At 47.8% G+C, this 144,179-nt stretch overlaps 2 protein-coding genes across 2 annotated transcripts in view; one reads left to right on the forward strand and one right to left on the reverse strand.

Moving 5' to 3' along the window:
- The window catches only part of PRKCZ (protein kinase C zeta), a 192,016-nt gene extending 190,692 nt beyond the window's left edge, over positions 1-1,324 (forward strand). Inside the window, exon 19 of the mRNA XM_075328752.1 lies at positions 1-1,324. This exon is cut by the window's left edge and continues 953 nt beyond it. The gene's annotated coding sequence lies outside the window, so the exon portion shown is untranslated.
- Positions 1,325-18,461: 17,137 nt separating this feature from the next.
- On the reverse strand, positions 18,462-98,795 carry FAAP20 (FA core complex associated protein 20). The gene is made up of 5 exons (XM_075327822.1): positions 98,717-98,795; positions 81,018-81,128; positions 48,111-48,258; positions 19,175-19,836; positions 18,462-19,037 (listed from the first exon to the last, which is right to left on the reverse strand). The coding sequence occupies exons 2-5, from the start codon at positions 81,116-81,118 to the stop codon at positions 18,965-18,967; spliced, it is 984 nt and encodes a 327-aa protein (XP_075183937.1). The 5' UTR covers positions 81,119-81,128; positions 98,717-98,795; the 3' UTR covers positions 18,462-18,964.
- Between the last annotated feature and the right edge of the window lie 45,384 nt (positions 98,796-144,179).

A 144,179-nucleotide genomic window follows, 5' to 3' on the forward strand; every position in this document is an offset into this window, starting at 1 on the left:
ATCCTGCGAACACCTCCCCTTTAAGCCTTAACAAGGTGGAAACTTAAATATTTCATTCCCTTCACTCTCATTTCTTGTCCTAGTCAAGCAAACGTTTTTCTAGATGTTGGCTGCTTGATTCGTTGTGTAGCTGCTGTTTAGAAGTAGAGGTCAAGTCAAAATATCCCACTCCCCTCCATTCTCGTACATATCTGATGCAGCGTCACAGGAAAAGCCATGAGCCAGAGACTTGCGTCTAGGTGACCAGTGTTTAAATTTTCATCTAATACCGGAAAATGTGTGATCGCTGATTTACACCAATGTCTTAATCCTACGAAGCGAACTAAACTGCTTCTTTATAATTTTCCTGGGGGGAATCAATCTATATGACATGTTACAGTCATTGGCTCTATTTGACATGATGATTATTTGCGGCCACAAAGTAAAAAGAACATTCCATGCCCCCGTAATAAAAGCACACGCTGATTATGATAAATTAATACAAGTATTAATTAAAATTTGTTTTTGTGGCTGCAAGTCCCTGGTCCTCAGACCATTCCAGCTTCATTAAAGGATTTAAAATAATAAAAAAAAAAATACTAAATTCATTCTTTTAAGTCTTTACAAAGACATTAAGTTATTTAAGAAAAGTATTTATTACGCTATAGTCAGGAAAAATATATACCGCTAAATTTGCAAATCCATTTTTTTGGGGTAAACCAGGGGCGATCACTGTAATTCCATGTATCAGACCAAATGATATACTGCATCAGGGATGGGAGCAAAAGATTTGGTCCTGTGTAACTTCATGTACGTATCTCGTGAAGGATGAATTACAGATTCTGTATATTTGCTGACCCTTTAAAACAAAGGAAAAGAAACTACTTGATTTTATACATTTAATTTAAAAGGCATTACAAATGTTCCTGTGTTGCCAAATAGTTTTGTTGCTCATATGCAAGTGTATGAAAAACAAATGTTTTGTTCACAATGAAGGGGAAATTTTTTATATATATTAAAAAAAAAAAAGACTTGTTTTATAAATTAAAGAAAATGAAGGCTGTAATTAATCGTGGTATTGGGGGGAGGGGGGTGCCGGGTAACTAATATATGAAGAATATGGCTCTGGTAATTATCTAGTTGTCTTATTTGGAATAGTAAATGAACATTACAGCTAATTTGATGATTGTAAAACAGTAAATATGTTCTTGTAGTTTTGTAAATTTCAATGAGTTAAGACCTTGCTGACTAAAGTTAATTGTGCAGAAGATGATGGTATACTAATCCATTAAATAATTAAGATCATTTATATTCTTGCACATTAAAAGACTTTATTGAAAAATAAGACGACTCAGTTTTTGTATGTATCTGAAATGTTTAACTGGACTGGTCATATCACAGACTTAAAAACAAAAAAAACAACTTCTGCACTGTTTTCTTATAGGGGAATGTGTATTATGATGTGGGAGTAAAAACTGGACAGTACACGGACCAATTTTATTGGGTGTTTTTTTTTTTTTTCTGTCTGTGTTCCATACTTTTCCCAAAAAAGACATCAGCTCAGGGAGCAAAAAAATAAGAAGTCACACAGCCCCAGATCCCAAAAAAATAGAATGTTGTTATAGGTCTCCGAAAACAGCAGCAAGTGCACCATGTTTTTGGGGGAAACTTGAAAGTTATGGCTCATGGAAGAAGGGGAGGAAAAAAATAGAAAATGACCACGTGGTGAAGGGACTGAAGTTCAGGAAAACAACAAGCAATACTGATAACCAGCCATCGCAATAAGCTATACAACTAGTTTCATTTGTTCATTGCTAGTATGAAAACACACCATTCTGAAAAAAATTGCTATAATTTACTTATGACGTTATATAACATTGGTAGACAAAACAACAATTATTTTCTTTCACAACAAATGGATTTAAATAAATGTAGTCATTATATGCAATACAGCTTACCTAGAAAATGTTTGAAACAAAATATCCCCATAAATAATTATCAGAGATGTCTCTCTTCATGGTCCAGCAATTGTCAGCCAGCATACAGGGGGGCATCATCTACCTTAGTACCTTTTTGATTCAGTGTAGAAATGTGATGAAACTGCTCCTCTGTTGGTCACACACTGACAGCACCAAGATTTTCTGGGATTTTTTTGTGATTTTAAAAGATCACTCCGTATATCACAGTTTCTGCTTTATGATTTCTGAGAAAGAGGCAACCTTTTTCAACCACAAAAGGCTTTTTTTTTTTTAATGTATTTAACAGTTGCTAAAAGTTGTTCATGGCCCATTACGGATCTTAGCAATGTGAAACGCAAACCATTTTTATGTTTAAACTGTGTTTATTAAGCAATATCGTACAAAGGAATATCGGTACAATATGCATATACATTTTTCCATGAAATACAGAAAAGAGAAACAAACTTATTACTTGAGAACCTTTCTGTATAATTGTGCTTGATTAGCAACTTATTTTTTACCTTTTCAGTGGTATTTAAGGTCTTTTAGTACCTTGGGTAAGTATTGGCGCCAGAGGTAAACAACTTATCCTCTATTGTTTCGGTAATGTCCAAAGTATCTAAAAAATCTTGACTACAAATAAAATAAAATAACAGACTAGAGAAAAGAGGAAAAGGGTCTGATTGAAGAGATGAAAATAGATAAAGAAAAAGTGAAGAAGATAAGGGAGGGAAGAATGAAAAAAAAGGGAAAAAAAAAAGGGGGGGGGAGGGGAATGGGAATAAAGTCTCCTCTTCCACTCACACCCTTTCAAGTACCTTCCTGAATTCTGGGGAGTCCAGATACACAATCCAAGGTCCCCAGAGCCGAGCAAATTTATCACCTGTACCATCCCTCTCCGCAGTGAGGTCTTCCATCCTCTGAAGGCTGACTATCTCCCCTACCCAATCCGCCAAGGAGGGGCTCCTTGTGGACTTCCACAGTCTTGGAATAACCATCCGAGCTGCGGTTAAACAAAATCTCAACAAGTCGCCCTTCTGGGATTTGATAGAGCCCGGAAGAACTAAAAGAAGAGCCACCTGTGGAGAGCTACGTACCTGGTTTCCACTCATCTTCCTGTACACATAGAATATTGACTCCCAGAAAGTTTGAATTTTAGGGCAGCTCCACCAAATATGTAACATGGAGCCTCTATCCACCCCACATCTCCAGCACCTATCGGATACCTGAGGGAAGACCTTGTGTAGGGTCTCCGGGCAATGGTACCATCGGGTGAGGATTTTGTAATTTTTTTTCTTGTGCTGAGCAAGCCATTGACAACCTGTGGGTCCAAAAAAAGGCCCTCTTCCATTCCTCCTCTGTCACGTCTACCCCGAGCTCCTCCCTCCATCTCCATCCTAACGCCACCAGCGTCGTCTTTCTGGTTCATGTGATTATAGAGGAGTGAAATGCAGTGAGTAGGCGGCGACTCCAATAAGAACAATTTTTCAAACTGTGTAGGGCAAGCAGCAAATATTTTTTCTCTGCCCCCAGAGGAAAGAAACAATCTCAACTGCGAATATTCCATCCAAGACATCTCCCCCAAGTATTTCCCGAGGAGGCAACATGTTTCCCCGAAGAATGTTATAGAATCGAGGTTCCTCTACTCCACCCCAATAAATGTCCCGAAGTGAGACCAGGAGGAAACTCCGAGTTGTCAAAGAGGGGACTGAACGGTCCCCTACCCGAGGTTAGTCCCTCTTCTGACCTCCTATATCCCAAATCTTCAGGGCTGCCCTTACAAGGTCCGTCTCATTTCCCAACCGTCCCCTACTCGCTCCACCCAACCACGGGAGATACCGCAAAGGTTTATCAGCGCTGGATTGCTCCAAACTCACCCACTGCTTGGATTTGTAGTGAAATTGCCAATCAATTAATCTCGTCAGAACGGCCGCTTTGTAATAAATTCTAAAGTTGGGGAGCCCCTCCCCACCCCTTTCTTTGTTTCTAGATAGAATCTTAAATCCAATTCGGGTTTTCCGACTTCCCCAAACAAACTTCGACAGAGCCGATTGGAGTCTGGGAAAAAAAACTTGCTGGCAGCCCAATGGGGAGTGTCTGGAACAGAAACAAAAATCTAGGTAGAACATCCATTTTAATTGCGTTAATACGACCAAACCAGGAGAGTCTTCGTTTGTCAGATTTGTTTAGTTCCCTAATTGTTCTGTTTAGAAGGGGCAAATAATTTAAGGAGAAAATTTGTGTAGGATCCTTAGGGACCATAATCCCCAAATATTTCAAGACTGAATTCTGCCATCTGAATGGGAAGTTGTCCCTCAGATACTTCACCTCCCCGTCGGGCAATGTCACATTCAAGGCCTCAGACTTGGAAAAATTCACTTTAAAATTGCTGAGGTTCCCAAACTCCTTAATCAGGGATGGGAAGGATGCCCACGGCTGAGTAAGAAACAGGAGAAGGTCGTCAGCAAAAAGGGCCGTTTTCCATTGTCTCCCTCCCACCTCCACTCCCTTTATGTGGTTATTGCGTCTAATGGCTACCGCCAGATGCTCCATTATGGTAACATACAGCAGGGGGGACAAGGGACAACCCTGTCTGGTTCCATTATGAATAGGAAACGAAAGGGACAGGAATCCATTAGCTCGCACCCTTGCAGTGGGTCTATTGTAAAGGGAAGCCACCCTCTCAATAAATCTGGATCCCAATCCCAATTGCCGCAATGAGGCCAGCATAAACCTCCAGCTGACCCGGTCGAAGGCCTTCTCCGCATCCACCGATAGAAGACACAAAGGTATGGAGTGAGCCCTCGACTGAGCCATAAGGAAGTGCAATTTATTAGTATTATCCCTGGCCTCCCGCCCTTTAACAAACCCTACCTGGTCTGTATGTATTATTTCTGGGAGCAATGGAGCGAGCCGATTGGCCAGAGCCTTGGAGTACAATTTGATATCTATATTAATTAAAGATATGGGTCTATAGTTAGTTACTAGGCTATGATCCTTTCCTGGTTTGGGAATAACGCTGATATGGGCCTCTAGGGACTGTGCTACCCAAGGAGTACCATCAGAAATGGAATTAAACACTTTCGTTAAAAATGGAGCCAGTTGTTCCTTGAATAATTTGTAAAACCTGGGAGTAAATCCATCGGGCCCTGGACTCTTCCCCGCCGGGGAATCTTCAATAGTAGATGCCACCTTTGTTTCAGAGAAGTCCTCTTCCAATGCCTCTGTCGAGTCCATGGGGACAGTCGGGAGAGCCGTTTTTTGTATATATTCCTCAATTTTGTGTTCAAGAGCCTCTGGGTCCATGTCCCCAAATTGTCCCTCAATATGGTACAAGTCCCTATAATATTTCTGGAACTGTTCTGTTATTTGCACCGGATTCTGGGTAGAGCTACCATCCTGAGGTCTGATAACCGGGATATAACAAGGGTCTCCCAGTGGATGAAGAACTCTAGCCAGTGGCCTCCCGCATTTATCTGCAAATTCATACATGAATCTAATTTTTTGACGAGCATATTGTTGGTTAGTTATAGTTTTAAGCTCCTCTCTCGCTTTAATAAGGTCTCCCAAAACAGATGACGAAAGTGACCTTTTGTGATCACGCTCCAGGGTAGCTATCTTCTCCACCAAAGAGGAGATCCTCTGTGCTCCCTCCCTCTTGAGTCTGGCTCCATTATTAATGAAAATGCCCCTTACCACACATTTGAGCGCCTCCCACTGTGTTGGAAGAGACGTGGGATCTGCGGAATGCACTTCCATGAACTCAGATATAGTCCGCCGTACTTCGTCAACACACCCTTGATCTCTCAACAAGGTGTCATTAAGACGCCATGTCCACGGCTTCGCAATCCCATCCGGGATAGTAATACACAAAAATATTGGGGCATGATCTGACCAGGAGATATTTCCAATAGAGGACTGGATCTGCCAGGTCAGAGCACGCTGGCTGATTAAAAATATATCAATACGACTGTATGAGGAATGTGCTGGGGAAAAGTAGGAATAATCCCTGTCCGTGGGGCGTTGCACTCTCCACACATCCACCAGACGGAGATTCTGAATGGCTCGTTTCACGGCACGAATTTTCCTAGAGGAGAAAGGAAGGGAACCTGATGAGGAATCCATCCCAGGGTCGAAGGTAAAGTTGAAATCGCCACCTGCCACTAGAACTCCCTCTGTGAATTCAGCCAACGAAGACAGGAGGGAGGAGCACTTTGACGTTGGGTCTTTGTTAGGGAGATACCAGTTTCCTATGGTAAAAATTGTAGCGTTAACCCTAATTTTCAAAAAGATGTACCTACCCCTCTGGGTCAATCACAGTGTCCAGGACCGAGTGTACCAGGGACTTATGAAGGTCTATAGAAACCCCTTTTGACTTAGATACTATACATCATGGCTGCATAGCACAAATCCTGAATCTGTCTTTGAAGCAGGGAAGATGGTCAGTTCTGAAGTGCGTCTCTTGCAATAATATGCATAAGAAAAAGGTTCATATCCTATCGTATAGCACCTGGGTTCTTTTTTGCGGAATATTCAACCCTCTCACATTGAGGGATCCGCATTTTAGTTGTGTCATCTTGAGGGGGAGAGGAGACTTCAGCTATGAAAATGGGAGGGTAGGTGTAAATGAGGAAAGGCAACTAGTGGGGCGGAGTTGAGTTCAGGAGAGGTTCAGGTGTAGTGGAAAAAAGAGAAGAGCTTAGGAAAGAAAGCAAACAGGGAAGATATAGAAATCAGAGAGGGGGGAAAGAAGAAGAGAGAGAGAAAAAAAAAAGATAAGAAAAAAAACCTCTTGTGGGTACTACCGTACCCCAAATCACATTATAATTTGAACTGGTTAACAGATACTTAAATATATTTAACTACGGGATATAACACCGACGTCACTACTTTGTGACGTACAATCCCAGTCGGGGAGTGCTTTCCAATGCGGAGCTACCTGCCACGGATCGGAGGGTACAACATCATTCATGCTCCAGATGTGTATCAAGCTAAACTTTAAGGCAATAAGATTACTCTTAACATTAAACAAACTATATCCCCAGTCACGGCGAACCAAACAGAGCTCCCCACCCAGTCATTACCCTCAAGAAGGAAGCAGGAGGATTTATATTAAACCCCAATGGGAACAGAATCATATTAACCCTAACAGGTCCCCTCTCCAGTTACCTATATTCCTATCTATTTCAAATCAACCATGAATATAGGTTCTCATTTAGTTGCCACATTCCTGCACTAAGATCCGTAATTCTAAGCTACTCGTCCCCTTCTCAAGGGGGATGCGGGGCCCTCCATTCTCTTCCTCCTTTACGGGTCAGGGTCTCCTGCAGCACACCACCCGTCTGGCTCAGTGGAAAAGCAGGCCAGTCCTCTATGGTGACCATCGGAATGTCCAGAGCCATAGTGAATGCTACCATATCGGATGGGGACCGCAAGAGATGTAAGCGCCCCGCGTGCCGCAGCTGTAGGCGGAATGGGAATCCCCAGCTGTAGGGAAGGTCATAAGCTCGTAGCATATCCAAAAGGGGTCTCAGGGCTCTTCTCCTCTGCAGGGTGAGACGAGACAGATCTGGGAGAATAAGAAGCTTTCTATCCTGAAAAGACACTGAAGCCCCATTGCGGATCTTATGCATAATAGCTTCTTTGAGAACATAGCGGTGCACTCTGCAGATAACGTCTCTTGGACGATCCATCTCCACAGGTTTAGGGCCCAGGGCCCTATGGGCTCTGTCGAGCTCCAGTTCTTTACCAGGAGGTTCTCCCAGAACTTCATTAAAGATGGCTTGTAAAGTGTCTGGAAGGTCTCTGGATTCTACAGACTCAGGCAGCCCCCTGACTCTAATATTATTTCTTCTCCCTCTGTTTTCTGCATCGTCCATAGCTTCAATTATACATTGCAATTGCTGAGAGTGTTGTTCTGTCATCTTTTGCTGACTCTGACCGTTTTTTTCGAGGGCCTGCAGTCTCCCTTCATGTGCCTGTCCTTGTGGCTCCACCTTTTCCACATCTCCCCGTAACGCAGCCAGTTCATCCTTATAGGCAGACTCCAATCTGGCTATGTAAGCCTCCATATCCTCCCTGGAAGGCATGGCAGTTATGTGAGCACGCAGCTCCTTTAATTCTGCCAGAACCCGTTCCCTCCGGGGTTAATTTAAAGCTGACAGGGTCTGGACTCCCAATGGCCCTCACAAGGCCCAACCCCCCTCCTCCACTCAAGGGGCCCTCTGGATTCTGCAGCCTCCCCTGCCCCCCAGTCTCTGGTGAGGAGTTTGCTTGTGATCCTGAAAAGGAGATTTCCCCTCCTGTACCTGTTGCTCTTGCAATCTGGGGCTGCCTTGTCCTGTGATCTCTCCTCCAGCCACCTCTGTCAGTGTGTTGTCTGATAACACTGATGCATCCTGCTGCCTGCTGGATCCTTTTGTTATTGCTCCAGGGCTTGTAGTGGGAGTCTGGCAGTCCCGTGCCGACTGCTGGAGGGGCCCTTCTCTCTGGCCTCCTGCCTTTCCTCCTCTGCCTCGCACTGCAGATGCACCTCGTGGAGCTGCAGCGGCCATCTTATCTGTGCTGTGGGAGGCTGCTGTCTGTGTCTTGCCAGGAAAGAACCGCTGAATGCCTCTTTCTGCTGGCTGATGGTCTCGGTCCTCACTCCCTTGTAATCTCCTTCCTCTCCCCTGACTCATGGTCCAGTATGGAGCTCCAACAGCTGATTAAGACGACTAATTACTGATCCGGGAGCAGGAGCAAAGCTATTGTGTGTCCTCACTCCTGCATGGCCAGACCACGCCCCCTGGTCAGACCACGCCCCCCGCAAACCATTTTTAGGGTGACCACTTTTGGAAATTTAATTTTTCAAATGTATAAAATGCTTTTATGAATTGTTCATCAATCCTAGTTCAATATGCAGTGGCGGTAAATATTCTTTACAGGGTTCATTAAAGGTACATTTGACACTTTTTTTTCTCTCCAGTAACAAGATTCACATTTAAATTGTTTTTGAGGTTTGTGAGACTTCCTATCCTTAATATCCCAACTCTCATAATAAACCGAAGAATTCAGTTTACCCAACTAATTGTCCTGAGATATTCGTTATAATTTTTCATATTGGAAAATCATCATTTTCTAGCCATCATATAATCTGAGCTCCCAGTAGGGATCGCGCACCCCATGTGAGTGCCATGAGATACCAGTACATGACGTATGGGTATGTCATAGGCCATGAAGGGGTAAAAAAAACTGATTAATCCCACTAGAACTGCCATTAAATATTCTTGTGTGGAAAGAAAAGAAAAAAAAAAGTTAACCAGTTTCATCTATTGGGTAAAGGGGCTACTGATTTGATGTTACAAAGAACGGAACATAGACTGCCATACAATTTTGTGATTACCTACCAGAGGCGCAGCTAGGGGTTTACTTGGTGAGGGGAAAGGGTAGTGTGTGTTATGGGAGGTTGGGACGCACAAAAATCTGAGTGGATCCGTAACCAGGTAACCATGTGTACAACTACTGTGATGCATCCTAATCCTAGGTACAAGGGAACTTTAGCAGATGACTGGGCTGTTACTGAAGATCACTATACAGATATTAACCCCATACAGTGACTGTATATTGGTAGATACCAGTCCTACAAAACTTACAAGAGATTACAGCACAGTTAGATGGTGACTTACTAGTAGCATTCTTTCTGATGGAGTCGTTCAATTTAAGGCTATGTGTGCACGTTGCGTTCTGTCCCTGCAGAAATTTCTGCAGCAATTTGAACAGGACACGTGCACTTCAAATCACTGCAGAAAGAGTCCATAATGAGAAAAAAAAGCCGATTTCATGCGCTCTGAGTGCAGCCCCTCCCATAGACAGAGCGGGGGATGCATGCAGAGCTCACGGAATAAGTGACATGTCACTTCTTAGAACGCGTGCTCTGGGCAGCAGCCGAAGCGCTGCGCTCTAATACGCCCCGTGCACACGTCTCCTGCATAATCTTCATAGATTATGCTGGGGACGCAGGACGCATGCAATTACGCTGCGGTGTAGATCGCAGCGTAACTGCATGCAAATACGCAATGTGCGCACATACCCTTATGCTGCATTTTATTTGTCACAAACTTTTGACAAAAAAAACGCTGACAAATAAACTGCAACGTGCGCATGACAAATCTGACTTCTCATAGACTTTGCTGGGAAGTCAAATGTCAAAGTTCTGCTGACATAACTGCAGCCAAAAAAGCAGCAAAAAAAGCAGCGTGCGCATGTAGCCTTACAGTCTTTCCATTTGTCCCAGATAGACATAACCACCTCTTCTAGTCACAGCTCGTCTGCAGAGATTACGAACTCACACACACACACACACACACACTTCTGACATTTCTAGCACCGTCCCCATCTATTCCCAACCTGCACAAACTTCTCATCATACTGCTGATATCCCAATACTAAGCCGCTGCTGCCATATGTGTCCATATTACTCATCCTTTTAGTACCTTACATAGTGTCCAGCACTGTGCATCTAAGGCCCCCTTCGCATGTCTGTGAAAAATGTTGGAGTTTTGCACAGCCGTGCTGAAGGCATCTATGGCCCAGCTGTGTGCCTTGATTTTGGCACACTTGTGTTCACCGTGTGCGATCTGTGATTGCAAAACAAGAGCAGGAACGTTTTACTCCCCCTGTCCCAGTCACTGCTGCTTTTGGGTCTGTGTTGAAGTGAATATTCGAGAGTATACTGAGTGGGCCTGGAAGCAAGTGACAGCAGCGCTGGAGACAGAGTATAGAAAATTAATTATATTTCAAAGATACGTGTTTTCTCCCGTACATGTCAGACAGATCACATCAGTGCTGCCAGAGAAAAACTGACTTGTCTCCATGCGGAATACATGGACACACGGTCCTTATGAAAACACTGATTTATGAGCAGACTCATTGATTTTAATGGGTCTGCGTATGTCTGTAGTACGTATGAAAACAGACATCATACATACTAGAATCACTGACGTGTGAAAGAGGCCTTAAAAATTAAAATGCCCCTTTGTGCCCTCTAGATGATAAAATTGTGCCCTAGAAAATATTATTGCCCTGTGTAAATGCTCTCTAAAACCGGGCCCCTGAGAAAGTTATAATGCCCCCAATGTGAACATTTGACAATCACAATACACGGAGTTCCCATATAACAATGTTTGTGCACACTTAATATTTAATGTCGCCGGAGTCCACCCCTAATGTACAGCTCCCTATACACAGCATTATGGGTCCCACAGTAGTCCTACTTACCTTATACCAGTCCCAGTCATTCTCCTTGCACTGTATCATGGCCCCAGGTATTGCCCACCCCCATATCATGCTCCCCAGTATTCCTCAAACACTTTATCATGGCTGCCAGTATTCCCACCACAAGCAAAAAAAAAAAAGAGCACTTATTCTCACCTACTCATGCACTCTGAGGAGTCCAATGGCAGACTGGACCAACGCAGTTATGATGACATCGCATTGGGGCACGCAGAGTCCCGGCTTAATGAAATCATGAAGCCCCCACCTCGTCCACGATTCTCCCTGCGTTCCTGTAGACCGTAAACCTAAACTCGATCTGTAGTCTACAGAATGAAGAGCGGTAGTGGAGAGAGATCAAGTGTGACTTCGGCCCAAGGATACATTCACACAACCATTCCATTTTTGTGATCCACAAAAACGGTCCTGTTTTTCCACAGATGCATCAGTGTGACATCAATCCCGTATACGGTTCTTGTGACTTCTGGGGGGTTTTTTTGCGGATCGCAAAAAAAAAAAAAAAAAACCTGAAGGAGAGTTACATATGGTTCAGGAGGGTATCCGACGAGATGCTGGCCCCCCATATAAAGTCTATGGGGAACAGAATCCGGCATAAAGGGGTAGGAGCAAGTGCTACATACTCACCAATCACCGGCGCGGCTGCAACACTGCTCCCGCGGTAGCTTTGCTCTTCCGAGCCGGCCGCTCATTAGGCTCATAAATATTCACTGCTTCCCTCACTCAGACACGCCCCCACACTGAATGACCGCTGTCTGACTGCAACCAATCACCGCCACCAGTAGGACAGGTCTATATATCATACAGTACATTAAATAAATTGATTTTTTTTTTTTTTTTTAAATCAAACAGACGTGCAGTTCCCCCAATTTTGATACCAGCCAAGATAATGTCTCACAGCTGCTGGCTGATATTTTTAGGCTGGGGGGCTCCTAATAACCCATGAACACAGAAAAACCAGCTCACCCAGTGGAGACAATCCCAGACGGTGCACGGAAGGGAGGCCATTCCTAGATCCAAGTGAAAAAAAACTGAAGTGTGCGCAGACCCATTGATGATAATGGGTCTGCGTATGTCCGTGATTCTTGTACGTATAAAAACTAGCACATATATCCCAGAATCACTGACATCTGAAACAGGCCTTGGATGTGATAGTCCCTGGGACTTTACCCAGCTCATTCCGAATGCCCTGGGGCGGTGGCAAACTGGGTAATATATGGTGTTCCTACCAGTTGTGTAATGTCACCTGACATCAACCCTGGGCTTAGTGATGTCACGGCATCTATCAGATACCCATCACTAACCCAGTCAGTAATAAAACAAACACATTTTTATTTGGGAGAAAAAAAAAAAACACTCCCCAAAACATTCCCTCTTTCACCAATTTTTTGAAAAGAAAAAACAAATCGGCTTTCGGTGTAATCCAATAAGGGAGTCCCACGACGATCCATACTCACTATCCCAGTCAATGAAGAGCAGAATGTTTCCCATTGGCTGGGAGAGCAATGCAGTGACCTGAGCTAATATCATTAGCTCAGGCCAGGTCACTGAAGGGGATGATGAGTGCTGCCGTCAAGAGGTTAGCTCAGATCATTACCTGCGGTGATGAACTCCACTGCACTCCTGACGTCAGTGCTCGTCACTGACTTTGCTTGTGAACACGGACAATCTAAGTATCGCGTGAGCCCGTGACGTCACCGCTAATCACGGTCACGGGCTGCTCACGAGACTATGTGAGAAAGCGGCGGCCATGGTATTCAGTGATGAGCACTGACGTCAGGAGTGCAGCGGACTTCATCACAGCAGGTAATGAACTTTGCTAACCTCCTAATATCGACGCTCGTCATCTAAACAGCTGCTGAGACTGCTGTGCTAGCAGATGTTGACATGCTGCAGTGCAATCATCTGTGGGACTGGCAGGGGAGAGGGACACAGACTGCAGGGGCATCCGACAGAGGTCACACGGAAGTGCTTCCGTGTGGCTTCCGGTGATTTTGCAGACCCATTGATGGCACCGCACGACCATCTCTACCCTCATCTACTATATCCTCACCCATCCATTGTAGACTGTGACCCCTCGTGGGCAGGGACCTCTCTCCTCCTGTACCTGTCTGTGCCTTGTTTTGTTTAGAATTATTGTACTTGTCCATGCGATGTATACCCCTTTTCACATGCAAAGCGCCATGGAATAAATGGCGCTATAATAATTAATATTAGTATTGTGTCACATTCCGCAATTACAGAACAGGACACATTCCATAATAACGGAACGGACTCAGATGTGTTTTTTGTAGGAACTGATGGCACACTGAAGTGCTTCCGTGTGCCATCCGATCCTACACAAAAGACATTGAAAAGATGGTACTGTCAGTAGGTCTGCAAAAAAAACAGGAACTGAACAGGACAAACAAAATGGTCGTCTGCATGAGCCCTTAATCCCATATCAGTATGTCTTTGGAGTGTGGGAGGAACCATAGAATACAGTGAGAACATACAAACTCCTTGTAGATGTTGTGGTGGGATATGAACCCAAGACTGCAGTGTTGTAAGGCCACTGTGCTTGCATTTAAACATTTTTTGTACATTAAACCTGATTTTTAATGTTTTAAATAGATTTTACTGGGGTCGTAGAAAGAGCAAAATTAACCACTTTGTTGACATGGCTGCAGCACATGACCACTGCAACTAATCACTGGACCCATGCCGATATAACAGTGACATTACTGCTGTAGCCGTATCATTACTGATGACAGAGTACCGAAATATTCGTAATCGCTATACTCTTAACAAGTACTTTGTAATACTCGCGTATTCGTTCCAAAGAGTACAATGCAAGTCAAATGGGAAATGAGAGTAATTTTCTGCTGGATCCAACAAAGAGGTCTGGGGGATGAGAAAGTGATGAAACCAAATAGGGAGAGCCTAGAGAATATGCCTGTCGCTCTCATAATCGATAAGTATGACGCGCGGCCAGTCAAGATGGCTGTGGCATTACTGTGATTGTAAAGAAGCCTAACATGTTTAGTGGCTGCAAATCAGGCGCCAAACCTGCTGGGACATACGAATATTGCGAGGAGAGTACACAAAAACTCGCAATGTAACCCGTAATCCGAATACCGTACTATCCATGCGAGTAGCGAATAGTAATGATTACACTCGCTCATCACTACGTATCAAAGACCAGAGGCAGCGCTGCGCCAGAGAAGTAGGGGGTAACTACGACTCATTTTGTTAATGTTACAAAATTAAGAAGCTTATAAAAATAACCTGGAAAGCCCATTTGAACATTGCTAAGAGCTTTGAATTACTCACCCATTACATTTACTTCCAGTAGCAGGGGAACTGAACAGCTCTGCCAACTCTCCATAGACAGAGTCTGGCTTCTGCTGGTAAATTGCCTACAAGAGACATTTCAGCAGATAGAGGTCAGGCGAGACTAATAGAGATATTCCATTCATGCTAGTCATAACCAATATAAAGCGGTCAGGATAACCTTCACACTAGCTTATCTAGTTCTAACCAACTTTTCCTAGAAAGCAGAGATGTCAAAGTCCAGAGACTGAACCTTATGACCCTGCTTTCTTTTTCATCTAGCCCTCAGTGCAGTTGGACCCTGTTATTAGGCAACTGGAAAACATTCACCTGCTGCAGATCTAATCTTTAGTACAGTCTACAGACAAATATTGTCAAGTGGTCTGGCAAGTCCGTAACATACTATATAAAATGTACCATTATACACTTTTTAAAAAATAAAACATGTGCATGCAACAAAACTATTAAAATCCTACTATGAAAGGGGGAGACAAAAATGTTAAATCCCATTGCAAAATAGCATAATCCATTCTTTACAGTATACAATTTGTAACAATGGTGCAACTTATGACCCTTCCAGTAATACTATTTATGTGGAAGGAGAACAACACGCAGAATTTTTTCCGTCCATCAGAAATATGCAGACTTAATGAAGCATGTGTGAAACTTGTGTCCGATCAAACGTCTTTATTGTGTCAACTAGTTACGATTCTTATGGTATATTTCTTTCTATGGAAAGAATGTCAGTCTTAAAATTGTAAAAAAAGGATACAAACTGTACATCTTTTATGAAAGACATTGAGTATCAAATCACTGGAGTGTCTGGCACCTTTTAGCAGGTGTTGCTGCCTTCAAGCGATTCCTCCCTGTAGCGCTCATACATATATAATAATTTGGACTTTAGAGGAATAGTCTATGAATACGTGGATAAGTCCATATGGCCGTGTAAATGGGAGCATTTAATATTTACAGTACACAGAGTTTACCAGCAACCAGAGTGGTAATCTGAAGGTAAATATCAGATTTTAATTTTTTGTTAAAAGGTTCCCTTTAACCCCTTCACAACATAACTAGTTATATTATATGTCGAGAGCACACTCCATCTCCCATGCTTCGATTGGTATTGATCGTGGCATTTAGGGGGTTTATAGCCAGGGGCAGAGCGGGCACCATCCCTGGTTATGACACTTACGCCGAGCTCTCAGCAGCGGCCCCGCGGACACAGTTCCTTTGTCCATGTGATTGCCATGACGTAAGGTTACATCACAGGTCGTGAACCTCTACCCAACTAAGATGTAAACTTAACCCCTTCACAACCTGTCAGGTAAGTGCATTGATAGAAATAGTTATGTTGAGCGCAGCAGCTACTACCATGATGTGTGGAGGAACAACCTCTTGTAACTATTTCAAACAACAAAACTGCACAAGAATATCCTAGAGACCAAGTAGAGAAAAGGATGAGATGGGGAATAGAAAATAAAGACAACTGTAGGGATCCAGTAGCATTTAGAACTGGGTTTGATACTTTTCTTTTGAAGCAGGCACATATTAAATAACTATTAAATTTTAGGTTCTAGGGCAGAAGTCTAAAACATTGGCCCCTCAGGGCACTTCTTGCAACCCGTAGGCAGGTGCCCCCCCCCCTTGACAATCGTGGCTGGTGCAGGGGCCACAGCAGGCACTGCTTTATTTCAGATTAACATTTTACTGCCGTCACGGAGAGTGAAGCTCTCTTTGCACTAGTCCAATGGCAGCCGCTGGCCAATCAGAGGCAAGCAGCTGATGCGTTTGACGTCACCTACTTGCCTCGGCTGGCGGCTGCCATTGGAATAGTGCAAAGAGAGCTTGACCCTCTACTCTGCTTCTTGCGGCCCCACAGGTGCAGAGTCAAGCTGTTTCTGCACTATTCCAATGGCAGCCGCCAGCCAATCAGAGGCAAGCAGGTGACATCAATGCCTAATCTCACAATGTGTGGTACTGGCAGTCATTCTGTACTAGAATAGTTGGGTTTTTTTTATAGAAATTTATTATTGCATAACATCACAAACAAACTATACAGAAAAGAAGAATTAACCCCTTCACAACATCTGCCATACATATACAGTGCAAGTTAGAAGCGGGTGTATGGAGTGGCCTAAGGGGTAAGCTTACCCCATATCTGCCAAGTAATGGCTGTGGGTTGCGGCCAGGACCTGCCTCTATTAATCGCGGGTGGCCTGAAGTGCGGGCCACTATTGTTAACCTGTTAAATGCCGCTGTCAAACTGACAGTGGCATTCACAGCATGCTGGCATGAGGGCCTGTCTTTTTAAGTGCTTATCGGCATGTCTTTGACATGAATGCAGGTCGCCAATGAACTGCTATGACCACGAGGGGTCTGCTGGAGACCTCTGTGTTTGGCATTATGGAGCGCCTTTGAATCCTGGCCGCAGGCAGGATTTCAAAGTCCATGATTTTCAGTATATGCAGCAATACTGTGGCATTACTCTATAAAGCACAAGAAATAAGATGATCACAAGTTATAGTCCCCTAAGGGGACTAACAAGTAATACTCTTATACTAAAGTCCCAGAAGCAGGGACTAGGGGAAGCGATATGCAAATAGGTAAGGAATTGGCTAAAAGATAGGAAACAAAGAGTAGTCATAAATGGTACATTCTCTAAATGGGCAATAGTCAGCAGTGGGGTGCCGCAGGGATCTGTGCTAGGACCAATTCTTTTTATCTCTTTATTAATGACCTTGTGGATGGAATTGATAGTTTGGTATCATCAGCAAAGACTGACACTTTACTATGTAGGATATTAAAAATGGACCTTGATAGTACAATATTACAAAGCGATCTGGATAAGATGTCGGAATGGGCAGATACTTGGCAAATGAGATTTAATGTTGATAAATGTAAAGTAATGCACCTAGGATGGAGTAATCCTATAGCTGCGTATACATTAAATGGAAGTAAACTTGGGACTACAGAACAGGAGAAGGACTTGGGGATTCTGGTTACAAATAAGCTGAGCAGCAGCACTCAATGTCAGGCAGCAGCTGCTAAAGCAAACAAGATTCTAGGGTGTATAAAAAGAGAGATTAGATTCTATGATCCCAACGTATTGTTACCCCTCTATAAATCACTTGTAAGGCCACATCTGGAATATGGGATCCAGTTTTGGGCTCCACACTTTAAAAAGGACATTCAGAAGTTAGAGTCAGCTCCAAGGCGGCAACTAGACTACTACAAGGAATGGAGGCCACCCGTATGATGAGAGATGGAAAGAAAAAAAAGACGCCTCAGGGGAGATCTCATTTATATGTATAAATTACATGTGTGGGCAATATAAAGGACTGGCACATGACTTATTTCTTCCAAAGACAATACTAAGGATCAGGGGGCACTCACTGCGAGAGGAAGAAAAGCGAATCTGGCAGCTAAATAGGAAAGGGTTCTTTATAGTTAGAGCAGTCAGACTGTGGAATTCCCTACTCCAAGAGGTAGTAATGGCAGATACTATAACAGCTTTTCAAAAGGGCTGGATGATTTCCTCAGTACACAACATTGTCTGTTATAAATGACTTAATGACAAAATGTACAGTTGGTGGAGGAAGATTGAACTAGGTGGACCCAGGTCTTTTTTCAACCTATGTAACTATGTAAAGTACAGGAAAAGTTGAAGAAAATAAAAAATATATGAAAAGTCAAAAACATAATGGTTCAAATCACTCCACTTTTCCCCTCATTAAAAATAAATAAACTACATGTGGTATTGATGCGTTTAGAAAAATCCAATCAAATTATAAAAATAATGAACCAGATTGGCCAACACGGTACACGGAAAAAATTCACGTACCTCAAAATTAAATTTTTGGGAGGTTTCTAAAATACCATGACAAATGCTGCAACACTTAATGAAAATGTCAAATGGTATGAATAAAAAGGTCTTGCCTCACAAAAAAAAGCCATCACACAGATCTAACAACCAAACAATTAGAATGATACAAGTCTCGGAAAACGGCAACAAAAGTCCCCAAAATATATAAATTTATTTTTTCCACACTTCTGACTTTTTCCACCACTAAAATAATTAAATTGGACATGTTTATTATCACCATAATTGTACTGATCAGAAGAATCATATTGCCAGGTCACTTTTTCCACTTAATGTATGCCGTAAAAATGATTCACAAAAAACAATGAAGAAGATCTGTATGGAGAGGAGTATGCATTTTGACATTCCATACAAATCTGCAGGAAATATGGAAATGGCTGAGTGTACCCATCAATTTCAGTTCATTTAATTTTTATTATACGTAAAACCATAATCGACTTTACCTTACTTTGTTGGAAATACATAAAAAAAAAAAAAAAATCCAGAACACGAGAAAGTAAATAGAAACCTTAGAAAGGTCCATCAATAACATCTACTGAAGCATTTGTTTAGTCCACATTGCTAATCACCAGACGACATCAACAGTTGTTTCCGACAAGCACTGAGCCAGATGGCTGTCCATATCAAGCTGCGAAAACCTGGGGAGAGAGAAAATACAAACTCTTATTATTTATGTGTAAAAAGTATTTATAGTATATTAAGGAACAAGGTGACGGTAAGTTAAAGCGTTTTCCAGGGATGTGATGAAAGTTATCTCACTGTATGTTGCACTTACTGTTTTGGAAACTGCATCAAACATATGGGACAGTTGTCAAATGAACGTGTGGCATCTGCGGATTTGTTTGTACTCTCTTTGCTTCTACCGTCTGAAGACTCTTCATCTACCATTATAACATCATTAGACTGAGGTTTCTCCTCTGTTTTAGGGTCCAGTGTTATCTTGTTACTTTTCAGAGAGGTTACTGTAGTCCATAAATTAATGTTCCCTTTTTGGGAGGTTTGTCGCGGCTCCTTGTTACGCTTTGTAGAACCTTTTTGGGAGGTTTGTGGATCTTGGATATTCTTTGATGAACCTTTTGGTAATGTCCGTGGCTTAGTAACATTTTCTTTAGCAATTTTTTGTGACATCTGTGGCAATATGACACTGTTTGTAGAAGTATTTTGTGGTCTGGGCGGGTCTTTGGTTTTCATAGAGACTGATATTCCAACTTCCTCAGTCAGCAAAACTGTAGGTTTTGTTAAAGTTGACATTTGGTTTTGTTGAAGTGTATCGGGGGAAAATCTGTCAATGTGCTCAAGTCTGGCTTCAATCTCTTGTACACAAGGCTCTTCTGCATTGTTAGTAGTAATGACAGCTGGAAACGCAACCCATTCAAAGTTCACATTGCCAACTTTAAACACTTCGGTGTTGATCGTCTCCTTTTCCTTTCTGCTCATCTAATAATGTTAAAATTAAAAAAAAAAAAAAAATTGTGATTGTTCATAAGATATATTAAGTAACTGAGTGATCACAGGCTCAAATATATACCATACACTGATGCAAGAAGTAAATGCACCCCAAATTTTATTCTACTTTTTAGCCTGACTAGAAATGCAATTACTGATGCTGACTGAAATGTGTTTTACAATACGTTTAGCCTTTATGGTAAGAGGAAAACAATTTCTTTAAAACAATAATTGTTTAATATTGGGAGATCTTTTATTTTAACTGAAAAATTACATTACAGGCAGCAAAGAAATTTTGAATATATTTTGATAAATTTACTTATAATATTCCTTCATTTCCTCAAGTAAAACACAATGAGGATGACTGACATAAAAGTGACCGAAAGATTACCAATAATCTCCAAGGAAACTTCAAAGTAAGAGAAGACCAATATAAAATACAATTCTGAAATTACTATAATTAAGAAGCAAAATCATTCCTCACTGATTTTGTGAAGAAAGCTTAGGCCCTTTAAAAAGACTGAAGTAATCTCAATTTGGGGCTCTCTACTGTCTTACTATTGTGACAGCTGTGTGAGACTTCCTACTTTTGAGCTGGAAGATACCACTGTGGGAGTGGAAACTGCAGACTGTAAACACAGGAGTCTCTTTACGTCAAGCAGAATGTAGTTATGGTATACCGTGTGTCCACACATATCCTGTCCACCGCCATTAACTTGAGAATGGCGGCAGCTATAGGCATAGAAGTGGTGTCTAGGTATAGTAAAGTATCCATGCGCTACGCAATGAAACCAACTATAGCACCACCTGGTGGAAAACAACACAGTTAGCATTTTTATCTCAAACGGAACGAGATAGAGAAAAAAAGTGAATTATAAACTTGTAGGGCATCATCAATTCAATATGATTCGACATCTTGCATACAGAAATGCTATGCTCACCTGACCTGACCCCATTGGACTTCTTTCTCTGAGGTCACATCAAACAGCAGGTGTATGCGACCCCTCCACCACCATTGCGGGACCTACGAGGACGTATCACAGATTGCTTGTGCAAACGTGTCACCTACCATATTGCACAACGTGCAGCAAGATACAGTATGCTGTCCAGAGGCAGATGTGCATTGCAGCTGACGGGGGCCACTTTGAGAATCAAAGTTACATGAGCGCCAGATGCATGACCAGCATTCAATGCTTTGGGGGGGGTCATGGGTTTAATATCATAGCATTTCTGTATGCAAGGTGTTGATTCATATTGAATTGATGATGCCCTACAATTTTTTAATTCACTTGTTTTTCCTCTATCTCGTTCCGTTTGAGATAAAAATGCTAACTCCGTTGTTTTCAACCAGGTGGCGCTATAGGTGGTTTCATTGGGTAGCGCATGGCTACTTTATACCTAGACACCACTTCTATGCCTATAGCTGCCGCCGTTCTTAAGTTAACCCTCGGATGGGATTAATGTGCCTGACAGGCGCTTCTCTTTTACTTTCATTTCTCCCTCCTCACCAGATTTTCAGGAAATCCCCTCTCCAGGTAGTCTCCTGGCTCTAGCTGCTGTGTGAAACTTGATACCACAGTTGGTCTGCAGAGCTTCAGGAGGGCAGATATACCTGTGCTGGCTTCATTGTTCCCGAACACATCACACTTTATAAGGTTGCTCTTGCTCTTTGCTCTGCTAATGTGCTTTTTCTGATGAAACTTCAGGATCTAATTCTGAATAATTGTGTGTGTAATTTTATTTTAGGTGCCTTGAAATTGTTTTTTTTGCCAATTTGTTCTCTTTTTAATAACAGTTATGTGTTATAACTGGGGGCTATGTGGTGGGAGTTTTGAAATGTGTGTATTTCAGAGTTATTACTTTTATGTTGAGTAAATGGGTTTGTTTTGCACCTGATAATGTGTAGTCTCTTTTATTGCATCCCTATGAAGGTCTCTGATCACTTTTAAATCACTGAAATTGCAAAAATTAGATATTATAGGTATTTTTTATAGCTTGCGACGGACAGGCACATTATTGCCAAACTCGTTATTAAAGATATTGTTGCCACCAGAGGGTTAATGGCGGTGGACAGGATATCGATGGACACACTGTATGTAGCTATGTATGTGGCTATGCAAGATTGATCCCAATATTTTGCAGTTCACCAGAATGAAGGAGGAGAAATACAGCAGTAGAGATTGAGCCTTCACTGTGGCCTAGCTGCGCTGCTGGCCCCGTACAATTTGTAGAGACCACGATTAACCCTTTAGTCTCAGTACATTGTGCTCCTATTAGCAGATAAAGACTGAAGATACAGCTGTCTCTTAAGCATTAATCTGGGCCGTTTAATACACATGGACATCCTATTATATATGATAACAATATTCAGCACAATGTAAACTTTAGGCTCCAGGGTGAAAGGGGGGAAATATTTTTGCCTAATGTGCTCATTAAACAATTCACCATTTAGAGGAGCTAAAACAAAAATACAGGGGGTGAAATAAGAATTATTCTTACCGATAATTCGGTTTCTAGGACCTTCCACGACAGCATAGGAGGTTGTCTCTCCACGCCCTAATTGGGACAGGAAGTTCAAGAGGTTTAAAAGGACCCTCCCACCTCCCACAGCCAGTGTCTTACAAAGAATCCATAGCATATGAGAAGTACTACACATTCAGGAATATATGAATACATAGGGGAGGGAATTACCTACTGTCGTGGAAGGTCCTAGAAACCGAATTATCGGTAAGAATAATTCTTATTTCTCTAGTCCCTTCCACGACAGCATAGGAGGAATACCAAAGAATTGATACCTAGGGGGGGACCACAGCCTGCAGGACTTTCCTGCCAAAGGCCAAATCCCTGTTGGAATCCAGATCCAGACGATAATGCTTCGTGAAAGTATGGAGCGAAGACCACGTAGCCGTCTTGCAGATCTGCTCAGGGGAGGCCCCTGCCCGTTCGGCCCAGGAGGCAGAGGTAGCCCTGGTGGAGTGCGCCGTGAATCCAGTAGGTGGAGAGAGATGCTGAGCGAGGTATGCATCTCTAATTGCCCGCACAATCCAGTTGGCGACGGTACTCTTAGCCACCTTCTTGCCCTTATTGCGGCCAAAGGGCTGGATGAACAGGTTAGAATCAAGGCGCCAAGAAGCAGTAACCTCTAGGTAGTGCAACACTATCCGACGGACATCCAAAGAATGAAACACTTCCTCACCCGGAGTCCGAGGATTCTGACAGAAGGAAGGCAGGAAGATGGACTGCGAATGGTGAAAATCCGAAACCACCTTGGGAAGGAAGGAAGGGTCCAGCTGAAAAACAATGCTGTCATCTCTGATGGTCAGGTAAGGTTCCCTAACAGACAAAGCCTGAAGTTCGCCGACTCTGCGAGCAGATGTAATAGCCACAAGAAAAGCAGTCTTGTGAGAAAGGGAACGAATGTTACAAGAGCACAGAGGTTCAAACGGAGACTGAGATAGTCCTGTAAGGACCACATTGAGATCCCAGCGAGGCGTCAGGACCCTCTGACGTGGACAGAGTCTACTAGCGGACACAAAGAACCGACGGATCCAACGATGATCTGCCAGAGCCGTGTCAAAGACTGCACTGAGTGCTGACACCTGAACTTTCAGGGTGCTAGGCCTAAGACCTAAGTCTAAACCACTCTGGAGAAAGTCCAGAATCTGCGCAATATTAGGCCGAAGAGGGTCAGGAGGCCGAGAACCACACCAGGAGGAAAATCTCTTCCAGATTTTGTTGTATATACTATTAGTCACAGGTTTACGGTTCTTCTGTAGCGTAGCCACAACTTTGTCAGAAAGCCCTTGGGCCTTCAGTGCCCGGGCCTCAGAAGCCAGGCAGCCAAGTTGAGTTTCTGGGGAGCCGGATGGAAAATCGGACCCTGTGACAGTAAGCTGGGGTCCGAACCTAAGAGGACTGGGCCGTCGATTCCTAGCGTCATGACCAGGCTGTACCAACTCCTCCGGGGCCACAGAGGGGCTACCAGTATAGTTGGGACCCCCTCGTCTCTGATCTTCCTCAGGGCCCGTGCGAGAAGAGGAAGAGGGGGGAACGCGTAAGCGAGGCGAAAGGACCAACTGTGGCAGAAAGCGTCTACCCCTAACGCCTCGTCCCTTGGGTTCAGGGAGAAATATGTTGCGACCTTGCGATTCCCTGCCGAGGCAAAGAGGTCCACCTCTGGTGCACCCCACCTTGCCACTAGAGAGCAGAACACCGCCTGATCCAGGCTCCATTCCCCTGGATGAACATCCCGACGACTCAGGAAATCCGCCTGAAGATTGAGGGAGCCCTTCAGATGGACCGCAGAAAGGGAGAGCAGAGATTGTTCTGCCCATTGAAAGATTCGGGAGGATACTGACTTCAGGGCGCCTGAGCGTGTACTGCCCTGATGGCGGAGATGTGCCACTGTTGTGACATTGTCTGAATATACCAGGACGTGAGAGTCCCGGACGAGGTCCTGAGCCGCAAGGAGGGCTTCCCTGACTGCCCTGAGCTCCCTGTAGTTGGAGGATTGGGAGCTGACGTAAGGACTCCAGACCCCTTGAAATGGGGAATTTGCCACCATTGCCCCCCATCCTCGTAGGCTGGCATCTGTGGTCAGTGTAACCAGGGGTTTCTGAGTCCAGGCAACCCCCACCTGCAGGTTGGCGGGACTCAGCCACCAGAGAAGGGATGAGGAGACGGACTCCGAGAGGCAAAACCTTCTGTTTAGGGATGACGGGAGTCTGTCCCAATGTGCCAGGATATGATCCTGGAGACACCGAGAATGGGCCTGAGCCCACCTGACTGAAGGAATGCAGGATGTCATGGAACCCAGAGCTGACATAGCCGCTCGAAGCGTCGGGCGAGCCTGCCTGCGCAGCTTTGATATTTTGGCTAACAGAGCTATCCTGTGGCCCTCTGGGAGAAAAGATGCCTGTCTGTCGGAGTCCAGCAGCACTCCGAGAAACTGCCGAGTGGAGGAGGGGGTTAACTGTGATTTTTTGAGATTGGGAATCCATCCCAGAGACCGAAGGATTCCCAAAGACCTTTCCACATGGCTCCGGAGGGTTGGAGCAGATGGAGCCATGAGAAGAAAGTCGTCCAAATATGGAACCAGACAGATACCCTGCAATCTTATGAAGGCGACCACCTCTGCCATGATCTTGGAAAAGATCCTTGGAGCTGAGGAGATCCCGAAGGGAAGTACATTGAATTGGAAATGAAGTACTTCCTCCCCGTGAAGCACCGCAAACCTGAGGTATTGCCTGTGTCCTGGATGGACGGGTACATGGAAGTAGGCGTCTTTCAGATCTATAGAGGCCATCTGATGGTGTAGACCTATCAGGGGAATAGCTGATTTCACCGACTCCATCTTGAACCGCCGGTACCTGACCTGACGGTTTAGACGTTTTAAATTGATAATTATACGGACGTCGCCGGATGGCTTCTTGACCAGGAAGAGACGGGAGTAGTGTCCTACCCCTTCTTCCTGACTCGGGACTGGGGAAACGACCCCCGAGTGCACTAGCTCTATAATCTTTGTGTACAACAGAGCCTGTGAACCCGGTGACGCCAGCGCAGTGACTCGGAGACCCGGAAGAGGGGGGGGGGAAGGAATTCTATGAGAATACCGTCCGAGATGATCTTCAGAACCCATTGGCAAGTGGTTATGGACTGCCACTGAGGAAGAAACGCTGAGAGTCTTCCCCCCACCCGGGCCGAGTCACTGTTTGTCCTGCTGAGGACGTTGCTGATGGGGAGGGATGAGGATGTTTCTCCCTCTACCTTTGGGATAGCTCCACCTGCCAGCCTTCCCTTTCCCTCTGGGCTGGGAGGCCTGAGGCATCGAGGGACGAAAGGACCGCTTCCTGTTAGGTCTAGGATCGGGCAAGGCCTTACGATCGGTCGCCTTGTCCAGGATATCATCCAGGGCAGGCCCAAACACTAAATCCCCTTTAAACGGAAGTGAACAAAGCCTCATTTTGGAGGTGGAGTCTCCGCTCCAGGCCTTAAGCCAGAGGGCACGTCGGGCAGAGTTAGAAAGCACCGAGGTCCTGGCTGCCAGGCGGACAGATTCCACCGAGGTATCTGCCAGAAAACAGGTAGCCTTCCTAAGCAAGGGAAGGGATTCCAGTAATTCCTCCCTAGGGGTCCCTTGGGAAATATGAGCCTCCAACTGGTCTAACCACCTAATTAGGGACCTGGATACGCAGGTGGAGGCAATGTTGGCTTGAATAGAGGAAGACGATGCCTCCCAGGACCGCTTCATCAGGCCCTCTACCTTCCTATCCATCTGATCCTTCAGTTGGGAAGTATCCTCAAAGGGAAGAGCCGTTTGCTTAGCTACCCAAGCCACCTGAACGTCTACTCTTGGGACCTCCCAATGTCTTCAGGCCAGCAAACATTTCGTCCTGGATTGAAGGAAGAGACTGCACTTCCTCTAAACCCATAGTGCTCCGAACTGCCCCAATAAGATCCACCAACTCTTCTGAGTGAAATAGCAAGGACTGGTCAGACCCCCCAGATGGAAATCCTTCATCAGGACCCTCAGAGGTGGAATCAGCGTCCTCCTGATCAGATGGGGTCGACTGGAGTCTCCTCTTTTTTGGAGGAGGGTCCAGGAGCAGGGCCAGGAGCAGGGCCAGGAGCAGGGCCAGGAACAGGAAGGGAGGCCAGAGAGGCCCTAATCTCCTGTTTCATCATGGACCGCAACTCATCTATCAGAGATGGTTGTTCGGCCCTAATAATCTGGTCCGTACATTGCTGGCAAAGCTTTTTATCCCATACTGCAGGGAGCTTCTTTATACAGATAGGACATTTTTTAATTTTTTCCACTCTGTCAGGTCTATCAGGCTTATCGGACTTGTCAGCTTTTTCTGACTTCTCAGGCTTCTCTGATTTTTCATTTCTGTCAGTTTTCTTGGTGGCCTTGTCCTCCTAGAAAACACAGACCATAGAGCCATAAATCATCTGATGAGACCTATGTCCGAGGGACCATTCCCCTCCATACTCACAGTAGCAGGGGGCACACTGGGTTCTGCAGATGCAGCTGCAGCGGAAGACATGACAGGGAGCACGGTTGCTTACCATGATCTGCCCCCCCAGTGACGGTGCACGTTCCCCGCCTCCCGCATCCGGTCCTGGGCAGGCCGTGTCACCGTCGGCGTGCCTCCACGCTGCCTCCGCAAACCGGAAGCGCTCGACCGGAAGTCCGCAAGACCGGAAGTCCCGCCTCCGGGAGCACTTCCGGATCGCTCCGGCAGCGTGCATGCGGGAAGCGGCCGGCGGCTCAGGGAGGACGCCGGCCGGGGAGCTCAACAGCCTGCATCACCCCTCAGGAGGATCCGGAAGGCTGGAGCAGCGGTCCCCCACAGCGTGAGGGAACAGCAAGGGAGGAGCGGTGAAGGCCCGACCGATGCTGTCCGGCTTAAGGTAACAGGGGAAGAAGGAAAAAGAAAAAAAAAAAATATAATGTAGTTCGCCGGCCACCACAGCATAGGAGAAAAACAAAACCTCTCCATGCCCCATGGGGACAGGAAAGACACTGGCTGTGGGAGGTGGGAGGGTCCTTTTAAACCTCTTGAACTTCCTGTCCCAATTAGGGCGTGGAGAGACAACCTCCTATGCTGTCGTGGAAGGGACTAGAGAAATAACTATTGAACACGTCACCAATATTCTAAGTGAATACATTTCTGAAAGTGCTATTGACATGTACATAAACTTTGTGATGTGTATTAGAGAAATTATACAGGGAAAAAGTATAGAACATGCTCAGTGATTTTTATCTAAAGAGAACCAAACATCAGGTCACAACGAGAGAAGAGGATATGAGGGCGCATGGACTGCCCTCACAAAGTGCATACGATGGTCCGATGCAGGAAGACAGTGTTCACAAAGATGGCACTGGAGATAAGGCGCCGATTCCATCTTAGGGAAGAGTTTTCTACAATACTTAGAAATGATAATTAACGTCTATAATCGCGACTGGGGGAGGAAGACCAGGCAGACAGGAGGGAATAGATAGCAAAATCCAACCTTCATATTCCTACCCCTATTGCACCTGTCAATCAAATAGCAGTGCATTGCTGTAACTTTACTTGCACATATTTCTGAAATAAAACATCCAATCTCAGAATAAAAAGGTATGGTTACATTCAGCATCTTAGTGCCAGTATAGCACTGGCTTTACTTTATATATGACATTCCTGATGGTTGGTTTTCTTTAATACGTTATACAAAAACTTTTGTTCGTGATGAAGCTTCAAGACTCCTATTAAGAAAAACTAGTTGCCTGCACTGCTCAGTTGGGATTTTGGGTCCATTCTTCCACACAAACATTTCAGAAGGTCTCGTGGGCTCCTTCTATGGACTTTGAGCTTTAGTTCCTTCCAAACATTTTCTATTGGATTCAGCTCCGGTGATTGCCTCTACCCTTCTAGTAGCTTTATTTTTTCTCTCTCTAAAACCAATTGCGAGTTTCCGTGGCTGTGTGTTTGGGATCATTGTTATGATGATATGTCCAATCTCGTTTCAGCTTCATCATCCGGGTAAATAAAAGTAGTTTGTTTGTTTTTTTTATCAAGTATGCCTCGGTACATTTATCCATTCATCCTTCCTTCAATTTCATGAAGTATGTCAGTGAAACATGTTCCCATCTATAAAGTTCCCTTTTGGTATGGTGTTAAAGGCCTCCAAAACATGGTGTGTATTATGGCATCCAATGAGTTAAATTTGTCTCATCTAACCCGACTATAGTGTCCTAGTATTTCACAGGCATATCTAAATGTTATTGAGCAAACTTGAAAAGCGCTTTAACATGCTTTTTGTTCCGCAATGAAGTCATGAGCGGTGAGCGTGTATACAGGAGCGTGCACACAGGCCATGGAGGGTGAATGCGTTACTTATGGTTTTCTTTTACACAATTGTACCTGCTGATTCCAGGTCTTTCTGTAGATCTTTACAATTGGTTTTTGCCTCTTGGTCAACTAATCTGATAACACTTTTTACTCCTGTCGAAAATCTTGCAGGGAGCACCTGGTCATGGCCGGTTCATGATGAAATTATATTCCTTCCATTTCCAGATTGCTTCAACAGTGTCACTGGAACCTTCAGTACTTTAGATATTTTTCTGAAACCAATGCCATCAGTATGTTTTGCAACAATAAGGTTGCAAAGGTCTTGAGACAGCTCACTGGTTTTACCCATCATGAGATGTGTCTTGTAAGGCACCTTGGTAATGAGACTTTTTTTTTTTTTTTTTTATAGGCCATCAGTTGACATTTCTCACAAAGTAGCAGGATTGCATTTTAATTACTGATAGATTTCAGCTGGTGTCATGACTTTCCATGGCTTTTTTTGGTCATCTCTCTCTTCATTTATTCAATACTTTTTCCCGTGTCATTTCTCATTATTACACATAAATTTATGGACAGCTATGCTTTGATTTTTTTTTGCCTGTGTGGACTGGATGGGTTGTTACAGACATATGGTGAGAAATCCATGTCAATAGCTCCTAGCTATTGACATTAATTTATATAGCATCAATAAAAATATATTTACTTTAAAAAAAATTGGTGACATGTTCAATACTTATTTTGCGCGCTGTGAATATATATTTATGGCAAGTGATAGGTCCTCTTTAGATGTTATGAAACACACAAGATTATTTTACCAGAATAGAATCCAAGAGCTCAAAGTTTCGGAGTTATTGTAGAATGGTAAAAGTTATGACAGCATTATTCAACAGCTGGTAACTTTCAATTCTTTACAAGTATTCTGTATCCCACCCAACAAAAAAAAAAATATATTGAGGCAGTGTTTTGGGGGGGGGGTGTTTACATAAAAGTCCTGTAACCATAGTAACAGCAAAAATACTTATGAGCCATTACCCCAATCGCTAAAGCAAAATTAAATAAAAGGGTGCATTTCCTTACACAGGGCAACTTTGCAAAATTCACATTTGTGCCAATACAGCTGGAGAGCATTTAGTATCTTATAAATTGTTATTTAACTACAGTTTTTTTGGGAAATAGGCTTTTTATTTGCAATCTACTGTAGCCAGAATGGAAAAAAAATATTTGACACTGCCAGTTTAAGTAACGCAGGTTTTCAAAAGAAAAGCTCCACAATCTGTTCAAGTAATAACCCAGCTCTGAGTGTTTGTCATCCGCAAAGTAAAAATCTCTGTAGAGATGTACTTAATACATCATTACAATCTAATCTGATACATATTGATCCCAGTACAGCCAACGACCTGTAACGTACTGCCTTTAATTCATCACCACAGCAATTGTCTAAGAAAAGGTCACATTTTATATCCTAGTTATTTTCCAATAGAAATAGCCTTACAAGCTCAAAACACAAGGCAATACATAATTATATCAAATGCTTTTTTTTTCCTATGGATGGTAGACACACTGTTGTATTTTTGTTAGATCACTTACTTCCGAATACAGTGGAACCTTGGATTAAGAGTAACTTGGTTTGCAAGACAAGAAAATGTTTTTAAAAATGTGTAACTTTGCAATAAGAGCAAATACTCACTGTGCACACCTCTGGTTCTCTCCTTTCACAGAGCTCTGACCCGCTCTGGAGGTAAATTTCTGTACATATGTACTGTATACCATTGTACAGTACAGTATATACCAGTGATGGCAAACATATGGCACGCAGAGCCCTTTCCGTCGGCACGTGCGATGTTGCCTCATTCAGCCACTTTGAACTGCCGGTGTGATCGCGTCAGCAGTTCAAAGTTGTGTTGTCTCGCTCTTACACTCCTCCTCTCCTAGGCCGCAGGCCTGTTGCCTTGGAGACGGCGGGAGCGTCAGTAAGCGGTGCCGGCGTAATGACGACTGGTGGCAGCGTGGGAACTGAGGACCCGACGCAGCGGTGCAGCGAGTGCTGGAAGGTGAGGGTTTTTTTTTTTTTTTAAAAAAAAACTGTGTGCGGCTGTGTGTCAAGGAGAAACATGGCAGCATGAGGGGAAAACATGGCAGGATGGGGGGGAAACATGGCAGGATGGGGGTACATTTACCAGCATGGGGGAACTTTACCAGGATGGGGTACATTTACCAGGATGGAGGACATTTACCAGGAATGGGGTACATGCCGGGATGGGGGAACATTTACCAAAATGAGGTACATTTACCAGGATGGAGCCATGATGGGGGCAAATATACCAGAATGTAGGAAATATATATCAGGATGGGGGACATGTTTACCAGGAAGTGGCCCTGGAAGGGGTTCATAAATATACAAAGAAAGGGGAGTGGAGCAACTCGTACATCTTTATGGGTTTTCAAGATGTTCAGACTTTGAAATGTAGATGTGGATTACAGGGTGAAATCTGATTGCATTCCATGCTAAAATCTCTGTCTAAGGCTACTTTCACACTTGCGTTGGACGGCTTCCGTAGCATTGCGTTGTGTGACGGATGCGCATATAGCGGCACAACGGATCCTACGGATCGTACAAAACAACGGAAAGCTTTTTTTATTTTTATTTCTTTTTTTTTCTTCTTTACAGTTTTACCGGCAGCAGACTATTGTGACCGATCAGCTGATCGCTCTCAATAGCCAGCGGCCGGTCGCTCAGCTGAGCGCTCTCACATGCCGGCGGGCGGGCGTTCAGCTGAGCGCTCTCACATGCCGGCGGCCGGGCATGCCGGCGGGCGGGCGTTCAGCTGAGCGCTCTCACATGCCGGTCAGCTGAACGTTCGGCCACCGAGAGACAAAATAAAGTTTGTGATTTAAAAAAAAGCATGCGCAGTGAAATCAAACGGATTGCGCTGCTCAAAAAAACGTTATATGCTGCGTTCCTTCCGCCCGACGCAGCGTCAAGATAACGACGCTGCATCGTCCAGCGGATGCAACGCTGACACTTGCGTTACAGTGCGTTGTCCATACAAGTCTATGGAGAATAGCGCAGTGTGTTAACGGACTGCGCTATTCTCCATAGTGACGGACTCCGCTGAACGCAAGTGTGAAAGTACCCTAATATGCTGCAATTTTTTCCAGAAAGATCAATCCAACTGCTGTGTCAGGAAAGGGCAGTGGGAGAGGCTCAGCTTCACTGTGTGGTAAGTGATGCCCCCTGCTGAGAAGAGAAAACTGCAAAAGTAAGGTTAAAATAAATTATTTACATAATAGGATTGGTTGGCACGATGGAAAAAAATTGGGTTTAGGGCTGCAGTTTGGGCACTCTGCCTGTAAAAGGTTCGCCATGACTGGTATATCCCATATAGCATGTCTATCAATTTGCATTTGTGGATACAGTATTGTACTTTCTTTCTACTAACCAATACAGCACATTGCTTATACTGTAATCTGCCTGTGCAGTATTCCTACCCCACATTTGGCTTAGTTCTGCCCTTATTTTGGGGAGAATAGATTTGGGGTGTGTTTTGTCTATTGTACTAGAATAAAGGTTGCCATATTTATACATCCTTTTTTCTCTACACTGTGTGGAGAATTATTAGGCAAATGAGTATTTTGATCACATGATACTTTTTATACATGTTATACTCCAAGCTGTATAGGCTTGAGAGCCAACTACCAATTAAGCAGTGGTACAGGAAGATGTTGGTATCGTTCAAGAAAAAAATGATATTCATGCAGGACAATGCTCCATGACATGCATCCAACTACTCCACAGCGTGGCTGGCCAGTAAAGGTCTAAAAGATGAAAAAATAAATAATGACATGGCCCCCTTGTTCACCTGATCTGAACCCCATAGAGAACCTGTGGTCCCTCATAAAATGTGAGATCTACAGGGAGGGAAAACAGTCCACCTTTTGGAGCAGTGTCTGGAGGCTGTGGTGGCTGCTGCACGCAATGTGGATCGTAAACAGATCAAGCAACTGACAGAATCTATGGATGGTCGGCTGTTGAGTGTCATCATAAAGAAAAGGTGGCTATATTGGTCACTAATTTTTTGTGTTTTTTGTTTTTGCATGTCAGAAATGTTTATTTCTAAATTTTGTGCAGTTATATTGGTTTACCTGGTGATAATAAACAAGTGAGATGGGAATATATTTGGTTTTTATTAAGTGGCCTAATAATTCTGCACAGTAATAGTTACCTGCACAAACAGATATCCTCCTAAGATAGCCAAATCAAAAAAAAACAAAAACACTCCAACTTCCAAAAATATTAAGCTTTGATATTTATCAGTCTTTTGGGTTGATTGAGAACATAGTTGATGATCAATAATAATAAAAAAAAATCCTCTAAAATACAACTTGCCTAATAATTCTGCACAGTGTATAGTACACCTCCCACACACCAACAATTCTTCTGAAAGCTAAAAGTGCAGTTTATTTTGTTATATATACTCTTACTGTACAGTATTTTGTATTAGTGTACTGTAATTTATATCAATACTGTACATTATTGTATTACTGTAATAAGACTAATAATACAGTAAATATTTTTGGGTTGTGGAACAAAATGTCTGCGTTTCAATTATTTTGTATGGGAAAATTCGCTTTGATATAAGAGTAATGTGGTTTAAGAGCACACTCCCGGAACCAATTATGCTCGTACTCCAAGGTTCCAATGTATTTCATACAGTAGCATCTTACAAGTTGATAAATGTGCTGTACACAGTAACATATGAATAGTTTGATACTTAATTTGGAAACCCAAAAATACAATATAATATCTTATTTCCCTGTTATACTCTCATACCAATAATGAGGTGAAAGTCCTGATGTCACCACTCATCAATGCCCTGGATCTCGCGGTGCGCAGCGTGAACCGTGACTGCCTTCTTCTGATGCATCATAGTCTTTGATTCAGATAAGTGAGGAACGTCATAGGAACCGCAGGACTACGTTGGACCTGGGAACTTGGATTTCTAATAAATTGGTGAACACAAGGGAGTGTCTTGTTTTTATTTCTAACTTATGTTTTTTCAGGTTTCTATTTGCGGACTATATCGGATTACATGGACTATGGCGGAACTGCATGGGGTTTTTTTTTAATAATAAAATGGTGAACCGGGGAGATTGCGCAGGGGTTTTGTTTCTCAAACTATTTGTGTGTTTTTTCTTTTCACTTACCGGGTTAGTAATGGGAGTGTCTGATAGACGCCTCTCCATTGCTAACACTTGGGCTTGATGTAAGCTGAAACACTACTACTGAAACCCCATTATCCTGATTGCCACCGCACCAAGGCAATCAGGGAAAAGCCGAGGCGAAGAACCAGAATTCGAGCATCTAATTTGCTGCACCCCTTCTGGGGCGGCTATGGGCTGGTATGTAATAACAAAAAAAAGACAGTTGCACACTGAAATGCTAAAGAATTCAAACAATAAATGCAAGTAGGAACAAAGACTAAAATCACCTGTAGCTAATGGGGGAGAGGTGCACAGTCAGAAGCCCTGACTAAGGCTGCTTTCACACCTCCGGTTTCTGCAATGCGGCACAATCCGGCACTTTGCAGGAAAATCGCAACCGTTTTTTTTTTGCTGCCGGTTGCGTTTTTTCTGCATAGACTTTAATTAGTGGCGCATTGTGCCGCATGGGCTCCCGTTCGGTCCGGTTTTTGCCGCATGCGGCAGATTTAGCCGATGCGGCGGCCGGATGGAACGTTGCCTGGCACGTTTTTTCGTGCGGCAAAAAAACCCGCATCGCGCCGCATTTGGCCGATGCGGCGCATTTTTCAATGCATGCCTATGGCGGCCGGATGCGGCAAAAACCGCATCCGGCCGCCGCATGCGGTTTTTGCCACTGCGCATGCTCAGTAGCATGCCGCAAGCGGCAAAAACCGGACGGGCCGCATGGGAAAAACTTATGCAAAGGATGCGGTGTTTTCACCGCATCCGTTGCATAGCTTGCACAGCCGGATTGAGCCGCACAGCTCAAACCGGATGTGTGAAAGTAGCCTAATCTAGACAAAAAGACTGAGGGCACTCAAAATTCATGCTAGGTGGCTGTGCCTGAATAGAATTGCTTTTTGGGAAAGTGATGCTAATATCTTACTACAAACTACTACTTTACAAGTTCAACTAAACACTTGAACTTCCAAGACGCACCTAAGGACAGGCATTAGCATACATATCTACATCCGTTTATGCTGTAAAGCTGGCCATATACATGATCAAGCTCTTCGAGGTATGTATGCTTGGCAGAACACTCTCTCCCGACGCCCCCATGCAAAGTAGAACTCATCTTGGCCGAGAATTAACGTATTTTCAAGAAGGAAAGAGGAGAAAGTTGATACAGAGTCTGGCTCTCTCTTCTGAAAATAAAAGGATCGGGCACTGCAATTTCAACATCTGTCGGAGGAGAGTCGAGAGGCTCCCATGCACATAAGATGGTCAGCCAAGGCTGTTAAAATGGGAGATAGGACAACTATTATCTAACGTGTATGCTGGCCTCAAAGGGAAGGGGTCATGGAAAACTGACCTTGTTTAATTCAGATTTTTATTTCCATTTTAATTTATAAAAATATGCATATATATTTATTAATTTATTTATTTTACATCTTTATTAATGAAAGACATTTTAGAAATCTTGCAGGTTTCACATTGACCAGTGGAGGCATTTTAGACTTACTTCTTTTCATTTCAGAAAGTCTTCAGCAGGCTCCTTATTAATGACAGCTAGGATTACAATAACCTCTATACACAACTGATAATTATTACCTGCGACATCGCGTCTTATAATTTGTGTATCCTCTATATAAGATGCGATGTCACAGGTTCACATTGACCTTTGGGTTAAAAAAAAAAAAAATATACACATTTGGTATTGCCGCGTTCAGAAACGCCCGGTTTATCAAAATATAAAATCAAATTAATCTAATTGGTAAATGGTATAGCGGCATAAAAAATTCCAAATGCCAAAATTACATTTTTTGGTCTCCACAAATTTTGCGCAAAATGCAATAACTGGCGATCAAAACGTAGTATCTGCGCAAAAATGTTACCGTTAAAAGCATCAGCTCTAGACGCAAAAAATAAGCAGTCAGCGACCCATAGATCCCGAATAATGAGAACGCTATTGGTGGTGGAAAATAGCTCAAAAGGTGCGCCACTTTTTTTGACAAATGTCTGATTTCTTTTAACCCCTTAGATAAAAGTAAAGCTATTCATATTTGGTGTCTACGAACTCGCACCGACCTGAGGCATCACACCAACACATCAGCTTTACCATATAGTGAACACAGTGAATAAAATATCTCAAAAACAACTGTGTAATCGTTCTTTTTTTTGCAATTTTTACGCATTTGGAATTTTTTGCCATTTTCCAGTACACTATATGGTAAAACTCATGGTTTCATTTAAAAGTACAACTCGTTCCGCAAAAAAACAAGTTATGGCTCTCGGAAGAAGAGTGGCAAAAAAAAACAAACAACAAAGCGCAAAATCGACCGGTCATGAAGGTGTTAAACTGCAGTGTCATTGACAAAATGCATGCATTTTGCAAAGTCTGTAATAAATCAGAAATTCCATGCGCACGTTGCTTTTTTTTTTCGGCAGGGTTTTGTGTGCAAAATATTTTTCAAAATCGTTGCCTAAAAAAGCAGCATGTCACTTCTTCATTGCGTTTTGTGAACATTTTCCACCCGTTGAAATGACTGAGGTTTGTCAAAATGCAACCAAAATGTTTAGCTGTGCATTTGCAGTGCCTTTTTGTTGCATTTTTGTCAACAGAAACGCAGGTCACCAACTTTTCTCCATTCTCTCTCTGTCTCTCCGCTTCATAAACACCGGCGCGGCTGTTACGGCTTCTCTTGCTTCTGAAAGTGCCGGCCACTCGTTAGGCTCATTTCATATTCACTTCACCTGCTCATTAGGTTAATTTCATATTCACTGCTTTCTCCGCCACCTATGATTGGTTGCAATCAGACACGCCTCCACGCTGAGTGACAGCTGACTGTAACCAATCACAGCCACCGGTGGGCGGGTCTATATCGTACAGTACAGTAATTTAAAAATTAATTTGATACCAGCCAAGATAAAGCCTCACAGTTGGTGGCTGGTATTCTCAGACTGGGGCGACCCACGTTATTGGTAGCCCCCCAGCCTAAAAATATCAGCCAGCAGGTGCCCGGAATTGCCGCATCCATTAGATGCGACAGTCCTGGGACTTTCCCCGGCTCATCCCAAATGCCCTGGTGCGGTGGCAATCAGAAGTTACTGGCAGCCCACAGCAGCCACTAAGTCCTAGGTTATTGATGTTAGGAGTCTGAGACACCCCCTTATCACGAATCTGTAAGTGAAAGTAAATAAACACAAACACCGAAAAATCCTTTATTTAAAATAAAAAAACAAAAAAACACCCTCTCACCTCTTTATTAACCCCCCAAACATCCCTCCAGGTCCGACGTAATCCACACGAGGTCCCACGACGCTTTCAGCAATGCTACATCTGACACTCACAGCGAGCACCATAGAACAAGACTGCTCGCTGTGTGCTCCATGCAGCACCTGAAGTGACTCATGCTATCAGCGGTGACGTCACTTCGGTTAGCCACAGCTAGAGTCCTCCACCTGTGACAACAAATCACCCGAATGACTGAAGTGAGGTGCGCGATTAGCGGTGCCGTCACTCAGGTGATTTTCTGTCACAGCTGGAATCCTTCACATGTGACCGCAAATCACGCCATGACACAGAGACCAAGCCGCACGATGAGAATGAACTTGGGTGAACCTCTGACGCACTACTGGCTGTGTCCCAGCACTGACGTCAGAGGTTCACCAGAGTTCATTCTCATTGCGCGGCTCTGTCTGCTGTCAGTGGGCAGTCATGCTCTATGGTGCTTGCTGTGACAGGACAGGGATGTAGCAGAGCTGAATCGCCATGGGACCTAGCGTGAATTACTTTGGACCTTAAGGGGTTAATAAATGGTGTTTTTTTTTTGTATTTTATTCCAAATAAAGGAATTTGGGGGTGTATCTGTGAATTTACTTTTACTTACAAATTAGTGATGGGGTGAGGACTCAGACAACTGCCATCACTAAGCTGGGACTTAGTGGCTGCTGTGGGCTGCCATTAACTTCTTATTACCCCGATTGTCACTGCACCAGGGCAACGGGAAGAGCCGGGTCCAGGGCCAGAATTGGCGCATCTTATGGAGCACCACTTCTGGGGCGGCTGTGGGCTGCTATTGTTAGGCTGGAAAGGACCGAATAAGGATGGGCCTTCCCACCCTAATAATATTAGCCCCCAGTTATCTGCTGCACCGTAGCTGGTTTTAGAAAAATGGGGGGACCCTATGTCATTAAAAAAAAAAAAAAAAATCAAACAATTAACTTTCATGACCGGCCGATTTTGCGCTTTCCGGGGTTTTTTTTTTTCTTCACCATTCTTCTTCCGCGAGACGTAGCTTTTCTATTTTTCAGTCAATATGGTCATGTGAGGGCTCTTTTTTGTGGAACAATCTGTACTTTTAAATGAGACCATGACTTTCACCATATAGTGTACCGGAAAATGGCAAAAAAAAAAAAAGTACGATTGCACAATTATTTTTGAGATATTTTATTGTGTTCACTATATGGTAAAACTGATGTGTCAGTGTGATGCCTCAGGTCGGTGCGAGTTCGTAGACACCAAAAATGTCTAGGTTTACTTTTATCTAAGGGGTTAAAAAAAAAAAATCTGAAGTTTGTCCAAAAAAAGTGGTGCACGTTTTCAGCTATTTTCCACGACCCATACAATTCTCATTTTTTGGGATCTGTTTCAGTGACTGCTTATTTTTTGCGTCTCGAGCTGACGTGTTTAACGGTACCATTTTAGCGCAGATGCTACATTTCGATCGCCTGTTATTACATTTAATGCAAAATTTGTAACGACCAAAAAACATAATTTTGGCGTTTGGAATTTTTTTGCCGCTACGCCGTTTACTGATTAGATTGATTTTATATTTTCATAGAGCGGGCATTTCTGAACGCAGCGATATCAAAGATGTGTATATTTTTTTAACCCTTTAACCCCAAGCCTATTTTGACCCTAAAGACCAGGCCATTTTTTGCAATTCCGACCAGTGTCACTTTATGAGGTTATAACTCTGGAACGCTTCAGCGGATCCCGGTGATTCTGAGATTGTTTTTTCGTGACATATTGGGCTTCACGTTAGTGGTAAATTTAGGCCGATATTTTTTGCATTTCTTTGTGAAAAAAACGGAAATTTCGCGAACATTTTGAAAATTTTGTAATTTTCATACTTTGAATTTTTATGCTCTAAAACCAACGAGACATATGACACAAAATAATTAATAAATAACATTTCCCACATGTCTACTTTACATCAGAACAATTTTGGGAAAAAAAAAAAAAATTTAAGGAAGTTATAGGGGTTCAAAGTTTATGAGCAATTTCTCATTTTTACAACAAAATTTACAAAGCCACTTTTTTTAGGGACCACATCACATTTGAAGCGATTTTGAAGGGTCTACATGACACAGAACACCCAAAAGTGACATCATTCCAAAAACGGCACCCCTCAGGCTACTCAAAACCACATTCAAGAAGGTTATTAACCCTTCAGGTGCTTCACAGTAACTAAAGCAATGTGGAAGGAAAAAATGAACATTTTACTTTTTGCAACAAAAATGTTAATTTAGCCTCAAATATTGCATATTCACAAGGGTAGCAGGATTAAATGAACCCCCAAAATTTGTTGGGCAATTTCTACTGAACACGCAGATACCTCATATGTGGCGAAAAACCACTGTTTGGGCGCACGGCAGGACTCGGAAGGGAAGGAGCGCCATTTGACTTTTTTGAACAGAAAATTAGCTGGAATCGTTAGCCGCACCATGTTGCGTTTGGAGAGCCCCTGAGGTGCTAAAACAGTGGAGCTCCCCCACATGTGACCCCATTTTGGAAACTAGACCCCTCATGGAATGTATCTAGATGTTTATTGAGCACTTTGAGCCTCTGGGGGCTTCACAAAAGTTAATAGAGTTGAGCCGTGAAAATAAAAAAAAAAAACTTTTTTACCACAAAATTGTTACTTCAACCAGGTAGCTTTTTTTTCACAAGGGTATCAGGAAAAATTGCACCATAAAATGTATTGTGCAATTTCTCCTGAGTACACAGATACCTCATATGTGGTGGAACTCAAATGTTTGGGCGCACAGCAGGGCTCGGAAGGCAAGGAGCGTCATTTGACGTTTCAAACGCAAAATTGTCTGGGATAATTAGCGTATTCCATGCTGTTTGGAGACCCCCTGAGGTGCCGAAACAGTGGAGCTCCCCCACATGTGACCCCATTTTGGAAACTAGACCCCCATGGCATAGAAAAAAAAAAAACAGCGGCAGATGGGGGGGGGCGGCGGCATATAAAGGGAACATCCGTGATTGTGAGATGGCGGCTGGGATAGGGTGGGGGCAAATGGGAGAGGGCGTAGTGGATGCAGGAGCGGCAGAGGATGGGGGTGGGGGGGTGGGCTGGATGGGAAGGGGAGTGGGAGGTGAGATTGGGGATAGTTACCCTACAGGATGGATCTAGGCAGCTGGATCACAGGAGATGAAGGAGGCAGCAGATCGGGGAGGGTGATAGGTGGGGGAGGGAGCGCAGCGCAGATCACAGAGGAGACAGGTGAGCAGAGCACAGATCACGGAGGAGACAGGTGAGCAGAGCACAGATCACGGGGGTGACAGGTGAGGGAGCACAGATCACGGGGGTGACAGGTGAGGGAGCACAGATCACGGGGGTGACAGGTGAGGGAGCACAGATCACGGGGGTGACAGGTGAGGGAGCACAGATCACGGGGGTGACAGGTGAGGGAGCACAGATCACGGGGGTGACAGGTGAGGGAGCACAGATCACGGGGGTGACAGGTGAGGGAGCACAGATCACGGGGGTGACAGGTGAGGGAGCACAGATCACGGGGGTGACAGGTGAGGGAGCACAGATCACGGGGGTGACAGGTGAGGGAGCACAGATCACGGGGGTGACAGGTGAGGGAGCACAGATCACGGGGGTGACAGGTGAGGGAGCACAGATCACGGGGGTGACAGGTGAGGGAGCACAGATCACGGGGGTGACAGGTGAGGGAGCACAGATCACGGGGGTGACAGGTGAGGGAGCACAGATCACGGGGGTGACAGGTGAGGGAGCACAGATCACGGGGGTGACAGGTGAGGGAGCACAGATCACGGGGGTGACAGGTGAGGGAGCACAGATCACGGGGGTGACAGGTGAGGGAGCACAGATCACGGGGGTGACAGGTGAGGGAGCACAGATCACGGGGGTGACAGGTGAGGGAGCACAGATCACGGGGGTGACAGGTGAGGGAGCACAGATCACGGGGGTGACAGGTGAGGGAGCACAGATCACGGGGGTGACAGGTGAGGGAGCACAGATCACGGGGGTGACAGGTGAGGGAGCACAGATCACGGGGGTGACAGGTGAGGGAGCACAGATCACGGGGGTGACAGGTGAGGGAGCACAGATCACGGGGGTGACAGGTGAGGGAGCACAGATCACGGGGGTGACAGGTGAGGGAGCACAGATCACGGGGGTGACAGGTGAGGGAGCACAGATCACGGGGGTGACAGGTGAGGGAGCACAGATCACGGGGGTGACAGGTGAGGGAGCACAGATCACGGGGGTGACAGGTGAGGGAGCACAGATCACGGGGGTGACAGGTGAGGGAGCACAGATCACGGGGGTGACAGGTGAGGGAGCACAGATCACGGGGGTGACAGGTGAGGGAGCACAGATCACGGGGGTGACAGGTGAGGGAGCACAGATCACGGGGGTGACAGGTGAGGGAGCACAGATCACGGGGGTGACAGGTGAGGGAGCACAGATCACGGGGGTGACAGGTGAGGGAGCACAGATCACGGGGGTGACAGGTGAGGGAGCACAGATCACGGGGGTGACAGGTGAGGGAGCACAGATCACGGGGGTGACAGGTGAGGGAGCACAGATCACGGGGGTGACAGGTGAGGGAGCACAGATCACGGGGGTGACAGGTGAGGGAGCACAGATCACGGGGGTGACAGGTGAGGGAGCACAGATCACGGGGGTGACAGGTGAGGGAGCACAGATCACGGGGGTGACAGGTGAGGGAGCACAGATCACGGGGGTGACAGGTGAGGGAGCACAGATCACGGGGGTGACAGGTGAGGGAGCACAGATCACGGGGGTGACAGGTGAGGGAGCACAGATCACGGGGGTGACAGGTGAGGGAGCACAGATCACGGGGGTGACAGGTGAGGGAGCACAGATCACGGGGGTGACAGGTGAGGGAGCACAGATCACGGGGGTGACAGGTGAGGGAGCACAGATCACGGGGGTGACAGGTGAGGGAGCACAGATCACGGGGGTGACAGGTGAGGGAGCACAGATCACGGGGGTGACAGGTGAGGGAGCACAGATCACGGGGGTGACAGGTGAGGGAGCACAGATCACGGGGGTGACAGGTGAGGGAGCACAGATCACGGGGGTGACAGGTGAGGGAGCACAGATCACGGGGGTGACAGGTGAGGGAGCACAGATCACGGGGGTGACAGGTGAGGGAGCACAGATCACGGGGGTGACAGGTGAGGGAGCACAGATCACGGGGGTGACAGGTGAGGGAGCACAGATCACGGGGGTGACAGGTGAGGGAGCACAGATCACGGGGGTGACAGGTGAGGGAGCACAGATCACGGGGGTGACAGGTGAGGGAGCACAGATCACGGGGGTGACAGGTGAGGGAGCACAGATCACGGGGGTGACAGGTGAGGGAGCACAGATCACGGGGGTGACAGGTGAGGGAGCACAGATCACGGGGGTGACAGGTGAGGGAGCACAGATCACGGGGGTGACAGGTGAGGGAGCACAGATCACGGGGGTGACAGGTGAGGGAGCACAGATCACGGGGGTGACAGGTGAGGGAGCACAGATCACGGGGGTGACAGGTGAGGGAGCACAGATCACGGGGGTGACAGGTGAGGGAGCACAGATCACGGGGGTGACAGGTGAGGGAGCACAGATCACGGGGGTGACAGGTGAGGGAGCACAGATCACGGGGGTGACAGGTGAGGGAGCACAGATCACGGGGGTGACAGGTGAGGGAGCACAGATCACGGGGGTGACAGGTGAGGGAGCACAGATCACGGGGGTGACAGGTGAGGGAGCACAGATCACGGGGGTGACAGGTGAGGGAGCACAGATCACGGGGGTGACAGGTGAGGGAGCACAGATCACGGGGGTGACAGGTGAGGGAGCACAGATCACGGGGGTGACAGGTGAGGGAGCACAGATCACGGGGGTGACAGGTGAGGGAGCACAGATCACGGGGGTGACAGGTGAGGGAGCACAGATCACGGGGGTGACAGGTGAGGGAGCACAGATCACGGGGGTGACAGGTGAGGGAGCACAGATCACGGGGGTGACAGGTGAGGGAGCACAGATCACGGGGGTGACAGGTGAGGGAGCACAGATCACGGGGGTGACAGGTGAGGGAGCACAGATCACGGGGGTGACAGGTGAGGGAGCACAGATCACGGGGGTGACAGGTGAGGGAGCACAGATCACGGGGGTGACAGGTGAGGGAGCACAGATCACGGGGGTGACAGGTGAGGGAGCACAGATCACGGGGGTGACAGGTGAGGGAGCACAGATCACGGGGGTGACAGGTGAGGGAGCACAGATCACGGGGGTGACAGGTGAGGGAGCACAGATCACGGGGGTGACAGGTGAGGGAGCACAGATCACGGGGGTGACAGGTGAGGGAGCACAGATCACGGGGGTGACAGGTGAGGGAGCACAGATCACGGGGGTGACAGGTGAGGGAGCACAGATCACGGGGGTGACAGGTGAGGGAGCACAGATCACGGGGGTGACAGGTGAGGGAGCACAGATCACGGGGGTGACAGGTGAGGGAGCACAGATCACGGGGGTGACAGGTGAGGGAGCACAGATCACGGGGGTGACAGGTGAGGGAGCACAGATCACGGGGGTGACAGGTGAGGGAGCACAGATCACGGGGGTGACAGGTGAGGGAGCACAGATCACGGGGGTGACAGGTGAGGGAGCACAGATCACGGGGGTGACAGGTGAGGGAGCACAGATCACGGGGGTGACAGGTGAGGGAGCACAGATCACGGGGGTGACAGGTGAGGGAGCACAGATCACGGGGGTGACAGGTGAGGGAGCACAGATCACGGGGGTGACAGGTGAGGGAGCACAGATCACGGGGTGACAGGTGAGGGAGCACAGATCACGGGGGTGACAGGGGAGGGAGGACACATCACGGCGGTGACAGGGGAGGGAGGACACATCACGGCGGTGACAGGGGAGGGAGCGCACATCACGGCGGTGACAGGGGAGGGAGCGCACATCCCGGGGGTGACAGGGGAGGGAGCGCACATCCCGGGGGTGACAGGGGAGGGAGCGCACATCCCGGGGGTGACAGGGGAGGGAGCGCACATCCCGGGGGTGACAGGGGAGGGAGCGCACATCCCGGGGGTGACAGGGGAGGGAGCGCACATCCCGGGGGTGACAGGTGAGGGAGCACAGATCACGGGGGTGACAGGTGAGGGAGCACAGATCACGGGGGTGACAGGTGAGGGAGCACAGATCACGGGGGTGACAGGGGAGGGAGCACAGATCACGGGGGTGACAGGGGAGGGAGCGCACATCACGGCGGTGACAGGGGAGGGAGCGCACATCACGGGGGTGACAGGGGAGGGAGCGCACATCACGGGGGTGACAGGGGAGGGAGCGCACATCACGGGGGTGACAGGGGAGGGAGCGCACATCACGGGGGTGACAGGGGAGGGAGCGCACATCACGGGGGTGACAGGGGAGGGAGCGCACATCACGGGGGTGAGAGGGGAGGGAGCGCACATCACGGGGGTGACAGGGGAGGGAGCGCACATCACGGGGGTGACAGGGGAGGGAGCACACATCACGGGGGTGACAGGGGAGGGAGCACACATCACGGGGGTGACAGGGGAGGGAGCACACATCACGGGGGTGACAGGGGAGGGAGCACACATCACGGGGGTGACAGGGGAGGGAGCACACATCACGGGGGTGACAGGGGAGGGAGCACACATCACGGGGGTGACAGGGGAGGGAGCACACATCACGGGGGTGACAGGGGAGGGAGCACACATCACGGGGGTGACAGGGGAGGGAGCACACATCACGGGGGTGACAGGGGAGGGAGCACACATCACGGGGGTGACAGGGGAGGGAGCACACATCACGGGGGTGACAGGGGAGGGAGCACACATCACGGGGGTGACAGGGGAGGGAGCACACATCACGGGGGTGACAGGGGAGGGAGCACACATCACGGGGGTGACAGCGGAGGGAGCACACATCACGGGGGTGACAGGGGAGGGAGCACACATCACGGGGGTGACAGGGGAGGGAGCACACATCACGGGGGTGACAGGGGAGGGAGCGCACATCACGGCGGTGACAGGGGAGGGAGCGCACATCACGGCGGTGACAGGGGAGGGAGCGCACATCACGGCGGTGACAGGGGAGGGAGCGCACATCACGGCGGTGACAGGGGAGGGAGCACACATCACGGGGGTGACAGGGGAGGGAGCACACATCACGGGGGTGACAGGGGAGGGAGCACACATCACGGGGGTGACAGGGGAGGGAGGACACATCATGGCGGTGACAGGTGTGGGAGCACACATCACAGCGGTGACAGGGGAGGGGGCGGGTAGCTGACCACGGGGGTGAGAGGTGGGGGAGTGTGCAGCACATCACGTAGGGGAGGGGGCGAGCAGCACATCACGGAGGGGAGGGGGCGGGCACCGATCACGAGGGGGAGGGGCCGAGCAGCAGATCGGAGGGAGCGGTGGCACTATGACAGATGGAGGAGGACAGGGATCGTGCAGCACATCACGGAGGTGAGGGGCTGGGCAACGATCACGAGGGGTGAGGGGCCGGGCAGCAGATTGGGGGGAGCGGTGGCACTGTGGCAAATGGAGGGTTGCGGCGGCAGCGGATCGGGAGGTGTGGGGGTGAGGGTGCGGGCAGGAGATCGGGGAGACAGGTGGCAGATCGCGGAGGGCAGCGGCGGCGGATCGGGACGCTTTTCGCCGGTTTCATACAGTGCAATGGCAGCGCGGCAACTTCCGGGTCCCATGCTCTGGTCTCATAACAGCATGGGACCGGAGCTTGTCGCCCTGCCATTGCACTGTGTACACTCACTGTGCTCAGTGTGCTGGCGTGCTGCAGGGACGACAAGTGAAGCTGATGGGGGCGGTCACCGGCAACAGGTCCACTGTGATTGGAGAAATCGGTCACAAGGCCGATCTCTCCAATCAGAGCTACTGGAGCTGGGGGAGGGTGATCCAGTGAGGTCACCCAGCTCCAGCCAATGGCCAGTGCTACAGCTGCACTGGCCAGGGCTGGATTTCAATGTTTCAGTCATTTTAAATGGCTGGAACATTACAGTGGCTGTGATGGTTGAGCGGCGTTCGTCAGCCAATCACAGCCTCCGTAGGTCCCCGAATCTGCGGTTTCTGTTAACATATTGCAGTCACCGGAGGCTCCGGTGCCGCGATTCCGCCATGACGGAAAGATCCGTCCTTGGTCGTTAAGGCCCAGGGCACAAGGACGGATCTTTCCGTCCATGGTCGTGAAGGGGTTAATTTTCAATGGGGCAAAAGGGTGATTTGAACTTTAAGGCTATGTGCCCACGGGGACAGTGTCCTGCGGATATATCCGCAGGACATTCCGCAGGTACTCCCAGGAAACAGCACCACAACTTTTGTCTGTTTCCATGCTGCGGATTGTCCTGTGGATATGGTGCGGGCTTTCTGCATTGAGGATACAGTACCATGGCTTCGGCACTGCATCCTCAATGCAGAACAAGTGCTGCAGCGATCGGGGGAGTTCATACTTACCTTCATCATGCAGCACCTCGCTTTCCGGCAGCCGGGTCACTCTCTCAGCGTCTGCAGGAGAAGATGGGCGGGCCTGAACTAGCTCCGGCTGTCACATGACCGGAGCTCGTGCAGGCTCCGCCCACCTCTTCCTTCCTGTACCTGGATTCACCGCGCTCCTGTACACCGGACGGAGAAAGTGACTCCGGTGAGGCAGGTAAGTATATGGGACCCTGCGGAGAAATCCGCAACAATAATTGACATGCTGCAGATTTTTCCGCACGAAAATCCGCACGATTTCTGCTGCGGAAAAATCTGCAGCGTGGGCACAGCATTTCCCAAATGCCATAGAAATGGCTGGGGAGTAGCAAAATCCGCGCATTTTCCGCAGCGTGGGCACATAGCCTTAGGTTTTTTTATTTTACTAGGTCCCCTAGGGGACTAGAACGATCAGCAGTCTGATTGCTCATTCTTTTCTGCCAATCAGAGCAGCATCGCTCAGACCGGGAGAAATGATCATCTCTTGTAACAAGCAGCACTCGGCTGTCTCTTACAGGATCTGAGTCATGTAAGCACAGGAGTCATCACATGGCCCTGTGCTACCATGACAACCACCGGATCCACGTGATCACGTCACGTCACTTCCAGTATCTGTCTGGTGAGTACGGATATACAGCTATCCCCGTTAATATAGCGCGGTCACATCTTGACAGCGCCATTTAAGTGGTTAAAAGGCACGGGCGGATAGTGATTCCGCTCGTGCCTAGAAGGCACACATGTCAGCTGTACAAATCAGCTGAGATGTGTGCTGATCTCCTCCGGCTGCCGGCAGCAGCTGGGGGAGATTAACACTGACTGCTAGGACGTAATTTTTTCCTCCTGCATTCGTTAAGGGGTTAAAAAAAAAAAAAGTGTGGGATCCCCTCTATTTTTCATAACCAGCCAAGGTACAGCAGACAGCTGAGGGTTGCAGCTGCTGCTGTTCCTGTGCTGGATATGAAAAATAGGGGGGGGACCCAAAGTCATTTTTTAACCCAAAAAAAAAAAAAAAAAAAAAGAAGAGCTGTCCAAGTTGACTATCCCTTTATTAAGCTATTCTATATGCTCTATTTTTTATATCTGTCTATTCTAGCTATTAATTATACTATTCTATCATTTTATTTCTCCTTTAAAAAACGCACTGACAAAAACGCATGCGTTTTTACCGCATTTTTTGTCAAACGCAGTGTTTACAGTTGTCAAGTCTGCCAGAGGGTACATTTTTTTGTCAAATCAAGAACGCAGAGCACAGACAGAGCCTAATGATCATTTCTTAACCTAAAAGATGTGAGCTACAAACGTACAACTTACGACAACTTTTGGAAACTGAATGGAGTATGGGAAATATATAGTCTGGAACTGCAAATACACAACTCATATCTTGTGTATTAAATAAATTAGAAGTAAATATTAACATCTTCAAAATATTTTTACTGCACCTTGAGGTTGGCAACTGGCAGGCTAGGAACAGCATCCCAGCCCACGCTACTGAGGTCAGGATACGTGCTGCTCACAACCTGCTTCCATATTTGTTCAGCAGCAGTTAATTCGATTTTGTCAAACCAGGAACCAGTGAAGTCCTGTCTCCTGAAAGAGATCAAATGCAACAACCCATGAGCACGAGCTGAAAGGGCTCACACCAAGTGCCACTTCTGTCACATCAATTCAGCTTACACTGCAACTGCTGGAGACGTGTCATGTCAGGAGGGGCCAAGGGATGCTTCTGAACCAATGCAGGGCAAAATATATCCCAGCAATTGCAAATATTACAGACCTAAAGCATTAGTCTGAATGGTTAGAGAGAACCTGACAATTCCCCCGTGCTCCCAGAATCACCAACAGTTGTGTCTACCTATCTAAACTCTTTGCCTAACAGTCCCTTTAATAGATTGGACACAAACAGATCTTTAGAAAAAATATTTCTAATGTCTGTTTACGACATGCAAATGAAGTTTTCCTATACTAGTTTTGTTGGCCCATGTTATCACTCCCCAGTGGGTGTAATAACATGATTTACAAGAACCAGCGTCAGTCAGTGCTCTACAAATCATGAGCATGGGAGTGGCTTTGTTCACTTATATCATTGAGCCTCTGAAGCCGGGTGTACGCGTCGCAGGTTCACAGAGGCGCAAAAGATGGCTCACATACACAGAACAGCTGTCTTCTGCACTTTCGCTGCAGGTGTTATGCGGTTGGCAAGGACTATAAGGGTATGTGCGCACGTTGCGTTCTGGAGTGACAAATAAAAAGCAGCATTTTGTCACTGCATGTGAGTTTCAAAACAGATCCAAAACGCTGCGTTTTGGATGCATTCTGAATGCGGAATGGATGCAAAATGGATGCGTTTTGGATGCTTGCTCTCCCACAGACAGAGGGAAAAGCATCCAAAATGCACAAATTAAGTGACATGTTGCTTTTTAGAAAGCATCGATTTTGTCAAAAATTTGGCATCCAAAACACTGCACATGGAATTTGCTTAATTCTCAGACTTTGCTGGGGACGCAGAACGCAGTTTAAAACGCTGAGTAAACGCATGAAAAAAAACGCAAAATGCGCACATAGCCTAAGGCCTCCTTTACACGTTTGTGTCTACGGTATGTGTTTGGTCCGTTTCCTCACATGCCGGAGACATGGGCACACGTAGACTCATTAAAATCAATGGGTCTGCGCTCACGTGCGTGTTTTGCCATGGACCGTGTTTCCGTGTGGAGCATATGTGTGCTTCACACGTAGACATGTCAGTTTTTCTCTGGCATCACGGGTGTCACACGGACCGCATGAATGTGACCCGTGTGACACCCACCAGAGAAAACACATGTGTCTGAATTAAAAGGAATTTCTATACTGACCTTATCCAGCGCTGCTGTCTCTGCCGCTGCTGTCACTTGCTTCTGACCCCGCTCATTATGCTCATTGCATATTCACTTCACTGCGGCCGGAAGCAGCAGCAAGCGGGGAGTGGTCAGGGCCGGAGACCGAAGATCAGCACCACGGACAGCAACGCAGGTGAGGTGAGTAGAAAGATCCAGTTCTCTGTGTGTTATCACGGATAGCACACGGAGAACACACGTGAGCTATAAACACGGCACACGTAGGACAATACGCACCTTTGACACATCCATGAAAAACGTGATTTTCACAGACGTGTGAAAGAGGCCTAACAAAAAATATAATGATTGGGCACTACCGGTTCAGTGAGGATGCTACAATGGTAGTGGAAATCCACCCAACTGTAAATAAAAAATAACCACAGCACTCCAAGAGAGGAAATTAGAAAATCAAATTTGGCTGTACTATAGTGTCAAGCTCCACTTTGTATAATGGCCAATTTTTCAATCAACTGGACCTTGGTAATAGCCTGTCTGGATCACGGAGCTTATCCTGCAGTGCTACAGATAAGTGGATCAGATTGATGGGTGTCTGACACCTGCACCGAAACGCTGTTACACTGTTCTACATATTTTCAAAAGTTGTCAGCTTCGGTTATGAAGTGAGCTGTTTCGGAATGATTTTGACCTCCTGAATTCAAATCTGACAATGAAGGTTTTTAGTTGGCTTTTGTTTCCATGATATCAAAGGGTTTTCCATTCAGTGCTACATAGAAATAATGCATAACAGTTTTAGTACTTTCAAACATTATTATTTTTGCACCTAAAAAAAAGATATAAAATATTTTGCTATGCCAAGTTTCTGATATTTATTTAGAGGAAACTTAGCAACAATTCAACTAACCAAAACATGTCTAAACACTATTGCGAATTATATCACAGGAATTCTGAGACCGTTTTTCATGACATATTGTACTTCACGTTAGTGATAAATTAAGGAACACAGTTTTTGCGTTTGTGTAAATATTGGAAATTTGGAGAAATTTTGAAAATGTTGCAATTTTCAAACTCCAGTTTTGTTCTTTTAACCCCTTCACCCCCGGCCACTAAAACACCCTAATGACGGGCCATTTTTTGCAATTCTGACCAGTGTCACTTTGACAGGTTATAACTCTGGAACGCTTCAACGGATCCTGGCGATTCTGACATTGTTTTTTCGTGACATATTGTACTTCATGTCAGTGGTAAATTTAGGCCGATACTTTTTGCGTTTGTGAAAATTTAGGAAATTGTGCGAAAATTTGGAAAATTTCGCAATTTTCAAACTTTGAAAATTTATACCCATAAATCTGAGAGATATGTCACACAAAATAGTTACTAAATAACATTTCCCACTTGTCAACTTTACATCAGCGCAATTTTCGAAAGAATTTTTTTTTCCGTTAGGAAGTTAGAAGGGGTCAAAGTTCATCAGCAATTTCTAATTTTTCCAACAAAATTTACAAAATATTTTTTTTAGGGACCACATCAAATTTGAAGTGACTTTGAGAGGCCGAGGTGACAGAAAATACCCAAAAGTGACCCCATTCTAAAAACTGCACCCCTCACACTGCTCAAAACCACATCCAAGAAGTTTATTAATCCTTTAGGTGCGTCACAGGAACCAAAGCAATGTGGAAGGAAAAAATGAAAATTTTACTTTTTAACACAAAAATGTTACTTTAGCCATAAAATTTTCATTTTTACAAGGGAGAAAAGAGAAATTGCACCCTACAATTTATTGTGCATTTTCTCCTGAGTACGCTGATACCCCATATGGGGTAAAAATCAATTGTTTGGGTGCACGGCAGAGGTCGAAAGGCAAGGAGCGCCATTTGAATTTTTGAACACAAAATTAGCTGCACTCATTAGCGGACGCCATGTCGGGTTTGAAGACCCCCTGAGGTGCCTAAACAATGGAGCTCCCCCACAAGTGACCCCATTTTGGAAACTAGAGCCCTCAAATATTTTTTCTAGATGTTTGATGAGCACTTTGAACACCTGGGGGCTTCACAGAAGTTTATAACGTTGAGCCGTGAAAAGAAAAAAAATTTTTTTTACCACAAAACTGTTGCTTCAACTAGGTAGCTTTTTTTTCACAAGGGTATCGGGAAAAAATGCAACATAAAATGTATTGTCCATTTTCTCCTGAGTACGCAGATACCTCATATGTGGTGGAAATCAAATGTTTGGACACACGGCAGTGCTCGGAAGGCAAGGAGCGCCATTTGAATGCAAAATTAGCTGCACTCATTAGCGGACGCAATGTCAGGTTTGAAGACCCCCTGAGGTGCCTAAACAATGGAGCTCCCCCACAAGTGACCCCATTTTGGAAACTAGAGCCCTCAAATAATTTTTCTAGATGTTTGGTGAGCACTTTGAACACCTGGGGGCTTCACAGAAGTTTATAACGTTGAGCGGTGAAAAGAAAAAAAAAATTTTTTACCTTTACCACAAAACTGTTGCTTCAACTAGGTAGCTTTTTTTTTCACAAGGGTATCAGGAAAAAATGCACCATAAAACGTATTGTCCATTTTCTCCTGAGTACGCAGATACCTCATATGTGGTGGAAAGTAATTGTTGGGCGCATGGCGGGGCCCAGAAGAGAAGGGCACCATTTGACAGCAAAATTGATTGGAATCATTAGCGGACGCCATGTCACGTTTTTAGACCCCCCCATGGTGCCTAAACAGTGGAGCTCCCCCACAAATTACCCCACTTTGGAACTAGACCCCTCAAGGAATTTATCTAGATGTTTAGTGAGCCCCTTGTACCCCCAGGAGCTCCACTGAAAGTTGATAACGTTGAACCGTGAAAATTATTTTTTTTTTTAAAAAAAAAAAAAATTTAAATTTTTGTAGCAACAAGGTAGCTTTTTTTTTTTCTTTTTACAACGGTATCAGGAAAAAATGCACCATAAAACGTATTGTGCAATTTTTCCCGAGTACGCAGATACCTCACATGTGGTGGAAATCAATTGTTTGGGCTCATGGCGGGGCTCAGAAGACAAGGAACGCCATTTGACTTTTCAAACGCACAGACGCGGTGCACTGATCGGCCGCTGCAGGAGGCACGGTCGGATGAGATACAAAAAGCGCTGGGGATATGAGAAAAAAAAAAAAAAGTCACGCCAAAAATTGAGCAGGGATGTTGATCCGCGCTCAGCGGGACGCACGGACAGATGCGATACTTTTTTTCCGTATCCCCGACGCTTTTTGTATCGCATCTGTCCGTGCGTCCCGCCGAGCGCTGATCAGGGATGCACATAACAGATCGGCATCCCTGCTCAATTTTTGGCGTGACTTTTTTTTCCGTATCCCCGATGCTTTTTGTCACGCCAAAAATTGAGCAGGGATGCCGATCCGTTATGTGCATCCCTGATCAGCGCTCGGCGGGACGCACGGACAGATGCGATACAAAAAGCGTCGGAAATACGGGAAAAAAAGTCCCGCCGAAAACTGACCACGGGTGCAGATACGTTATCTGCATCCCTGATCAGCGCTCGGCGGGACGCACGGACGCATGAGGTGTAAAAATAGAAAGGGGATAGAGGAAAAAAAAAAGAAAAAAAAAAAAAAAAAAGAAGTTATACTCACAGTGCCCAGAGGTTTAGCAGGAGGAACAGCTTTACAGCAGCAGCCAGCAGGCAGGAAGTTGGACAGCTCAGCAGAAGACCCAGGAAGAAGGACCCAGCGATGGAGGCAGATGTGATCGGCCGGTGAAGACAGGTAAGAGGACGTCGGGGGGACAGCAGAGGGGGACGGGGACAGCAGAGGGGGACGGGGACAGCAGAGGGGGACGGGGACAGCAGAGGGGGACGGGGAGAGCAGAGGGGGACGGGGAGAGCAGAGGGGGACAGCAGAGGGAGAGGGGGAGAGCAGAGGAGGGAGATACCGGAGGAGCTGCAGAATAGAGATCACGGGGGAGGCCGGCAGATCGGGATGTCTGGGGGCAGATCGGGATGTCTGGGGGCAGATCGGGATGTCTGGGGGCAGATCGGGATGTCTGGGGGCAGATCGGGATGTCTGGGGGCAGATCGGGATGTCTGGGGGCAGATCGGGATGTCTGGGGGCAGATCGGGATGTCTGGGGGCAGATCGGGATGTCTGGGGGCAGATCGGGATGTCTGGGGGCAGATCGGGATGTCTGGGGGCAGATCGGGATGTCTGGGGGCAGATCGGGATGTCTGGGGGCAGATCGGGATGTCTGGGGGCAGATCGGGATGTCTGGGGGCAGATCGGGATGTCTGGGGGCAGATCGGGATGTCTGGGGGCAGATCGGGATGTCTGGGGGCAGATCGGGATGTCTGGGGGCAGATCGGGATGTCTGGGGGCAGATCGGGATGTCTGGGGGCAGATCGGGATGTCTGGGGGCAGATCGGGATGTCTGGGGGCAGATCGGGATGTCTGGGGGCAGATCGGGATGTCTGGGGGGGCAGATCGGGATGTGGGGGGCAGATCGGGATGGCGGGGGGGCAGATCGCAGGGGGGCACGGGCAGGGGCCATTACGGGAGCGCGCAGGAGCAAATCACAAGAGCGCGCAGGGGCTGCAAGAGAGCAGGGGAGGAGGGATACCGGAGGAGCTGCAGAATAGAGATGGCGGGGGGCAGATCGGGATGTCAGGGGGGGGCAGATCGGGATGTCAGGGGGGGGCAGATCGGGATGTCAGGGGGGGACAGATCGGGATGTCAGGGGGGGGCAGAGCGCAGGGGGGCACGAGCAGGGGCCATTACGGAAGCGCGCAGGGGCTGCAAGGTGAGCACAATACTCACCGCTCCTGCTCCATGACGTGACAGCAGCGGCAGCAGCAGCGGTGGCGTGGTACCACTAGTACCAGCCAGTGCTGCACGCTGCCGACATGTTGGGGGAGGGTCCCCAGACCAGCACAGGCCTGGGGAGGGCGGCCACCGACAGATCAGACCGCCCCACTGCACACTGATTGGAGCGATTGCGCGTCATAGCACGATCGCTCCAATCAGTGCTGCGGGGGGGGGGGCACGGTGTCTGCTTGCTTCTAGCCAATGATCGGAGCTGCTGCAGCCCCGGTTCTAGCTGGATTTACAAGATCACGCAATTTTTGGCTTTTTTTTTTTGCCGAAAACAGCGTGATCAATGTGATTGGCGGTTCCGATTTGAACAGCCAATCACATCGATCGCCTATGGGGGGTGGCGATGCCACCCCCCCCTGGGGTCAAGCAAAGGTCCCCTGCTGTAAGAAACAGCAGGGGACATCATTTGAAAGCCGTTGCTATGGCCACGGCAATCAAATGAAGTTTAGGCCGTAAAATTACGTCCCTGGTCGTTAAGTCACGTTAAAATAGGACGTAATTTTACGGCCTGCGGTCGTGAAGGGGTTAAACCAGTTATCACACAAAATAGTTAATATATAACATTTACCACATGTCTACTTTACATCAGCACCATTTTTACAATATTTTTTTTTTGTTAGGAAATTAGAAGGGTTAAAGTGAACCTGTCAGGTGCAATATGCAGCAGTTCTGAGTGCATATTGCGAATCCCTGCTTAATCATCCCTGTATATAGCAGCAGAGATAAAGAGATCTTTAGAAAAAGTATTTAGAAAGATTCTTTATAATATGCTAATGAGCGCAGGGACTAGTCGCGAGTTCATTACTTCTCCTGACACGTCCACCCTCTTAGCATGTTAGTACATCCACAGGGGCGTACAAACATGCTATTCAATGCACAGTCTCCAGTGGTGGTGCTTGTACCTGTGTTCGCGGTGAACACTGAACTGAATGTCCCGCACTTCTGGTCATGCGCACTAGACCTGTCTGAAGCCAGGACGCGTACACCCAACTTCATATTGCACATAACCGAAAGTGCGGGCATTCAGCTCAGCGTTCACCGCGGACACAGGTACACACATCATCGCTGGAGACGCTGCATTGACTAACATGTTAATACGCCCCTGTGAACACACTAACATGCTAAGAGGGCGGACTAGTCGGGGAAAGTAATGAACTCACGACTAGTCCCTGCGCTCATTAGCATATTATAATGAATCTTTATAAATACTTTTTCTAAAGATCTCTTTATGTATGATAATGTATTAGTGCATACAGGGACGATTAGGCAGGAATTAGCAATATGCACCCAGAACTGCTCGTGGTTCTACATGCATATGCACCTGACAGGGTCACTTTAAAGTTTATTACAAACTTCTCATTTTTCCAACATCACCATATTCTCCGTTAGCTTCCAAATTATGCTGAATATGTACATAAACCAACTGCCTTTGAGACCCTTAGGCTAAGGATACACGGAGAAAAACGGAGCAAGATAAGATATCGCGCATTCCACTCGGACTAATTTTACTTAATGGAGTCGCTCCCATGAGCAATTTTTTTTCTCAGCCTTAGGCTAAGTTCACACTTCCGTTGTTTTGCATCAGTCACAATCCGTAGCCTTGAGGAATTACGGTATCCTGCAAAATATTTTGCAGGAATCCTGTTTTTCCCCATAGGCTTCTATTAGTGACGGATTGTGACTGATGATGCTGCGTTGCATCCGCTGCGTCGCGGTCAGTCGTTTTTTAACTGACCGCAGGGCGGGAGCAATGCAGCCTGTAACAATTTTTGAGCAGCGCGATCCGTAGGATTTCGCTGCGCATGCGCTCTCTGGCCCCGTAACCAGGATAAACATCGGGTAACCAAGCAATGCGCTTTGGTTAGTTACTCGATATTTACAGTGGTTACGGGGGGCGGGAGCCAGCGCTAAGCTGGTATCCAAGATAAATATCGGGTAACCAAGCAAATACCCGATATTTAACCTGGATACAGTGTGCAAGGAGGCCGACACTTCACCACTCGGCTCCGCCCCCTCCCGCACTCCGCATGTGTACACACACACACACACACACTTGTCCCCAGCCCTGCAGTCCCCGCGGCACCGACGTCCTCCGCTCCACGGCCCCGCTCGGCTCCGCCCCCCCCGCTCCGCCCCCTCCCGCACTCTGCATGTACACACGCATGTAGACAGACACATACACACACACACACACCTGTCCCCAGCCATGCAGACCGCGGCACTGACGTCCTCAGCTCCGCCCCCCGAACTCCGCCCCCCGCACGCAACGGAGTTCGACAAAGAAATTATTTTCTTTGTCACCGTTGTACAACGCATCAGTCACATGCGTCAAGCAACGCATGTGACTGATGCAAAACAACGGAAGTGTGAACTTAGCCTTAATCGGACCAAAGAAACTATAGCAGCATGCTGCGGGTGGAATCAGATTCATTTTCTCTTGCACCCATACAGTCTATGGGTGCAAGAGAAACATCACAGTACACTCGCATTATAGCAGAGTGCAGTGCAATATACGGATCAGCTGACAATGGAGGAGATAGGGAGATTAGTCCATCCCTCTCCTCCGCAGCACGCACTCCCTCCTCCCCAGCTGTGCTGCGTTCGCAGGATCGCATCACAGTGGCTTGACACCTGGCTTACACTCCAGCAGAGAGGGAGCCGAGTGTCATGTGAGGCAATAATAATAATTAATAATAATAATAATTTTATTCATTTATATAGCGCTATTCATTCCACAGCGCTTTACATACATTGACAACACTGTCCCCATTGGGGCTCACAATCTAGAGTCCCTATCTGTAGGTCTTTGGAGTGTGGGAGGAAACCGGAGAACCCGGAGGAAACCCATGCAAACACAGGGAGAACATACAAACGCCTTGCAGATAGTGTCCTTGGTGGGATTTGAACCCAGGACCCGAGCGCTTCAAGACTGCAGTGCTAACCACTGAGCCACCGTGCCGCCCAATCACATTAAGCACTCGTGTGGCCTTACCCTTAAAGGGAACCAAACATCAGGATTTTCGTGTATAAGCTATAGCCAGTGCAGTACTGGCACTATCATGCACAGTGTGTACATACCATCAGGGGGCAGCTCGGGTGTTTAGGCAGTGAAATACAACTTTATAAAGTTTGAAATTTCGTGCACTTTTTGATTGACGTGTGCACCTCTGCAGATAATGTCCGGGCGGGTTATGCAGGAGTTCCCCGCCCCCCCACCAGCCTGTTCCTCCCTCTCTCCTGATGTCCGGGCGGGTTATGCACGTGTTCCCCGCCCCCCGCGCCGCCTGTGCCTCCCTCCCTCCCTCCCTCTGGCTGTATGTAAATATCTAATCTTCAGAAACATGGCGCCGGAGTGGGCCTCTGCGCATAGCGCTTATCTCCGGCGCCATGTTTCTGAAGCCCCCGCATTACACAACTTGGTGTCTGAGAGGACGGCGCCACAGCGATGTCACACCGGCTGGTGTGTTGGCCCGGTGTCCTGGGGCGACACGATACAGGAGCAGCAGGTAATCGCGTCCTCCGGTCAGCTGTTCTGTCCTGTTCTAATCGCGCGCGCTCCCGCGGTCACAACGGGCTGTGAAGAAACGAGGGCGCATGCGCCGCCCTCTCAGACACCAAGTTGTGTAATGCGGGGGCTTCAGAAACATGGCGCCGGAGATAAGCGCTATGTGCAGAGGCCCACTCCGGCGCCATGTTTCTGAAGATTAGATATTTACATACAGCCAGAGGGAGGGAGGGAGGAACAGGCGGCGCGGGGGGGCGGGGAACACGTGCATAACCCGCCCGGACATCAGGAGAGAGGGAGGAACAGGCTGGTGGGGGGGCGGGGAACTCCTGCATAACCCGCCCGGACATTAACAGAGAGGTGCACACGTCAATCAAAAAGTGCACGAAATTTCAAACTTTATAAAGTTGGATTTCACTGACTAATCACCCGAGCTGCCCCCTGATGGTATGTACACACTGGGCATGATGGTGCCAGTACTGCACTGGCTGCACCTTATACAGGAAAATGCTGATGTTTGGTTCCCTTTAAGGCGCAGTCACACACCACGACTTATCAGCGATCCCGACAACGATACTTCCTGATGAGGATCGCTGGTAAGTCGCTGGGAGGTCGCTGGTGAGATGTCACACAGTCAGACCTTACTAACGACTCAGTAACGATACAGGTCGCAGTAGCGACCTGTATAACGATCTCTGCTGTCATTGGGACCCTGACACACAGTGTCAAAAATAGCGATACGTCCTGCCCAGCAGGACATCGCCTTTGAAAAAAATGGTCCAGGACATTCAGCAATGACCGGCGACCTCACAGCAGGGGCCAGGTCGTTGCTGGATGTCACACACAGCGACATCGCTAGCAAGATCGCTGTTGCGTCACGAAAACCGTGACTCAGCAGCGATGTTTCTAGCGATGCTTTAGTTTAAGTGGAGGTATAATCCATCATACATTATCAACTGTTTATTCTTTTCTTGTTAATCCAACAGATCAGCCACCTCTTGGATTCTTGACCCAATAGAAGGCTGATTTTGGCATTTCTCGCTCAACAGACCAAAGGGTAAAATATACTATCCTTGGCTCCTAAATCATCAATAAGCTCACGTTTGCAAGAAATCGATACATAACATCTTGTCCAGATGGTATAAAGTTCCAACTAAATTAAATAATGTGTTCCCTTCCATTGATCCTGTATGTTGGAGTTGTAGATGCCATGAGGGCAACTTTCTGCATATCTTCTGATCCTGCCGTATTCTACAAAGCATAATAATATAATAATAATATTTATTTTATATAGCGCTATTAATTCCATAGCACTTTACATACATCAGCAACACTGTCCCCATTGGGGCTCATAATCAGGCTAGTCACTGCTCATGAAGCAAAGATGATTCCAATTCAGAACCTTTCTTCAAATTTGCAAAACGTCTGTCTACTACAAAAGCTCCCTTTTAAGATTCCTGGCAATGGCTGTAGAGTAGAGCTTGTGTTCCTCTACTCTAGATGACGACAAATTTACCTAGCTTGTCCCTCTGGATTTCAAGGATCAATGATTTAACGAATATGGAGGACCTTAACAATACATATGATTCCTTTTACAAACCATGGTACCACTGGATGGAATTTCAAAGCTCCAGAAAATATGGAAACCTCATTCTCCTTGACTACATTTCTTGTGAATAGATGATTTCCTATTCATGTTCCCTTACCAACCCCTCTCGCAACCTTTTTTTTTCTCCCCTATTTTCTTCGATTCAGCTCTAGTTTTCCGCTCTCTTACAAAGTGAAAAAATTGTGAGACTAAATGAACAATCTCACTTACCTCCTCTGTTTTTCTTAATTTTCAGGGACATCTTTATTTCCATTCAATTCATGCTCATATGATATTAATGTAATTTGATGCATAATGTTCATTACTGTAAGTGTTGGTTTGTTATGTCAAACATTTTATGTTCTCACTTCTCGCATAAAGAAAATTAAAAAAAATAAATAAATAAATAATAAAATCTGAAGCCAGTGAAGATAATAAACACCATTAGAAATTTCTATTATAGTCTAATATAACCATGAATAGAAAACTATTTACAACGTTAGCATAATAAATGGTCTGTAATTTTCAGGAAAAGTGTGAATCACACTTAATGGGCGATACCATCTAATCAAACTCTATAAAAAAGTAAATCAAGAACAATTCAACAAAGAGACAGGGACATTCAGCATTTTAGGGAGCTTATAATTGTATGTTAGGCGATGTACAAAGCAGTTAGATTGTAATGCACAGCGTGCTCATACCCAAACTATTGAAACAAAAGAATCCATGCTATACAACTGAAAGCGCCACTTTCCCTCTGGCTGTGAAAACACAAACCAATCATCTCGGGGGATGCTGCCTGTTTTTAGCTCTATTTTCCATGGCCACACTCAGTTGACAGCTGTCTTCCCACATCATGTGACCTCGTTCACACACTGCTGAACCGACTCACCCTTTATCTAGACTTTTGCCCCTTCTTGGAAATGACATATAGTCTTACATCAAGGGAGATTATGGAGCACCCAGGCTTCTATACTCTCCGAGAGTCTCAAGTACTTGGTTGCTTTCAATTCACCAAGGTTTTAAGCCTTGTTGCCTCCATCATCAAGCAAGGTGTATTACGAGACAAGAATACAGCACAGAAATGTAATTAATTTAACAGCCTAAGTGGCTTCACTAATCAGGTTTAAATGAAAATCACCATGAGAAAGAAAAACGCCTGCCCGCTAATTGTGTGCCAGCGGCGGGTAAACACTGCAGGAGCATTTTGCAATTATTTTATTTCCTCATCTGGAATTCAGTTAGAAGAGGAGCAACAGATACCTGTCATCAAGGAACTAAATTTACATTTTGTATCCATATGCTGAAAGGTTTATCAGTGTGTTGCCCCAAAACATAATTATAGAGAGGCAAATAAAAATCAAGACACTTGGGAGGCCACATATTGTAAGCTATTAGCATGCCATCCATGTTATTCCTGGAGTCCATACATCTCTGAATACTAAAGTATGTGGAAATGTTAGAAAACCTCATACCAACACTGGGGATTCAGAACTGAATGACAAAAACACAATTTTTATCTGTAAACACAGTTATAAATATGTAAAATGCCAGAAAATTATAGTTACTTAATCACCAGCAAAACTTAGCACTTGTTCGTCACTAGACAGCCACTAAACACCGGCTACTGTGTGTAGAAAGCTGCCTCCAGCCCTGCTGGATCAACGTAATCATGAGGTGCATGGGCAGAGTCGGCCAGGTGACTTCTACTGGTGCACTTTACATTTTTCCAGTGGTCAATGGAGGAGGATGTGCAGTTTCTAGCTGTGTCAGTGTCTTGGGAAATTTCTCCACTGATAAAGAATGACTATTTCTTCTCCTTTGAGGAGATAATAATTAAAAGGGAACAAATCACCAAGATTTTCCTATATATCCTAAAGCCAGTGCTGTACTGGCACTATCAGGCTGATTCTATACATACCTGTAATGGTCAGCTCAGATGTATAGGTTTTGAAATCCAAGAAAGTAAAGTTTATAAAATCGTTTCTTCTTGAGTGACAGCAGCTGAGCCTCAGATAATAGCTGGGGAGTATTCATACTTATCCCCTCCCCCTGTTAGAATTAGCATAAGTATTATACAATTAACTTAGCTTTTCACTAGCAGGACCTTCCGAGGTTATACCCTTGTGACCAGAAGGGGTGGGGCCTCAGCCAGCAAAGTTGATACCAGGAAGCAACATTTTTCTGTTGGCTGCGGCCCCACCCCTTCTGGTCACATGGGTATGACCTCACACAGCTCCTGCTAGTGAAAAGTTAAATCGATTGTGTAATACTTATGCTAATTCTAACAGGGGGAGGGGATAAGTATGAATACTCCCAGCTATTATCTGAGGCTCAGCTGCTGTCACTCAAGAAGGTGACGACTTCAAAAACCTATATATCCGAGCTGACCACTAAAGGTATGTATAGTATCAGCCTGATAGTGCCAGTATAGCACTGGCTTTAGGTTATCTACGAAAATCCTGGTGAGTGGTTCCCTTTAAGGCCGGTGTCCCACTTTTGATTACCGCGCGTATATCTCGCGCGAGTTTCATGGTGCATCACCCGTCACGGACTCACACTCTGCTCACAGGAGCGGGTCTGTTGTATGCATCTCTATGCAGCTGACCCGCTCCTGTGAGCAGAGTGTGAGTCTGTGACGGATGATACACCGTGACACTCGCGCGAGATATACGCGCGGTAATCGCAAGTGGGACACCGGCCTAAGAAAAATGAAAACAAACAGTGACTGTGAAATATTCAGCTTTATACAGCCCTCAGCCTGGCTATGAGACGAGTGGCATATATAATGCTTTCTCTATCTCCTTGAAGGTTAACCGAGAGGGCAAAAAGGAAGCGGGTATTTTAGACAGGTGTACATTATTCCCTCTACCAGCATTGCTTATTCATGCCACAGTTATCATAAAAATAATTTTTCCAGAACCCTAATCTGAGGTACATCAGGACTCACAAATTGCAGCAGAGCAGGTATTCTCAGAGAATCAGGTGAAGTGAACTTATGATACAAAGGGTGATCTTTGCTGGTACCACTCTCTACACCCCATCCCTCCATAGGGTGATCTTTGCTGGTACCACCCCCTCCAAAAAATAAATAAATAAAAATAATTTTCTCTCATAATAATTTTCAAAATAAGGCTCTCAGTACACAACTAACCAAGCCTTCATCTGGTCATTCAGAACAGTTTGGCTCAGGGAAAAAAAAAAATTGTGTGGACAGTCAACAGAGAAGCAGGATATCATCGCACCAGGTCTGTCCTGAATTTTTAAAGCCTTGTCCCCTTCATCACCTGGCAATTTTCCATTGCTCGTTTTCATTTTTCCTCCCCTTTCTTCCAAGAGCCATATCTTTTTTATTTTTCTGTCAAAATAGCAGTATGTGGGCTTGTTGTTTGGGGGGTGAGACATACTTTTGAATGAAACCATTAATTTTACGATATAGAGTACAAAAAAAAAACGGTAAAAAGTTCGAAAGTGCGGTGAAATTGCAAAAAAGAAGGGAATTTTGTTTACTTACCGTAAATTCCTTTTCTTCTAGCTCCTATTGGGAGACCCAGACAATTGGGTGTATAGCTTCTGCCTCCGGAGGCCACACAAAGCATTACACTTTAAAAAGTGTAACCCCTCCCCTCTGCCTATACACCCTCCCGTGCATCACGGGCTCCTCAGTTTTGGTGCAAAAGCAAGAAGGAGGAAAAACTTATAAATTGGTCTAAGGTAAATTCAATCCGAAGGATGTTCGGAGAACTGAAACATGAACCAAAAGAACAATTCAACATGAACAACATGTGTACACAAAAGAACAACCAGCCCGAAGGGCACAGGGGCGGGTGCTGGGTCTCCCAATAGGAGCTAGAAGAAAAGGAATTTACGGTAAGTAAACAAAATTCCCTTCTTCTTTGTCGCTCCATTGGGAGACCCAGACAATTGGGACGTCCAAAAGCAGTCCCTGGGTGGGTAAAAGAATACCTCGATAAAAAGAGCCGAAACGGCCCCCTCTTACAGGTGGGCAACCGCCGCCTGCAGGACTCGCCTACCTAGACTGGCATCTGCCGAAGCATAGGTATGCACCTGATAGTGTTTCGTGAAAGTGTGCAGACTAGACCAGGTAGCCGCCTGACACACCTGCTGAGCCGTAGCCCGGTGCCGCAATGCCCAGAACGCACCCACGGCTCTGGTAGAATGGGCTTTCAGCCCTGAAGGAAGCGGAAGCCCAGAAGAACGGTAGGCTTCAAGAATCGGTTCCTTGATCCACCGAGCCAAGGTTGACTTGGAAGCCTGGGAACCCTTACGCTGGCCAGCGACAAGGACAAACAGCGCATCTGAACGACGCAGGGGCGCCGTGCGAGACACGTAGAAACGGAGTGCTCTCACCAGATCCAAAGAGTGCAAATCCTTTTCACATTGGTGAATTGGATTAGGGCAAAATGAAGGTAAGGAGATATCCCGATTGAGATGAAAAGGGGATACCACCTTGGGGAGAAATTCCGGGACAGGACGCAGAACCACCTTATCCTGGTGAAAAACCAGAAAGGGGGCTTTGCATGACAGTGCTGCAAGCTCCGACACTCTTCGGAGTGATGTAACTGCCACTAGAAATGCCACCTTCTGCGAAAGACGTGATAAAGAGACATCCCGCAGCGGTTCGAAAGGTGGTTTCTGAAGAGCCGTTAGCACCCTGTTAAGGTCCCAGGGTTCCAGCGGACGCTTGTAAGGTGGGACTATGTGGCAAACTCCCTGCAGGAACGTGCGGACCTGCGGAAGCCTGGCCAGGCGCTTTTGAAAAAATACGGAGAGCGCCGATACTTGTCCCTTGAGAGAGCCGAGTGACAAACCCTTGTCCATTCCGGATTGGAGGAAGGAAAGAAAAGTGGGTAAGGCAAACGGCCAGGGAGAAAAACCATTATCAGAGCACCAGGATGAAGGGAATTTTGTTACTTACCGTAAATTCCTTTTCTTCTAGCTCCAATTGGGAGACCCAGACAATTGGGTGTATAGCTACTGCCTCCGGAGGCCACACAAAGTATTACACTCAAAAGTGTAAGGCCCCTCCCCTTCTGGCTATACACCCCCAGTGGGATCACTGGCTCACCAGTTTAGTGCAAAAGCAAGAAGGAGGAAAGCCAATAACTGGTTTAAAGACCAATTCAATCCGAAGAAACGTCGGAGAACTGCAACCATTCACATGAACAACATGTGTACCGAAAAAAACCCTAAGAAAACAGGGCGGGCGCTGGGTCTCCCAATTGGAGCTAGAAGAAAAGGAATTTACGGTAAGTAACAAAATTCCCTTCTTCTTTGTCGCTCCATTGGGAGACCCAGACAATTGGGACGTCCAAAAGCAGTCCCTGGGTGGGTAAAAGAATACCTAGTGGTAGGGCCGTCAAACAGCCCTTTCGTACAGGTGGGCAACCGCCGCCTGAAGGACTTGTCTACCTAGGCTGGCGTCTGCCGAAGCGTAGGTATGCACCTGATAAGCTTGGTAAAAGTGTGCAGACTCGACCAGGTAGGTACCTGGCACACCTGCTGAGCCGTAGCCTGGTGCCGTAATGCCCAGGACGCACCCACGGCTCTGGTAGAATGGGCATTCAGCCCTGAGGGAACCGGGAGCCTAGCAGCACGGTAGGTTTCAAGAATTGGTTCCGTGATCCACCGAGTCAGGGTGGATTTGGAAGCTTGCGACCCTTTACGCTGACCAGCGACAAGGACAAAGAGTGCATCCGGGCGGCACAGGAGCGCCGTGCGGGAATGTAGATCCTGAGTGCTCTCACCAGATCCAACAGATGCAAATCCTTTTCAAATTGATGGACTGGATGAGGACACAAAGAAGGTAAGGTGATATCTTGATTGAGATGAAAGTGGGATACCACCTTAGGGAGAAAGTCCGGAATCGGACGCCGAACCCCCTTGTCCTGGTGAAGACCAGGAATGGAGATTTGCATGACAGCGCTGCTAGCTCGGACACTCTCTGAAGAGACGTGACCGCTACTAGAAAGACCACTTTCTGTGAAAGACGGAAAAGGGAAACAACTTTCAAAGGCTCGAAAGGCGGCTTCAAGAGAGTCATTAGAACCTTGTTCAGACTCCAGAGCTCTAATGGCCGCTTGTACGGAGTGATGAGAAGACAAACTCCCTGCAGGAACGTGCATACCTGCGGAAGTCGGCTAGGCGTTTCTGAAAAAATACAGATAGCGCTGAGACTTGTCCTTCAAGGGAGCTGAGCGACCAACCATTTTCCAACCAAGATTGTAGGAAGGAAGGAAAAATAGGCGACGCAAATGGCCAGGGAGAAACTCCTTGAGCAGAGCACCAAGATAAGAATATCTTCCACGATCTGTGATAGATCTTGGTGGACGTTGGCTTCTTGGCCTGCGTCATGGTGACAACCACTCCTGAGATAATCCTGAAGACGCTATGATCCAGGACTCAATGGCTACACCGTCATGTTCAGGGCCGCAGAGTTCAGATGGAAAAAAGGGGCCCTTGAAACAGCAAGTCTGGTCGGTCTGGCAGTGCCCACGGTTGGCCTACCGTGAGGTACCACAGATCCGGGAACCCCAACCTCCTCGGCCAATCTGGAGCGACGAGGATGGCGCGGCGACAGTCGGACTTGATCTTGCGCAGCACTCTGGGCAACAATGCCAGAGGTGGGACACATAAGGTAGCCGGGACTGCGACCAATGTTGAACTGAGGCGTCCGCCGCCAGAGCTCGATGATCGTAAGACTGTGCTATGAAGCCGGAACAAAGTTGTTGTGCCGTGACGCCATTATGTCGACGTCCGGCATCCCGCAGCGGCGACAGATCTCCTGAAACCCGTCCGGGTGAAGACACCATTCCCCTGCGTCCATACCCTGGCGACTGAGGAAGTCTGCTTCCTAGTTTACCACGCCTGGGATGTGAACTGCGGATATGGTGGATGCTGCGTGTTCTTCCGTGGTGGTTGATGTATGCCACCGCTGTGGAGATATCCGACTGAATTCGGATGTGCTTGCTTTTCAGCTACTGCTGGAAGGCTTGTAGGACAAGATACACTGCTCTGATTTCCAGAACATTGATCTGAAGGGTGGACTCTTGCTGAATCCACGTACCTTGAGCCCTGTGGCAGAGAAAAAACTGCTCCCCACTCTGACAGACTCGTGCCTGTCGTAACTACCGCCCAGGATGGGGGTAGGAAGGACCTTTTTTCTGACCATGAGGTGGGAAGAAGCCACCACCGTAGAGATTCTTTGGCCGCCTGAGAAGGGAGACGTCTCTGTCGATGGGCGTCGACTTCCCGTCTCATTGGCGGAGGATGTCCCATTGTAGTGGACGCAGATGAAACTGCGCGAAAGGGACTGCCGCCATTGCTACCATCTTACGTGAGAAGTGCATGAGGCGTCTCAAAGTGTGCGACTGATCCTAAGGAGAGATTGCAGCCTTGTCTGTAGTGAACGCTGTTTGTCTAGCGGAAGCTTCACTATCGCTGAGAGAGTATGAAACTCCATGCCTAGATATGTTAGTGATTGGCCCGGGGTCGGATCTGACTTTGAAAAGTTGATGATCCACCCGAAACTCTGGAGAGTCTCCAGCGCAACGTTCAGCTGTGTTGGCATGTTCCTTAAGAGGGTGCCTTGACAAGTAGATCTCCCAAACACGGGATCACAGAGTGACCTTGAGATTGCAGGACTGGTACTACTGCTGCCATGACCTTAGCGAAGACCCGTGGGGCTATCGCCAGCCGGAAGTCAGAGTTACGAACTGAAGGTGTTCGCGTGTTATAACAAAGCGTAGAAACGCTGGAGCTCTGGATCAATCGGCACGTGGGGATAAGCATCCTTGACGTCTATCGATGTTAGGAAATTTCCTTGAAACATTGAGGCGATGACGGAGCGGGGGATTACATCCGGAACCGCCTGGTGTTCACGAGCTGGTTGAGCCGTGTTAGATCCAGAACGGGACGGAAATACTCGTCCTTTCTTGGCATCGCAAATAATTCGGAGTAAAACCGTGACCTTGTTCCTGAAGAGGAACGGGGGTCACCACTCGTTGTGCCTTTAGAGTGCCCACCGCCTGCAGAAGAGCATCGGCTCGGTCGGGAGGTGGAGAAGTTCCGAAGAATTGAGTTGGAGGACGAGAACTGAACTCTATCCTGTACCCGTGAGACAGAATGTCTCTCACCCAACGGTCTTTGACCTGTGACAGCGAAATATCGCCAAGGCGGGAGAGCCTGCTACCGACCGAGGATGCGGAGAGAGGAGGCCGCAAGTCATGAGGAAGCCTCTTGGAAGTGGGTTTTCAGGCTGTCTTTTTTGGGCGTGACTGAGCCCGCCAAGAAACTGAGCTCCTCTGATCCTTTTGAGTCCTCTTTGGACGAGGAGAAATGGGACCTGCCCGAGCCTTGAAAAGACCGAAAACCCCGACTGTCCCTTGGTATGTTGGGGTTTGTTTTGTCTGGACTGAGGTAAGGAAGAATCCTTACTCTTGAACTGTTTAATGATTACATCTCACGCACACTAAACAGTCGGTCAGCAGAACAAGGCAAACTGGTTAAGCCCTTTTTTGGAAGCAGAATCTGCCTTCCATTCAGTTAACACCCAGGCCCTGCGTAAAACCACGGAGTGAGCGGACGCCACTGCCGTACGGGTCGTAGAGTCCAGGACAGCATTAATCGCATAAGACGCAAATGCAGACATTTGGGCGGTTAAGGATGACACTTGCGGAACAGATGTACGTGTGACCGTGTCCATCTGTGTAAGACAAGCTGAAGTAGCTTGGGGTGCCTCTACGGCTGCGAATGCTGGAGCTAACAGCGCGCCGATAGCCTCATAGATGGATTTCGACCAGAGATCCCTCTGTCTGTCAGTGGCATCTTTAAGTGCAGCCCCATCTTCCACTGCAACTATGGATCTAGCTGCAAGCTGGAGATTGGAGGATGCCCCTTGGGACACTGGGTCCAGCCATTGCCCACGTCAGGGGGTAGGGATAACGTGTATCCTCAGCCGTTTGGAGAAGCGCTTAACTGAATAAGCGTGGTGTTCCTGGACTGCCTGTGTAAAGTCAGGGTGGTCAAGGAAAGTATTTAATTTACGCTTGGGATACGTGAATGGAATTTCTCCTGCTATGAAGCTGACTCCTCCACTGGAGGAGCTGGGGGAGAAATAACTAACATTCTATTGATGGACGCTATGAGATTATTGACTATGGCGTCACCATCAGGTGTATCCAGATTGAGAGCGGTCTCAGGATTAGATCTTGAGCAGCTACCTCCGCCACATCACACAGAGAGTCCGCTTGCTGGGACCCTGACTAGTGTGATGAAGTCGATGGCCGCTCATAGTGAGCCTCTCAGACTATCTGGGACTGTCGTCCGTGTCAGATCACTCTGGGAAGCACATGACTCCTCGGAGCTCAAAGTTGTTCCCACTGAGGGGGACCATGGATAATGATGAACAGTGGCCATGGGTTTGAGAGACTTGTCTGGACTGCAAGGCTTCTAGTCTCATAGCCATAGTCTCAGAAAATCTGTCAGTAAATACTGCAGGCTCCGTCCCCATGTCCTGGACGGTTAGCAGAGACTCCGTAGTATACAATGGGGGTCTATGTACACTGCCGGCTATATAGCCGTACATGCTGTACCGGCTGCATAGAAAACATGTGCTTCTGCACCTCTGTTTTACACAGACAATATGCTGTTATGTCCTACGCACAATCAAGGAGGGTATATACAAAAATGCCACCAAACAGTGCAATGCATAGTGAATAAGCATATATGTATATGTGCACTTCGGCACTAGTGGAGTCAGCCCCACAGGTGCTGTTTAACGCCTGGTCACAGCGGTTGTGTGACTATCCGAATCCCTGCCAGGGATTCCTAAACTTGTCTCTTCTGTCGCTACAGAAAACACTGACAAGAATGGCTGCCGGCGTCCTGTGTAGAGGAGGAAGCCGTGGGCGTGCCTGAGAAAATGCGGGAATCCGGCTTCACAGCGTACACAGTGAGAGGGGTGGAGTATGCAAAGCATACTCCAGCTCTCAGCGCTGCCGGTTTCCAGTTCACACAGTGAGAGGGGTGGAGTATGCAAAGCATACTCCAGCTCTCAGCGCTGCCGTGCTGTGCAGCGTCACGCCCCTACCCCGACTGGCAGGTCTGTGGGCGGAAACGAAGTGAGACTAGGCCGCGCAAGCCGGGGACTCGAGTTGATAAGCGCGGCCGGCATATAAGCCTTGGTCGGCGCGGAAGTCCCCGGCGCACCCCAAGTCCCAGCCGCGCCCGAAATAAAAATGGCAACGGCGGTTAGCGCGGTAGTCCCCTAATACACTAACACACCCAGCAAGCTGTAGTGTGCGATGGCACTAGTGCGGGCAGCGCCGCCGTCCCTGGCGCACTAACACACCCAGCAATGCTGCCGTGTGTCTGCGCGGTCCCCACAGGGACACAGAGTACCTTAACGTAGCAGGGCCATGTCCCTGAGGATACTCCGCTCCATGTCCAGCAGATTCCCAGGAGCTGTGGATGGAGCACGGCCTCAGTGCCTGGAGGCCGGTAAGATCCCACTTCACCAGAGCCCTCAGGGGGATGGGGAAGGAAAACAGCATGTGGGCTCCAGCCTCCGTACCCGCAATGGGTACCTCAACCTTAACAAACACCCGACAAGAGTGGAGTGAGAAGGGAGCATGCTGGGGGCCCTTTAGTATGGGCTCTCTTTTCTTCCATCCGATATAGTCAGCAGCTACTGCTGACTAAACAGTGGAGCTATGCGTGGATGTCTGACCTCCTTCGCACAAAGCACAAAACTGGTGAGCCAGTGATCCCACTGGGGGTGTATAGCCAGAAGGGGAGGGGCCTTACACTTTTGAGTGTAATACTTTGTGTGGCCTCCGGAGGCAGTAGCTATACACCCAATTGTCTGGGTATCCCAATGGAGCGACAAAGAAAAGAAGATTCGCCAAGATCTGTAATAGATCTTGGCGGACGTTGGTTTCCTGGCCTGTCTCATAGTGGCAATGACATCCTGAGATAATCCTGAAGACGCTAGGAGCCAGGACTCAATGGCCACACAGTCAGGTTGAGGGCCACGGAATTCAGATGGAAAAACGGCCCTTGTGACAGCAAGTCTGGGCGGTCTGGAAGCGCCCACGGTTGATTGTATGCGACGGCAGTGGCGTTGTCCGACTGTATACGGATCTGTCTGCCCTCCAGTCACCGATGGAAGGCCAATAAGGCTAGATACACTGCCCTTATCTCCAGAACATTGATCTGAAGGGAGGACTCTACCGGAGTCCAGGTTCCCTGAGCCCTGTGGTGGAGGAAAACCGCTCCCCACCCTGACAGGCTCGCGTCCGTGGTGACCACAGCCCAGGTTGGGGGTAGGAAGGATTTTCCTTGCGATAGAGAATTGGGAAGGAGCCACCACTGAAGAGACGTCTTGGTTGCAAGGGACAGAGAGACGTTCCTGTCTAGGGAAGTCGACCTCCTGTCCCATTTGCGGAGAATGTCCCATTGGAGTGGCCGCAGATGGAATTGCGCGAACGGCACTGCCTCCATCGCTGCCACCAGCATCTTCCCCAGGAAGTGCATGAGGCGCCTCAAGGGGTATGAGTGACTCCGAAGAAGAGATTGCACCCCTGCTTGTAGAGAAAGCTGTTTGTCCCGCGGTAGCTTGACTACCGCTGACTGAGTATGAAACTCCATCCCGAGGTAAGTCAGTGATTGGGTCAGTGTCAACTGGGATTTGGGGAAGTTGATTATCCACCCGAACCGCTGGAGAGTCGCCAGAGCGACTGTAAGGCTGTCTTGACACGCCACCCGAGAAGGTGCCCTGACTAGGAGATCGTCTAAGTAGGGAATCACCGAGTGGCCCTGGGAGTGAAGGACCGCCACAACGGATGCCATAACTTCGGTGAACACCCGTGGGGCTGTCGCCAGGCCAAATGGCAATGCCACGAACTGAAGGTGTTCGTCCCCGATGGCGAAACGCAAGAAGCGTTGATGTTCGGGTGCGATCGGCACATGGAGATAAGCATCCTTGATGTCGATCGATGCTAGGAAGTCTCCTTGTGACATCGAGGCGATGACCGAGCGGAGAGATTCCATCCGAAACCGTCTGGTGCTCACGTCTGTTGAGCAGTTTGAGGTCCAGGACGGGGCGGAATGATCCGTCCTTCTTTGGCACCACGAACAAGTTGGAGTAAAAGCCGCGACCTTGTTCCTGAGGGGGAACAGGGATCACAACTCCCTCTGTCTTCAGAGTGTCCACTGCCTGAAAAAGTGCTTCGGCCCGAGCGGGGGGCGGAGAGGTTCTGAAGAACCGAGTCTGAGGACGAGAGCTGAACTCTATCCTGTAACCGTGAGACAGAATGTCTCTCACCCATCGGTCTTGAACGTGTGGCCACAAGGCGTCGCAAAAGCGGGAGAGCCTGCCACCGACCGAGGATGCGGTTCGGGGATGCCGAGAGTCATGAGGAGGCCGCCTTGGAGGCAGCGCCTCCGGCGGCCTTTTGGGGGCGTGACTTAGACCGCCACGCATAGGAGTTCCTCTGGCCTTTCTCCGGCCTGCTGGATGAAGAGGATTGGGGCTTGGCGGAGGGACGAAAGGACCGAAACCTCGATTGGACTTTCCGTTGCTGAGGTCTCTTAGGTTTGGACTGGGGTAAGGAAGAGTCCTTTCCCTTGGATTCCTTAATAATCTCATCCAATCGTTCGCCAAACAATCGGTCGCCAGAAAAACGGCAAACCGGTTAAGAACCTCTTGGAGGCCGAGTCTGCCTTCCTTTCGCGCAGCCACATGGCCCTGCGGACTGCCACAGAATTAGCGGATGCCACCGCTGTACGGCTAGCAGAGTCTAGGACTGCGTTCATGGCGTAGGAAGAAAAAGCTGACGCTTGAGAAGTCAGAGACGCAACCTGCGGAGCAGAATTACGTGTTACAGCATTAATCTCAGCCATACAAGCTGAGATAGCTTGTAGTGCCCACACGGCTGCAAAGGCCGGGGCAAAAGCCACGCCCGTGGCTTCATAGATGGATTTCACCAGGAGCTCTATCTGCCTGTCAGTGGCATCCTTTAGCGATGAGCCATCTGCAACAGATACCACAGATCTAGCCGCTAATCTAGAGACTGGAGGATCCACCTTGGGACACTGAGCCCAACCCTTAACTACGTCAGAGGGGAAGGGGTAACGTGTGTCAGTAAGGCGCTTAGTAAAGCGCTTGTCCGGAACCGCTCTAGGCTTCTGGACAGCATCTCTGAAATTAGAGTGATCGAAAAACGCACTGCGTGTACGTTTGGGGAACCGAAACTGGTGTTTCTCCTGCTGAGAAGCCGACTCCTCTACAGGTGGAGGCGGGGGAGACAGATCTAACACCTGGTTGATGGACGAAATAAGATCATTTACTAAGGCGTCCCCTTCAGGTGTATCAAGATTGGGTGCAACGTCAGGTTCAGAGCCCTGAGCTGCGACGTCCGCCTCGTCCTCCAGAGAGTCCTCGAGCTGGGAACCCGAGCAGCGTGAAGAGGTCGGGGAAGATTCCCAGCGGGCCCGCTTAGTCTGTCTGGGACTGTGTTCCGGGCAGGATTCCTCCGCGTGGGACCTAGGGCCCAACCTGGGAGCGCGCTGCGGCGCGGAGCGAGAGGGGCCTGGAGGCGACGAGCTAACGGGGCCCGGGGCCTGTGTAAGGACCGGTCTGGACTGCAAAGCTTCCAGCAGCTTGGCAGACCATTTGTCCATAGACTGAGCCATGGATTGTGAAAGTGACTCAGAGAGTTTCTCAGCAAACGTAGCAAACTCTGTCCCTGCCGCCTGGACAGGGGGAGCAGGTGGGTCTACATGAGCCGAGGGGTCCACTAGTGACCTAGGCTCCGGCTGAGCAAGCAAAACAGGGGTCGAGCATTGCTCACAGTGAGGGTAGGTGGAACCCGCAGGTAACATAGCCCTACAAGAGGTACAGGTCGCAAAAAAAAAAAAAACCCTGTGCCTTAGCACCTTTGCTCCTTGTGGACGACATGCTGTTGTGTCCTAGGCGAGTGATCACTGAGGGTATATGGGAAGGGGTATACAGCCCGACCGAACAGAAATATGCATATAAACACGTATCTATTCCGGCACCCTGGGGGGGGGACCAGCATCGGGTGACCGGTGTGGCTTACCGACCGCTAAAAAGCGGGGTGTGTGTCCTCCAGATTCCCTGCCTTAGGTCTCCCAGAGCTGCAGAGCTCTTCTCAGATAATCCTCCACCGGCAGAATGCCAAAAAACATGGCTGCCGGAGCTCTCAGGGGAGGAGTGGAGCCGTGGGCGGTGCTAGAAAAGTGCGGGAATCTGGGGTCCCCACAGTGATCAGTGAGGGGGGAGGACACATCCAGGACGCTCCTGCCCTCACAGCCGACATCAGGCCGGCCGTCCCGCCCTTACCCCTGACAGGCAGGTCCGGGGGCGGGATTTTTGCTACTAGGCCGCGATGAAGCCGGGGACTAAATTTAAAACCGCGGCCGACAAGCAGGCGCGGTCGGCGCGGAAGTCCCCCGGTCTTCACAAATCAGCAGCTGCTGCAGCGTCCGGGAAGCAGGTGCTCCATGCACAGTCCCCATGGGGACAGAGTACCTTATAGATGCAGGGCCCGGTCCCTGAGGATAAATAGACTCCTGTCCAGCAGATTCCCACAGGGGCTGCGGAGGGAGCCCGGTCCCAGTGAATGGATGACCGGTAAGGATCCCACTTCTCCCAGAGCCACTAAGGGATGGTGAAGGAAAACGGCATGAGGCTCCGGCCTTTGTACCCGCAATGGGTACCCCAACCTTAACAGCACCGCCGACGTAGTGGGGTGAGAAGGGAGCATGCCGGGGGCCCCGTGGGGGTCCTCTTTTCTTCCAACCGATATAACTAATCTGAGAATGCATGAGTGGATGTGTGCCTCCTTCCACACAAAGCATAAAACTGAGGAGCCTGTGATGCACGGGAGGGTGTATAGGCAGAGGGGAGGGGTTACACTTTTTAAAATGTAATACTTTGTGTGGCCTCCGGAGGCAGAAGCTATACACCCAATTGTCTGGGTCTCCCAATGGAGCGACAAAGAAAAGTGGAATTCCATCATTTTTTTTTTTTATTTACCATGTTCACTCTATGGTAAAACTGACCTGGCAGTATGATTCTCCAGGTCAGTACAATTACATAGACACCAAACATTGAGGGTATGTGCGCACGTTGCTTTTTACCTGCTTTTTTGCTGCTTTTTCTTCTGCGCTGTTTAATGCCAAAATGGATGTGTTCTTCTATTCAAGCAAAGTCTATGGGAATTTGGGTTTCTTGTTCACACTATGTTGTTCAAATTGCTGCCTTTTTGTGGCAGAACTTTGGTCAAAAACTCAGCTTTGCAGTGCAAAACCCAAATGGCAAAAACAATTGACATGTTGCTTCTTTGAAAAGCTGAGTTTTTGACCAAAGTTCTGCCTCAAAAAGGCAGCATTTTGAACAACAGTGTGAACAAGAAACCCAAATTCCCATAGACTTTGCTTGAATAGAAGAACACATCCATTTTGGCATTAAACAGCGCAGAAGAAAAAGCAGCAAAAAAGCGGTAAAAAGCAGGTAAAAAGCAACGTGCGCACATACCCTTAGAGTTTTTATTTTATTCAAGTGGTGGGAAAAAAAAAACAAAAACAAAAAAAACAAACACATTTAGCGTCATTTTCTGAGACCCTAACATTTTTATTTTTCAGGATCTGGGGCTGTGTGATGCTTTATTATAGGAGTCCTCAGCTGAGGTTTTTACAGATAAATTTTGGGATAGTTGCAACGTTTTGATCGCCTCTTATTGCATTTTATTGGTGTCTGTTGAAGTGGCCAAAAAAAAAAAAAAAATCTGGAGTTTTGAATTTATTTTCCATTACACTGTTTACTTATCAGATTAATTTATTTTATGTTTTGATAGTTTGGACATTTCTGAGAGCAGCGATACGAAATACCGTATTTTTTTTATTACAAGACGCAGTTTTCCTCCCAAAAATTTGGGAGGAAAATGAGGGGTGCGTCTTAAAATCCAAATATAGCTTACCGGGAAGTGGAGAAATGGCGCGGGGGGGGCTGTCTGTGCGGCCAGCTGCCTCTCTGTGCGGACGGCAGACCATCTGCAGTGGCTATGCTGGCAGCGGAATCTGCGTTGGGTGTTCCAGATGCTATGGCTTCAAATGATTGCGCCTGGAGTCAGCGCGTGCGCAGATGGAGCTCTTGGCTGAGAGCTTCTTCTGTGCACGTGCCACTACTGGCGTCATTTCTTTGAAGCCCGGACTACCGACAGAGCATCTGGGACACCTGCCGCACAGGCCTGCTCCACACAGCCACCGCTGCTTACACTGAGAGCACAGATCCCACCGCTGACAGCACAGACCTCACCGCTGACAGCACAGACCCCACCGGTGACAACATCGCCCCTGCGTCCTGTGACTGCACTCCACCACCGTTGCTGTCCCCCTCCGATAAGACAACACTGGTGTATAAGACAGATCCCATTTTTTACCTGTGTTTTTACCATTTACATTTTTTACCATTTACCTGTTTTTATCTCTAAATTTGGGGTGCGTCTTATAATCCGGTGCGTCTTAGGGTGCTTGCCCACGATCAGTGTTTGCAGCATTTTGGATGTAGCGTGTTTTCAAAACGCTGTGTTCTACAGTACAAGCATAGTGGACGGGATTTCTGAACATCCCATGCCCACTGTGCTTGTTTTTTTTCCGCAGCAAATACTGACCTGTGGTGTGGCTTTCCAAGCCACAGCATGTCAATTGTTTGCTGCGGATTCACATGCGTCCTCCGTAGAGAGAATACAAGCGAGAGACTGCAGCGCACTGAACCCTGATCATGGGTACGAACAGCTGTGGTCTCCTGCGGAGGAGACTCGCAGCCCCACAGGTCAGGACCCGCTGCATCCAGGACGCAGCGAGTCCTCATCGTGGGCACGTACCCTTATAAAACGAAATACAGTATGTGTATTTTATTTTTTTTTTATTTTCAATGGGGCAAAAAGGGAGGTGATTTGAACTTGTGGGGTTTTTTTCATCTAGATCTTTTTATTGCATTTTTTTAGTCCCCTTAGGGGACTTGAAGCGGCAGCCATTCAATCGCTTGTGCTGTACAAAGCAGAATTAGCATCAGCACTGCTCTATACAGCTGAAATCACGATCTTAACCCCTTCACGACCGTGGGCAGTAGAATTACGTCCTATTTTAACGTGACTTAACGACTAGGGACGTAACTTTACTGCCTAAAGTTCATTTGATTGCCGTGGCCATAGCAACGGCTTTCAAATGATGTCCCCTGCTGTTTCTTACAGCAGGGGACCTTTGCTTGACCCCAGAGGCGGTGGCATCGCCACCCCCCCAATCGACGATCGATGTGATTGGCTGTTCAAATCTGAACCGCCAACCACATCGTTCGCACTGATTTCGGCAAAAATAACGCCTGAATTAGAGCGATACTGTGAGATCTGGCTATGAGGTGCCGCAGCAGCTGCAGGAGATCATAGCTAGAGCTCTAACATGTCGCCCCCAGCCCCTGCAGCACTGATGGGAGCAATCGTGCTATGATGCGCAATCGCTCCAATCAGTGTGCAGAGGGGCGGTCTGATCTGCAGGTGGCAGCCCTCCCCAGGCTTGTGCTGGTCTGCGAGCCCTCCCCCAACATGTGTGCAGCGTGCACTGGCTGGTACTTGTGGTACCACGCCACCGCTGCTGCTGCCGCCGCCGCTGATGTCACCGCTCCTGCTCCACGTGAGTATTGTGCTCACCTTGCAGCCCCTGCGCGCTCCTGGAATGGCCCCTGCCCGTGCCGCCCCTGCGATCTGCCCCCCCACGCCCCGATCTGCCCCCCGACATCCCAATCTGCCACCCCCCTCCCCCGCCGCGATCTGCCTGCCTCCTCCGTGAGCTCTATTCTGCTTCCTTCCTTCTGCCTCTGTTCACCGGTATCCCTCTCTGCTCTCCCCCTCTGCTCTCCCCCTCCCCCTCTGCTCTCCCCCCGAGGTCCTCTTACCTGCCTTCACCGGGTCGTCCGAGGTCTTCACTGGCTCGATCACATCTGCCTCCATCGCTGGGTCCTTCCTGGGTCTTCTGCTGATCTGTCCAACGTCCTGCCTGCTGCTCCTGTAAAGCTGTCCATCTTCTCCTGCAGTTCTTCTGGTCAGTGATCCTCCTGCTAATCCTCTGGGTACTGTGGGTATAATTTTTTTTTTTCTTTCTGTATCCCCTGTCCATTTTTACACCTCATCCGTCCGTCCGTGCGTCACGCCGAGCGCTGATCAGGGATGCAGATAACGTATCTGCATCCGTGGTCAGTTTCCGGCTTGACTTTTTTTTCCCATATCCCCTACGCTTGTTGTATCGCATCTGTCGCGTGCGTCCCGGCCGAGCGCTGATCACGGATGCACATAACGGATCAGCATCCCTGCTCAATTTTTGGCGTGACCTTTTTTTTTTTCCGTATCCCCGACGCTTTTTGTATCTCATCCGACCGTGCGTCCTGCAGCGGCCGATCAGTGCACCGCGTCTGTGCGTTTGAAAAGTCAAATGGCGTTCCTTCTCTTCTAAGCCTCGCTATGCGCCCAAACAATTGATTTCCACCACATATGAGGTATCTGCGTACTCAGGAAAAATTGCACAATACGTTTTATGGCACAGTTTTTCCTGGTACCGTTGTAAAAAAAAAAGCTACCTGGTTGATGCAAAAATTTTGTGGTAAAAAAAAAAATAATAATTTTCACGGTTCAACGTTATCAACTTCTGTGGAGCCCCTGGGGGTACAAGGAGCTCACCAAACATCTAGATAAATTCCTTGAGGGGTCTAGTTCCAAAATGGAGTAATTTGCGGGGGAGCTCCACTGTTTAGGCACCATAGGGGGTCTCCAAACGTGACATGGTATCCGCTAATGATTCCAACCAATTTTGCTGTCAAATGGTGCTCCTTCTCTTCTGAGCCCTGCCATGCGCCCAATTACTTTCCACCACATATGAGGTATCTGGGTACTCAGGAGAAATTGCACAATACGTTTTATGGTGCATTTTTTCCGGATACCCTTGTGAAAAAAAAAAGCTACCTGGTTCAAGTAACAGTTTTGTGGTGAAAAAAAAAAAAAAAAATTGTATTCATGGCTCAACATTATCAACTTCTGTGGAGCCCCTTGGGGCTCGCTAAACATCTAGATAAACTCCTTGAGGGGTCTAGTTTCCAAAATGGGGTCACTTGTGGGGGAGCTCCATTGTTTAGGCACCTCAGGGGTTCTCCAAATGCAACATTACATCAGCTAATGATTCCAACCAATTTTGCTGTCAAATGGTGCTCCTTCTCTCCTGAGCCCCGCCATGTGCCCAAACAATTACTTTCCACCATATATGAGGTATCGTCGTACTCAGGAAAAAATGCACTATAAATTTCATGGTGTATTTTTTCCTGATACCCTTGTGAAGAAAAAAGCTACCTAGTTTAAGCAACAGAGAAAAAGGAGCCTGCACGATCTGAAATTGGCATGCATCATATAAAAAGTGCAAATTCACAGATTCCAACTGTACTACAATAAAAAAATGAGATTTTTAGCAAATAATTGATCAATTCTTTGAGCCACCCCTGCCAACGTCACGGCAAATCTCAATAGGGGGGTCCTACACTATATTATGTATTTCATGTGCCATGCGGCCTCCTAGATAAAGTTAAAAGCAGAACCATAATGGAGCACACATACCTGTAGCCTGTATATAGGCCGCTTCCATGTTGCAAAAGAGGCAATTATGGATAGAGGCCAGCCTAGGTCCCAGCATGTGGAGCAAGCTCTACACATACCAGGACTATAATCAGAACTGACCCTCCCAGTGCCAGACAGCAACCATTGATAAAGGCGGACCAGATCCAATTATGGTGCTTAATTAGCATTGCCTGTGGAAAGGGGTGAGGCAACTGAGTGTGAACAGCTACCAACAGGAGGAATACATTGCAAACCAAAATCAGTTCACTTTTGGGTATTTTCTGTCACCTAGGCCTCTCAAAGTCACTTCAAATGTGATGTAGTCCCTAAAAAAAATTATTTTGTAAATTTTGTTGGAAAAATGAGAAATTGCTGATGAACTTTGACCCCTTCTAACTTCCTAACGAAACAAAAAAAATTGTTTCGAAAATTGCGCTGATGTAAAGTAGACAGGTGGGAAATGGTATTTAGTAAATATTTTGTGTGACATATCTCTCAGATTTATGGGCATAAATTTTCAAAGTTTGAAAATTGCTAAATTTTCAAAATTTTAGCAAAATTTCCTACATTTTCACAAATAAACGCAAAAAATATCGGCCTAAATTTACCACTGACATTAAGTACAATATGTCACGAAAAAACAATCTCAGAATCGCCAGGATCCGTTGAAGCGTTCCAGAGTTATAACCTGTCAAAGTGACACTGGTCAAAATTACAAAAAAGTGGCCCGGTCATTAGGGTGTTTTAGTGGCCGGGGTGAAGGGGTTAAATGAAGGTTGGCACTCAGCCGGTGTTCACAGGAAGTTCGTCATGACAAACACAGGGGTCATCAGCTGAGCCCTTGCTGTCATGACAACACATCTGCACCCCGCAATCACGTCACGGGTGTGCCGATGGGCCTGACAGCCTGATTCCAGTGATGTGTCACTTATTAATAATATTGTACTGCAACAAGTTGCCCAATGTTTTATCAGCAAGAGATTATCACTACAGGACTAGGTGTCTTGTGCCTCCTGGTCAACTTTATTTAATCGTATGAACGTATATCTTACCATCATATAAAAATAAACACCAGACAATAGACAGTGATTGAAAAATATCAAAAGGATAAAAATCAAATTTGAATATCAAGATTTTCTATATATGCAATAGCGTTATCATTTACAATATAGAAATCCTTCTTGTCACCATGGTAGGATCTCAGGGGGCACTCCTCAACAATGTGCTGGATAGTTTGACGATCTGCTCCACAGTCACAGGTCGGAGAGTCATATTTTCCCCATTACATAAAATCTGCACAGACGCCAAAGTTTGTTCTGATACGATTTATAGTAACCCATGTTTTCCTTGGTAGATTGAAGCCTGGTGGAGGGTTTTGTAAATTAGGGAACATTTGGGGATCACCTTCTACTACATTGACCCAAAGTTCTCGCCATTTCCTGGTCAACTACTCTGTATACAGTAATCTCGCCCCAACACGAATTGGCAGCTGTTTGAATTGAAAAAAAGCTGCAAAAATCGATTGTGTAGATGGGGTTATATACAGCTCGGCATCCTGAGCACTACTAGATATGCAGCAGATAAAACACATTTTATCAAAATGACAGCATGCAGAGCAATAAGTGACCTCACTAAAATCAGGGTCTCAGCCCCTACACCTTGCTGCTCTCAGATTACATAGAAAAAAAAACTTTGTGACAGATTACATTCATAACATTCTGGTAGATCACAACACATTAAGATTATAGCTAGAAACACCATTTATATAACGTTTGCATTTGATTTATACAGTAAACCAACAGTTTGTTTTTACCACTTGTATATATAAAAAAAATGCAATATCAAAGCAGCAACTCACAAGCCAAGTGCCGATGGGGGTTGTAGTGTGGGCTCCACCTCTTGTCCACCCTGAGCTGTGGTTACACATTTCTTCCTCTTTAGCTTCAGTTTAGCAGACATCTTAAATAACCTACAAAGCAGACGAAAGTTAAGATAGGAAACATTCACTAAATGCATAACACATCTGTTATATTTGGACATTGGGGAAGACTTATTAAAAGGGAACCTGTCAGGTGATTTATGCTGCCCAAACCGTGGGCATCTCAGGAAATATAGTTAGAACGTTCAAACAGATTAAAGCGTAAGTGTCATTTAAAAATGTATTTCTTAAATCAATAATACACATGGAAATAAGCAACTTTGTAATATATTGTCACAAACCACCGGGGGGGTCACTCAGAAATCCCCCGCGCTGGCTACCAGTACGTCACAATCGGGGGGTAACAAGTGGGGGTCACCCCTCCTTTATACCTCCCGACCGACAGACAGAGCACGTGACGCGCTCTCTAGCGCCCCTCTTATAGTCAGGCCAATTATGGAATTGCCCGGCAATAAGCAAGGAGGCCGCTATACTACTTATGCCGATTATTGAAGGGTCCCCGGTGAGAGTAGGGTATATATTCCCCCGACCTCCGCGGGCGGAATATATAAAACCTCCCCGAATCTCACTGGCCTCCCCACAATAATCCTTGGCACAACTCGCTGCCACCAACCGCTTCACGGTAACTATTAGCCGAACACACAGACGTGGGATTCAAGATCGAGATAACAGAACAGCCCAAGATTAATTATATAATTTAATCAGCCTAAAGCACACTAGAAACTACAATATATACAATAGGGAATCTACAGAATATACATATGTCAGAGTACAGTTACAGATAAAGCATGGTTTACAAACAGGCATACACAGTTCCCGCAGTTACCTTGTGCGTCTGGCCACAGGGGGGCGCTGTAGGCCAGGTTTCCAGGAACTCCCACAGATGTTTCCTACACGTGACCCCCAGCGAAAGAACACTGGAAAATGGCCGAAGTAGGGTTATCAACCTGGGCAAATCCAGGTCCCCTCCTACCTTAGTGACCTCAGAGGGAGCACTGCTCCACCCCTGGCTGGAGTTATGGACAAAATCCACAACATGGAATATGGCCATAACTTGGCCTGGGAGCGTCGTAGGCGGACGCCAATGCTCTCATTGTGACAGTTATGAATTTAGCTACAGAATGAGAGGTTTCATGACTTGTCTACTAGTTCCACATTGGCTGATATCACGCCTGGGGTATTTCCCAAGCTCCCGCTCCCATAAAAAGGGTGTGCCAGCATCGTCCGCATGCGGAGACACCATTTTTATGGTTGCCATATTTATCGGAAATATGGCTTGCGAGATATGAACCATTTTTTACTGGAGTCGTTCTGTCTGGATACTTCCATAGCCTTGCTAATTAGATAGCAGCTCCTACCACAGGGTCACGGCAGGGAGTCATCCTGTGTCCATTGTTCCCACATCATCTCATCTCCATATCACAGGAGATGGCCATGGAGGTGTAACACCTTCACAGATGCTGGACATTGAGAACAAGAAGGGAGGGGGGCACTGCCAGGGAGTGATGAGCGATTATGACTGGAAGTCATAATTCATCTTCATATCCCGGGATTTGCCTCACACCTCCCCCCTTTTGAGGGCGCTAGGGGGCAGCACACTCCGGTGTTCCCCCGTGTGCCCGTCCGCGACCTCTCCTTGTCGGGACAGCCCGTCTGCGTTACCGTGGTCCCGGCCCCTTTTGTGGCGAATGGTGAAGTTGTATTGCTGGAGCGCAAGGCTCCATCGCAACAATCGCCCATTCGTCCCAGAGACAGTGTGTAACCAGCTGAGGGGATTGTGGTCCGTCTCCACGATGAAGTGGCGCCCGTATAGATAGGGTTGCAGACGCTGCAGGGCCCACACTATGGCCAGGCACTCCTTTTCCATCGTGGAATAGGCCACTTCCCGTGGTAACAGCTTCCTGCTCAGGTACAAGACTGGGTGCTCTTGGCTCGCAGAGTCCACCTGGCTGAGCACCGCACCGAGGCCGAAGTCACTGGCGTCGGTCTGTACTACAAACGGCCGCGTGAAGTCGGCTGCCTGTAGCACGGGCGGGCTGGACAGGGCGTCCTTTAGGGCCTGGAAGGCTGTCTCGCAGTCCATTGTCCAATCGACTGCAGAGGGCAGCTTCTTCTTGGTGAGGTCCGTCAAGGGCTTTGCCAGGCTACTATAGCGTGGAACAAACCTCCTATAGTACCCGGCGGTCCCTAAGAAGGACATCACCTGCTTCTTGGTCCTGGGGGTGGGCCAGGATGCGATGGCCTCCACTTTCTCAGGCTCGGGCTTCAGTGTTCTCCCGCCTACCCGGTGACCGAGGTACTGGACCTCGCTCATGGCCAGCTGACACTTTCCCGGCTTGATGGTCAAACCTGCCCGGTGGACCCGCCTGAGCACCTGTGCTAGATGCTCTAGGTGATCTTCCCAGGTGGGACTGAAGACGGCAATGTCATCCAGGTACGCGGCCGCGTACCCTTCAAGTCCCTTGAGCAGGGTGTTGACCATCCGCTGGAAAGTGGCAGGGGCATTCCTCATCCCGAATGGCATCACCGTGGACTCGTACAGTCCAAATGGGGTAATAAAGGCAGAGCGTTCCCTGGCCTTGCGAGTCAGGGGGATCTGCCAATATCCCCGGCTCAGATCCATGATGGTCAGGTACTGAGCCCCGGCCAACTGATCGAGCAGGTCATCGATGCGTGGCATTGGGTACGCATCGGCGACCGTGACAGCATTGAGCCCCCTGTAGTCCACGCAGAACCGCGTGGTTCGGTCCTTCTTAGGGACGAGGACTACAGGTGAGGCCCAAGCGCTGTTGGATGCCTGGATCACCCCCAGCTTCAGCATCTCGTCAATCTCCTGGCGCATGTGTTGCTGCACCTCCAGGGAGACCCGATATGCTGAACGCCGGATCGGGGGATGATCCCCAGTGTCCACGTGATGGACAGCCAAGTCAGTCCTTCCGGGCTGGTTGGTAAACAACCCCCGGAAGGGGTGTAGGGTGGCCCACAGCTGGGACCGTTGGTCCTCCAAGAGCTGGTGGCCAACCTCCACATCCTCAATGGATCCGCCTGCCCTAACCTGGGCTAGCATATCCAAGAGGGTTTCCGCTTCTCCCTCCTCGGGCAGGTTGCACACGGGGAGCGCACACGCCTCCCGCTCATGATGTGCCTTCATCATGTTCACATGGAAGGGCTTCCGCCTTCCACGGGCAGGGTCCAGGGTGACCAGGTACGTCACAGGGTTGAGCTGCTGGTACACGAGGTATGGGCCTTCCCAGGCTGCCTGAAGCTTGTCCTGTGGTACGGGGACCAGTACCCACACCTTTTGACCCACTTGGTAGGTCCTCTCACAAGCGTTCTGGTCGTACCAACGCTTCTGATCGGCCTGGGCTTGAGCCATATTGTCGTGTACCAGTTGCGTCAAGGCCTGCATTTTGTCCCGGAAGCGCATGACATACTCGATAACCGACACTCCAGGGGTGGCCAAATCCCCTTCCCAAGCCTCTTTCACCAGAGCCAGGGGGCCCCGCACACGTCGCCCGTACAGGAGCTCAAACGGTGAGAATCCTGTTGAGGCCTGTGGAACCTCCCGGTAAGCAAATAACAGGTGTGGGAGATACCGCTCCCAGTCACGCCCATGGGAGTCGACCAACATCTTAAGCATCTGCTTTAAGGTGCCATTGAACCGCTCGCACAGGCCATTAGTCTGTGGATGGTACGGGCTGGCCACCAGATGTCGCACCTGGACTTGCTTACAGAGGGCCTCTATCAGCTGGGACATGAATTGGGTCCCCCGGTCAGTGAGCATTTCCTGGGGAAAACCCACTCGGGAGAAAATCTCCAGCAATGCGGTGGCCACCTTGTCAGCCCGAATGGACGACAAGGCCACTGCTTCTGGGTACCGGGTGGCATAGTCCACTACCGTCAGTATGAAGCGTTTCCCGGAGCTGCTGGGGATGGCCAGCGGGCCGACCAGATCCACAGCCACCCTCCTGAAAGGCTCATCGATGATGGGCAGAGATACCAGTGGGGCTTTGGGGTGTGGCCCCGCCTTCCCCACTCTCTGACAGGTTTCACACGAACGGCAGTAGGCAGCCACATCGGCCCCCATTTTTGGCCAGTAGAAATGCTGGTTTAACCTGGCCTTGGTCTTAGCGATCCCTAGGTGTCCGGCCATCGGAATCTCATGTGCGATCCGCAACAACTCCGTCCGGAACGGATAGGGTACCACCAACTGTCGGTCCCTGGGCCACGCCTCCGGTGAACCCTGCTGGACCGTGGCCCGGTACAGCCGTCCTTGGTCCCAGACCACTCGCTCCGGGTCCGAGTCCGAGGGAGGCTGTGCCGCCTGCTCCTTAAGAGCTTTCAGGCTGTCGTCAGCTTCTAGCGCTGCCTGAAACCCCTGACTAGATGTGGCCAGAATCGACGAGACTGTCACATCTTCGGTCAGTACCCCGGGACCTGTGTCCTGGCCTCCACCTGACTCGGCTGCCACTTGGTCAGAAGGGGAAGAGCTATCGGACCTCCGGGAGGCCCCTTGGCTTCCAGCACTCCCACTGCGGGTGACAGCGGCCACAGCCGCTGCGACCGTGGGTTGTGCCTGCTCCTCCTCCGTTCCTGACCAAGTCGCCGGTTCAGGCAGACCTACCTGGCTTCCTGACACCCCGGTTGTGGGGGAACCATGCACCGAGATCTTACCTGGGAGCACTTCCGCTCCTGGACCGGCCCCAATCTCACCTGCCTGTTCCCCTCCTGCAGCAACAGAACCCCGCTGTGAAATCTCTGGGGACCCCACATTTGCTGTGGTAGCCCCCACCCCACACACTGGTCCTCCCCCTGCAGCACCCTGCTCTCTGCTTATCCCTGCAGAGGGCAGCAGATCCCAGCTCACAGGCTGATTACTTGTAGAGGCATTGTCACACCTTTCTCTGACCCCCTCCCCTGTCACAGCTGCAGCTGTGTGTGTGTCTATGGTGTCTGTGCAAGCAGAAATATCAGAGTTCACTCCCCCCTCTCTCACATCATTCATAGATAACACATTAACATTGTCAGGAGTCATGTCCGTACTGGCTGAAGGTTCAGCCCTTGGTGGGGGCCCAAACTGGGAGGTTATCTGCCCCAAATCTGTCCCAAGTAGCACGTTTGCGGGGATCCGATCAGTTACCCCCACCTCCCTCACCCCTCGCCCTGCGCCCCAGTCCACATAAATGTCAGCAACAGGCAGCGCCGGGTCAATGCCTCCAATCCCGGAGACAGCGAGGGTTTTTCCAGGGATCAAGTCTTGGGGGGACACCATCTCAGGCCGCACCAGAGTCACCTCCGAGGCGCTGTCTCGCAGTCCTATGGTCACAGACCGGCCGACGGTGACAGGTTGGAAGCTGTCCAGGGACCTACCACCACCCCCACCCACACAATACACCTTGGGCGGCCCTTGGGACGGAGCCGGGGCCTTGGGACGCTGAGGGCACATGGCCTTGAAGTGTCCAGGTAGGTTGCACTGGTGGCACCGTCTTGGTTCTGCCACGGGCCTGGAGAGGGGAGTTGAGGGGGACACCCCCTGCAGTCTAGGGGCAGGTGGGGCAGTCGTAGAATTCATCTTACCCCCTCTCCAGGTGCTGCTGGTGGCTGCTCTCCTGGCCTCAGGAGCCCGATTGTTGGTGTAGTCATCGGCCAGGGCAGCTGTAGCCGTGGACCCCTTTGGCTTCTGGTCTCGGATGAACTGGCGGAGATCCTCAGGGCAGTTCCACAAGAGTTGCTCCGTGATGAACAAGTCCAGGATCTCCGGTCCGGTGGAAAGCTGCAGGCCTTGGGTCCAGTGGTCGGCAGCTCGGGCAAGTGCCCGCCGGTGGTCAGCCCAGGAGTCCTTTGGTCCCTTTTGCAGGGTCCGGAACTTCTTGCGGTAGGACTCCGGAGTGAGGTTGTACTGTTGGATCAGGGCCCGCTTGATGGTGTCGTAGCCCTGATCTGCCTCAGCAGGCAAGTCCCCAAGGATATCCAGGGCCTTACCCCTTAGACGGGGGGTCAGGTATTTGGCCCACTGATCCTTGTCCAGATGGTGCTGCAAGCAAGTCCGTTCAAAAGCAGTCAGGAAAGAGTCCAAGTCTCCATCCTTCTCCAGCACTGGGAAGTCCTCAACACGGACCTTTGGAAGTTTGGTGTCTTGAAGGTCACGTGTGGCTGATGAGGGCCGGAGCTGAGCTAGCTGCAGCTGGTGTTCACGGTCTGCCTGTTGCCGTCGCTCTTCACGTGCTGCTTGCCGCTCCGCAGCCTCACGCGCTGCTTGCCGCTCCGCAGCCTCAGCGTCACGCGCCGCCTGCCGCTCTGCCCTGCGCTCTGCCAGGAGTTCCTTGTAGCCCTCCTGGTCTCCAGCCTGGAGAAGGGCCATAGCCATTTGAAGAAGGCTATCCGAGCCTCCCAGGCTCGGTGGAATGGCACGTGGTGATCTGCGGCCCGCTGCGGAGCCTGGTGATTCACTGTCCATTGCAGAGCGGAGGGCTGGCCTCTGGCTCGTTGAGGACCCTTGGGCGAGCTCCTCCTCATTTTGTCCAGCAGTGCCAGGTTGTGCGATGTCCTCTGCAGAGCTGTTCTCTGGCGTCGGGCTCTTGGAGGGCTCGTGGACAACCTCCTCATCGTCTCTGGCCTGAGCATCGGCCATTCCTTTGGCTTTGCTCCTGGTGCTCTCAGCCATTCTTGCAGACTTTGGTCACTGACACAGAACTGACACCTGATGCCTCCACACACCTTACAGTATCTGCACTCTGACACTCTAGTGTTGAGCTAGTCTGAAGACCCCAGCAGCCACAGCTGCTGCAGGCAGTCTTTAGTGTCTGGGAGTATGGGTCTCACACTCACACACACTATTATCTCGATCCCACCGCTATGCCACCAATATGTCACAAACCACCGGGGGGGTCACTCAGAAATCCCCCGCGCTGGCTACCAGTACGTCACAATCGGGGGGTAACAAGTGGGGGTCACCCCTCCTTTATACCTCCCGACCGACAGACAGAGCACGTGACGCGCTCTCTAGCGCCCCTCTTATAGTCAGGCCAATTATGGAATTGCCCGACAATAAGCAAGGAGGCCGCTATACTACTTATGCCGATTATTGAAGGGTCCCCGGTGAGAGTAGGGTATATATTCCCCCGACCTCCGCGGGCGGAATATATAAAACCTCCCCGAATCTCACTGGCCTCCCCACAATAATCCTTGGCACAACTCGCTGCCACCAACCGCTTCACGGTAACTATTAGCCGAACACACAGACGTGGGATTCAAGATCGAGATAACAGAACAGCCCAAGATTAATTATATAATTTAATCAGCCTAAAGCACACTAGAAACTACAATATATACAATAGGGAATCTACAGAATATACATATGTCAGAGTACAGTTACAGATAAAGCATGGTTTACAAACAGGCATACACAGTTCCCGCAGTTACCTTGTGCGTCTGGCCACAGGGGGGCGCTGTAGGCCAGGTTTCCAGGAACTCCCACAGATGTTTCCTACACGTGACCCCCAGCGAAAGAACACTGGAAAATGGCCGAAGTAGGGTTATCAACCTGGGCAAATCCAGGTCCCCTCCTACCTTAGTGACCTCAGAGGGAGCACTGCTCCACCCCTGGCTGGAGTTATGGACAAAATCCACAACATGGAATATGGCCATAACTTGGCCTGGGAGCGTCGTAGGCGGACGCCAATGCTCTCATTGTGACAGTTATGAATTTAGCTACAGAATGAGAGGTTTCATGACTTGTCTACTAGTTCCACATTGGCTGATATCACGCCTGGGGTATTTCCCAAGCTCCCGCTCCCATAAAAAGGGTGTGCCAGCATCGTCCGCATGCGGAGACACCATTTTTATGGTTGCCATATTTATCGGAAATATGGCTTGCGAGATATGAACCATTTTTTACTGGAGTCGTTCTGTCTGGATACTTCCATAGCCTTGCTAATTAGATAGCAGCTCCTACCACAGGGTCACGGCAGGGAGTCATCCTGTGTCCATTGTTCCCACATCATCTCATCTCCATATCACAGGAGATGGCCATGGAGGTGTAACACCTTCACAGATGCTGGACATTGAGAACAAGAAGGGAGGGGGGCACTGCCAGGGAGTGATGAGCGATTATGACTGGAAGTCATAATTCATCTTCATATCCCGGGATTTGCCTCACATATATCCTATCAGGGAAATCTCCTTCTTTCTCTAGCTAAATTAATTAGTCATTATCAAAATTCTCAATTCCGAAGTAAAATCTGTGAAGACTTTCCCACGAGGCCTCCTTCACACATCCATGTTTCCGGTAAGTGTCACGTCCGTTTCCACATGCACCGGATACACGGACACATGTAGACACTCGAGTGTCCTCCACATGGTGACATGTTCGTTTTCTGGCAGCAGCACGGGTGTCACACGGACCTCACACTGATGTGATCCGTGTGACACGTATTGGAGAAGAAGGGAAATTTTGTTACTTACCGTAAATTCCTTTTCTTCTAGCTCTTATTGGGAGACCCAGACGATTGGGTGTATAGCACTGCCTCCGGAGGCCACACAAAGCAATTACACTAAAAAGTGTAAGGCCCCTCCCCTTCTGGCTATACACCCCCAGTGGGATCACTGGCTCACCAGTTTTAGTGCAAAAGCAAGAAGGAGGAAAGCCAATAACTGGTTTAAACAAATTCACTCCGAGTAACATCGGAGAACTGAAAACCGTTCAACATGAACAACATGTGTACCCGCAAACAAACCAAAAATCCCGAAGGACAACAGGGCGGGTGCTGGGTCTCCCAATAAGAGCTAGAAGAAAAGGAATTTACGGTAAGTAACAAAATTCCCTTCTTCTTCGGCGCTCTATTGGGAGACCCAGACGATTGGGACGTCCAAAAGCTGTCCCTGGGTGGGTAAAGAAATACCTCATGTTAGAGCTGCAAGACAGCCCTCCCCTACGGGGAGGCAACTGCCGCCTGCAGGACTCTTCTACCTAGGCTGGCGTCCGCCGAAGCATAGGTATGCACCTGATAATGTTTGGTGAAAGTGTGCAGACTCGACCAGGTAGCTGCCTGGCACACCTGTTGAGCCGTAGCCTGGTGTCGCAATGCCCAGGACGCACCCACGGCTCTGGTAGAATGGGCCTTCAGCCCTGATGGAACCTGAAGCCCCGCAGAACGGTAGGCTTCAAGAATTGGTTCTTTGATCCATCGAGCCAGGGTGGCCTTAGAAGCCTGCGACCCTTTGCGCTTACCAGCGACAAGGACAAAGAGTGCATCCGAACGGCGCAGGGGCGCTGTGCGGGAAATGTAGATTCTGAGTGCTCTCACCAGATCCAACAAATGTAAATCCTTCTCATACCGATGAACTGCATGAGGACAAAACGAAGGCAAAAAGATATCCTGATTAAGATGAAAAGAGGATACCACCTTCGGGAGAAACTCCTGAATGGGGCGCAGCACTACCTTGTCCTGGTGGAAGACCAGGAAGGGAGCCTTGGAAGACAACGCTGCTAGCTCAGACACTCTCCGAAGAGATGTGATCGCTACCAGAAAAGCCACTTTCTGTGATAGTCTAGAAAGTGAAACCTCCTTCAGAGGCTCGAAGGGCGGCTTCTGGAGGGCAACTAGTACCCTGTTCAGATCCCATGGATCTAACGGCCGCTTGTACGGGGGAACTATATGGCAAACCCCCTGTAGGAACGTGCGCACCTTAGAAAGTCGTGCTAGACGCTTCTGAAAAAGACGGATAGCGCCGAGACTTGCCCTTTAAGGGAGCCGAGCGACAAACCTTTTTCTAACCCAGATTGGAGGAAAGAAAGAAGGGTAGGTAATGCAAATGGCCAGGGAGACACTCTCTGAGCAGAGCACCAGGATAAGAATATCCTCCACGTTCTGTGGTAGATCTTAGCAGACGTGGGCTTCCTAGCCTGTCTCATGGTGGCAACGACCCCTTGGGATAAGCCTGAAGACGCTAGGATCCAGGACTCAATGGCCACGCAGTCAGGTTGAGGGCCGCAGAATTCCGATGGAAAAACGGCCCTTGGGACAGTAAGTCTGGTCGGTCTGGCAGTGCCCACGGTTGGCCGACCGTAAGATGCCACAGATCCGGATACCACGCCCTCCTCGGCCAGTCTGGAGCGACGAGTATGACGCGGCTGCAGTCGGATCTGATCTTGCGTAGCACTCTGGGCAAGAGTGCCAGAGGTGGAAACACATAAGGGAGCCGGAACTGCGACCAATCTTGCACTAGGGCGTCTGCTGCTAGAGCTCTTTGATCGCGAGACCGTGCCATGAAGGTTGGGACCTTGTTGTTGTGCCGGGACGCCATTAGGTCGACGTCCGGCCTTCCCCATCGGCGACAGATTTCCTGAAACACGTCCGGGTGAAGGGACCATTCCCCTGCGTCCATGCCCTGGCGACTGAGGAAGTCTGCTTCCCAGTTTTCTACGCCCGGGATGTGAACTGCGGATATGGTGGAGGCCGTGGCTTCCACCCACATCAGAATCCGCCGGACTTCCTGGAAGGCTTGCCGACTGCGAGTCCCTCCTTGGTGATTGATGTATGCCACCGCTGTGGAGTTGTCCGATTGAATTCGGATCTGCTTCCCTTCCAGCCACTGCTGGAAGGCTAGTAGGGCAAGAAACACTGCTCTGATTTCCAGAACATTGATCTGAAGGCTGGACTCCTGCTGAGTCCACGTACCCTGAGCCCTGTGGTGGAGAAACACTGCTCCCCACCCTGACAGACTCGCGTCTGTCGTGACCACCGCCCAGGACGGTGGTAGGAAGGATCTTCCCTGTGATAATGAGGTGGGAAGAAGCCACCACTGCAGAGAGTCCTTGGCCGTCTGGGAAAGAGAGACTTTCCTGTCCAGGGATGTCGCCTTCCCGTCCCATTGGCGGAGAATGTCCCATTGAAGTGGACGCAGATGAAACTGCGCAAACGGAACCGCCTCTATTGCCGCCACCATCTTCCCGAGGAAGTGCATGAGGCGTCTTAAGGAGTGCGACTGACTTTGAAGGAGAGCCTGCACCCCTGTCTGTAGTGACCGCTGCTTGCTCAGCGGAAGCTTCACTATCGCTGAGAGAGTATGAAACTCCATGCCAAGATACGTTAGTGATTGGGTCGGTGACAGATTTGACTTTGGGAAGTTGATGATCCACCCGAACGCCTGGAGAGTCTCCAGTGCAAAATTCAGGCTGAGTTGGCATGCCTCCTGAGAGGGTGCCTTGACCAGTAGATCGTCCAAGTAAGGGATCACAGAGTGTCCGTGAGAGTGCAAGACTGCTACCACTGCTGCCATGATCTTGGTGAACACCCGGGGGGCTGTCGCCAGACCAAATGGCAGAGCCACGAACTGAAGATGTTCGTCTCCTATCACGAAGCGCAGAAAGCGTTGGTGCTCCGTAGCAATCGGCACGTGGAGATAAGCATCTTTGATGTCTATTGATGCTAGGAAATCTCCTTGGGACATTGAGGCAATGACTGAGCGGAGGGATTCCATCCGGAACCGCCTGGCGTTCACATGCTTGTTGAGCAGTTTTAGGTCCAGAACAGGACGGAAGGAGCCGTCCTTTTTTGGAACCACAAAGAGATTGGAGTAAAATCCTCGCCCCCGTTCCAGAGGGGGGACAGGGATCACGACTCCTTCTGCTCTTAGAGAGTCCACCGCCTGCAGCAGGGCATCTGCTCGGTTGGGGTGTGGGGAGGTTCTGAAGAACCGAAGTGGAGGCCGAGAACTGAACTCGATTCTGTACCCGTGAGACAAAATGTCTGTTACCCACCGGTCTTTGACCTGTGACAACCAAATGTCGCAAAAGCGGGAGAGCCTGCCACCGACCGAGGATGCGGAGGGAGGAGGCCGAAAGTCATGAGGTAGCCGCCTTGGAAGCGGTTCCTCCATTTGCTTTCCTGGGGCGTGAGTGAGCCCGCCAGGAATCTGAGCTCCCTTGTCCTTTCTGAGTCCCTTTGGACGAGGAGAATTGGGGCTTGCCCGAGCCTCGAAAGGACCGAAACCTCGACTGCCACTTTTTCTGTTGAGGTTTACTTGCTCTGGGCTGTGGCAAGGAAGAGTCCTTACCCTTGGACTGTTTTATGATTTCAGCCAATGGCTCACCAAACAGTCTGTCTCTAGATAATGGCAAGCTGGTTAAGCATTTTTTGGAACCAGCATCTGCTTTCCAGTCCTTTAACCATAAGGCTCTGCGCAAAACCACAGAATTGGCGGCCGCCATAGAGGTACGGCTCGTAGATTCTAGGACAGCATTGATAGCATAGGTCGCAAACGCAGACATTTGCGAAGTCAGGGACGCCACCTGTGGCACTGCTGGATGCATGATAGCATCCACCTGTGCTAAACCAGCTGAAATAGCTTGGAGTGCCCACACGGCCGCGAATGCTGGAGCAAACGACGCGCCGATAGCTTCATAGACAGATTTCAACCAAAGGTCCATCTGTCTGTCGTTGGCATCTTTAAGTGAAGCGCCATCCTCTACTGCGACTATGGATCTAGCCGCAAGCTTGGAAATTGGGGGATCCACCTTTGGGCACTGGGTCCAGCGTTTGGCCACTTCAGAGGGAAAAGGATAACGGGTATCCTTAGAACGTTTAGAGAAACGCTTGACTGGATGAGCGTCGTGCTTCTGGATTGATTCTCTGAAGTCAGAGTGGTCCAAAAAAGCACTTAATTTACGCTTGGGATACAGGAAATGGAACTTCTCCTGCTGTGCAGCTGCCTCCTCTGCTGAAGGAGCTGGGGGAGAAATATCCAACAGTCTATTAATCGCCGATATAAGGTCATTAACCATGGCGTCACCATCAGGGGCATCCAGATTGAGAGGGGCCTCAGGATTAGAATCCTGATCACCGTCCTCAGTCTCATCACAGAGAGACTCTTCTCGCTGAGACCCTGAGCAGTGTGATGACGTGGAGGGTCTTTCCCAGCGAGCTCGCTTAGGCTGCCTGGGACTGTCATCTGAGTCAGAGACTTCAGCTTGTGATGCTTGAGACCCCCTTGAAGTACGGATTAGTTCCAACTGAGGGGGACCAGAGAGCATAGCCACAGCAGTGTCCATGGTCTGAGGAACTGGCCTGGCCTGCAAGGTCTCCAGGATTTTTGTCATAGCCTCAGACATTTTATCAGCAAACACTGCAAAGTCTGTCCCCGTCACCGGGGCAGGGTTCACAGGCGTCTCTGCCTGGGCTACCACCACAATAGGCTCTGGCTGACGAAGTGCCACTGGGACTGAACATTGCACACAATGTGAATCATTGGAGCCTGCCGGTAGATCAGCCCCACATGCAGTACAAACAGTGCACACAGCCCGTGCCTTGGCAGCCTTGCGTTTTGCGGATGACATGTTGCTGCCTCCTCAGAGCAGTACAGGGTGTCCAGCCAAGAAGCGACCTTACAGTGCAACTAAATATATATATGGTACCAAGAAAAAAAGTACACTAATATATCACTGAGGCACTAGTGGGGCCAGCACTACTGTGCAGCTTACCGCCCGCTTAGGAGCGGTGTGTGGTCGCCAGAAATCCCTCTAGTCTGGGTCTCCCAGAGCCTGCTGCCTTTCCCCAGCCAGATCGCATGTGTAATGGCTGCCGGCGTCCTTGTGGAGAGGGGGGGGCGGGCCCTGGGCGTACACCGACGAAGAGCGGGAAGTCTGCTTCCCCCTGTGCCTAGTGAGAGGGCTGGAGCATGTAAATAAAGCTCCAGCCCTCGGCGCTGCCATTGAGCAGCGTCTCTCCCCTACCCTGATTGACAGGGTGGGGGCGGGAACGAAGCGGCGCTAGGCCGCAGAAGCCGGGGGCTAAAGTTAGAAGCGCCGCCGCCGTAAAAGCGCGGTCGGCGCAAAGCCCCCGGCGCACCACAAGTCGCAGCTGCGCCGCCGCTCCAGGAGCGGTCGGCGCAGTAGTTCCCAACACACAACGTCACTCAGCAAAGCTGCAGTGACCTAACCCCCAGCGTACAGCGCCACTGTCCCCGGCGCACTACAACGCTCAGCAAGCCCTGAGAGTGTCCGTGCCTGCCGGGGACACAGAGTACCTGAAAGTTGCAGGGCCATGTCCCTGAACGGCACTCCCGCTCCCAATCCAGCAGGTTCTATGGGTCTGTGGATGGAGCCCGGCCCCAGGGCTTGGGGGCCGGCAAGATCCCACTTCCACAGAGCCCTCCAGGGGATGTGGAAGGAAAACAGCATGTGGGCTCCAGCCTCTGTACCAGCAATAGGTACCTCAACCTTACAAGCACCACCACGGGTGAGAAGGGAGCATGCTGGGGGCCCCATATGGGCCCTCTTTTCTTCCATCCGATAGAGTCAGCAGCTACTGCTGACTACAAACAGTGGAGCTATGCGTGGATGTCTGACCTCCTTCGCACAAAGCAGAAAACTGGTGAGCCAGTGATCCCACTGGGGGTGTATAGCCAGAAGGGGAGGGGCCTTACACTTTTTAGTGTAATTGCTTTGTGTGGCCTCCGGAGGCAGTGCTATACACCCAATCGTCTGGGTCTCCCAATAGAGCGCCGAAGAAAACACAGGTGACATAAAAATAAAGACTTTTTATTTTTACGTCTCTGCGGTTACTTCCAGGCCTACTCATTGCATATTCACAGCATTGACTGCGGACCCGGAAGTAACAGCAGCACTGGGGATAAGCAAGTATACCAGCTCATGCTGTCCGTGTGCTATTCGGATGTCAAATGGATAGCACACTTAGAACATACACAACCTTCACCACGGACCGTGTAAAACATTAGTGTATTGCACAGATGTGGGAAGGAGGCCTTGCTGAGATAGGAGACAGCAGTTGTTACTGAGGAGATTCTATGACTATGGGAGACACAAGATACAGAGGGAGGAGCTAGAGAAAGAGCGCGATCCCCATCTGCATAGAACCTCATCAGCACCAACTGCCATCTCCTATCTCAGTAATGGGAAAGTCTTTACACTGAATGCAGAATTTACCTTAGAATTGAAAATTTTGATGACTAGTGTCACAAGGAGCTTGAAAGTCTTGAGCCCCTACCCGGCATATTCATTACTTCTCTCTCCCAGCCCTCCTGTTAGGCGCTTCAGGAAAATGCTTGACTTTCCCCAATCAGTTTCATTATACACTACACTTGAGTCGACCACCTCTAACCTGCTCAATTGGAGTACCGGGCACTTTAGTGCTCGATCATCACTAATAATGATTGATCATTTCTGGCAGAGAAAGAAGCAAATTTGTGAGATAAGATAAACACAAAGTTGCTTATTTTCAGATGTATGATTGATTTATGAAATAAAAATGACTGTTACACAAAGTGGTTAAAGAACTTGTCCACTACTTTTACATTGATGACCTATCCTAAGGATACACCATCAATGTCTGATTGACCGAGGTCTGACAGCTGTCACCCCCGCCGATCAGCTGTTCTTGGTCCCGGAAGCAGCAGCAGTAGGAAATGCTCAATGCTGGAGCTGCTCCATCTTCTGATAGCGGCCAAGGCCGGGTACAGCACATCCGCCTCCTATTCTAATCAATGGGAAGCAGATGTGCAGTACCCGGCCGGTCTCAGAAGACAAAGTAGCGCCGCAACTGAGTATTTCTGGCTGCCTGCTGCCACCAGGACTGAGGACAGCTGATCAGCAGTGGTGCTGGGTGTCAGACCCCGGCTGATCAGCCACTGATGACCTATCCTAAGGATAGGCAATGTAAAAGTAGTGGACAAGCCCTTTAAACACATCACCTGGATCACAGGTCTTGTGAAACAAACCAGCAGCCTTGAGTGGACCTTACTTGGGTCAAGCCGGTAATTGATATGTTCCACAGTCAGTGTATGGACCCATGGGGGTGAGGTCTACTGACAAAAAAATACATACAAGGCTGCTACTCGTCCAGACAATGCGGTCCATAGACACGGTGCAGATCGATTTGTATGACCCAGTTCTATCAGCATCAACAGTAGTCACTGGTGAGGGCTCCAAGAACGGCCTCCTATCTGACGGCATCCGCTAGTGATGGGTCGGTTGCGACCGATCCGCGACAAAGAGCCGTCGCCCCAGTGAGAGCCACTAAATTCTCATAATGGCTCTCACTGGGCGTAAAATTCCGGTGTTCAGCGGACAAAACCCCGCCCACCAGAGCAATTTAATTAGCCCATTGCAAGTGGGCGGGATTTTGGCATTGGGAGGGCGGAGTTTCAGTCACATGAAGGAAAGGGAGTAGGATCACCAAAAAAAAAAAAAAACAAGAGAGCTGGACAACACATCCCTAGCATCCGCAGCTCTTCTTTTGACTTGCTGGCCTGGTGCGTCCTTCCGCAGGGATGGCGCCAGGAAAACAAGTAAAAAAAGACCGCGGATGGGGTTAGGTTATAGGCGCTTGCTCATGTTGCCTGTCCAATGACCTCAGATTGGCAATGTGGCGACCTATTCGGATGTGGGAGCGTCCTAACTTGCTGTACAATCTCTGTACAGATGCATACCGTACGCTGCCGCAGACCGTACGCTGCTGCACACCGTACGTTTCTGCAGACCATACACTGCTGTGCTGCACACCATACGTTTCCGCAGACCATATGCTGCCGCAGACCATACACTGCTGTGCTGCACACCATACGTTTCCGCAGACCATATGCTGCCGCAGACCGTACGCTGCCGCACACCATACGTTTCCGCAGACCGTACGCTGCCGCACACCATACGTTTCCGCAGACCGTACGCTGCCGCACACCATACGTTTCCGCAGACCGTACGCTGCCGCACACCATACGTTTCCGCAGACCGTACGCTGCCGCACACCATACGTTTCCGCAGACCGTACGCTGCCGCACACCATACGTTTCCGCAGACCGTACGCTGCCGCACACCATACGCTGCCACACACCATACGTTTCCGCAGACCTTATGCTGCCGCACACCATACGTTTCAGCAGACCGTCCGCTGCCGCACACCATACGTTTCAGCAGACCGTCCGCTGACGCACACCATACGTTTCCGCAGACCTTACGCTGCCGCACACCATACGTTTCCGCAGACCTTACGCTGCCGCACACCATAAGCTTCCGCAGACCTTACGCTGCCGCACACCATACGTTTCCACAGACTGCTGCCGCACACCATACGTTTCCACAGACTGCTGCCGCACACCATACGTTTCCACAGACTGCTGCTGCACACCATACGTTTCCGCAGAGCGTACGCTGCCGCACAGCATACGTTACCGCAGACCGTACGCTGCTGCACACCATACGTTACCGCAGACCGTACGCTGCCGCACACCATACGTTACCGCAGACCGTACGCTGCCGCACAGCATACGTTACCGCACACTGTATGCTTCCACAGACAGTACAATGCACACACCATACGCTGCCACTTTTCTCTTCAGCTCTCACTTCTATCCAGCACATAACGGGTTACTCCCCTCATAACATCTATGGAGGGTGCAGGCAGCGCCATGATGACAGCGCCGGGCGGCTGCTGCGCCGCACACTACCCGCTCCTGTGTCATTATCAGCATTGTTCTCGTGTTTACCGATAATTATAATCACGCTTCAACCTGATTAAGGACACACAACGCGCAGAAAAGTAATTAGCCGCTAATAGCACGGCGACAGGGAGTCGCCATCATCAGGAACATGCATATATACATACTCGAGCCGCTGCGGCGCTGACAGGACTGACGGACGGACGCTGAGGAGAAAAGCGCGGGCTCTGCGCTCCGGCCCCGCCCCCCGCGTGAGGGCGGGAAACTTTACCTCAGGAAAGAATTCCTATCAGTGCTATATGTACTGGCCGCGCTCGCCACACGTATAACTATCGGGATCACACCGTGTGGGATGGCATATGTCGTGACAGGAAGGTCTGTCCTACGTTGTACGTCGATGACTTTGTCAGACTAGAAGTCCCAGCAGTCCACCTCTTAGGCCCTGTGCGCACGCTGCTGTTTTTGCTGCGGTTTTACTGCATGAATTGCTACAGAAAATGTCCATAACCTTTCTGCAGTCATTCCCCAGCAAAACCTATGGGAAAAAAAAAGTGTGCTGTGCTGTGCTGCGGAAAAGAAGTGACATCCACATTCTTTTTGCTGCAGAAATTCTGCAGCAAAACCTGTTGGTGAAAAAAAAACGCTGCGCACACTGCGTTTTTTTCACCAGCAGGATTTGCTGCAGAATTTCTGCAGCAAAAAGAATGTGGATGTCACTTCTTTTCCGCAGTTTCCTGCGGTTTTTGCCATGGACAATGGTAAAAAAACCCGCAGGGAACAACGTGGAAAATTCGCAGTTGAACCTATGTGGTATTCGGCTGCGTTTTTTTTGGCGCAGGTGCGTAATCTTTCAGAGGGTGCAGAATTTTCTGAAGAAAATTCCATTTTCTATTTCGCACATAACCTTAAGCCGCTTTCACATTGCGTTTCACTGGTCCCGTCAGGGCATCCATCCGAACCCCCCTCTCCCTGCAAAACAAGTTTCGGACGCATACGCCGACAGGGCCAGTGTCTATAATGGAGCAGACTGAGTCAGCGTGTGATCTGCCTTGCACCATTTTCGGGCATATACGTTTCCTGCAGGCGGACACCCAGGTGTAGTAGAGTGCGTGCGGGTGTCCGCCTGCAGAAAGCATATATGCCCGAAAACCGTGCAAGACAGATCACACTCTGACTCCGTCTGCTCCATTATAGTCAATGGCCCCGTTAGCTTATGCGTCCGAAACACGTTTTGCAGGGGGGTATTTCAGATGGATGCCCCGACGGGACCAGTGAACGTAAGCGGCCTTACCAAAACATCCCCATTACGGCGTCTTTCACGGTCCGTGGTGAACGTGCATATGTGTGTGCTGTCCCTGTTCTAGCTGTGTGACATCTGGATAGCACAGGGACAACAAGAACTGGGATACCTGTCTCGTCGCTGCTGTCTCTACGTTAGGCCTCGGTTCCACTTGCATTTTGTACGGATGAGTGCAATCCGATAAAACATCGTATGGCATTCACACCAGGGCAAAACTATGGGGCAATATCCATCTGCGATTGATTTGTCATGCCATATCAGCCTGAGAAATGAATCGTTGCATGCTGCGTTTGGCAGCGAGTTTCGGCTCACACGCACCCATATAAGTCTATGGGAGCATGTGAAACATCGCACCGCACTTGCATGTCATCCGACCGCAGTGTGATGTACGCAGAGACAGACAGCAGGTGTGATCCAATTACAAGATCGCATCACAGTCGCATGACGCTCGGCTGATACTCGTAGCAGAGGGTCTTAGCATATCGCTTACGATATCTCACATCACAAGCTATGCGCAAGTGGAACAGTACCCTTAGGGTACACTCACACAAGCATATGAATCAGACGAGTGCAATGCGAGAGCAGACGGTCAGCTGTTTTCTTGTCTAGATTCTGGATGAGAGAAAAATCGCAGCATGCTGCGATTGTCAGCGAGAGACGTGTCACCTGCATCCATACAAGTCTATGGGTGCAAGTGAAACATCAGACTGCACTCGGATGATATCAGAGTGCAATAATCGCATGAGCTGACAATCGAGGAGATGGCGAGATTAATCCCGCCCTGTCATCCGCAGCTGCAGGATCAGGTCACAGTTGCATGACACTCTGCTCATGTTGGCAGCACAGCGGGAGCCGAGGGTCATTAGCATATCGCATCTGATGCACGCTCATCGGATGCCATAGCTTCGTGTGAATCTAGCCTTACTGTTATTTCCGGTTCGCGGTGAGTGCAGTGAATATATAATGAGCGGGACCCGAAAGGAGCAGCAGCGCCGGAGACAGGTAAGTATACAGCTTATGCTGTCCCTATGATATTAGGAGGTCACACGGGTAGCACAGGGACAGCATACGTAAAACACGTACGCACATGCGCACCTTCACCACGGACTGAGTGTGTGTTTTACGCGGAAGTGTGAAGGAGGCCTAAGGAAAACTATATGCTGTGTGGCCCTAAGGGTATGTGCACACGTATTAGGATTTGGTGCACATTTCTGCATCTCTTGATAGAAAACTGAACACGTTTATGACTCCCTTTCTATGCATTTTTTGGTGCAGATTTTTCCTATTCATTAGGTCTTGTGCACACAGAGTGCATTTTTGATACTTTTGTTTGGTGCAGTTTTGTCACAAATCTATCCTTTTGCCAACAAAGTAAATGAGAATTCTGCAGTGTCATTGCACGTTGCTTATTTTTTCCTTGCAGATTTGGTGCAGAAAATAATCTGCAGCACGTCAATTCTTGGTGCATTTTTCTGCCCTTCCATCCATTGACTTCATTATGAAAAATGCAAAGGCAAACGTACAGCGTTTTTGGTGTGGTTCTTCTGCCAAAAGATGCAGATTTGGTGCATAAAATGTCTGCACCAAATACTCAGCGTGCGCGAATAGCCTTATAATGCGTAAAATCTGCAGCATAAACGCTAAAAGAATTAACATGCAGCAGATTTATTTCTGCAACTAATCTGCAAGGAGAAAATACTAAATGTGTGTGCACTACACTTCAGGATTCTCAATAACTTTGCTTGCATCAGGATTCCCTTCAGGTTTTGTGAGAAATCAGCACTCAAAAACAGATAAAGAATTGCCACATATGCACACTGCCTAAGGTCTCCTTCACATGTCTGTACAAAACACTATCATTTTGTGCGATGCGTGGTGAAAGTACTGTGTGTGTTTTACATGTACTGTCCCTGTGCTATCCGTGTTACATCTGGATAGCATAAGGACAGCATGAGCTGGAATACTTACCTGTCTCCAGTACTGTTGTTACTTTCGAGTCCGCGGTGAGTGCAGTAAATATGCAATGAGCAGACCCGGAAGCAACAACAGAAACAGAAGTGCTGGAAACAGGTAAGTATAACAATTCTTTATTTTTATGTGACCTGTGTTTTCTCCGGATCACATCATTGTGTGGTCTGTGTGACACCCGGTGCTGCCAGAAGAAAACTGGATGTTGCTGTGTGGAGCACAAGGACACACCTGTGCTCCACATGGACACACTGTCCATTTCAAAACACGGACGTGTGCGCAAGCCAACTGATTTTAATAGGTCTACGTGTGTCCATGTCTTCAGTACGTGTGAAAACAGACATCACACATAACAGAGATACGGATGTGGGAAGGAGGCCAAAGTCTGAATTCCCAACTGGGATATTGTGCAGTCACAGGTTGCCGACCAGGATTGAACTGCTCTACCCAAATTCATTTTTACGAGGTAGGGGCATAGCACTAGTAATGGAGCCGCTATGGAGCCCAAGAGTCAGGTAGTCTGATCTCAAACGACACACCCAGCGGCACAAGCTGTACAATGTGTTAATCTTCGGGATGCAGACATGGTGAATATAATAGTGAAGGAACAAGCAGTGAGCTCCCTGCTCCACCATTCAACCTTTGTGTCTAAAGCGGGCTTTACACGCAACGACATCGCTAACGAGATGCCGTTGGGGGTCACGGAATTCGTGACGCACATCCGGCCTCGTTAGCGACGTCGTTGCGTGTGAAACGCAAGAACGAGCTGTTAACGATCAAAATTTCTTACCAAATCGTTGATCGTTGTCCAGTCGGTCCTATCCTGATTATCGTTGCAGGACGCAGGTAGTTCGTCGTTCCTGCAGCAGCACACATCGCTACGTGTGACACCGCAGGAATGAGGAACAACCTCGTACCTGCGGCCGCCAATGAGGAAGGAAGGAGGTGGGCGGGATGTTCAGCCCGCTCATCTCCGCCCCTCCGCTTCTATTGGGTGGCCGCTTAGTGACGTCCCTGTGACGCCGAACGAACCTCCCCCTTAGAAAGGAGGAGGTTCGCCGGCCACAGCGACATCGCTAGGCAGGTAAGTATGTGTGACTGTTCCTAGCAAAGCTGTGCGCCACGGGCAGTGATTTGCCTGTGATGCACAACCGACGGGTGTCGCTGTGTGTAAAGCCTGCTTAAGACTCTGTGCAGCAGGCGCAAAGTCATCACTAGATCACACCTGCTTTGAAGAGCCTCAGTCCACAAGCTGCGCAGAACGGAGCAGCTTATTGGGGGAACAGGGCAAGGAAAGTGGGGTTTTTTTTTGCCAGTACTTCTAGGTGGAAATTGTGGGAGCGTCCTATTGTATGAGGACGCCATGGACGCATTATAAATGATAAAATATTTGTAAAGCGCTGCGGACTATGTTGGCGCTATAGAAATATAAATTATATTTACATTATTATTATATTGTGTGTGGGTGAGCGATAAGGGCATTATACTATACTAGCTGTACTACCCGGCTTCGCCCGGGTTAATAACTATTGTTAACAAAATAGAATGTATTAACAAAAATTTATTCTGCACACAAAAGCCACAGAACAAATAGATAGAAATGTAATTATTAAAAGGCAAAAACTAAGCTAATAGAAGCATTTCACAACATATATTTCAACACCACAGATATTCCACACAGATTTAACTAAATTGGCCAAGTAATGTGCTCGGTCTGTCTCTATCCCCGTCTGCCTGTCTCTGTCTGTCGCTTTCCTTGTCTGTCTCTATCTCTCTGTTTCTTTCCCCATCTGTCTCTATCAAGGTCTGTGTCTGTCCCCATCTATATTTGTCTGTCTCTCTGGCTGTCTCCTCCTTCCCTGTCTGCCTGTCTCTGTCCCCATCTGCATGTCTGTCTGTCTCTTTCCCCGTCTGTCTGTCTGTCTGTCTCTATCCGTCTCCCCACCGACATCTTATTACCTCACATATAAGCTTCTTATACTATGAATGTCTTTTGTTCCTATTAGCAACCAATAATAGCTCCTACTAGTAACCTGTAGTTCCAGGCTCCATTTACTTTAACGGAGCCATGTTTTTTGGAGAGTAACTGTAAAGCGCGGGGTTAAATTTTCCTGTCAAAACATAGTCTACGACGTTCCCTGGGTCACATGAGGTATCTGTGCAAAATTTCGTGATTGTAAATGCGACGGTGCGGATACACTTTTTGTTTCACTTTTTCCCCATTATGTAGATAGGGGCAAAATTGATTGGTAAATTGGAACGCGCGGGGTTAAAATTTCGCCTCACAACATCACCTATGACGCTTTCGGGGTCCAGAAGTGTGAGTGTACAAAATTTTGTGGCTGTAGCTGCGACGGTGCAGATGCCAATCCCGGACATACATACATACACACACACACACACACACACACACACACACACACACACACACACACACACACACACACACACACACACACACACACACACACACACACACACACACACACACACACACATTCAGCTTTATATATTAGACTAGAAGGTGGCCCGATTCTAACGCATCGGGTATTCTAGAATTTATTGTGTAGTTAATGTATGATTTTTGTTATATATATAGATGTTGTTGCCAAGTGTTTGTGTAGGGCGCTGTAAATGTTCTGGGTGTTGTCTGGGTGTGGCGGTGTGTGAGAGCAGTGTTTGTGTGTTGCGTTGTGTGTGTGTTGCGTTGTGTGTTGCATTGCTTGTGGAGCGCTGTGTGTCTGCAGCGTTGTGTGTGTGTGGTGCTGTGTGTGTTGCGCGGTTTGTGTGGGTGTGTGTGTGTTTTGGGGGGAGGTATGTTTTGTGCAGTGTGTGTGTTGGAGGAGTAGTCCTGGGGAGAGAGAAGTATAATAGGAGTAGTAGTTCTGGGGGAGAGGAGTATAATAGGAGGAGTAGTCCTGGGGGGAGAGGAGTATAATAGGAGGAGTAGTCCTGGGGGGAGAGGAGTATAATAGGAGGAGTAGTCCTGGGGGGAGAGGAGTATAATAGGAGGAGTAGTCCTGGGGGGAGAGGAGTATAATAGGAGGAGTAGTCCTGGGGGGAGAGGAGTATAATAGGAGTAGTCCTCGGGGGAGAGGAGTATAATAGGAGGAGTAGTCCTGGGGGAGAGCAGGATAATAGGGGGAAAGCAGGATAATAGGAGGAGTAGTCCTGGGGAGAGAGGAGGATAATAGGAGTAGTCCTGGGGGGGAGAGGAGTATAATAAAAGAAGTAGTCCTGGGGAGAGAGTAGGATAATAGTAGGAGTAGTCCTGGGGCAGAGGAGTATAATAGGAGTAGTAGTCTTGGAGGTGAGGAGTATAATAGGAAGAGTAGTCCTGGGGGGAGAGGAGTCTGGGGGAGAGGAGTCTAATAGGAGGAGTAGTCCTAGGTGGAGAGGAGTATAATAGGTGGAGTAGTCCTGGGGGGGAGGTGTATAGGTGCCCAATGTGTGTGGAGGGCGTGGCCGAGCGGGCAGAGTGTGTGGGGGGCGTGGCCGAGCGGGCAAAGTGGGTGTCTATTAGCTGGCATACACTGGTAACCATGGTACACAATCAGGTAATTAAGCAAAGTGGTTTCCATGGTTACCCGATGTGTACCATGGTTACCAGCGTACGCCGGCAATCCCAGATACACGAGGGTATGTCTCGGCTGGGTTGCCGGTGTGGGCTCCTAGGGGTGCAGCACTCACCTGGGAGTCGGGGCTCCGTGTGGGTTCGGGAAATGTGGGCGGGGGCCAGGCCGAGCGTCCAATGCGTGAGGGGGCGGGGCCTTGGCAAGCGGTCAATGCGGGGGGCAGGCCTGGCCGAGCAGAGCGGCCAATCCGTTCCGGGGGGAAGGGGGCCAGGCTGAGCCCAGCAGCCAATGCGACGGTTGTCACTGTAATGACGTCATTTTGGTGACAGACAGACAGAATAAGGCAATTATATATCTAGATATGGGGACATCATACTCTGTGTAGGTGAGCTGATGTGGATGCTGATGTTTTGCCCTGTACAACACAAGCGATCACATGATTGCAGCTTCAAGTCCCCTAATGAAAGAAGAAAAAGTTTGAAAAATATTAAAAAAAAAGTTAAAAAAATCACCCTCCTTTTGCCCCATAATCAAACAAAAAAAGAAAATCAAAAAAACATTTTTGGTGTCACTGCATTCAGAAATCTAAGAAAATATAAAACAACGTAATCCGATCGATAAACAGCATCAGGAAAAAACATTAAAAACACCAAAATTATGTATTTTTGGCAGCCGCAACATTTAAAAAAAAAAAAAAAAAAGACGATCAAAACATCGCAGCTACCCCAAAATAGCATCAGTAAAAACAATCAGCTCAGGAAGTAAAAATTAAGCCCTCACACAGCCCCACATCCCCAAAAATAAAAATCATAGAAATTCTTTGAAAATGGCACCAATAGATTTTTTTTTTTTTTTTTTTTTCAAACTTCTGACTTTTTTTTCACCACTTAAATTAAAAGACAACTATACGTTTTGTATCTACAGACCCGTACTGACCTGGAGAATCATACTACCAGGTCAGTTTTACCATATAATTAACATGGTAATTAAAAAAAAACAACAATTTTTGAATTACCGTACACTTTATTTTTTTTGTTATTTCACCATACTTTGAATTTGTTTTCTGTTTCATTCAAAAGTACAACTCATCCTGCAAAAAAAAAAAAACAAGCCCTTGACTAGATTAACAGAAAAAAAAAATATTAATAATAATAATAATAACAACAATAAAATATATAATAATCATTAATGAGGTAAGGCTATTGGAAGAAGGGGAGGAAAAATGATGATGGAAGAAAAAAAAAAAATGAAAATGGCAAGGTAATGAAAGGGTTAAGGTATAACTTTCCCCTTTTTTTTCCAACTAACATTTCATTAACAGTATTATGCATGGGAAGAGGGATAGAAGTTTGTACCACTTTTCCTATTTACAAATACTAAAGGATATGGGCATATTTATCATACAGAAGTATAATGCTTAAATTATTTGGCTGGTAAAGAGATAATTCCTGGATAAAGATTCTGTAACTGCAGCTAGAGTACCCGCATAGCGAGTAAAACAAACAATAGCTCTTAATGGTAGCCTGTCACCTCAACAATCACTATGTAAGGCCGGCTTCACACTTGCGATTAACTCGCACGAGTGCAATGCGAGAAATTCTCGCATTGCACTCGGACCGATGTTAATCAATGATGCAGCTCCCATCTGCTATTTTTTTCTCAGTCCAAATCGGACTGAGAAAAAAAAATCGCAGCATGCTGCGTTTTGGACAGTTTCTCGCGCGAGTCTCTCCAATGCAACTCTATGGGAGCGGGTAAATAAACGGATGTCACACGGACGGCGCACGAACACACACCATCCGAGTGACATCCGTTTTTCTAAATACATTTATCGCATGTTTCAGAAGACACTGGAAATGAGTGAGGTCTCACAATGTCGGTCTCTCTGTCAGTCGGTCTCTCCCTCTCGGTCTCTATTCTCTCTGTCGGTCGGTCTCTCTCTCTGTCTTTCTCTCTATCTCTGTCCATGTCGGTCTATCCCTCTCCCCCCCCTCTCACAATCACTGATCCCCGATCACCGGCACGGCGCTGCACCGCGTTCACACTGCTCCTGCGGCTTTTCCTCTTTTGAAAAAGCCGTCTTCACATTATTCAATCTCGTATTCCCTGCTTCCCCCGCCCACCGGCGCCTATGATTGGTTGCAGTCAGACACTCCCCCACGATGAGTGACAGCTGTCTCACTGCAACCAATCACAGCTGCCGGTAGGCGGGTCTATATCATGAAGTAAAATAATTAAATAATTTAAAAAAAAATGGTGTGCGGTCCCCCCCAATTTTGATACCAGCCACACGGCTGAAGGCTGGTATTCTTAGGATGGGGAGCTCCACATTATGGGGAGCCCCCCCCACCCTAAAAATATCAGCCTGCAGCCACCCGGAATTGCCGCATCCATTAAATGTGACAGTCCCGGGACTGTACCCGGCTCATCCCGAATTGCCCTGGTGCGGTGGCAATTGAGGTAATAAGGAGTTAATGGCAACAGCCCATAGCTGCCACTAAGTCCTAGGTTATTCATGGCAGGAGTCTCCCCAAGATACCTTCCATGATTAACCTGTTAGTTAAAGAAAATAAAGACAGACGAGACAGAGCGACCTAGAAGCTTTCTTAGGTACAATGACATTACCCAAAATTACAGAGACAGAGAAACACAGTCTAGAGGGCCCTATCACACTTGAGGAGATAGAGATAGCTTTGCATGGCATGGCAAATGAAAAAGCCCCGGGGGTAGATGGTCTACCGGTGGAGGTATACAAATCTTTGGAAGAAATACTCTTACCCAATTTGCTGAGTGTCTTGGAGGACGCAATGGAGAGGGGGATACTGCCAGAGTCTGAGGGAGGCGATAATAACAGTAATATCCAAAGAAGATAAGGATCCAAAACTCCCCGAATCATACAGGCCCATCTCACTGTTAACAACGGATGTAAAAATTTTGGCCAAAGTACTCTCTAATCGATTAACAGAACTGATATCTACCCTAATCCACCAGGATCAGTCGGGTTTTATGCCTAATAGATCCACGGCAAAAAATATACGACGATTATACCTTAACATGCAACTGCCGGTGGACAATCCGGGACAGAGAGTAATAGCTTCATTAGATGCTCATAAAGCATTTGACAGTGTGGAATGGGGATACTTGTGGGGAGTGCTAAGACATATGGGATTTGGCCCTAATTTTATATCCTGGATACAGCTGTTATATACTAGACCAGTAGCTAAAGTGAGGATTAATGGAATGTTGTCCCACACGGTGGATCTCCAAAGGGGTACTCGCCAAGGATGTCCGCTCTCGCCTCTCCTTTTTGCTCTGGCAGTGGAACCACTGGCGGCTGCTATACGGCAGAACAGAGACATAAAAGGGATTTGTATATGGCCATCTAGAAGAGAAGATAGCCCTCTATGCAGACGACATTCTATTGTTTCTGGGAGACCCAGGGGCATCGTTGAGCTGTGCCATGCAGGTGATCGAGCGGTACGGGGGGATCTCTGGACTGACTATCAATTGGATCAAATCAAATCTGTTTCAGGTGGATGTGGGAGTGGATAGGTCGATCCTGGGTGATGAGGTCAGCAGACTGCGGGTTGTGGACCAGTTTAGATATCTGGGCATTCAGGTATCCATGCCAATTGGGAATTACATTACTATTAATCTAGTCCCTTTGCTGAAGCAACTGCGAAGTAAGATAACTGCTTGGAATAAGCTTTATTTATCAGTAATAGAACGGATTAATCTTATTAAAATGGTGCTTATGCCCAAGATACTCAATGTGTTGCACAATCCTCCTGTTTGGATCCCTCAGAGTCACTTTAAGGAGATTGATTCCATGTTCCGTGCTCTAATATGGAAGAGCAAACAAGCCAGACTTAAACTCGAGACGCTACAGAGACCGAAGGATGATGGGGGGGCTAGCACTACCAAATCCGGGAATATATTATCTGGCAGCTCAGAGTCAACATTTCAGGGGATGGGCAGATTTAGGGGTGGTAGACCCAGCATCCAGACTGTTAGGGCATGTTTTGCATCGGAAGCCATTAGTGTTCGGACTGGAGGACGGATCATTTGGGAGAATAGAAAAAACAAGCCCCACACTTAGCCTGATGAATAGAATCTGGAGGAAGATCAAGCAAATCAGAGGGATTACAGCAATAACTGAATTCTCTCCATTGTGGCACAATGAAAACTGCTCTGAGATATACAAGATAGGCAAAATTAAGGAATGGGCACGTAAAGGTATATGGTATATGGGGCAAATTCTTAGCCAGGGACATCTGAAATCGTTTACACAAATACAGGATGAGTTTGGGATATCCCCACTTGGGTGGTACCAGTACAAACGGTTGGCGCATGCAGTGGTGGCTCAGGGGGTTAAGCAATCATTGCTGGTACAGGCAGACCTAGTACTGAAATATGTGTGTAGTAGTGGACCCACAAGAGGAATCATATCTACTATATATAGGGACCTACTGCATACATATTTGCTTGATCACCCTGTAAACACTAGGACTAAATGGGAGGCAGAGATAGACGGGATCGCTAATTAGGTATGGGATAGTATTTTGGAATACATACCGAAATTATCAATGCGTGAACCAGCAAGATTATCCCACCTCTACGTGGTGCATAAGGCATATAGATCCCTGCTAATTATGTGTAAAGTGAGATTGAGGAGTAACTCCGACTGTCCTAGATGTAATGGAGAAGGTCCCAGCATTTTTCACATGATGTGGATGTGCCCCAGGTTGGCACTTTTTTGGATAACTGTTCTTAATAGAATAGAAGGAGCTTATAGATGTAAACTTCCCAGACAACCCCTGGTATGTCTTTTAGGTTACGTGGAAGAAATTAGAGTAGACAACAATTTTAAAATAGTGATAGCCAGACTGCTGTATGCGGCAAGGAGAGTAATTGCCAAACACTGGATGCAGGGGGACCCACCGACTAGGGGGGAATTTGTCACATATGTTAATCATATTGTTCGAATGGAGAGAAGCATATATGGGAAAAGGAAACAACTTGCACTTTTTGATAGATTGTGGAATCCGTGGTTGCAATATAGATAAATATTAGAGTTGGGAGATGTTGGACTAGGAGCAGAGTTAGTTAGTTCTATACATTCCAATATATGCTATTGAAGGGTTAAAATGTAAGATCTTTGATATTGATATGGGTAATATGTACGCTAAGGGGGGAGGGGGAGGGGATGTTGGGGAGGGAAAGTTTATAGTTCTGCTCGTTATTTCTGAAAATATAACACATGTTTTGTATACTTGGTGAAAAATAAAAATTTATCTGATTAAAAAAAAAAGAAAATAAACACACACATCCAAAAAATCCTTTATTTGTAATAAATGACAAAAACCAACAACCTCTTTCACCATTTTATTAAAGTCCCCAAATACCCCTCCAGGTCCGACGTAATCCACAGAGGTCCCACGACGCTTTCAGCTCTGCTACATCAGAAGCTGACAGAGAGCGGTCACAGACCACGACCTCTCTCTGTGAGCTCCCCACAGCGACTGATGTGAGTCGCGCTATCAGCGATGACGTCACTCAGGTTACCCGCGACCACAGATCTCAGCTGGAGGACTTCAGCTGTGGCCGAGGGTAACCTCAGTGACGGCACTGCTGATCGCGCGGCTCACTGCAGTCACTCAGGGGATCTGCGGTCACCGGTGAGACCTTCCCCGGTGACCGAAAATCAGGCCATGCCACAGAGACAGAGCCGCGGGATGACAATGAAGTTGGGTGAAGTTCATCTGACTTCATTCTGATCGCACGGCTCTGTCTGTGTCTGCTGTCAGCGGCTATTCAGCTCTGCTACATGGCTCTGTCTGTGTCTGCTGTCAGCAGCCATGTAGCAGAGCTGAATGGCAGATGACATAGCTGCTGAGAATAAAAATGGATCCCATACGAATCAAACACGGATTGCACACGGACTACAATCAATTGAAAAATCACAGATTCACATTGCTGTTGCATTGCACACTGATCATAAGTTAACATGAACAGAGCTCATGCTACTTTCTAGCATGAGACTCGGACCGATTTTACACGCACAAGTGTGATTCCAGCCTAAGGGTAGTCTGCAGGTAAAAAGTGTTTTACATTCTGTGTAGCCGGCTTACTGAACGCAGAGATAAAGGGAAAAAATTAAGTTATATTCACCCTGAAGCTGCTCACTTCCTGTCATAGAAACGGTGCAAGTGTGAAGCCCCGCGAACGCTGTGTCGGTGCATTACCTTCAGGGACTCCACTGGCTCAGTCTGGTCACAGGTAGGAAACCTTCTTTGTAGTTTGTCGTGACGCCACTCTCAGATTTGCGGTCAGTGGGGACCGCCACTGCAGGTTAAGGGATGCCTGGGGCTGATGGTGGGTGCAGCCAGTTGTAGTAGCCTCCTGAGAGTGAGGCAAGCCCCAGGGCCCTGTGTAGATGTGTAGCACTACAAGGCGCAGAATGACTCAACACAGGCAGGATGTCTTTCAGGGTTTTTACTCACTTCAGGTGGCAGGGTGAGTAACCCGGGCGTAGCTGGGATGAACCAGGCGGGAACCAGGTATCCTTCAGGCTGACTTGTGAGGGTGACTACTAACTCGCCTTCCTTAGCCCTTGGTGGTTTGGGGTAACCCCGACTTTGAGTCCCTATGGGGGTCACCCAGGGAAGATGCTGCAGCCTCTCTCCCCTTCGTTTGCCGTGTGCTTGTCGCCTGGGCCAGGCCACTCCAGCTGCTTGCCTCCTGTGACCTATGGGCCCTAACTGTGGCTACGTGGCTGCGGCTTTTGTGGTGTTGTGGCGTGGGCTTTGAGAGCCCCACACCGGCAGGTTTAGCAAAAGAAAGCTGGATCTATCTCCGCTTCGGGATCTGCCGCCCGTTTGGGCCTGGTACTCTCTAGCAGTCTCCTTACTTCCCACTCCGTGCTCTCTCTTTAGCTGAAGATGGATTTCGGGTAGCCCTCCTAGTTGACCGTTCTCCCCCGTCAGTAGCCACTGCGCGGGCGCTGTCAGACTGCAGCAGCCCAGGGGAAGGGGTCAGCTCTCCTCGGAGCTCCCTGGACTCTGCTCTGAACCGGCTCACATCTGGGACCTTCACTGCTGCTCCTGTCTGAGCTTCACTTTCCTGCTCCTCACTCCTCCACACTCTGCTGCAGACTCTAGACTGTTTACTCCTCCTTCTCTTTTCCCTTTTGTGCCTGCCTACGCCACCTAGCAACCAGATTCTCTTACCACACCCCTTGAGAGGAGATGGAGGCTTTTGGCCCCCTCCACTATTCCAGTGAAGGTGAAGGTTTTCCCCCTCCTGGGATCCCCAGGGGTCCTCTCATGGGTACATGTGCGAGACCTGATCACTATGCGCCTGTGTTCCACACCCCGGTCAGCCTTCTGGATTACCTGTATTGTACTGTCCCCAGCATGGGTGCAGTACTCAGTGGTGCCTGACCAGGTCAGGGGCGCCACATTCCCCCTTAGTTATCACCAGCACGTCCTCGGGCTGCAAGACAACATTTTAAAATGCATAAAACATTAAAACATGTTAAAACATTTTTAAAAGCACCAGGTACCATACATCACCACCCTCCACCCACAAGTCCGTTAACCCACCCAAAACCCTTTCACGTTGGCCGCGACTTCAGCCACTTCTGGCAGGATGTAGAGGCGGCTTTCATGGGCTGGTGGTCTTCAGGGTATACCTGGCCTGGTGGATCCGCGCCTTCAGCCTCTTCTGGCAGGAGGTAGAGGCGGCCTCCACAGTTGGTGCTGACCAGGTACCCTCTTTGTGGTGGAGAGCCAGGCCCCATAAACAGGCATGCTCTCTGGTCGCAGGTGAGCCAAGGCCCTATATACGGACGGGCTCCTCCCGGTTGCAGACGAGCCAAGCCCCTAAACAGGCTGACTCTGGTGGTGGTGGTGCCCTTTGGTGTAACTATTTACACTGCGAGAGTTTGTGGCTATAGCCAGTTCATAGCCTTAAGGTTTATTTCTCACATCAGTTTATGTGGGCACATACTTGAACTTTTAAAACGTTGCAAAACAAACTTTCCAACTGGTCAAAACTTGCTGTACTTTACTTGAACTTATGCAGATTCCTCTTCACCAGGGCTTGGGCCTGTAGGGCTGCGGCACCTGTTGCTTTCTTGACCTTTTTCCTCATCTGTAGTTGTCTCGTCAGTAGGTCCTTTGTCTTTTCTTTCTTCTTCTTTGGGACATGGCACTACATCTAGCGCATACCACCCTCTTTCTCCTTGGTGCATGGTGAACTGTACGGAGTCTCCCATCTTTAAGTTTCTGCCAGGGTGTCCTCTGGGCAGATTAGCTCTGACGTCTCTCCTATTAACAAAAATGCCTTCTTTGATACCAGGTGCTACGATGAACCCGTATCCTGACTTGAGGCTGAAATCCTCCACTACTCCTCTGCAAAGGGGTCCTCGGACCTGTGCTTTGGCTCTTCTCAGGAACCTTTTTTCTTGTAGGTCTCTGGCCGTGATGTCATCTCTCTGCTCTGGGGATGGCGGTGCAGGGGAAAACTGAGTTCTGCTGCGGCGCTGTGTCTTGCGGGCTGGATTCTGCGAAGTGCAGCTTACAAGCTCCCAGGTAGGGCGGTTGGGCAGGTCTTCTTCGTCAGCAGGAGGTGTCAGGTCTTCCTCGTCCCAGCGGGAATATGGCAGCATCTCCGGCTCTGGGACTAGCACTGCTGCTGGCTCCGGGGGCAACTCCTCAGCTTCTTGCCCTCCTCTCCCCCTTAGTTCTTCGCTGCACTCTGGTCGTGGCAGCGCCGGGGATGAGTGTTCCTCAGCTGGCCCAGGCGGTGGACTCTTCAGCGTGGTTGCTGCAGGGGTTGCCTTAGGGGTGTGCGGAGGGAGCATGTATCGGTCCACCATCTCCTGTGGGAACTTGGCCTCCATGTCAGCCTTCAGCTGCCAGTATGCGGGGTCCTCCCCCAGCGTGGGCTTTCCAGCAGGGACCTCTTTGGACTCGGGAGCGGTGTCTGCTCTGGCCTTGCAGGCCGGGGTAAATGGTGATGCAATCTCTTGGCGGGCCGCGCCCTGTATGGCGGCGGCCTGGTCTTGGCGGGCCGCGCCCGGCATGGCGGCGGCCTGGTCTTGGCGGGCCGCGCCCTGTATGGCGGCGGCCTGGTCTTGGCGGGCCGAGCCTGGCGTGGCGGCGGCCTGGATCTGCGTCGCTGTTGCGGCCAGTTCTTGGCGGGCCGGACTGGGCATTGCAGCCGCGGTCTGAATTGGTGTCGCATCCTCGATGGGGTCCGTACAGGCTGGGCTGGGCGTCGCTGCAGTGATCGGGGCTTGACGGGCCGCACCCGGCGGGGCTGCGGCCTGGTTCAGCATCTCACTTGCGGCTCGGACGAGCGTCGCTGCTGCGGTGGGGTCTTGGCGGACTGGGCTCAGCAGGGTGGCAGCCTGGGTCAGCGTCACACCTGCGGCACGGATGAGTATCGCCGTGGCAGTCGGACCTTTGCGGGCCAGGCGGGGTGTCGCTGCGGCGGCCTGGATTTGGCGGGCCGCACCTAGCGTGGCTGCGGCCTCGCTCAGCGTCGCCGCGCCAGGCGCCTCTTCTGGGACCGCGGTCGTAGCAGCAGGGGTCGGAGCACTTGCGCTGGCCGGGGCAACTCTGGACTCACCCATCGGTGGCACCATCGGGATCTGAGTCGTCGCCGCTCGATCTGGCATGCGTCGCGCGGCTCCCTCCTCGTAGGTCCGAACCGCCGCAGCCATCTCCAGAAGCTCCATGCGTTCCTCTCTGAGCTGTCGCATAATCCTGGCCTCCAGCTGATCGCAGAAGATAGCAAGCTCCCGGCACCACCAGGCAGCAGAGCCTGGTTCTGGGTATCCACGTCCGGACTCCATCTCTTCTCTCTGCAGCAGCAGGCTTGTGGCTCTCTTTCCTTCCCGCCGTCTCAGGACGCTTCCGCTTTCTTCACAAGCGAGGTCAGAACTCTGCAGGGGATCTCTGGGTAGCCACACCTCTTCGTGGGCGGTAACTTCTCCCAGCGCGGGCTGCTGTTGTTTTTCAGCGCGCTTTTCATGGTGGCAATATGGCGGCGCTTCCAATTTTTCAAGCGGACCGCCCAGGCACATGGTCACCTGTCTGAACAGGTCTAGTCCTTATCCTGTTCGTGACGCCAGATGTGAAGCCCCGCGAACGCTGTGTCGGTGCATTACCTTCAGGGACTCCACTGGCTCAGTCTGGTCACAGGTAGGAAACCTTCTTTGTAGTTTGTCGTGACGCCACTCTCAGATTTGCGGTCAGTGGGGACCGCCACTGCAGGTTAAGGGATGCCTGGGGCTGATGGTGGGTGCAGCCAGTTGTAGTAGCCTCCTGAGAGTGAGGCAAGCCCCAGGGCCCTGTGTAGATGTGTAGAACTACAAGACGCAGAATGACTCAACACAGGCAGGATGTCTTTCAGGGTTTTTACTCACAGTTGATGGCAGGGTGAGTGACCCGGGCGTAGCTGGGATGAACCAGGCGGGAACCAGGTATCCTTCAGGCTGACTTGTGAGGGTGACTACTAACTCGCCTTCCTTAGCCCTTGGTGGTTTGGGGTAACCCCGACTTTGAGTCCCTATGGGGGTCACCCAGGGAAGATGCTGCAGCCTCTCTCCCCTTCGTTTGCCGTGTGCTTGTCGCCTGGGCCAGGCCACTCCAGCTGCTTGCCTCCTGTGACCTATGGGCCCTAACTGTGGCTACGGCTTTTGTGGTGTTGTGGCGTGGGCTTTGAGAGCCCCACACCGGCAGGTTTAGCAAAAGAAAGCTGGATCTATCTCCGCTTCGGGATCTGCCGCCCGTTTGGGCCTGGTACTCTCTAGCAGTCTCCTTACTTCCCACTCCGTGCTCTCTCTTTAGCTGAAGATGGATTTCGGGTAGCCCTCCTAGTTGACCGTTCTCCCCCGTCAGTAGCCACTGCGCGGGCGCTGTCAGACTGCAGCAGCCCAGGGGAAGGGGTCAGCTCTCCTCGGAGCTCCCTGGACTCTGCTCTGAACCGGCTCACATCTGGGACCTTCACTGCTGCTCCTGTCTGAGCTTCACTTTCCTGCTCCTCACTCCTCCACACTCTGCTGCAGACTCTAGACTGTTTACTCCTCCTTCTCTTTTCCCTTTTGTGCCTGCCTACGCCACCTAGCAACCAGATTCTCTTACCACACCCCTTGAGAGGAGATGGAGGCTTTTGGCCCCCTCCACTATTCCAGTGAAGGTGAAGGCTTTTCCCCCTCCTGGGATCCCCAGGGGTCCTCTCATGGGTACATGTGCGAGACCTGATCACTATGCGCCTGTGTTCCACACCCCGGTCAGCCTTCTGGATTACCTGTATTGTACTGTCCCCAGCATGGGTGCAGTACTCAGTGGTGCCTGACCAGGTCAGGGGCGCCACACAAGGACTAGCACCACAATATTTAAAGTCTGTTTACCTGCAGATTACCCTTATATTTGCAAATAGCGTTTCTTGAGGTGACAGGTTCCCTTTAAATATGTCCAAGCACTAAGCAGCAAAATCCAGTCTAACCCAATATGTTGCTGGTATAAAAACACAGGCAAATGAGCTTACGCTGCTGCTTTGAATAAATAGCTAATGTTTTCTAGGGGTATTAATGACTTTGAGCCATTCATTTCACTGTAGGTTTACAGGCTGTGCTATGCCTTATGTCTCGCTATACAGTTTATAGCTTTTTGTTGCAGATATATCTGCCCTGCAGCTAATTGTTCTTGGAAATTGTATTTCACTGTTGACATTGCTGCATATGTCTGCTGCCGTTATATTCTCTAGTGCATTGCAATGTAATGTTCATTGTCATTTTCTGTTTTTGTAATTCCATGCGATGCGTAGAAGGTTTATTGCATTGAGGGTGTATATTTTGCCTCATCCTTAAAATACTGCAGTTCATCGTTATTTTATCTAATACCATACAGTTCATCACAGCATATAGATTATACCCTAGGCCTATGTGGTCGACTGACAATCTGGAAGTGGCTTTCATTTGCCTTAGGCCACTTTTTGATGCAGTAATATGGTGTAAAAATGTAATCACCAAATTTGCATCTTTTGGCCCAAAAATAAAAACGGTTTTCATGCCGTTTCAATGCTGTTTTCTGCCAGGAGGTGCAAATTTGGTGCTGAAATCTGGTGCAGACATTTCATCACAAAGTTTGGACCTCCTGGTGTAGATTGAGTGCAGGAATATGGTGCAAAAATTTCAGCAACAAATCTGCATCTCTTTTCTTCCAGGAGATGCAGGTCTGTGAGTTTAATGAGGTCAACTGACGTCAGGTTACCTGCAATCACAGTTGAAGGACTGTGGGAACCTCCAGCTGTGACCGCAAATAACCTAACTGATGTCACCGCTCATCACTGCAGATCATTGTCTGCCTGAAGCTCACAGCGTTCGGTGTTCTATGCTCCATGGCGCACGCTGTGCCTTCAGATGTAGCAAAGCTGGAATAGTTATGGGACCTCGTGTGTTTTGGGGGTAAATAAATTGGTGAAAGAGGGGGTTTTTTTGTATTTTATTTTAAATAAGGGAATTTTTCGGTGTTTGTGCTTATTTCTTTTTATTTACACATAGTAATGAGGGAGTTTCATAAACGCCTCCAATTATATTAATCTAGGGCTTAGTGGCAGCAGTGGGCTGTTATTAACCCCTTATTACACCGATTTTCACCACACGATTGCTTTTTTGTCGCTGCCTGAATTGGAAAAACTGGTGTTTTTTAAAACTGCAGCATTTCAATTTTTGCAGCACTTTTTTCTCCATAGAAAGTAATGAGGAAGTGCAAAAAACGCAACCATGCATTTTTGCTGTATTCTTGGTGAATAAAAGTAACTTTATTAAACATGCAAACTTTTTGTAAGCAGTTTCCCTACTGCCAAGAGAGTGTGCTTTTGGTATGTGCACACACTGAGTAATTTGTGCAGAAACTTTTTTGCACCTAAAAACGGCATCTAAGACCCTGTGCGCACACTGCGGTTTTTCCGCGGATTTGCCGTGGTTTTACCGCACATGGCCTTATGGCAGAAAAATGCACCAAAAAACTAGGTGTTTTTGGTGCCTTTTTTGCCATGCGCTTTCAGAAATGAACTCAATGGGTGGAAGGGCTGAAAACGCAGGGAAAAAGACACCAAGAATTGACATGCTGCAGGGTTTTTTTCCTGCAAGGAAAAAAAAAAGCAACATGCACACAACACTTCACAATTCTCATTGACTGTGCTGGCATAAGGATAGACATGCAGATTTGTAACAAAACTACACCAAAAAACATGCGTACATAGCCTTTGCCTGCAGTAAAGAAGCAATGTGAATATAGCCTTACAGGCATCTGAAGAGATGAGACAACACATTTGATACCCTTGTGAGTCCATCTCTTGTATAAGCTAGTATTGAATAAGTACAGAAATATCCAACTATATTTATATGAAATGCCACAGTCCGTTGGGGAAAACTGCTGCACATTAAATAATAATAAAAAAAAAATAAAAAATCACATCCTTGCAAAACCACGGTCTATCTACAGAAACAAATCATGCAAAGCAGAATTAATTGTTTCCACAGGGATCTTTCACTTAGTAGCTGATTGTCGCAACAGTAGTTACTCCAGTCAGTTTACTTCACTTTTTATATATATAAAGATTTACCCAGGGACAAATATTATACGAGTTTTGAATGAAAAAAATTAAAGTGGAAGGCATTAATCTATGATAATGAATCCAAAAACATAACAAAACATTCCAAAATTAAATAAATACATTTCACCCCTGCCAGATTGTATCATGTTGACCACAGCTATACGGTGCTCAGTATAAATGAGTACACCCCATTTGAAAAATATTTTAATCCACATCTCACTGACCAAAAGAACAATTTCTAAAATTTTAATGACTGAGTTTCATAGAACATTTCTTTAACTGTGATACTAGTCATTTCATGGATAAGTCGTGAGGCAGGGTAGTCAAATGTTCCAGGGTCAGATACCAGGAGAGCAGGTCAAGGATTAAGGGGATAGACAGAGGCGTAGTCAGGTCACAGTCTGGAGTCAAAATACATGGAGAATAGCAGATCAGAGCAAAGGGATAAGGCAAAACGGAAGTTCAGAGAAGGTCCAAGGTCTGGTAGCAATAGATCAGAACATGGAGCGCAGAAAAACTAGGCCAACAAGCACCACTGAGCAGAAGGCTACAATTGGCAATGTTATGGCATTAAATTTCTCAGCTAAGTAGCTGGGCAATCACAGAGAACAGGGAATACCTGAAGAAACCCAGCACCTCCCAATATCAGATTGGATGACTGACCTGTCATGCGCCAAACTGACAGCTCCGATAGAACAGCATAGAGTCATTTATTATATCCAAGATACACTAGGCAGAGGAAATGTGACATTAATCCATAATATGAAAGTAAGGTTAATAATAACATTTTCATTACAAAATCTTCAATTTTACTCAAATTAGTTGATGAAAAAATTGAACACATCCGACATCAACAACTACTATATAGGCATACTTAGCCAATGCAACGTTTTCAACCTGTTCTTCTTCAGAAATGTAACAGTGGGCTTAGATGTATGTTTTGGATCATTGTCCTGTTCGAAAATTGCATGTCTATCAAGGACACATAGTGATGGGAGTATCTTCACTTTCAATATAGAGTAGTACATTTGTGAATCAATGATCCCATCAACGATATGTAGCTCCCCGACTCCAGCAGCGCTCATACAGCCCCACATAAGGACACTGCCATCACAGTGGGTCATTGTAAGTACCAGGTATTCTTCTTTGTTCTCCTCACCGTTGTGATACCATACAAGTCGAAAAACATTAATTTTGGTCTCATCATGCTAGAGAGTAGCAGTAGTAATATTTTTCAGCACGGTTAATGCATGGACTTTCGGAATGGCTTCCTTTATGAAAGACGCTATTCCTAGTATCCCTCTGTGTAATGCTTGCAGGTGCAAACGGAGTGGACCCACTGGGTCACAGCAGACACAAAAACTAGAGGGGCTTGACTATGGTTTCCCACCTGATTTTCACCAGAGAGGAGGGTGTTGCACTGCAGGTTGTAACCAGGTGCCACTCAGGAAGACAGGTGCAATGTCAGCTGGCCCCACTTGTATTGACACGCACAGTCAGGCTATGTGCGCACATGTGCGCTCTGCACCGCACCTAAAAGGTGCGCTTCACAGCGCAGCTGAAAAGCTCCATTCTGAAGCGCATGGTGCCTGCAGAGAATGTGCTCTCTGCATGCTGCCTCTCCCTATAGACAGCATGCAAACCGTACGGAAGAAGTGACATGTCACTTCTTAGAACGCAGCGATTCGGGCAGCAGCCGAATCGCTGCATTCTAAAATGCCACGTGCGCACGGCTCCTGCACAATCTCCATAGACTGTGCAGGGGACGCAGGACGCATGCAGTTACGCTGCAGATCGCAGCGTAACTGCATGTAATACGCACACGTGCGCACATAGCCTCACTGATATGGTAGGAGCAATCAGGCTGGCCGATATGGAACGATGCAGCAGTGTCCAGTACACCAGGCTTGACTGTTAGGGTACAATATTGCAGCAGCTGGTATAGCACACTTGGCCGACAGGGTATTATGCAACATCAGACGTCTGTTCCATTTTCGTTCCATTTTAGGACCAGACAAATGGAGTAAGCAATTCACTGTATGTTATGCAAAGCAGAGGGATCCATTTGGTGCCTTTTTTTTTAGAATGGAAAAAAAAAAAGTCCTGCATGCAGAACCTTTTTAAAAAATAAAAAAAAAAAAAGACGCTGCGCTCTGTGTTCTAATCTATTGCTCTCAGATCTTGGACCTCATCTGACCTTCCGTTAACCTTTTTTATAACAAATAAAAAAAAATAAGGTCCTGCATACAGAACCTTTTTTTCTGTTTGTAAAAGATGGATCCCAGGTGGACCACGTAACTATTGGGGCCTCTCTACTTTCATTTGTATAGCCAATGCGGTGGATCACTTTCTTAGGCTACTTTCACACATCAGTTTTTTCCCATCAGGTACAATCCGGAAAAAAACGGGTAAACCGGATCCGGTTTATCCCCATAGACTTGCATTGTAACCGGATTGTACCTGATGGCTTTGCATTGCATCCGTTTTTTTCTGGATGCGGCAAAATTTATCAAAGCGGCGGCCGGAGGCAACGTGTCTTGCAACGTTTTTTTGTCCGGCAAAAAAAACCGCATCGCGCCGCATCCGGCCGCTGCGGCGCATTTTCAATGCATGCCTATGGACGCCGGATGCGGCGCGATGCGGAAAAAAACGCATCCGGCCGCCGCATGCGGTTTCTTCCACTGCACATGCTCAGTAGCATGCCGCAACCGGAAAAAACCGGACCGGCCGCATGTAAAAACTTATGCAAAGGATGCGGTGTTTTCACCGCATCCGTTGCATAGGTTTCACAGCCGGATTGAGCCACACGGCTCAAACCGGATGTGTGAAAGTAGCCTTAGTCTGTTTGGCGGCACTGTGGCGCAGTGGTTAGCACGGTAGCTCAGTGGTTAGCACTGCAGTTTTGCAGCACTGGGGTCCTGGGTGCATAACCTACCAAGAACAACGTCTGCAAGGAGTTTGTATGTTCTCCCAGTGTTTGCGTGGGTTTCTTTCATGTTCTCCGTGTTCCTCCGACACTCCAAAGACATACAGATAAGGAACTTAGATTGTGATCCCTAATGGGAACAGTGTTTTTGATGTATGTAAAGTGCTATAGAATTAATGGCGCTCTGTGACTGAATATTATTATTTGTTTGTAAGAAAGAGCAGACAAACAGAATATACAAGCACGCATGTGAACAGAGCCTTAGAAGGGAAAAACAAAAAACACACACAAAAGGAGATAAAAAGCATATTAATATATGGAGATGTCACAATATGCATCTACAGTTTTAAATTAATCAAGATAATGCTCGTAGAAATGCTTGTTTTGAAAATGTTTAATTAAATCCGAAACCGCATGAAAAATGGTATGTTTTGTTTAAGTCATAGATGTCAATGGGAGAAAACAACAAATTTGCCATAAACTGCATAAGCCTTGCAGACGTGTATTATCCATCATCAAGAAATGCAACATAGTAACAAAAAAAAAAAAGTCAAAGTAAGGCTATGTTCGCACGTTGCGTTTTTTACCGCGTTTCTGCAGCGTTTTTGGCGGCAGCGTTTTTGAGCTAACACGCATGCGTTTTTGATTTCCAGCAAAGTCTATGGGAAAAGCAGAAATCCTGTCTGCACTTTGCTTTTTTTTCTGCAGCGTTTAATTTGCATATTTTGGGTCAAAAACCATGCTGAAAAAGAAGCAGCATGTCAGTTGTTTTTGCCATTTCTGCAGCGTTTCCTTAACATTGGAGTCAATGAGAAATGGCAAAATGCAACCAAAATCACAATTCCTGCGTTTTTCATGCTTTTTACCTGCTTTTCCACTGCGTTTTTGGCTCCAAAAACGCATGCTTTTCTGGCCAAAAATTAATGGGTTCTAATGTTCCTTTACACACACACAATAACCGAAAATTTAAATGTAAAAAAATAATAAACTTTACCTATTTTTCTGTTAAAATGTGCATAACCACTATTATTACATTAAAATTGATAATTTCCCATATAGTTTTATTAAAAGTTAATTTTATCCTTTTTTTCTCTTTTTTCATTCTTTTTGACTGTTTCAACTTTATTTCTCAGTGTCTTGGTCTCCAAAACGCATCTGCAGAAACGCAGATGAAAACGCAGGTAAAAAGCGCTGAAAACGTACTAAAAACGCGGTAAATACGCATGCGTTTTTAGCGCTAAAAAATGGTCAAAAGCCATTTGGTCAAAAACCAAGGGAAGGAAAACGTGCAGAATAAACTGCAGGTACTCCGACGCAACGTGCGCACATAGCCTAAGGACGGATTTCCATAGATCCAGCAGCCCTAATATAAGCTGCATGTGAACAAGAATTGTATCGGCTCAGTGCAAGTGTGATATTTAAGGACCTGTGAGGGATAACACTTGCTTTCCCTGTGATACTGGAGTAATAGGATAAATGCCGCTAGACAGAAATGATCAAACAGCTGATAAATTGCAGGCAGAGGTGGGTTATGGCATCTAACGGATGGTGTTCTAGAATTTAATCCTGGAGGCATTTACCTTTAGTGACCCGGTAACCATATGTGAAGAGGTAATCTTTACAAGGCCAACCCTGATTGACAGCTGCTTGGCCCGATCCTAAACAACAGAATTCCCTTGTGGCATTAAGACTTGTAAATCTGCAACTGCTAAAACAAAGATGCTAGGCAGGATAGTTCTGGCCATATGCAATAAGAGTGCTACAGTCTGTATTCATACAGCAATAACAATTTATAGCAGGGTCTGTACAGGGCATAAGAATAACGAAGAATCCCCATCTGGCAGCCAGTGACACACTGGATTACAGCTTTCCTCTCAAGAAGCTGCAGGAGGCTACACTAAGTTGTTGTTTTTTTTTCTGTAATACAACATTAACATTTTCAGCTAAAGCATTTATTTTAACTGTATCAATAGTACCAAGATAAGTCAATAGTCAGGAATGATATGTATTACCTGTTCGTGCTCCAGTGGCACACGCTGTGTCCTTCTGCCTTGGCCAGCTTCTTCTGCTGTTCAGGACCTTGGGTCACAATGTAGTGCTTAGTAAATAAATAAGGAATAACGTTTGGAACACCATTCTAAGTCTGAACTGGGTGCAAAAACCTAAAAAAAAAATCTATATGGAGATACGATATGCACACCAGTGACTATGCAAGGGGAATGCATGTAATAGCAGAAACTGCTGTGTGAATACTGACATGAAAAATTCAATAGCTATATGTAAGAATGAAAATGTGAAAAATGGAACCTGCATTACTGCCTTGAATATATGAATCAAGAGAAATTTAGCTACTGAATTGATCAATGCAATAGAGCCCCAACACTACGCCAAAGTATTTCTCTACGTTGGGGTCCCTAGCTTGTGTGTGTCCTCTCATGCAGTTAAAAAACTCAGTAGCTAAATTTCTCTTGATTCATATGTTCATGGCAGTAATGCAGGTTCCATTTTTCACATTTTCATTCTTACATATAGCTATTGGATTTTTCATGTCAGTATTCACACAGCAGTTTCTGCTATTACATGTATTCCCCTTGCATAGTCACTGGTGTGCATACCTTATCTCCATATAGTGATTTTTTTTTAGGTTTTTGCACCCAGTTCAGACTTAGAATGGTGTTCCAAACGTTATTCCTTATTTGTTAGTAGTTTTTGTGAACCCTCCCCACTCCCACCTATTGCCAATCCACATGATACGCATATATAGCCTGGGTCTCAGCTTCCCACACACGGTAAGTTTTTTAACTGCATGTTAAATGTAATGCTTAGTGTCAGAAAGCTGGGTTTGCGTCATGGGTCAGGACAATAAGCCCAAACATGCTTCAAGAAACCTTCAGAAATGGATGGAAACAAAGATTGAGAGTTCTGAACTGCCAGCAATGAGTCCGAATCTAAACCCCAGTGACACCAGTGGAAAGATCTTAAAATTGCTGTTGGGAGAAGAGAAGACGCCTCCAAATATGAGAGACCTGGAGCAGATTATAAAGAAGAGTCCAAAATTCCAGGTGAGAGGAGTAAGGGCGGCTTTTCACACTACGACATCGCAGGTGCGATGTCGGTGGGGTCAAATGGAAAGTGACGCACATCCGGCGTCACTTGCGATGTCATAGTGTGTAAATCCTAGATGATACGATGAACGAGCGCAAAAGCGTCGTTATCGTATCATCGTTGCAGCCTCCGACATTTCCATAATGCCGATACCGCGACAGGTACGATGTTGTTCCTCACTCCTGCGGCAGCACACATCGCTGTGTGTGAAGCTGCAGGAGCGAGGAACATCTCCTTACCTGCCGCCGGCCACAATGCGGAAGGAAGGAGGTGGGCGGGATGTTTACATCCTGCTCATCACTGCCCCTCCGCCGCTATTGGCCGCCTGCCGTGTGACGTCGCTATGATGCCGCACGACCCGCCCCCTTAGGAAGGAGGCGGGTCGCCGGCCAGAGCGACGGTCGCAGGGCAGGTGAGTGCATGTGAAGCTGGCGTAGCGATAATTTTCGCTATGCTAGCTATCACAAGATATCGTACCTGCGACGGGGGCGGGGACTATCGCGTGTGACATCGCAGCATTGGCTTGCGATGTCGCAACGTGCAAAGCCCGCCTAAGGCTGCTTTCACACATCCGGTTTTTGCTGTGTGGCACAATCCAGTAAAAAACTGAAAGAACGGATCTGGCGTGTGTTGCCGCCAGATCTGTTCTTTCCCCCGTAGACTTGTATTAGCGCCGGATTGTGCCACATGGCCTTGCGTTGCATCCGGCTTTTGCCGGATCCGGCGTAAATAGCTGATTTGGCTGCCGGATGGAACGCTGCTTGCAGCGTTTTTTGTCTCCGGTGAAAAACTGGATGGCGCCGACGCCGTGCGGCGTGAATTACAAGAAAGCCTTTGGGCGCCGGATCCTACTTCATCTGGCATTTGATGGAATCCAACGACTGATCCGTTTTTTGAACTGCGCATGCTCGGTAGCACAACGGATCCGTCAAAAAACAGAAGGAACACATGGAAAAAACTGATGCAACGGATCCGTTTTTTCGCCGGATCCGTTGCATCAGTTTTTTTGCAGGAGTGCGCCGGACAGCAAAAAACGGATGTATGAAAGCAGCCTAAGAAGCCTGTGGATGGTTATAGGAAGCGATTGATTGCAGACATTTATGCCAAAAGTTGTGCAACCAAATGTTAAGTTGAGGGGCAACAACAATTTTGACCTAACCATTTCTGGAGGTTTGCGTTATTTTTTTTCCCTCTGCTTTTTTTTTGGGTGGGTGTATTGTTCCAATACACACAAAAGGACAAACAATTAATGTATTACAAAATGTGTGATTACAATAATTTTCTGGGAGAAATACATTTTCTGGAACAAATTCAAGGGTGCCAACAGTTTCGGTCATGACTGTATAAGATCGGCGGCAGGGGGATTAGATTTAAAGAACCACTCCTCCAGCGCTGGAAAAAGAAGACAAAACGCTCGAGTAGTGCTTTAACAAAGGCCAAAAGCACACACTTTCATTTAACCTCTGAGTTTTTGTCTATCCTTAAAATACAACTCTACATAATCCACATCCGGCATAGAAGCTGCACCACTGTAATACGTATAATGGGTACTCCACTTTAGCTAATGTGTGTTTGTGTAGTATCAAAGTCCAATTAACTGAGGAAAACACTGGTAACATAAATAGCCTTTTTTTTTTTAATAATTCCATAATAATTCCATTTTAATAAGTCCACTGAAACCATCTCTTGCCCTCCTAAGACATGAGTCAGTACCTGGCATTTCGACAGGCCCTCGCATCGTGTCCAGGAGAGGCTAACTTTGAATACACAGCCTACCTACACACTGGAAAATCAGTCTTCACCGCTTCTCCTCTGAATGTTATACCACACTCTGCTCTTAAATTACCAACCGGGAATATTTCAGCCTTGTTCCAAACTGTACAATATTTCAGACACTAGTCATTCCAGGTAGGGGCACTTAAACCAGATTTGTGTTCAATTGCTTTACCATATATATGTGTAGACAAAGACTGACTGTATGGAGGAAATTGTAACTTATATGGACGCTGCTTCTAAGTGTAGAAAATTAAGTATTTTTCCATTTTTAAGCTAAACCCCTTGAAGTTTCTGCTACAAATGCCATATTGTTGGCATCCGTAATAGTGCTTTCCTTGCAGTACAGGCTCTTGGAAATTATATACTGATTAGCCATAGCATTAAAATTGTGTAAGTTCCCTCCTTACCACCCCTATACTGCCAAAACAGCTCAGACCCATTGAGAAATGGCACCAAGATATTAGCAGATCCTTTAGGTCTGAGAAGTGGTGAGGTGCGGGCTCTGGTTTTCCAACACATTACAATTGAGATCTGGGAATTTTAAGGCCAAGTCATCACCTTGGTCTCTTTGTTCTTTTTTTTCCCAAAACCTTCCTTACCCAGTGGGGCATTATCCTGTGAAAAAGCTTTTTTTCACTAGGGAATATCGGCACAATAGAGGAACTTAGACCATCCTTTAATGGCCACGATCAGGTGCCTAAATGCAGCCTATCGTCTACATGCAAACCAGTCAACAGTCATTTAATAGCCTGTTTAGAAAGACTAACCACACTTTGTACACAGAGTGATCAAATAAATTGTTCTGTGTGTATGCAAAGAATATCATTGTTCTCGGCAGCACATGTCCTCTTTACGTAAGATGATGTGCTGCCGAGAATGATGATTTTTAAGCCAGTTTAAACAAAAAAAAACATTCCACCTGATGAATAAGTATTTTGATAATTATTTGGGCTACTGCAGACCCCGTTACCTATTATTGAGCAGTGTACATTGGCCCTCCATCTGCAACAATCATTAGGTTGATGATAAGATATATCCCCATATATCCCCATGAATGTCACGATTTTCCGGCATAGCATTGACTTTTTCCATTTGCTTTCCATTCCCAGGGCATAATGGTTGCATTTCTGTCCTAGGTAAAGTGATGCACAATTGTCAAGCCATCGACATGGTAATAAATAATAAAAATGTAAGGCCAAGATACCTTTTTCAATTATTCCATAGTCTAGAGCTGATGTTCACCTCTGTTGTAGGCACTTTTGTTTTTGAACAGGGGTCAGTATATCTTTATATTCATATCTTTGCATTCATATAGAAAACACACTGTGTGCTGACAATTATTATTATACGCCAGCATTTTATTTTTTGACTATTTGTACCACAGTGGATCTTTTCTGGGATCTGACCAGAATGGTTAGGCATCAATGATCCTTGGGTACCCATGACCATGTCAATGGTTTTCCCGTTCTTACTTGAACTATTTTTGATAGTCACCAGCTACTGATTACCAGAAACCTCACAAGTAGAGATAAGCGAACCCACGGTTCAGTGTTTTTACCGAACACAGACTGTTCCCAAAAAACAGAGTTCGGGTTTAGCGTTCAGGTGCTTTACGTATGCAAACCACTCACGAGCATCACTGTGCTCGTATACACTTGGTGCTCAGCCCAATGCAAAACAGTTGCAGTGTTTGATTTTCCCGCACTGGGAGTAGCAACAGTTTGATCGGATGTAGTGTGCACCAAAAACATAAAAAAAAAAAATTGAAAAAGCCTGCCCCTGGAAGCATGGGGGCAGAGACTCGAACTGCCCAATTAGTGACTTCTATTGGGGTTCAGGTCAAGTCCGGGTCCCAAACCAAACTTTTTCTAAAATTCGGCTGAGTCGGCCGAACCGAACTTCCACTTCATCTCTCCTCACAAGACCTAATCCTGACACTTGCCTATTTTTCCTCCTTCCAACACATCCACATCCATTGAAAAATTGACTAATCATTTGTTGCCAAATATATCCCATACCTTGACAGGTGCCATTGTCATAAGATAATCAATGTTATTCACTTCACCTGTCAGGGGTTTTCATGGCATGGCTGATCTATATGTATTTCAGTAGCACACCTCAAGTTAATGAGAAGTCCTTGTTCTAAGACTCAGTTAAACCTCCCAATATGTATCGAAAGCAGAAAGATAACCTGTATAGAAAGCTCTAAAGGCAATACAAGCTTACAAGGAGACCACTAAAGAAGGATGCATCCTTTTAGGGAGATATAAATTACAATGCAATTTAAAATATATTTTCATAGACCCTTGTGGTCAGGAAAAAGTGATAAACAGATGCATTTCCTTTTTCTCTTTACATTTTCCCCATATAATAGAAACAAAAATTATATATAAAAATTTAAAAATTAATCACATAAAAAGCATCACAAAAATTCTTCCTCTGGGTGGTTGCATGGCCATAAACCTTTAATACCGTGTTTCCCTGAAAATAAAACCTACCCTGAAAATAAGCCCTAGCATGATTTTATAAGATTTTTGGAGTATGTTTGAAATATAAGCCCTACTAAAAAAAAAAAACATTAGCTACAGTTTTGGCCGATGTTAGGGGGTTGGGGTAAAGGGGGCTTTACACGTAACAACATCGCTAACAAGATGTCGTTGGGGGTCACGGAATTCGTGACGCACATCCGGCCTAGTTAGCGACGTCGTTGCGTGTGACACATACGATCGACCGCTAACGATGCAAAATACTCACCAAATCGTTGATTGTTGACATGTCCATTTCCCAAATATCGTTCCTTGTTCTGGACGCAGGTTGTTAGTCGTTCCTGAGGCAGCACACATCGCTACGTGTGACACCCCAGGAACGACGAATAACACCGTACCTGCGTCCTCCGGCAACGAGGTGGGCGTGACTTTCCTGCGGCTGCTCTCCGCCCCTCCACTTCTATTGGACGCCTGCCGTGTGACGTCGCTGTGACACCGCACTAACTACCCCCTTAGAAAAGAGTCTTTTTGCCGGCCACAGCGAGGTCGTTAGGAAGGCAAGTACGTGTGACGTGTAGCAGCGAGTTTGTCTGCCACGGGCAATGATTTGCCCGTGAAGCACAAACGACGGGGGCGGGTGCTACGTGTAAAGCCCCCTTTAGAGTCACATGGCACAATTTCTCAGGGTCCCCACTTTGTTAGGGACCCTAACATTTGTATTCCGAGGTGAAGATTGTTTAAAGACCTTTGGTGGCTTCACAGTCCTGTAGCCAAAGGTCTCTTGATTGCAGAAGTCTAAAGCGGGCTTCACACGCTACGATATCGTTAATGATTTATTGTCGGGGTCACATTGTGGCGCACATCCGGCGTTAACGATATCGCAGTGTGTGACACTTATGTGCGACCTAAAACGATTGCAAAAGCGGCCAAAATCAGTAGCCGAGGTCATCCTAAAACAAAAAATCATTCCCTTCTAATTAGCGATGTTGTTCCTCGTTCCTGCGGCAGCACACATCGCTATGTGTGACACCGCAGGAGCGACGAACATCTCCTTACCTGCCTCCACCGGCAATGCTGAAGGAAGGAGGTGGACAGGATGATACGTCCCGCTCATCTCCGCCCCTCTGCTTCTAGTGGACGCCTGCCGCGTGACGTTGCTGTGACGCCGCACGACCCACCCCCTTAGAAAGGAGGCAGATCGCCGGCCAGAGCGACGTCGCAGGGCAGGTAAGTCCGTGTGACGGGGGTAAGAGAGGTTGTGCGCGATGGGCAGCGATTTGCCCGTGTCGCACAACCGACGGGGGCGGGTACGATCACTTGTGATCTCGCTAGCGAGATCGCAGCGTGTAAAGCCCGCTTAAGAGACCTGAACAAGGGGGCATGCACTAGCTGAAAGGGGTGAGTTTTGTCTGAAAAGGGGCAAATTCTAAAGTTCGACACCATGTGGCACAAAAATGTGACAAAATTGTAGTGGTAATTTATGGCAGAAAGCAAGTCGACTAATAGGTTATGTAAACTTAGACTAGACAGTCTTAAAATACACCAGATTTCTCAAACAGCATGAATCACAGATAATCTGGAGCATTTAAAGACTGTTTAGTCTAAGCTTGTATTGTCTAAGAATTAGACCGTATTAAGCAATGTGTGTTTCCTGCAAAGAAATAGCTCCACGTATCAATGGAGCTACCAGAAGATGATTAGAGATGCAGGACAACCGCAGTTGGGATGCTAGAGGTCACCTATGTTTTAGATGTCTAGGCATCTTGATTACCTCTTGCTGTGAAATCAAGGAAAAGAGACTTGACTTTACAAAACTGATGAACTGTTGCTTCAGCGGCATCTGTTCGCACTTACATTTATGATTTTTTATTTGCTATTTTCTGGGCTTTTCTCCTTGAGAAATAATGGCTTCAAGGTGTAAGCAGCTTGAAAACTCAGACAAGAACAATATGTTTTAGGTTTCATCCTCCTTAAGACAAGAATTACCTGGTCTCTAAAGACTGAGGCTCTAGGTGGCTGCAGCATCTCATTGGTAAACAGAACATTGTGTGCCACGTCTTTGGAATGACGGGTATCTTGTGTATCAGCAAAACACCAGTATACAAATATACATAGACTTTCTTAAAGGGGTTATCCGGCTTCTTTTGACTTTTTTTCATTATTACACTATTGGGCTACATTGGGGCAGGTAAGTAGATAGAGACCACTTACCTGCCCTGCTGTCAGCCCCTCTCCCCCGGCTCAGAGGGGTCATGTGACCGCTCCTGCCGCGATTTTGCTGCTTCCGGTCATTTCATGTCTACATGGGCAGGGCCATGTTGACATGCAAATCTGGAAGAGCATGTCGCCTCCCTGCTGGGCTGTACAGTGCGTGGAGTAACCGCCCCTGTTCCCTGCACCCTCCCACACATTGCCCAGCACCCCGTACTCTCACCGCAACCTCCCACACACTCCGTAGTCTCCCTCCCCCGCCTCCTGTGCCCAGCTACGTGTGCCCTGAATTCCAGCCGATTCAGTGTCCAGTTCAATAAGGCAAGGAACACTTGCTGTCAGATACACTGTCAGCGCTGTGTCCCCAGTGCTTTATCATGTTTACTGCCTGACGCCCTGGGAACTGTCTCTCCCCCCACCCTCCCCCGTGCGCACTGTCTGTGTGATCATGGGTCATCTGTGTCTGTGCATCAGTCTGTGTCCCGCGCCAGCCCCGCGGATGCCCGCACTGTAGCGTGTCAGTGTTTGCCCCCCTCTGCAGTATAAGCTGCTTCTCACCCTGCAGTGCGTGCAGCCGCGGGGATGACGAGCGCTGCTTGTCATCACTGCCCGTACAGTCTGTGTCCCGCTCCCTGCCAGCCCCGCAGCTGCCCGCACTGCAATGTCAGTGTCTGTCCGCAGAATCAGCAGCTTCTCACGCCGCTGGGCTGGCAGGGAGCGGGACACTGACTGCTAAAGGTGGTGTCACACACAGCGACAACGACGTCGCTGCTACGTCACCATTTTCTGTGACGTTGCAGCGACGTCCCGTCGCTGTCGCTGTGTGTGACATCCAGCAACGAGCTGGCCCCTGCTGTGAGGTCGCCGCTCGTTGCTGAATGTCCAGCTTCATTTTTTGGTTGTCGCTCTCCCGCTGTGACGCACAGATCGCTGTGTGTGACAGCGAGAGAGCGACGAAATGAAGCGAGCAGGGAGCAGGAGCCGGCATCTGGCAGCTGCGATAAGCTGTAACCAAGGCAAACATCGGGTAACCAAGGTGGTTACCCGATATTTACCTTCGTTACCAGCCTCCGCCGCTCTCACGCTGCCAGCGCCGGCTACTGCTCTCTGCACATGTAGCTGCAGTACACATCGTGTAATTAACCCGATGTGTACTGTAGCTAGGAGAGCAAGGAGCCAGCGCTCAGTGTGCGCGGCTCCCTGCTCTCTGCACATGTAGCTGCAGTACACATCATGTAATTAACCCGATGTGTACTGTAGCTAGGAGAGCAGGGAGCCAGCGCTCAGTGTGCGCGGCTTCCTGCTCTCTGCACATGTAGCTGCAGTACACATCGTGTAATTAACCCGATGTGTACTGTAGCTAGGAGAGCAGGGAGCCAGCGCTCAGTGTGTGCGGCTCCCTGCTCTCTGCACATGTAGCTGCAGGTTAGATTAGATGAGATAATTACCTGCTGTGACGATCTACTGCCTCCTGACGTCACCGCGGTCACTGCCTTCTCTGCCCGTCTCGCGGGCGGCCCGAGACTGTCACTAGCAGTGACGTCACAGGCTCTCGCGATACTGCGTAGAACGCGGCGGGCATAGAAGTCAGTGACAGCGCTGACGTCAGCAGAGCAGGAGATCGTTACTGCAGGTAATGATCACATCTAACCTCCTGACGGCAGCGCTCGGCATCCCCTGCAGTGACCTGGGCTGACCTATTGATGTTAGCTCAGGTCACTGCACGGCTCTCCCAGCCAATGGGGAACATTTTGTTCTTCATTGACTGGGAGTCTCATTGACTATGGTATGGATCGCCGTGTGACCCACTTATTGGATTACGCCGGACCCGGATTTGATTGTTCTTGTCAATAAATTGTTGAAAGAGGGAATGTGGGGAGTGTTTTTTTAAATAAAACTTTTTTTGTTGTCTATTTTTTATTTCTTACTGACTGGGTTGGTGATGTCAGGTATCTGATAGACGCCTGACCTCACCAACCCCAGGGCTTGATGCCAGGTGACATTACACATCTGGCATCAACCCCATATATTACCCCGTTTGCCAACGCACCATGGCAACGGGATGAGTTGGGGCAAAGCGCCAGGATTGGCACATCCAATGGATGCGCCACTTCTGGGGCAGCTGTAGCCTGCTATTTTTAGGCTGGGGAGTGTCCAATAACGGTGGACCTCCCTAGTCTGAGAATACCAGACCACAGCTGTCCGCTTTACCTTGGCTGGTGATGCAATTTGGGGGGGACCCCACGTTTTTTGTTTTAAATTATTTATTTAAATTTTAAATAACAGCGTGGGGTGCCCTCTGTTTTGGATTACCAGCCAAGGTGAAGCTGCCAGCTGTGGTCTGCAGGCTGCAGCCGTCTGCTTTACCCTAGCTGGCTATAAAAGATAGGGGGGACCTCACGTCGTTTTTTTTTAAATTATTTATTTATTGGCTAAATACAAGGCTAAGCACCCTTTAGTGCCACATGAAAGGCACTAAAGGGTGCCAGCTTAGAATATGCGGGGGGGGGGGGGGGGGGTAGGACATTATATTGGTCTTTCTCATCTATTATCTATCCCTCTATCTATCCCTTGATTCATTCATCCATCCCTCTATTTATCCCTCTAGCTATCTGTCTCTATCTATCCCTCTATCTATCTAGCTGCTTCCGTTTTTTTGCAGTATGAAAAAAATAGGAAGGTACGCAGATGACACACAGACCATATACGGAACGGAACGGATGCCACACAGTTGCATCCGTGAAAAAACATGACCATTTTTTTGCGGACCGCAAAAACGGGGCAGTCCTGTGAATGTAGCCTAATCAAGAGGCTTATGAGGGTGATATATTTAATTACAAAAAACTGTTTTTTCTTGGTTTATGTGTTTATTTACTGTCACTTACAGATTACTAAGGGGGGGGGGGTCTCATAGACCCTGACGATTAATATCTGGCTTAGAGGCAGCTGTGGGCTGTGATTAACTTCATATTACCCTGATTGCCACCGCCTCAGAGCAACCAGGAAGAGCCAGGTAAAGTGCTGGGATTGTCACATCTAATGGATGTGACAATCCTGAGTGGCTGCAGGCTGCTATTTTTAGGCACGGGGCGGCTCAATAAATAGTGGTCTCCCCAGCCTGACAATACCAGCCCCCAGCTTTTGTGGTTTATCATGCCTGGGTACCAAAATTCAGGGGGACTGAATTTCGTTTATTTTTAAATTATTTTTGTAAATCAAGAAAAAAGCCGCATGCAGTTCCTCTTATTTGGATACACAGCCAAGATAAGTGCACGGCTGGGGGCTGCATACTGTAGCCATATGCTTTTTCTGTTCTTGGTGTCATAATATGGGAGAAAAACACAGTGAAAAATTTTATGCGTTTTATACCACAATAATGATCCGCAGAGTTGAATTGCTTTCCCGCTCATCAACCGTCTTGGCGCCCGTGATTGGTTGTAGGCAGATGCTGTCACATACGCTAAGGGTGCGTCTGACTGCAACCAATCACGGGAGACAGGACAGCCGGAGGACGGGGAAAGCAGTGCATATGAATGAGCAGTAATTAGCGGCCCAGCAAGTGAAGGAGAAGCCACGGGAGCTGTGTACAGCTGCAACGGAGCCTCGGTCAGTATGAAGCGCTTTCTTCTTTTTTTTTTTTTTTTTTTTACGTTACTATTAATTTTTAATTTCACAAGTGCCTGATCCTGATCACACATCCGGAATCCAGGGCCTGGTTCTGCCCAACAATAGCCTCTGATACTCTGAAAAGAGGGCTGTTTACCCCTACGCTGACTGATAGAACGAGTTTTTTCAGTAGCTACTCTGAAAAGATGACGCAAAGTTTCGTGAACCTCTATTTTCAACAACCCACAAAGTACAGTTTCATCAACACAGTATGATGGCCCCGACACAACCCACCACATTTTATAATGGCTCACACACAGTATAATGCGCTTCACATAGACATCCAAATACTATAATGTCCCCCTCATACAGCCCAGCAAACTATATTTTGGCCCCTACACAGATCAAAACAGTATAATGGCTGCCCCACCTAATGATTAAAAAAATTACTCATCTCTCCCCATTCTCCCGCTGCTCCAATCTTCGCAGCAGGTGTCCCGAATGTTCGGCACTGGTCTGCAGAGGGTGCGTTGAAGTGACATCATTGTGCCCTCTGCACTGAGACATCAAAGCTCATAAGCACAGGGAGAATAATGGAGGAGGGAGCCGTCAGATCATTGCTTTCAATTATATTGGCATTTATCGTTCAGTTGAACGTGCAATACAGGACGGAGGAGGGTCCAGTGCAGACCCTGGAACTGGCCCCTGACTCACAGGTCCCTTAGTAGCAACGTGGTCTGCCGCCATGAGCGGTACACAACTGTATATATCTTTCAATTTTAAATAAATATATATATATATATATATATATATATATATCTAATATATAAAGCGGAGTGTGTGTGTGTGTGTCCGCTAAAGGAATCCGCACTATCTCATTTACAATAACGTTTTTTTGCACAGATGACCCATGTGACCCAGGGAACGTCGTAGACTACGGTTTCACAGGAAAATTTAACCCTGCGCTTTACAGTTACTCTCCAAAAAATATGACTCCATTAAAGTGAATGGAGCCTGGAACTACAGTTTATTAATCTCAGCTGTGATTGGTTACTATAGTAACAAAGGACAGTGTTAGTATAAGAGGTAATAAGATGTCAGTGGGGAGACGGATAGAGAGAGACAGACAGGGAAAGAAAAGAGACGGAAAGCTAGAGACAGACAGAGACAAACGGTGAACGAGACAGTGTGGAAATGAAAGCCACCTCACAGACCTGCATCATGCTAGTAGTGACATAGCCATGCTGTGATGTATGACAGCATGACCAAAATATCATGGAGCCCAAGGAAAAAACAATCTGTTTATTGGAGGAGCTGCAGGCAGAGCGCATGGAATCGGCTTTTTTTTTTTTCTCTACGGACATTTTCTGCAGCGATTTGAAGCGCACGTGTGCTCTTCAGATCGCTGCAGGAATTTCTGCAGGGCTAGTACGCAACGTGCGCACATAGCCTTGCACAGTATTCATTTATCTATAAGGGGTGAGGAACATGTAACAACTCTTTCTTTTACCATTGTGGATGGGATGTGAGCTGATTGCGCTGTCACAGATGAGAGAAGCTGGATCTCTGCTCTGTCACATGCTGAGAGGTCAGGTGCTGGGCAGAATACTGACAGCCATTGAATGTGCAGAGGGAGGGCAGGGGGCGTTTCTGGACACTGAGGCCGGGCAGGGGGCGTTTCTGGACACTGAGGCCGGGCAGGGGGCGTTTCTGGACACTGAGGCCGGGCAGGGGGCGTTTCTGGACACTGAGGCCGGGCAGCGGGCGTTTCTGGACACTGAGGCCGGGCAGGGGGCGTTTCTGGACACTGAGGCCGGGCAGGGGGCGTTCCTGGACACTGAGGCCCGGCAGGGGGCATTTCTGGACACTGAGGCCGGGCAGGGGGCGTTCCTGGACACTGAGGCCGGGCAGGGGGCGTTTCTGGACACTGAGGCCGTGCAGGGGGCGTTTCTGGACACTGAGGCCGGGCAGGGGGCATTTCTGGACACTGAGGCCGGGCAGGGGGCGTTTCTGGACACTGAGGCCGGGCAGGGGGCGTTTCTGGACACTGAGGCCGGGCAGGGGGCGTTTCTGGACACTGAGGCCGGGCAGGGGGCGTTCCTGGACACTGAGGCCGGGCAGGGGGCGTTTCTGGACACTGAGGCCGGGCAGGGGGCTTTTCTGGACACTGAGGCCGGGCAGGGGGCATTTCTGGACACTGAGGCCGGGCAGGGGGCATTTCTGGACACTGAGGCTGGTCGGTGCCAGCTCTGACTGAGGTTTGGCAACCAAGAATACAGGAAATTGTCATGTTTGTTGGAGCTGAATGTAAACAAGGAGCTGCAGAGAATAAAGGGTGAATTCAAGAGGAACAAAAGTTAGAAAACAAGAAATAACAATGTAGGGGTGATTTATATGACAATACAGCACAGATTAGCTTACAATTTTTTTTGGAGTGTATGTCGGATAACTCCTTTAATTTGCGGTGCAATGAATTCTAGCACAGCATTAAACGCAGCACTTTAACCCTTTTATTTTCAGAATTAGTGGGGGACATATAAGCATCCTGCTAACATGTTTCACCACAGCGGCTTCTTCAGGTGCTGGGACAACAGATGAAGAAGCCTCCACCATGGTGAAACATGTTGGGGGGATGCCTCTGCGGAGTTCAATTTTTAATCAAATGCTGTATAACAGGTCAACAATCCAGAATATTGTCCTGCTAATCAATGGACAATACCACCCTCTTGACGCCTTATCCCAGAATGAGCACAAAAGGTTTAAATTAATGAAATGCTATGTCTGGCTGAGCTTATATGTCCTGTAATCATCAGAACGTATCCTGCAGAGATCTGTTGGCACAATGATTTCTGTTGCATGCATTTCTTTGACATGGGAGTCTGTGGAGAACAGATCCATTAACAGATTGCTATTTATTTCCATTTGAAACAAATCCTGTAAAAAAAATAAAAAAACTGATTTGTTACAAATGCAAGAATAACAGATGACTAAATAGCGATCTGTCAACGGATCCATTCTCCATAGACTGCAATGTTAAAAAACGGATCTGGTAGAAATCAGTTATTTAACAACGGACAAAAAAGTTGTTTGCAGAACTTTTTCACAACGGATCTCTACAGGATACATTTTAATGGACATGTGAACTAAGCCTTAGGGGTACTTTGCATGCTGCGACATCGCAAGCCGATGCTGCGATGTCAAGCGCGATAGTCCCCGCCCCCGTCGCAGCAGCGATATCTTGTGATTGCTGGCGTAGCGAACATTATCGCTACGCCAGCTTCACATGCACTCACCTGTCCTGCGACATCGCTCTGGCTGGCGACCCGCCTCCTTCCTAAGGGGGCGGGTCGTGCGGCATCACAGCGACGTCACACGGCAGGCGGCCAATAGAAGCGGAGGGGCGGAGATGAGCGGGATGTAAACATCCCGCCCACCTTCTTCCTTCTGCATTGCAGCCGGGACGCAGGTAGGAGATGTTCCTCGCTCCTGCGGCTTTACACACAGCGATGTGTGCTGCCGCAGGAACGAGGAAGTACATCGTACCTGTCGCTGCACCGGCATTATGGAAATGTCGGACCCTACACCGATGATACGATAACGACGCTTTTGCGCTCGTTAATCGTATCAAAAAGGATTTGCACACTACGATATCGACTGCGACGCCGGATGTGCGTTACTTTCGATTTGACACCTGCGATGTCGTAGTGTACAAAGCCCGCCTTATACTAAATGTTTTCCCACAAAACCTATATATTAATTTCTGTACTTTTTATGCTCTATAGTTTGATGTTGGTCAATTGGACAACATTTTCAGGGTGACAAGTTTCCTTTGTTTGTACAATGAGTATTTGGTGCGTTTTTGATGTTAAAGATTTTTTGTACAATTATTGCACCAATTAGCCAAATTAGGTTACTTACTGTCACGCAGTGACAACCAGAACCCCCGGCGAGCGCTGCAACACTCACATGACACAACAGTAGGCCCTGGAGCTAGGGAAAGGGGAGCAAGATCACCTCGTAAACTCACCTGAGACTGATCCCTGCACTCTCTAATGTCCCTATACGGGTTCTTTCATCCTGTCGCCGATCATGTGCCTATCCCTGTCTTTCCCTGGACTCAGCCCTGAATAGTGCGCAGGGCAGTGTGAACGCAAGTCCTGCTATAGGTTAAAGACACAGAGAGGATTAGACAGACAGAGGTAAAAGAAACAGCAATCAAATCATACAAAGCACTCCAAACAACAAGCAGTAATAATGAGTAACGGACCAGAGGAAAAACCAAAGACTGAGAATGGGAAACAACACAACTTTCACATAGCAAATGATCTCTGAATGGTTTCCTGGTCCTCAGCTCACAGGTTCCCTCTAGAAGCAAGCTAAGCAGAAACTATCACCAGCGATTACCTGAGCTAGAAGGGAAGTCATTATAGCAGAGCTAATTAGCAATAGAGAACAGCTGGCTATATCTTTCATTCAGAGTTTAGGAGACAAGAAGATCTTAACTGCTGGGTAAAGGAGAATCTGCACAGCCAGCAGTATTAACCTGAGCAAGGGTGTATGAAGCACTGTGCTGTGATCTCCTGACACCAGAAATAGGAGGGACCACTCTCCGTCATGGTAACCTTGTGACACTTGCATTTTTTTTCATGGTGGTAGTGCTTTTTTTTTTTTTTACTGCATTTTTGTCTTTTTATGGTGTGTTATGTTTTACATAAAATTGCTTTTTTTGTAAACTTCCTGTTACTTAACTGACAAAGTTTTATTAAAGTTAAGTCATGTACAATATATATGTGTTTTATATCTGCAGATTTTTCTCAACTGTAATGAAGTTTGTGGGGAAAACTAAGAAATAAAATGCATATTTACCGCAAGAGAAATTGACATGTTGCAAATTTCAAAATCGCATCTCACAGTATTCTGCCTATAAGCAGGCAGTTTGTCAGACAGGAGAGCAGGAGCAGAGACACAAAGACATGCCACACACCCTGTTATTAGGGATGATCAATATCACAAATATTCGGCAATACTCGGCTTCGCGAATATCCGACGAATAGGTCGCCACTATGCGAATATTCAATGCGCAATGTAAGTCTATGGAAAGCCCAAATATTGCTATTCGGCAACTATTCGGGTTTCCCATAGACTTACATTGTGCATCGAATATTCGCAAATAGAATAGCAGCGACCTATTTGGCGAATATGGGCGTTGCTGAATATTTGCGGTATTAAATCATCTCTACCTGTTATCTGTTTCACAAAAAAAAAAATCACTCTTAAGTGTCTACATTTTGTTTCAGTAATTTGCAGATTAAATTTAGCGCACAATTAGATTAGAAAAAGTTGTCTAAAGGTGTATTGGCCCAATGGCTGTGGCAGTGAACTGTTCTTCCCGCTTCAGCATACATATATGTCACATCTGGATAACGGACAGGGAGGAAATGGGTCCACTGGTCCATGGTGATGTTCACCGATCTGGAGGAGTGGACCTGAGCAGTCACTGAGTCTTCATTACTGGTGGGTAAGTGACCGTCAGAAAGCAGACCCAGGGCAGCTGGCAACACGGAACGGAAACCAGGAGCCGAAGCAGAGGAGATCGAAGTTGGAGCGGTCCAGGACAGGCTGATACTGGAGGTCATAGGCAGGCGGAGGAAGCTTGCAGGGTCTGGAGAGCGCAGGATAGTCACAGGCAGTTACTTGGACACTACTAGGCGGGATAGAGACACAAATAGTGAAATATACAGATAACAGGACAGGGACCTGACAACTAGCACGGGCAGACTAGCTACGGGGACACGTTGAACAGGCACCTCCCAATGGGGGGAGGATGCTTTAAACACCCTGTACCTGCAAGGGTCATAGGAGGGACTTCCTGATCAGGTGGTGTTGGCCCTTTATGAACAGGGGAAAGCGCGCAGCCGCGCCCTAGTGTGCATGCGTGCAACTCGGGAACCAGACGTCAGACCAGGAAGCATGGAGGAGGCGGTGGTCTGAGCAGACCATCAACGCTTCAGCACAGGGGTGCTGAAGGGAGTGCGGGGGAGACTTGGGAGCTGCAGGACCAGGAAGGAGGCACGGGGACCAGACTGTTGAGTGGTGGTCAAAATCGGCACTCTCGGGCTAGGAGCGCCGAATGTGTGATAATATACTAAGGGACTATTGATAATGTAGTGCCCTAATATGTAAAGCCCAGTTCTGCTTTCTTATCACTCCAAAGTGAAATAATAAAAACAAAAATTAAAAAAGGTAAAAGTGCAAATATTTGTAGACAAAATGGAAATAATTTTCTGTAACTATGATATATATTTTAGTGCTGGTATCCTCTTTTACGCAGTTTGCGCTGTATTGACTTTTAGACATTGTTTATGTTTCCGTAGCTCTTGGCGGTAGTCTAATTTATGATTCACGTTGGTATTGTTACATAACTAGTTTGGTGTATTTTTTTTATTTTAAGTTTGTCCTCCAGAGAGCCATGGAAACGTCAATGTTATGGATCATTATGTTCTTGTCCATTTTTTATTTCTGAGAGTGCAAGCACTGGTCATTTAATTTATGCCCGTCTGCATAACATTACAGTGTTAAGGTACTGTGCCGTGAAAATTTATATGTCTCTTTCCAGATGTCCCCCATTATTGAACATTTTTTACACTGCATAGTTTCAGATCTCTAAACAACATGTAATATTGCAGAATCTATGCTGGAGTCAAGACAGGGCTCGGACGAGGAAAATCCAAAACTTTGATCTTGTTTCTTACAGAGTAATCAGAGGAGAAAATGGCACTCCGATTTCCAATTTTTTTTCAAGCTCTATTAGTCTTTTTGAGTGGCCACTTGAGCATTGACTATAAACAAGTTAATCATTAAAAGAGACTCTGCACTTTTATAGCACCACTATCACTACAGGCCAGGTTGTTTGGTCAAATTTTTTATTTTTATTTTTTACAGTCACATCAGCAATATGGCTTTTTGTGCTTGTTCACATTGTAGATGGGGTGCAGGAGCTGCCTTTTGTTACATCCGATATTCTCAATGGTACATGCTGTGATTATTTTTACACTCATGTTTAAAGAAGAACACTTACCGAGAAGTATGATTTAGGTCGTATGGCTTTACATACATGACGTTTTATCAGATATACTTAAACGAGATTGGTCACTTGCCATAAATATGTACTTGTTTACCTGCTGTAATGGTGCTATTCTACTGAATCCGGTGTGGTTTGTCTTTCATTCCTGCACCTCTCCATTCCTGAGATATGGCATCTTTTACAGTGTCTTGCGAAATTATTTGGTCCCCTTAAATTTTACAACCTTTTCCCACATTTCAGGCTTCAAACATGAAGATAAAAAATTTAATGTTACGGTGAAGAATCAACAACAAGTGGGACACAATTGTGAACTTGAACGAAATTTATTGCTTATTTTAAACTTTTATAAAATATAATAAACTGAAAATTGGGGCGTGCAATATTATTCATCCCCTTTACTTTCAGTGCCGCAAACTCACTAAAGAAGTTCATTGAGGATCTGTGAATGATCCAATGTTGTCCTAAATGACTGATGATGATAAATATAAGCCACCTGTGTGTAATCAAGTCTCCGTATAAATGCACCTGCTCTGTGATAGCCTCAGTGTTCTGTTTAAAGCAGAGAGAGCATCATGAAGACCAAGGAACACAACAGGCAGGTCCGTGATACTGTTGTGGAGAAGTTTAAAGCTAGATTTGGTTACAAAAAATATGTCCAAAACTTTAAACATCCCAAGGAGCACTGTGCAAGCGATCATATTGAAATGGAAAGAGTATCATACCACTGTAAATCTACCAAGACCTGGCCGTCCATCCAAACTTTCATCTCAAACAAGGAGAAGACAGATCAAAGATGCAGCCAAGAGGCCCATGATCATTCTGGATGAACTGCAGAGATCTACAGCAGAGGTGAGAGAGTCTGTCCATAGGCAACAATCAGTCATACACTGCACAAATCTGGCCTTTTTGGAAGGGTGGGAAGAAGAAAGCCATTTCTCAAAGATATTAATAAAAGTGTAATTTAAAGTTTGCCACAGGCCACCTGGGAGACACCAAACATGTGGAAGAAGGTGCTCTGGTCAGATGAAACCAAAATCGAACTATTTGAGAACAATGCCAAACGATAGGTTTGGCGTAAAAGCAACACAGCTCATCACCCTGAACACACCATCCCCACTGTCAAACATGGTGGTGGCAGCATCATGATTTGGGCCTGCTTTTCTTCAGCAGGGACAGGGAAGATGGTTAAAATTGATGGGAAGATGGATGGAGCCAAATACAGGACCATTCTTGAAGAAAACCTGTTGGAGTCTGCAAAAGACCGGAGCCTGGGACAGAGATTTGTCTTCCCACAAGACAATGATCCCAAACATAAAGCAAAATCTACAATGGAATGGTTCATAAATAAACGTATCCAGGTGTTAGAATCGCCAAGTCACAGTCCAGACCTGAACCCAATCGAGAATCTGTGGAAAGAGCTGAAAACTTCTGTTCACAAACGCTCTCCACCCAACCTCACTCAGCTCCAGCTGTTTGCAAAGGAAGAATGGGCGAGAATTTCAGTCTCTCGATGTGCAAAACTGATAGAGACATACCCCAAGCGACTTGCAGCTGTAATCACAGCAAAAGGTGGCGCTACAAAGTATTAAACTTAAAGGGAATGAATAATATTGCGCGCCCCAATTTTCAGTTATTTTTTAAAAAGGTTTAAAATAAGCAATAAATTTCGTTCAACTTCACAATTGTGTCCACTTGTTGTTGATTCTTCACCATAACATTAAAATTTTATCTTTATGTTTGAAGCCTGAAATGTGGTAAAAGGTTGAAAAATTCAAGGGGGCAAATACTTTCGCAAGGCACTGTACATATGTAATTGTAGTCTTTTTAGCCAAGTGAGTTGGGTCATCAAGAAGATTACTGTAAAGCTCGCTGCTTGAGATGGTCCTGCAGCAAGCAAAAGTGGACTCACTGGACCACAGGGGGAACCTGGGCTTGCCCTTTTAGTGGGAAGGGCTTGACTA

This window comes from Anomaloglossus baeobatrachus, chromosome 11, assembly GCF_048569485.1.
Source record: "Anomaloglossus baeobatrachus isolate aAnoBae1 chromosome 11, aAnoBae1.hap1, whole genome shotgun sequence".
NCBI lineage: Eukaryota > Metazoa > Chordata > Amphibia > Anura > Aromobatidae > Anomaloglossus > Anomaloglossus baeobatrachus.

What these genes read in the sequence shown, in the direction of transcription:
- FAAP20 (XM_075327822.1), bottom strand. Translation starts at nt 81,118, where the DNA reads ATGTCTGCTAAACTGAAGCTAAAGAGGAAGAAATGTGTAACCACAGCT. An exon ending in TGCCAGTTGCCAACCTCAAG is followed by an intron (nt 19,837 to 48,110) that starts GTGCAGTAAAAA and finishes TAACATTATTAG; the next exon opens with ATGAGCAGAAAGGAAAAGGA. An exon ending in TTGATGCAGTTTCCAAAACA is followed by an intron (nt 19,038 to 19,174) that starts GTAAGTGCAACA and finishes CTCTCTCCCCAG; the next exon opens with GTTTTCGCAGCTTGATATGG.